Source organism: Anastrepha ludens, chromosome 2, assembly GCF_028408465.1.
Source record: "Anastrepha ludens isolate Willacy chromosome 2, idAnaLude1.1, whole genome shotgun sequence".
In the NCBI taxonomy this organism is placed as follows: Eukaryota; Metazoa; Arthropoda; class Insecta; order Diptera; family Tephritidae; genus Anastrepha; species Anastrepha ludens.
The window spans coordinates 107,696,681-107,840,859 of NC_071498.1; the positions used below are offsets into that span (position 1 = coordinate 107,696,681).

The 144,179-nt window shown below is 38.2% G+C and overlaps 4 protein-coding genes across 4 annotated transcripts; 1 reads left to right on the forward strand and 3 right to left on the reverse strand.

Moving 5' to 3' along the window:
* Positions 1-10,310: 10,310 nt before the first annotated feature.
* Positions 10,311-63,965, forward strand: LOC128871736 (translation initiation factor IF-2-like). The gene is made up of 2 exons (XM_054113752.1): positions 10,311-10,538; positions 62,859-63,965. Exons 1-2 carry the CDS (start codon positions 10,311-10,313, stop codon positions 63,963-63,965), a joined length of 1,335 nt encoding a protein of 444 aa, XP_053969727.1.
* Positions 63,966-67,073: 3,108 nt separating this feature from the next.
* Positions 67,074-67,745, reverse strand: LOC128871739 (uncharacterized). Its single transcript, XM_054113766.1, has one exon. It carries the CDS (start codon positions 67,743-67,745, stop codon positions 67,074-67,076), a length of 672 nt encoding a protein of 223 aa, XP_053969741.1.
* Positions 67,746-70,596: 2,851 nt separating this feature from the next.
* Positions 70,597-71,995, reverse strand: LOC128858925 (uncharacterized). The gene is made up of 2 exons (XM_054095517.1): positions 71,827-71,995; positions 70,597-71,135 (listed from the first exon to the last, which is right to left on the reverse strand). Exons 1-2 carry the CDS (start codon positions 71,848-71,850, stop codon positions 70,647-70,649), a joined length of 513 nt encoding a protein of 170 aa, XP_053951492.1. The 5' UTR covers positions 71,851-71,995; the 3' UTR covers positions 70,597-70,646.
* A 58,949-nt stretch (positions 71,996-130,944) lies between these two features.
* Positions 130,945-132,232, reverse strand: LOC128871746 (putative mediator of RNA polymerase II transcription subunit 26). Its single transcript, XM_054113779.1, has 3 exons — positions 132,060-132,232; positions 131,167-131,949; positions 130,945-131,083 (listed from the first exon to the last, which is right to left on the reverse strand). Exons 1-3 carry the CDS (start codon positions 132,230-132,232, stop codon positions 130,945-130,947), a joined length of 1,095 nt encoding a protein of 364 aa, XP_053969754.1.
* Between the last annotated feature and the right edge of the window lie 11,947 nt (positions 132,233-144,179).

Consider the following 144,179-nt stretch of genomic DNA (forward strand, 5'->3'; position numbering starts at 1 on the left):
CGAGGACAAAACGAAGCACATCCTATCTTAAAACAAACCGTCGGCACACGTGCAGATCGGCATCCACGTCACTGTTGACTGTTATGATTTCGAGGTTGTAAAGGATTTCGTATATTTAGGAACCAGCATTAACACCGATAATAATGTCAGCCTGAAAATCCAACGCAGAATCTCTCTTGTCAACAAGTGCTACTTTGGACTAAGTAGGTCGTAAAGTAGTAAAGTCCTCTCTCGACGAACAAAATTAACACTCTACAAGGCTCTCATCATACCCGTCCTAACGTATGGCGCAGAAACTTGGACGATGACAACATCCGATGAAGCGTCACTTGGAGTGTTCGAGAGATAGATTCTGCGCAAGGGTTTTAGACCTTTGCACGTTGGCGAAGGCGAATATCGCAGGCGATGGAACGATGAGCTGTATGAGCTTTACGACGACATAGACATAGCGGAGCGAATAAAGATCCAGCGGCTACGCTCGCTGGGTCATGTCGTCCGAGTGGATACAAATACTCCGCCTCTTAAAGTTTTTGATGCGGTAACAGCTGGTGGTAGCAGATGAAATGGAAGGTATCCTCTGCGTTGGAAGGATGAGGTGGAGCAGGACTTGGCTCCACTTGGTGTGTCCAACTGGCACCGTATAGCACGAGAAAGAAACGACTGATGCGCATTATTAAACCCGGCCAAAATCGCATATGCGGTTATCGCGCCTATTAAGAAGCAGAAAATCCTACTGTACCTGAAAGAAGTAACATTTAATTTTCAAGAAAAAAATATTCTGCATACATTTTTAATATAAAATAAAATTTGAAAACGTTGTGATCGAACAGAATTTTTTTTTAACATTGGTCTATGTGTAACAGTTACTTTTACACATTTCATTTTTTTATTGTTTTGACTAGTAACAACTTGCACTTTAACCGACAGTTTACTAACACATGACCAGACAAGTGGCATTTCGTAGGACATCTCCTTGCTTAGAGTGCCAAGTGGTAATATAAAAAAAAGATAGAGTACGAACTCGTAAGGTCGCCATTAAATCGGCAATCAGTAAATCATCTAGCGGAGAACGGTCAAAAATAACTGTGGAACAAAATCAGGTTAGCAAAAATTAGGTCCATTCTGAGAGTGGCGGGTGAAAATAGAGGCGAAATTAGAAGACCCGTATCGCGCCGTTTTTTTATGTTAGTTCGAATTTTTTTTTTAATCGGCCTTCGGTGTTCGAAATCGGAGCAAAATTGTTTATATGGTTTTTTGGCTATAACTCGTCGACTAATTGATATTTTTTCAATCTGTAAAAGCCAAATTATTGCTAGAGACCTGTGCAACAATTACAATTTTTGAAAAAATTGATTTCGAAAATTTGTGTGGTACTTATGAAACAATATACTGAAAATCGGCATTTGACTGCAAACTTCGAAGGCCGATTAAAAAAAAATTCGAACTAACATAAAAAACGGCGCGATACGGGTCTTCTAATTTCGCCTCTATTTTCACCCGCCACTCTCAGAATGGACCTAATTTTTGCTAACCTGAATTTGTTCCACAGTGAATTTCTACTACACCGAATAGTGTAGGTCCCCTGTTTTCTTATGAATTTGTGTTTTTTCACATTTTATATGGTCAATGCACACTTAAGAAAATATTTAAGCCTATGTATTATTTAAATTACTTACCTAAAACAACATAGACCAAATCCTAAATCCGCTTGGCAATGTAAATAAATCCTCTTGCTGGAGCAATTCGCCTCGACTACCGCAATAACACAAATTTCTTGTATTTGCAATTCAATTTACCGGACTGATGCAACACTTTGCTGTTATAACACAAACCAAACAACAAACTACATGTGTCCAACAATGTCGACTAACACACATACACACACACTTAAACAAAACCAGTAATGACTAAAACATAAATTAACGTAGAACGGCTTTCCAAGGTGGCTGCTGTATGTTGCTTTTATTATTATTGTTACATTTGTCGTTGGGCAGTTAAAGTTGTAGTAGTAATAGTTGTTGTTGTTGTTTTTGTTGTTGTCGTAGTGTGTATTGTGCAACTAATCCATGTACACTATGGCAGTAACACGAAAAAAGGACATAACTTAATAGCGATGGCAAGGAGGGGAAGGAGCAACAACACATGTACGTACTTATACATGTGTGCGTGTTGATATAGGCAGCGCACGCGAAAATCAGCGTCTATGTAGATGTAGCAGTGTAGAGTGTAGCAGGCGCAATCAACGAGAAACGAGGCGCGAAATGTCAGTGAGCCGGTGATTAACACATTTGATTTACAATTGAGTTGCACGCCTAAAGGCAATTTGGGCCACGGGCGCACGAACACACGTCGCCGCAAAACGCACTAACAAAATACACAATTTGCAAACTTAAAGTCTTAACGCGCGCCAACAGAGCGGAAACGGAAACGAGGCGGTGATGCAAGTTGCGTCGCGTCAAAATACGCGCGAAAATGGCGATGCAGAACGGCGTGAAAAATCACAGCTATTGTCGTAGGCGGCGCTCTCTAATGGCGAACAAGGTTCAGTTCAACAGCGGGTAGTGGCAAGTAAAAACGCCTAATATTCGAGAAATGGCAAGAATCCTGTTGATAACTGCAAATGGAATCGCTTCTGTGTATTTCCGATTGTCCACAAGAGATTCGCACTATTAATCGTTATGCTGAATCTTGATAAAAAATTTGCTTTGATTTGTTATACCACTTATGAAGGGAAGCTTTCGTTTTTTTGGTCTTTGTTTTGTTCTTTTTTACTCCACAAAGTATTCAGTTAGAGCGACACTAATCGATGCGGTCTTGAATATTTGATACAGCTTGCTTTTTAAGTTGATTTCTATGATTTCTTCGAAGGAGTCAATTCAAAATGATAATTCAATCGAATATAGTCACTTGACAACTGAATTGTTTTTAAAACTTTTTTGTATAATATTTTTTTTTGTTATTATAAACTCTCTTTTACATTTCTAGCTTCAACTTAGTGATCTGTTAACGTTGAAAAAAACTAAGTAAAACTTTCTGAAGCCCTATCCAATCATAAAATTAAAATACATTTTGTAAAGATCAAAAATAACAGTAACCATTTTTGAGAAATAAAAAAGTCACGGAAAAAAAATTCTCGAAGGGTTTGAAATCACCAAGTCGCCTATTATAGGAAGCTCGCATTCCTTTTATTTTTATTATTTTATTTTTCTAACAACATGGAACTCTTAAAAGTATTCAGTCAAAAATAACGTTTAAAATGTGACTTTATTTTTTTTTTGCGGCAAAAATAAAAGGCTTGACGAATAAACAACACAGCTCTGTATTTTCGGTGCAAAAAAATTATTAATTAGCTTAGGGAGAGTGTGGGAACCCAGATAAGCAGGAGTATCGGCTGAGCTTCGAAGCAATTTCGTTTGCCCCATGGTTTATTTGAGCTTTAAAGAGTACCATCTATACCAACACACACAAATGTGATGTTCCGATACACGTAAATAGGAGTAAATAAACAGTCTTTCAAAAATGACGCCCAGATGTCAGTAGTCAATAATTCCGAGACCCTGCTTTATGCCATCTTTGACATTTGTCAAGTAAACAGATGCACAATTTTTCATCATAATGCCTTGCTGTAAGGCATTAAAATTATTGAAACTTGTAAGGTAAATTAATGTTGACACCGAAAATTCGCAAAAAATTCCATTTATTAAACGGGTTAAGCAAGGATGTATTTTATCAGCTCTCCCTTTCAGCATTTGTGCTGCGAAAATCTTTCAAGAAGCTCTTTCGGAGTAGCATAAAGGCATAAAAGTTCGCGTTATAAATAATATTAAATACGCCGACGATATTACAGTTTTAGCAGGTAACTTGAATGGTTTACAAACTACACCGAATAATGTTTTTCATGTCTGCAAAAATTAAGATCTTAATATTCACGTCAATAAAAAAAATTCATGCATGTGAGTAGGAGTTCCACTGGAGCAGGCGCTAATCATGCACTGATGGTTCACAAGGTGGAGATGGAAAAAGTTTCAAATTTCAAACACCTGGGATGCTGGCTTAATGAAAATTGGCATACATCAGCCGAAATAATAACTAAGATTAGAAATGGGTAGATCTACTTATACATTATGTAAGTTTGGAAAGATCTTATGCTGCCTTGACTTCGATATGAATCTTAAAGTTCGTTTTGTGAAGTGCTAGGTGTGGTTTGTGCTCTTATATGGCATGGGATGTTGGGCATTCGAAGTCGCTGACAAGAACAGACTCGAAACCTTCGAAGTGTGAATTTTTAGACGAATTTTTAAAATTCCGTAGACCGAACTGGTTTCTAACATAGAGGTTCTCCGACTAGTTAATTGAGACCATAAACTTCTACACACAATAAAATGTCGCAAGACAGCTTATCTTCGGCACATAATGAGAAACGCCAAATACCACATTTTTATTAAATAAGAAGCATTGGCCGGGCATATGCAACGCAGCAGAATTATGGAATGCAGCTAAAAATAGAGATTGGTAAGAGCTGTATTTGGAATAGAAATAGTGAAACCTGAAAGAATCTAGGTTAGTTGGCGAGAGTACCACAGGCACACTTCAAGTAGCACTTACGAAAGACACTAAATCTTTGCAAATTTTAATTTTAAACAACATCTAAGCGCGGCTTTTGAAATACCCTTTATATGTTTGAATTCTGCTCTCAAGTACCGAGCACTTTTTGTACTTGGAAATCTGTGACTAAGTACTTTATGCGTAGCGATTGCATTGTGTAATTATGTTCTCGGTGGCATATTAATTAAGCTCTCTTAGAAATGAGTAAAATCATACATTCGTTGGTTGTGGTAAGAATATTCTAAAGCTGAAATAGCTGAGAAAAAAACAATCAAAAATAGTAGGGCATCGAAGTATCTTATGGTTTTGGGAAACATCAGCGCGAACTAAGGACAAAAGAAGCTAAATCAAATTATGGATGAGCTTTTTCAATTTTCAGCAGTTCCTACTTTTCTCCCTTTTCTCCCATTTCTAAAAAGTAATTTCGCAGCACTTGGGAGCAATTTGCTCGAAATCAATTTTGCAACGTGACAAAGTCGCTGTTTTTTGAGCTTCTATTTTTTGAAGCAAGCGCAATAATTTCTCAAAACATTACGCCTACCTACTTTAACAAGCTCTTATTCTAAACGGATTAACTAAAGCCGAGATTTTTAACTACTCATTCTATAAAAAAATCCATTAAGCAGCAGATTTTGCCTCACGTATAAAATTTTACTTCATTTATTTAAATAAAATTTAGCTAAAACGAGAAAAATAGTAAGAACTGAGTACTTTTGATTGTTATTATTATTCGGTCATAATGAAATGCGACAACTGATGACAAATTAGCAGTTAAATGTCCCCTTAACTGTAAAACCTGTAAAATTTTGAGAAAAAAAATTCTTTTTTTTTTCATCAAATCCTTTAAGAATATGTCAAAAAACTTTTAGAACGTAAATTTAAGTATTTCTTATATTATAGATCGTGACGACTCTTTTCTTTGCGTTCGAGCGCTGGGAGAGGTATAGTTACGTTGTATTCAAACTTTAGGCGGATTTTTCTCAAAACTAATATATATTTTTCGAATTGGCGTACACGATAACTCGAAAAGTTATTGACCGATCACCCTGAAATTTTCCACACATCTTTTATATGATATTACTTTCTATGAGTTTCAAGTTTTCGAAAATTTTCCGAAAAAATAATTTTTTCGAAGGAAAAATAGTAGGCAAATTCGCCTCAAAACTCTTTTTTTAAGCATTTCATTCCGCTAATTGTTTCCTTTTTTTTTTAATTCATATAGAAATTATGACATTAGTAAATAACAAATTTTTTTTTTTTTGTATTCAGGTCACTGACGCCGATGCTACAATGCCCGCCTATTGAGAAGCCCCGCTGCGACCTTCCTGGAAGAATTCAGCTATCAAGAGATGATTAACAATTTTATATGACCAGAATTGGATGGTTTTGATCTAAACAACGTTTATTTTCAACAAGACGGCGCTACATGCCACACAAGCAACGAAACCATTGATCTTTTACTAGAAAAGTTTCCGGACCGTGTTATCTCTCGTAGAGGTGATCACAATTGGCCACCGAGATCTTGTGATTTAACACCTTGCGACTTTTTCCTTTGAAAGAGAAAGTCTACGTCAACAGCCCAGGGTCGATTCAAGAGCTCAAAATTAGAATTCGTGAAGCTATCGAGGACATAGGGCAGCCACTTTGCAATTCGGTTAGTTCCTGTAAGCGTGGTTGTGGTGGTCATTTGCCTGATGTTATTGTATTTTCCACTATTAACGGCATACCTTCCTCTTTACCATGAAATAAACATCCGATCATTTATATTAAAAAAAGTTTTTTTTTTTGAATATCAAATAACACCTCTTTTTGGAAACCCCTATATAATTGGCGCGTACACCCTTTTTATGTGCTTGACTGGTCTCCTCCTCCTATTTGTGGCGTGCGTTTTGATGTTGTTCCACAAATGGAAGAACCAACAGTTTCAAGTCGACTCCGAACGGCAGATATTTTTTATGACGAACTTTTTCATGGCAGAAATTCTCTCGGAGATTTGCCATTGCCTGCCGAGGGGTGACCGCTATTATAAAAAACTTTGCCTTTACTTGTATCTTTCACCGTGATTCGAACCTATGTTCTCTCTAAATTTCGAATAGTACATAGTTAAGCGCCAACCGATTCGGCTACGGCGGCCGAGTTTCATCATCCTGTGCTCAAAACCGGCAGACGCTTGTTTGTACTAATTTTAGGTGCTTGAAATGATAGCAAAGACACAATGCTCTGTGTAGGATACAATAAGCGTTCATGAGACCTCTCTATCCAGGTTTAGGGGCCTATTTCATGATCTTCTGTTTAAAGGATAAATTGTTTAGCCAGTCTTTGTCCTGAATTCCCTGTCTGTGAACTCCCTGTCTTCATTGCCTTCCCTAATACCTTCTATGACATTCAATATTCTCTGGTGTTATCGGACGGGCACTTTTTTATAAATAAAAGGAATTTCGTTATTTGGAATGAGTCGCTCTTATAGGCAGACCCTCGTGCTATGTTTAGTAGCTATAGTATACACGCGCTGCATACTTTCAATTTAATATTTCATAAGCCGCTTGAGAAATGCAGCAATTTGATAGTCAACTGAAATGATAAAAAAATGCGAGAAGAAAATTTAGCAGAACTTCAATACACAATTTTTCCAACAAGCTCGATGAACATGAAGTACCTAGTGTTGATAAGGGCTACGTTGGTTTAAACATAACACAACCTAAGGACAACAAAATTTTTTTTCGCTTCCAGAGCACACGAGATATTTCTGATAATCATATGACTTGAGGTACTTAGCGATGACCCATCATCTCATTACTGAAGCACTAATTGATATAAATAACACTGTAACATTAATTTGATTCATTAGCAGTTGCTCCTGGAACCAGCAACAACACCATGTAAATGTAAAATGGGAGTTCTTGAAAACTGGTGCTCCGCGCTGTATTTATTAATTCAGTATTTCTTACAGCCTATGAAATACAAATTTTAATGAATGAAAGAAAGTGTAACATTTCTTATAGCTTACAGAGAAATAATATTAGAGAATACTTAGAATCAGGTTAAGCAATTCATTTAGTAACATTTTAAAATGAAATCGTGTGGAAGAAAAATCTAGACCAATATGATTTGAAAGCGATTTAAGTTCTCTCAAAGTTCTAGAAATCGGAGCATTGGAAGCATAATTAGCTCTAACCATCGCCAATCAGAAAATTTCATGATTTCGTAAGCTTAACTGAGAAATATTGAAATTAATTTTTTGAGTAGCGATGCGGATTCAATCGTCCCACTTATCAAATCAAAAACGAAAGTGAGGAAGAGAATAGTCCTTTTAATATAGAGTGTTTTTAGAATAATAAGCAAGCACCGACTTTTATAGGATGGAATTGGATCAGTGAAGTTCAAAGAATATAAAGCATAACGCACAAAAGCTTCCTGGACACTTCAAATTCCCTGTTAAAAAGAAGAAGTGGCGAAATACATAAATTATTGAAGAAACGTGATGCGTTTGTAAAATTTTCTAGAACTCCAAATACAAAGTAAATACGACGGACTCAGCGAAGAGAGTGCTGAAGAGATGACCCTTTGCATAGTCGCCCAGTGACGGTAGTAGCCGTTGGAAGATAAACGTGCGACAGATAGCAGAAGAACTACAGATTACCAAATAATAAATTGGAAAAATGTTAAATGAATATTTAGAAATAAAATAAATTAGTTCGTATTAACGCTCGACAAGCAGCGATGCTGGGATTGTTGTAAATATTTACGAAATCAACCACCCCCTCTATAGTCCAGTCGTTTCTCCTAGCGATTTTTTCTATATTCAAAAAAGGAGTTACGGGGGCAAAGATTTTTGGATGACAGTGAAACGAAGAATCGAGAAACGAGAAATCTAAAAATATAATTTTGAATAGCATAAAATATGAAAAGTCTTTATCGCTGATTTAAGAGTTGAAAGTTTTGATGATTATTTTTTTGTAATTCATTAAATTTTTGTAAATTTTGAAAAAATTTTGGAACTTCAATTTATAAGGTTTTCGTTATAGAATAAGTCAATCATTTTGATAAAAAATTAACGAAAAAAATTTAGCACTTAATTATGTGAGTTCACGCGTATGAATATATACTTTATTTAGTGAAGGACAGAAGTTCTTCTCCTCCGCCAATTTGGAGTATTCAACTTAATGGGGTTCTCCAAATGCAGGGTCCTACAGTGTTTTGTCAACATCGAATGACAGCAACTTTGAAATAAGAAGCCTTTTCGATAAAAGCATTCCCATAGAAGCCGATAAAAAATGCATTCCTATTAGAAATAGATATTTCCGTCATTTCGTGTTACATTTGCATACTACTTATATATCCTACTTATCGCACCCAAGACTACCCAAGTGGTCACGTAAAAACCTAGTCAGCTGAGGTGGCCCCCGTGAAAAAGTAAATTCCATGTCATGCACAAGAATTCGGCTTTTGGGAAAATTCAACTTGACAATATTTGTATCGGAGCTTTTGACCTGTATTTGCTCATGATCCAATTGGCTGCAGTTTGTTAGCTGGCAAGGCTTTGAAGTGTTTGCGATGGAATGCCAGTTTTTATCGAAAAATCATCTGTAGCGACGACGCGCATTTTCGGATGGATGACTTGGAGATTTATGAACAAAGTTACTGCAGTACTGGACGACTCCAACTCACACGAATTGCTTTGGGTGTAAATTACTTGATGCGGATTTCACGCCCCCGAAACCACCGTGGCTGAGGACATAACCGTCAGTGACGACAACTACGGAGTGATCGTAATACATTAATTTTAACCCAAATTAGAAAATATGGACATAGAAGACAGAATCGCGCTAAGTGGCGTGGCTCCGGCGGGTATTTAAATGATGGGCTCTTTAAAAATAAAATAAAAAATAAGTTTTCCTTAAAACTTCTCATACAGCTTGTTTTATTTCATTTCAACATCGTCCTTACTCGAAAACTATTTGTTCTTGTATTTTCTTTAAAGATTTCCGTGGCCTAAGATTTCGAAAAATTTACTTCCAATTAATTTAATCCCGGTTACATTGAGGGTATAACATACAACCTTAGCAACTTGTAGGCACAATTTTTTTGTTTTTGTTTAATTTTTTTTGCTGTTTTACGTAAGATTTTGGTTTTGATACAAACGTCCAGCGGTTGTGACCTGTTCACTGGAATTCACTTAAAAAAAACACTGCAGTATTTTTTCGAAAGCTCAACAAATGCCTCAAATGAACCAAAACAATGTTAATAACAACAAAACGAGCACTGCGGGAAATAATACAGGTTTATACACGAAAAATGAAGAAGCAGAGGTAGCCAGCCTTTGGCCCAGCAATCGCGCGCGCGAACGAAGTACGACTATAAATCAAAACTTGGAGACAACTTGATTACAGGATGATGCTATACGTATGTGGCATGTGGCATTCAGCATGTGGTAATACAAACTCACGCGCTCACGCTAATCCAAATACATACATACAGACACACATAAGTAAAGCGACCACAAAATCAAACCGCGCTAAAGCCAAAAAAATGGCAACCGAAAGCGATTCGAAAAACAAAATAAGACGCACGGCGCAAAACACGAACTCAAATGCAATTGCGATTTTGCGAATGAGAAAGCGGATATGTGCGGCTTGTGGAACGTTTGTTGTTTTTTGTTGGCTCTATGAAAGCTTAGCACGCCGGTGTTGATAACGACTTTGAAGATGAACGATGATGACGACTATGCGAAAAAAATGCAACCAAAGTATGCGAAGCACGCCGGCAAACTGTGTGGCAGGCCGGCCGGTTGCCTGCCGCGGAGCCAGAAAGTTGGTGGCAGCAAGTCTGCCACAAAGCCAACGCCAACGCCAACGTCAACGTTAGCACCGGCTGATTCCGCTTTAAAGTCTGCGCAGCGTGAGCGACAAGAAGATGTGTGCAGCGCGCTGCCGGTAAAACAAATGTGGCGGGCGAGCTATATTCCCACACACACCCACACGTATTTCCATACATACATACATATCACATGAGCTCACTCATACATCGATGCGATGCAGTCAGTCACAAATAACTAGGCACACGGCACGGCAATATAAAAAAAGGTGGCAATATTGGCTACACGCTTGTTCGTATCAGGTTGTAAGTGATACCACAACAACTATAAAACGGTGGGAGAGGGGCTCGTACGGTAATACGGTAAGAGCCGCAGCAATTCAATGGCCACAGTTACCGCTCTGCAATGACAAAGTGCGCCTAAACAAATAGCGTACGCTTCAGAAAAACGGGGTTGAGTGTAATGAATGAAAGGCGAGCAGCCCTAACAAACAAGGGAGCGGGGCAAGTTTGCGCGCTCTGCAAATGGGCTCTTGCAAATTGCACGTAGAGTGCATTTTTATCGAGGTGTACGAGACGGTCGGTGTGAGCGCGCGCGTGTATGAGTGGCAGCTTTGCACGCATACATACATATGTATGGCTGCCTTTAAAGAGACCACAACAACAGTCTAGGCACCAACTCAGCGCAGCCAACACCGAATGCGAACGTCGACGACGACGTCATTGAAACATGAATGACTTGTGAAGCAAATGAAGTGCTTGGCTGGCAATAAAAACAAAACAAAAAGAGCATGAATGAAAATAAAAACACCGGCCGACCAGCAAACAAATAAAAATTAAACCAAAAGCAAAATAAAAATAAAAGCAATGCAGTAGCGTTAGCGGTAACGGTAACGGCGGTGCAAGGAAAAAGTGAGTGGTTGGCAGAATTATTAAATGCAACACGAATCGCTTGTTAGCAAAGCACCCTACATGTGGCAAGCGGATTGTGCCACTCGAACCACTAACTTTATAGGTATTTCCATTATTTATTTTCTATATTTCCATATTCAACGAGTTATGCTGTTTGTTTGTATGACGTGTAACGTACGCGTAAGAGGCATCGAAAAAGGTTCAAAGGTGAAGTGTCGAAAGGAAAAGTGCAAAATTGAATAACGAAACTCAAAAATAAACGGAGAATTAGCTCACAATACACACAAATTACCGGAATAAAAGCAAAACTTAAATTACACAGGGGCTTGCAACTACAAAGCAAACGTGCAGCCTCCTTATAAACAGCATTCAACTACATATATATAAAATTGGAGCGTACACCCTTTTCTGAGTGTTTGGCCGAGCTCCTCCTCTTATTTGGGGTGTACGTGTTGATGTTCTTCCACAAATTGAGGGACCTACAGTTTTAAGCCGACTGCGAACGGCAGATATTTTTTATGGAGAGCTTTTTCATGGCAGAAATACACTGGGAGGTTTGCCATTGCCTGCCGAGGGGCGACCAGTTTAGAAAAAACCTTCTTCTTCCAACGTTCTCTCTGAGTCACGCACCAATCCATTCGGCTACGAAGGCCGGCGAGAGACTTTGAGACTATGTAGCATCACGATCTCTTCTTTTTCTGCAATAAAACCCATACGCAGCACTTAAAGTACAGCTATTCTTGTTTCAATTGCTCTTGAAGTCTTACAGTTTTAGTCTGGTGGCTCAGTTTTTGAGATACGATTTTGGCCTATATATATTTGAGGTTATGTAGCATCGCGATTTCCTTTTTTCTAGAAAAGTCATGTATACCTCCTCAAAGTACAAGACTTCTTCTTCAAAATGTCGTTAAATTTGCTCCAATTTATATATTTTTCCCTAATAAAATTTTAATCGACTTTTAGATATCAGCGAAGTCCTTGGAATGGAATAGAATTGTGATTGGCCGGTTTTTTTTTTCAAGTACTCAGGCAGAATTGCTCATTGTGCTTAAGGCCAAGTGATAGGAATTAAAAGATAGGCTGAGACAAGCGTGGTGCAGATTCAATACTCCTCTGCAAATTCCCCGATCCCCCAGTTTGTTAAGGGATAGAGAATGTAGCTCGTCCATTCTCAATACATCCGACACAAAAGTGTACACTCCAAGTCTGGCGAAAGCCATATAGTGACAGAGAAAATGTTTTGTACTATCTTCATCCAGCAAACCAAATGTACCCAGCGGAATGTTGATGATGGATATGGTGACCGTATGTCGTCCTGCTCTGTCGTCCTGTATGTCGTAGCTCACTCCTGCTCTGTGGAAGAAGGGATTTTGCTTCCACCCAGTGAGAATTTTTCATAAAACACTTGGTTGTTTTAAGGTTACCATGAGATTTATTACTGAAAGTCTTGATGTCCTCGACTCTACCCGCAGTCGACTTAAAATTTCAATTGGACACACCGAGGAACCAAATGTCGCCAATTCATTACCTGGTTTGTTGCCTTGAACATCACAGCAACAACATAAGTTCAAGCTCATTCCACCTTAAAACACAACTTATATCCGTGCAGAAGTTTTGAAGAGGTGCAAGCTATTTCTAAGACCCTTAAAACAGCATGGCTATCACTACAGACACCGATTATACTTGGCATCGTCCTTAGTAGATCTTTGAGTATTGAGAAATTTATAAATTTAAACCCGAATGGGTTGGTGCGTGACTACCATTCGGAATTCACAGAGAGAACGTAAGTTCAAATCTCGGTGAAACACAAAAATTAAGAAAAACATTTTTCTAATAGCGGCCGCCCCTCGGCAGACAATGGCAAACCTCCGAGTGTATTTTTGCCATGAAAAAGCTCCTCATAAAAATATCTGCCGTTCGGAGTCGGCTTAAAATTGTAGGTCCCTCCATTTGTGGAACAACATCAAGACGCACACCACAAATAGGAAGAGGAAATGTCGTAACGTACTTAGAATTATCCGATTCAAGTCAAATATGCCCCGTTTTGTTCGCAAACTTGTTGCCATTTAGAAGGCAACTTCATTATCCCCCCTTTATAAAACCGCCCCTCCTTATTTGCAAAAAACTCAGACAACCAGTTTTCGCAAGCCTCTTTTGAGGCCAACTTGGTATCACCAAGGGCGTTTTGCATGGACCAGAAGAAATGATAGTCATTTGGTGCCAGGTCCAGACTATATGGTGGGTGCGATAGGACATCCCATCCGAGCTCCCGTAGCTTCTGGCAGGTCATCAAAGATGAGTGAGGACAAGCGTTGTCCTGGTGGAACACAACACCATCCCTATTGACCAATTCTGGCCGCTTCTGGTCAATCGCCTGCTTCAAATGGTCAAGTTGCTCACAGTAGAGAACCGAATTAAGGGTCTGGCCATAGTTGAGCAGCTCATAGTGGATAATTCCCTTCCAATCCCACCACACACACAGCAAAACCTTCCTGGCGGTCAATCCGGGCTTGGCAATGGTTTGGTTTTTTTGCGTCAACACGTGTGGCACCCAAACATCCAGCTTTTTTTGGAATCCAATCTTCTGCAAATGGTTCAAAACGGTTTTGTGGTCTACACCTAGTTCCTGACTAATCGAGCGAATGCTCACATGCCGGTCTCTTTGGATACTTTCAACGATTTTATCAGTCTCTACGACGATTGGCTTACCAGTATGGGGTGCATCTTCGACACCAGAAAGAAATCGATCGAACCAACGCTGTGCTGTGCGAATCGTTACAGTATCAGGCCCATAAACTTCACAAATTTTTGACGCCGCCTTCGTTGCATTTTTACCTCTAAAGTAGTAAAAACGTAAAATATGACGAATTTCTTGCTTGGTGGACTCCATCTTTGACGCGCTATAACTTAAGACTGAAACGTACGATCACAACACTGTCAAAGAGACACTTGTGGTACAGATTGTCGTCTTCAAATCGCCGTTTAGTGTGCCCCGATGACAACGCAAGATATGTTTAAATGTCGCGCTCAATTGACAAAATACGACATTACTTTTTCCTCAACCCAATATATATATTCATCTTCGGTGACTTTTTTATTAGAACACAAATTTTTGATAGGCTTGGAAATGTATTATATATCTGTTTCTTGATATGAACTTAATTCCATTACTAATTTTTTAAAAATAAATCACACAAATCGTCATTACACATTTTCTTAATTGCGTCATCTGTCATATTAATCGAATTGAACACGTTAAGAAGTTTTCATTGACTTTGGATATCATTAATTTTCATGTCCCCATTCCCCCATACTGGAATATAGGGTAGAAAGTAGAGATAGCACCTAATTGCGTAAGCAGTCGGACCTCGTATTGTACGCGGTCGTTGAAAGGACCAGGTTCTCCCCGAAAACCTAACTATCCGCCTCTAGCTCCCTGCGCCACATCCTGGAAAACCATATCGACTCGTGGGCTAAACTTGGCTTAGGGTATGTATCTACTCTTAGCGACCACAACATATTTGTATTCCTTTGTCAGAAAACGATTGCAGCAGATGAACTAAGAGGCCAACGGTATAACTTTCAAAATCGACAACTCTTAGTCTCGTGGCCTCTTTAGCAGCCGAAAATTCCCCAGGTAGGTGTTTGGCTCCAGGTTAGTGGCGGCCTTTAAAGCAGTACAGCAGGTCCGCAGGCCTAAGCTGGCAGCCCCAGTAGCAGACTCGGATGCGTAGCCTAACTGAACCACAACAATACAAAGAATACGAATGGAACTTGAAATGTCAGAACTCTTTTGGGAAACTTGAAACTAGCGTAACTATGCAAAGAGTGCTCAAATTATAATTTACATATCCTTGGCTTATCGGAATTGAGATGGGCTGACTTTGGTAAGCTCAGAACAACCTACAACTTTGCAAGGTGGAACCGGTTTTTTCCTGTCAAACTATTCAAGTAATGCACTGTTGGACTGAAAACTACACTCTGTTCGTATTATAGAAACTATGTTTCGCTTCAGAACTAGAAATATAACCCGGATTCAATATTACGCGCCTACAGAATTAGCAGATACCTTAGTTGTGGTCCTATGCTTCACTATGGAGTGGTACTAAGGATTGCCCCTCCTTCTCTGAAAAGATTTCTCTTAACATTTCTTATAAAGCGTTTTGTAATTGTATAATATTATTTTGCAATTTAGTTTTATAAGAATTCCCTTAATGCGCTCATCACACGAGCTCTGGTAGGGTTCAATAAAATTTATAAATATTTTTAAAATAATTCAGGTAACTCAAAACTCTCTTTCATAAACATCCCTAATAATGTTTATAAATAAAAAAAGGAAAAAAGAACTTTACTGTTCAATTGTCTGCTCAGTCCAAAGTAACACTGTTGAGAAGGCTCTACGTTTGAATTCAAGGCTGACGAGTGGAGCTACTTGAGCTAAAAAGTTATGGGAAAATATGGTGTAGGTGTAGATAGGGAGATCAATTCAAATATGCTAAATAAACAAAGCCTTCAATGTCACGCAAAAAACATCTCTTTTCCAGAGAAATAATTATAATATATTAAGAAAAACAATAATTATATTTATAAGTAAGAAAAAAATGTAAATGTTTGTTAACTATTATTTGAGTCTAAAATTATATAGGCGGCCGCCGTAGCCGAATGGGTTGGTGCGTGACTACCATTCGGAATTCAAAGTTGGTTCGAATCTCGGTGAAACACCAAAATTAAGAAAAACATTTTTCTAATAGTGGTCGCCCCTCGGCAGGCAATGGCAAACCTCCGAGTGTATTTCTGCCATGAAAAAGCTCCTCATAAATAAATAAAAATATCTGCCGTTCGGAGTCGGCTTGAAACTGTAGGTCGCTCCATTTGTGGAACAACATCAAGACACACACCACAAATAGGAGGAGGAGCACGGCCAAACACCCAAAAAGGGTGTCCGCGCCAATTATATATATATATTAATATATATATATAAAATTATTTAAAATTATATAAGAAGCTTCATTATAACAAATTTTATTTTCCTTCTTCACTCCTCTCGCGAGCATAGGGCTTCGACAAGACTCAGTCTTGCGTTGGTTTCGTTAATCTATTTTGATTTCTGACGGGGTAGGTGATTAGCCTGTCGCTACCAGCCCTAAATAGTGGGAATGCTCACCTGTCGTTGCTTAGGAACAACGCCTTCTTGCTGCTTGGAGCACTATCTGCGTTTCACATATTTCTGCCATAAGGATCGCACAGATGGTTGAGAACTTTGCTAAATTTGATGTGTCTGCGCTATTACCGCGATTGCCCGCTTTCTCTTGCTGACGCCACTGATGCAATGTGTAACTGTGTGTTTTTCTTTATTTTTGCTTGTTTTAAAATCCACAGTGCAAATAATGCTTTGACTATTGTGCGGGAATAAGGATGGAAAGGTTAAGTTTTTGCGGTCGAGGAATGAAATATGTTTTTTTTTTTTTGTAGAAAAAGGGAAAGTAAGTAAATTTGGGAGAGTGCGAGAACCGTATTTTTATGTGGGACTCGAACCCACAACCTCTGGGATGGCAAATTAGTGCACTTGCACTAGACTACCGAGGCCGCTTATCATAATGAATGCGAAAAAATTAGGCCTTCAGAAACTTTTATCTAGAAACTCAAATTTAAAAACCTTTGTATAAATTTTATGAGCGAAATAAGTTGTTTTAAGTTTTCAAAAGCTTTTATATTGAGTCTGAAATTATAAAAATCTTTCCACAAGCCATCAGTATTTTTCGAATAAGTAGATTTGTTGCTGTAGTTTTATGTTGTCTACGCAAATCACCTTGTTTTTTGAGTAATACCGTTAGTTTAGAACGCTAAATTTAAAATTATTAATTTTTTTAATTAGTAAAAAAGTACTTCAAAGGGAAAATTGGATTATTTATTTTGTAGTTATCGATAACTAAAAAAGATTTCTTTCTGTGCAATTATTACGAATGAACTTTCATATTTTTTTCGGAAATTCCGATGACACCTTTAAGTCCCAATCCTCAAATAATTATTATTCTGGGTCTGGGATGGCATCGAAAATATTGGTGCTTAGTTTCTCAGTAAGATCGTGTATAGGGTGCATGCCAAGTAACACCATGCATATATTACTCCCATGTGCCCATGCTTACTTTTATATGCAGATACTTTCGAGTGTAAATTGAGAAGAAAACGAAAAATGCACAAAAACAGCAACAGCAACAACAACATGCTTCGCATACCAAAAATCCAACGTCATCAGCAACGTCACACATATGCAACAACACCACCAGTTACACCAACACCAACACCAGCATAAACACCTACATATAGCAAGCAATACCAACACCAGTGCAAACAGCAACGGCAAAAAAAATGTCACTGGCAAGAATAACAGCTGACTCAACGACTAGGATACAACGCGTGAGAACGTCAACACAACCAACCAACCAGCCAACGTCAGCGACAAACCCGTTTTTGTTGGCATAGCTCACAACATATGCAACCGCATCGTCCTCGTTTCTCTGTTTCTTCGCCAAGGATTTATTTACTTGCAGCAAACGTAATGGCAAAGTTTAGCGAATGCAGAGCAAAGGCCTGGTAGCTACACAAATAGGCTGCAAACAAATTGCTGACGACGTTGACGAAGTTAATGTAAAATCTGATGACGACCAAAACAGTGCGACGACTGTTATGATGACGAAGGCGACGATGATAACGTTGAGCGACAAATGACGTCGACTTATGATCGGCAAAGATTTGGATTTTCATATGGCTGATGGCGTTGCAGATGAGCGGAAACAACATAGTGCAGCAAAAACTCAAATTCATGTATGCCTAACAAAAACAACAACAACAGCAACAATACGAGCGCCAAAACTTAGAGGAGATGTCGACAACTTAGATAAACAGCGCAACGCATCCATTTTAGCTGCAGATGACTGCCACACTGACTTTCTATATGTGTGTGTATGTATTTGCAGGGTTTGACGTCTAAGGCAATATGACGCTAAGGCGACCAGTAGCCTACAAGAGGCGACAGAGAACGCAAAACAGAGGAAGGCGCCTGGTAAGCAGTGATACAGCAACATGCTTAGCGTCACAAGCTCATTTGTTGTTGTTGTTTTTTAGCCTTTTCTTTTGTTTTTGTAGACCTGCATTTTCACCTATTTTTTATATGTTTTGTGTTATTGCCCCAAAATGGAAATAGGCGGAAACATTTTAGGGAAGCTAAAAGTGGTAGCGTGTTAGCCGCTTTAAGGGGTAGAGGGGGTTAAGGCGTCTACCTTACATCAAATTCAAAGTTCGGTTACATTTAAAGTGCTTTCACGAGGACGTGAAAGTATTTCAATTGAGAGTAGAAGGCGTGTGTCTTTTTCGAATGGTGAGAAAAGTCATGTGGATGAAGGATGAAATGTGGTGCGAGAATATGTACACATACTCGTGCGTACACATGCATATGCATATAGTTTCATGCTAGCAGCGGAGGTAAGTAGTTATGCCAAAGTTTAATTTGGATTGAGGAAATTAGTTTGCAAACACATGTTTCGTATTACACTAAGCTATGAGGCTTAATTATTTGATTTTGTAGTTTTAAAATGGCTGTAGTAAAGGATATGCGGCAATCAATTTTAAATTTACTTCTGCTGTAGAGCAGCTCATAAATATGGCATCAACCCTTATGGGCAGGATACATGGGCCAAAAGGTCTATGGAAAATATGTGTAGGCGAAAATCTGTAGCTCTCATTAGAATAAGATATATATGTGTTTTTTGTAGACAAAAGTTTAGCCACGAGTGCTATTCAACTCTGCAGTGATAGGACAATTTGAAGTTCCTTACTGAAAAGCCTGGCAAAAGAATATATTTTTATGGATTCACTATGTAAACACTGTGTGGAGAATTAAATTATATTTAAGAATTGATAAGAAATATATATGAAAACAATAAAAAAAGCATGATGTAAGAGCTTAAGCTCCAAACGCGATACACTTAACGTTTACACGGGCGGTTTTAAAAGGCTTGTGGAGTAGGCGCTGGGATAAACTGTCCAGATTTAGACCTAAGGTTAACGTATAAGCTGGCAGATCACTGCAGTACATTGCAGGCTGAGGTTTTCGCAATTAGAAAGGCAGCAGACCCAGCTTGTGATACTACTGGGACCAACTCCAAACATGCTGGCAACTTTTAAAACATGGGCTGAAAAGTACCGGCCTAACACATAGATGCGATAGTGGTGAATGCCTCTTTTTCAGTTTGTATTAACCTTCAAACGGCAGCTGTACATGATGTTCTATTCATTAGTTCAAGTGTTATTGTGCTAAGAGTGACGCTATGGAAACAAAACAATGGATCCAAAAGAATATCGATCTAGAATTGCTTCTTGATGGGAAGAATACCTCGTGGTTAGCTCTGTTCAAAGTGGGTGCCGCTTTTACTCACGATTCACCAAAAACAAGAACGTATTGATGATTCTCAGCAATGGCAAAACTATATGAATTGAACTTCGAATTGCTCCCACATCCACCGTATTCAGATTTGGCTCCCAGTGACTTAGAATATTATGTTAGGAACTAGACTAAAACATGATGAGAAAATGTGGGACAAGATGGGAGTGTATGTCCCCTTGCAATGCTAATGCTAAGATCACTATAATGCCCTAGTAATGCTAAGATCAGGTGTAAACATGACGATCACAGTCGTACTCGATTTATACTATGACTAACACGAAGAGATATGATAGGCGTGCCAACGAGGCATAGCCCAGTGGGGCCTAATTCAAAACACACTGAACACATTGACGCCCGGGAAGGAGATTTTTAACTTTCATCAGCTATTTGTTTGTGACCGGGAATGAGGCTTCCCATTTTGGTGATGAGCAGGATTCATGAACAAAAACAATAAGCAATTAAATAATTTTATACGGTATATGTATGGTATTTTGTACTGCTTTTGAACATTATCCATTGCGTTTCTAAGAAAGTTTTCAGTTCGGGTTTTATTTCGAAGTGTTTCATTAAAGTGTTTAAATAATCATAGTAATTAATAATTTTGTTTTGCTTTCGTCATGGATGAGGAAAACATTTTTGTGGAGGACTTTTATGAATGTTATTTCTATTACACACCTCCCAAAGTAATTTTCGGGTCTAAAATCGCCAGTCTATAGAGAATTTCAGCAAAACATTAGCGAGTGGCAAAGTGTTAAAATATCTGGGGGCACCACAGTTCGATGGATTTTAAGATATCTAAGCGGTGGGTTAAAAAATCTCTTTTAATTCGCAGAAATAGGCACCATGCGGGTGGACTATTTTAAAACGCATAACCAATGAATTCGATTTGGTATCGCCCTGGTATTGAGACGATATAATACTTGTAGATAAACGTTCTCAATTTGGTTAATTATTCCGAAAGCCTTGCTGTCATATATCCCGAATTCTTATAAAATTTCTTCAATTCAAATAACTCTACCCTGTAAATATTTCCCAAGCCTTCATGTGTAGATGTGTGTGCATTGTATATATATGTGTATGTATGTAGTGAAGATGAGTGCATGAAATTGTATGCATATGTGTGATAGTCCTTAAAAAGTGTGTGACCGAAAATAAAAATGCAAAATTAATCAAAAGAGAGGCCCAAAAAAATACTACAAAAACAAAGCAGTTCATTCTTATGTCGCAATACTCTTATGTTGGCACATAATACTCGAATGCAACACAATCTTACACCCCTGCCAAACAACCCCTCACATCACACCCATAGCTGTATGCCTCCAGACGGTATTGTATTCTGTTTGTTGTTGCTGTTACTGTTGATGTGCAGTTGCACGTGCAACGTCACCAAAGACGAGCGACTCGAGAGCCCAAATGTCTTCTCTTCACAATTCACACAGCAACGCATCCAAACGCGCCGCCAACCCCCAACGCCAGACAAGCACCGCACCATCTACTCTGAATTTGCTGAATGTGCAATATATGCATGTGTGTGGCTATATATGAAGGTGTGTGTGTCACTGTCTGATGTTTTATGTCTCATAGGCGCACACTTATGCAACCTATTTGCAGTGGAAGCATGCAACACCATGCAGCAAAAAGGGGCAAACTTGCACTCGCCCTGAGATGTGCTCGATTACAATTTTTATTTTTTTTTCATATTTTATTTTTAAAACATTTTTATTATGTTTTGTGTGTTTTATTGCGTTTTTTTATTTGTACTTTGTTTGTCATCGCAAACTTCCACATCCACACACTCGCGCGCACACACACATTCACACGCATATGTAAGCCGTTAAAGAGCATTTCAAACCCATACCTTAGTTAACAGTTGCTACTCTGACTTCTCTGTTTGAAGATTTTTTAATTTTTATTTTTGTGTATATGTTTTGTGTATGTATAACTGCTTGAATATGCGGTTGTTCTGCAGTCTGGGGCAGTTAGAAATTCATGCATATTCATCCTGCCACAGCAGAGCGGAGTTCATCCTTACGACTTAGCGCTGCAGTGGAATATAATTATAAGAGTCAACATAGGGATAATGCGCCCCGTCACCGTTTACCAATATGGCAGGAGGTAAAAGTATATTACATATATTTATTTCAATGAAATATCAATTTTAGTCCTTTTTTTTAATCAATCGATGAAAATCTCCCACTTGATGTCATTTGCATCGGCAATCGGCTTTCTCATCGAATTGTTGATGCTGCGAAAATCACTAGCACACTGTGGAAAGCAGAATTTCTAATGTTCGTGTGTATACTTAAATATTAATTTGAATACAGCTTTGGTACTAGCACTTCGATATAAGGTATAAAGTTAAATGCTCCGGCTTTTTTATATTTTATTTCACACAAATCATTTCGATTCACTAGCTAACTCTGATATATAACACTCGACGAGTATATTTATTTAAGTTAAGAGAACAGGCAGCAAGGCAGCTAGGCGGCAGGCTAACAGCCAGTAGTAATCAACATGAATGCCACCTGAGACAGAGGTCAGTATTGAACGTCCGTATGAGTTTCATATCTACATAAGTCTATGGAGAATCGAAGGGAATGAAATTAATTAGAATTCGAATATGTAATACGTCCAGTTATCTAGTAAGAAGTTTGCCTGGATAATACAAAGTGGCGCAAAATCAATCACCCTCTCCGACGATTTATAATTTTTGCAAATTACACTCGTGAACTAAACAGCTGCAATATACAAACAAACAGACAATGCAAGGCCTAAAGTCCTAAATAAAGATTTCCATCACTCAAAATTATTTTTATTTTTTTATTTAGTAAAAAAGTTATTTAAAAACAAAATTGGATTATTAATTGTGTGCCACTTTGTTTTTATATAGTTTCCACTCAATACCATCATTTAGCGCCTTTATATCTTAAGGGGGGGGTAGGGTTTAGCGCTAAAAAAAAAACACTTTTTTTTTGAATTTTTTACAGAAATATGGCTTAAGATACTTTAATAAAATCAGTTGCATGTTATTGTACATCTTTTCAATAAGTTTTTAAAAAATATTAATAATAAAATATTGACAAATAAGCCCATGACAGAGTTTTTTTGGAGATATGTTTTTCGAGAGGTGTTCTGCGGTGCCAATCGGCATTCGTCGTAGAATCATCTGTAACTAAAAAAGTCGAATTTTTCAGTTAAAGTATAACGTAATGCTCCCCCCTACATTAATAAAATTTTTTTTTTTTCATTTTTGTAGTTTTGGTGGCAAAAAAATGTAAAACGAGCATTTTTGGCGAAAAATTTCACCATATTTGTAAGTGAAAAACAACCTTAAAAAAAAAAAATAAAAAAAAAACAGTGTAGGGGGGAGGTATTTTTGATTTAGAAAACGTGTGCCAAATTTGAAAAGAATCGGTTGAATAGTTTCGGAGTTGTGATTGGCACCGACTTTTAAGAAGTCGTTTCGGGAAAAACGCGTTTGAAAAAATGACTCTGAGAAATTATCGATGCTCCGCATTCGAGGTAGAGTGCCTACAAAGGCTATAACTTTGAGAGTTCTGCCCCGATCCACTTAAAATTTTGACACAACATTCTTGAAATGATTTACTATAAGATGAGTGAAGAAAAAAAATTTCGATTTTGTGACCCTACCCCCCCCTTAAGGGGTTACAGGGGTTTCGTTGGTTAAAAAAATCGATTTAATTTTTTTTTTTTCTTATTAATTTCTGCAACATCTCAGGAATATTATCCTAAATTTTCAAGTCGATCCGAATAATAAATTCGGAGATACAGCCTTTGGAATGTGTGCGCTCCAAGCCACTTTTATTGTTACTCAAAACTTTAAACGCGTTTTTCTCGGAACCGTGTTTTCAAAGTCGGTTGTCAAATGTTCTCAAAAACTATTCAACCGATCTTGATGAAATTTTACACAGGCGTTCGAAACACAATTTACTCGTGCTTGAATGAAGGAGTTTTTTTTTTTTTTCAGTTACAACTATTTGAAAAAAACAAAATGTCAAGCAAATTTGACCGAAATTTTCATTTTTTTGCAAAAATGTCTGCCAAAATTCCAATTTTTACTTTTTTTTCTTTCCTTCGTTCAAGCTCGAGTTTATGGTCTTAACTAAAGCACTAATTTTTGTTTTTTCATTTTTGATGAGCCTGTCAGGAGTTATGCTGACAACGCGGATGCACCTTTTTTTCGAGGGGTCAGCGGATATGACGTCACAATGGAGGAGTTTTAATTTTTTGTTTTTTGAAAATTTAAGAAATTATTCTTTAAGCATGTATCTATAAGACCGAAATAGTTTGAATTAAATAAATAATTTTTTACATAGAAAAAAATATTGAAAATAGGCCTTTTTTTACCCGACGAAACCCGTGTAACTCTTTAAGGGGAGCAGGCGGACTTGAAATTTAAAAAAATGGATTTTTTGTTTTTTTCGATATTTCGAAAGTATAGTATCTTAAGAATATACTGTGAAATTTTCATGCGGAAATTCGAAATATTATAGCTTCTACAGCCTTAACTAGGTAGAGAGCGGTCCGCGCGCTCCTGTACCTCAAACTTTAAACTCATTTATCTCGAAACAAGAAGCTACAGAGAAGCTACATACTGAATAAAGATCTTTTTGGTTTTTGTGTTTCAGATAAATAGAATAGTCAAAATGGACAACACTGTCCAGGTTCAATTCTTCGGGAGGGTCACCTTCAGCGCCATTTTTTAAATTATTAAAATTAATAAAAAGTTTTTTTTTTCATTGTTGTACGTAAAAGAAGTTAATGTCACGTGCATCTGCAGCAAAATATTTGAAGAGCTCGAAGGAGTTCATAAACAAATGGGTGCAATGGTACACCGAAGTTAAGAACGTTGATAACTTCCCCGGATGAGACCGAAAAAGAAAACCTCTCCAAAGCAAGGTGAGAAGATCAAAATTGATTGATTCACATATTGAAAAAAGACATTGCGCGAGCTAAGGCAAATTCAGAACGAAATTAGGCTACTCAATATTCGCCAACGAATCTTTCTTTTGGGCGAATAGTTACATACGTCGGTCCGGTGTACGGCTGATAATCGAAAACCTCAACGAATTGTTAAGCATTCAGTTAAGGTTCATGATTCGGGCTACTTCTCTGAAAAAGCATTCTACCGATTATTTGTGTTTAACTCCAATTCGAATTTAGTTTTGAGAAATATAATTTACCAACACGAATTATACTGTCAGCTGCGAAAATGTTAGGAAGATTTCACCAGCCTTAGATTTCACAAGGCGACAACGATCCTAATCATCGAAGTCAAAGGTGCTTCAAAATGGGATTTAAATGTTAAATTGTCCTTCAAAGTCTTATGTCAACCCTATTGAAAATGCTTGGGCAGAAGTTAAGCAAAAACTCGAAGGAAAACAAATGTGGGCAGTCAAAAAGTTATCAAGGCAAATTCGCCGGAGCCGATTACCTCCACAACTTCAGCCACTATAGCTAACGGCGGTGATAAAATGTATTAGTTTATTGAATATTTTGCGTATAAAAAATATTATAAGCCCACACAATGAAGTTTGTGAGAATCGAATTGGTCAACTAATTTCTAAGTTATGGCGCGTCTATGTGTGTATGTCTAATAATTCAGCATATACTCGTTTATATACATGTGTTTGCTATTTTAGATGGCATTGAGTTCGAGATATTCTGAGATATCGTGTTTGCTGTCTAATTTGGTTCATACGAGTAGAATTTTTTAACAACCCAAAAAGAAATAATAATGCCTGGTGGATGCTGATGGGATGGAAAGGTTCCAAAAAATTTTATTCATGAAGCGATTGTGTTCATATTTAAAATATATGTTTTCTTATTAATTATTCAATATATACAGGGTGGGCCATATAGCGTTTGCTTTTTGAACCACTTATTTTTTTGAGAATGGTAACACAAATGACATGTCAAATGTGTTCATAATTTACTTAAAGGTTTCACATTTACGAAATGGGACGCTATACGATTGAACAAAATTGGTAAATATTGAAAACCTATTTCTAAAGTGGTGAGTCTTCTTCTTCTTTTCCGATTTTCACATCGGTGGCTGCGTCAATATGCAAAATTGGGGCACAGAAACCCCACACGTTACTGTAGAGAAGCAAATGCATCCACAACGAGTCACTGTTAGGTGCGGTTTTTGGTCTGCCGGCATCATCGGGCCATTTTTTTCGCAAATGAGCGAGGAGCCGCGGTTACAGTAAATGGCGGCGTTACCGTGACATGCTCAACAAGTTGTTTCCAAAAATTGAAGAGGATGACATGGACGGCATTTGGTTTTAACAGGAGGGTGCAACTTTTCACACTGCCAAAGTTACACTCGAACTTTTGGCTACCGTTTTTGAAAACCGAATAATCAGCCGAAATTCCGATATCAATAGGCCGCCTCGGAGCTGTGATTTAAACCCGTTGGACTATTTTTTGTGGGGAGCCGAGGACAAATGCTATGCGGACCATCCAGAGACGATTGATGCTTAAAAACACAAAATCGAAGTTGCCATTCATGAAATTGGAGCCCAAACAATCGAAAATGTGCTTAAAAATTGGGTTGATCGAATGGCCTACTGTAAAGCCAGTCGTGGCAGTCATTTGAACGATATTATTTTTTATTCATAAATGACAATGTTCAATCTTCAAAATAAAAAAAAACGTTTGAAAAAATATTGATTAGTTTTTTTTATAGCCGATTCAAAAAGCAAATTTTACATGGCCCACGCTATATTAGACTAATTTCCAATGCATTTTTGGCACTTTTAAAAAATCGATTAAAAAATAATTCGCGGAATATTTCTCTCAAGAACTCAAATGGCCAACTCATCTGATTAAAAAAAAAACTGGCATGGGTATCAAGGAAAATATTTTTAAGAAAAATCGATTTCGATAATAATGGTTTTTAAGGTGTTGCCACCTTAATTTTTTTGCAAAATTTTATTTTCATTACAAATTTGAGTACTAAGATTTTCCTATTGAATGTAAGAAATATAAATAATGTAATAAATATAAAATAAAATATAAATAGCTTAGCTAGTGTTGCCACATGATTTGAATTGCATAAATAGCAATTTATCACAAATTTTATTTTAGTATAAAATGTGGTTATCAAATGAAAGTTGCTTAAACCAGCTTTAATTAAAAATATTTTTAACTAGTGCTGCCACATATTTTTAGAAAAGTAAGAAATTATTTTAAAAAATAATGTGTCAGTTGTAAAAATGTGTTTCGATTTTCGAACAGTCTTTCAATTTTCATACTGCCTGTTTCTCCCATTGCCAATTATGTACCTAAAAGTTATTTCCATGTAAGTATGCGCTTATGCCATTGGCTATCGCTAATAAAAAACTAAAAATATTTGGTAGAGGGAAGCATTTAACAAACTCAAATAAGCAGTAATTATTTACCTTTCAATTACAAAAATTTAATGTTTATTTATTTTCGATTTTCCTTCCCAAAAAATCTAACTCAATACACAGAAAAAGTCCAATACTCTAGACGAAGGCTTTTTTTAACCAAAATAATATTTCAGATTCTTACTTTTTTATACTTAATTGATAAAATAAACTAACTTCAATAGCTTTCCTAACTGAAATATTTTCACATACTCGCAATTCAAATAGAATAAATCTTAAACCCTCATTGTTACATACAAATATATAGTATGTATGTGACATCTGTCCTTGATACCTCTCTACGCTCTCTTTCTCATTCAAGTAGTTTTTCTTCACCACTTGAGACAATGCAAATGACGTATGGCGACGCGTCGTTGTCGTCTGTAAGTCGTTGTGCGTTTGAAAATATTTTTAATTGTAAAATAAGCCGACTTAGAGTACTTAACGCATAAAACAAAAACATAAAAACAAAAACAACCACCATCTATAGCAAACACGTTGCAAATATCACAGAACGAACTGCATTTAAAGGTGCTCCCATCCAACTTGACATTTACGCTGGCGAGAAGCATTGCCGCAGACATTTCAAAGAAATTATACGACATGCAAAGACTGCACTTACGCACGTCCTTAAGCAAATAGCAAAGATGTTAAGTGCACGCACATATCCGACTATGCACGAGAGTGTATATATGCATGTATGTTTAAAAGTCAAGCATTGAATACGCACACTTAAACACAACTGCGTACTACATATACGAGTATGTACGTGAGTACGTTTTCACTCTTTTATGCATACGCATTCTTATCAATGCTAGAGCAGACGCGTAAAAGTGGCCAACACGGCGTATACACAACATTTTCGCACGCAATTTCTAGTTGTTTATTTGTAATAGTAGTTGAAAGTGGGGTAAGAAATGAATGCGTGCGTGGAATTTCATTCATTTCTCACCATATGCGTACCTCCAACGCCTTGCTCTTTTATTCGCTCCACAGTCACTCCGCTCCCTCTCAGCTTTTGCACTACCATTCATTCAAACACTCGAGTGACGTTTGTTGCATTTGCATTTTCTCATTTCAATGTATGCCCACGCGATAATTCAGGGTTAAATCGGTGACAGCACAGACATTGTTGCAGACATTTCCAGTAGACAAAGTGCATGCGTGCATGAGTGCGTGCAGCGAATGAATGCAACTGATAAAGCACGTCCTTGCATTAGATGGAAAATTAAATATGGTAACGGGTGCAATTGTTCGCAGAATAAATGGAAATATTTTTGTTGCACCAGCTCAAATCGAAACGATGCATTTGTACAGTGTGAGAAAATTTACCATCATATAAAGCCGCTGTGGCTTATGAGAGCGCTGCAAGAAATTGGAAGTGCGGTGCGCTCTGATAATTGCTGTACCTTATCGGGTGAAAAGGTAGCACTGTACTAAGGATGTAAATTTTTTTCGATTTTTACGATCCCGGCGTTTTCGGGATTTCGTTATAAAAATTCCAGGATTAGCCCTGGGGTCCAGGTACTCATTATTTAGCAACCAGTTAACTGGAAGACAAAAAAATCAATTTTGACTGAGAAATCTGGAATAAAAATTCCGGGATAGTCCCCATGACTTGGGTACTCATTATTTTGCAACCAGTTAACTGGAACAAAATTATGAATATTGTTTGGGAAATCTGGGATTTTCGAAACCTCTTCTTTGCCTACGCGATTTTGGCCGAGGTTAACAGAGCGCGCCAGTCGCTTTTTCTCATGCTAACCGGTGCCAGTTGGACACACCAAGTGATGCCAAGTCCTTCTACACCTGATCTGGAGGCCTTCCTCTTCCTCTGCTACCACCAGGTGGTACCACATGGAATACTTTCAGAGCCGGAGCGATAGTATTCATTCGGATGGCATGACCCAGCCAACGTAGCCGCTGGATCTTTATTCGCTCCGCTATGTCTATGTCGTCGTAAAGCCCATACAGCTCATCGTTCCATTGTCTGCGATATTCGCCGTTGCCAACGTGCAAAGGTCGAAAAATCTTACGCAGAATCTTTCTCTCGAACACTCCAAGCGTCGCTTCATCGGATGTTGTCATCGTCCAAGCTTCTGCGCCATACGTCAGGACGGGCATGATGAGAGTCTTGTAGAGTGTTAATTTTGTTCGTCGAGAGAGGACTTTACTGCTCAGTTGCCTACTTAGTCCAAAGTAGCTCTTGTTGGCAAGAGAGATTCTACGTTGGATTTGAAGGCTGACATTGTTATCGGTGTTAATGCTGGTTCCTAAATAAACGATGATATCGATATCATCGGCATACGCCAACAATTGTACGCTCTTATAAAAAATGTGCCTGAGCGATTATGTTCTGCGGCTCACACGATCCTCTCCAACATCAAGTTGGAAAAGTCACACAACAGCGTATCACCCTATCTGAAACCTCGTTTGATATCAAACGGCTCGTAGAAGTCCTTCCCAATTCTGAGCAATTCTGGTGTTGAGCAACGTCATCTTGCAAATGCCGTATTAGTGTTGTGGGGATACCAAATTCAGACATCGCGGCATACAGATATATTAACTCCTTTTCGTACTGTCGAATGCAGCTTTGAAGTCAACGAAAAATGGTGTGTATCAATTCTCCTTTCATGGGTTTTTTCCAAGACTTGTCGTATTGTGAATATTTGGTCAATGGTTGACTTTCCAGGTCTAAAGCCATACTGATAAAATTTTACTAAATACTGAAAATAATACCAATAATCAATAATTGTTTACTGATAATGAAATTCACTTTGCATTACCAGTAAATTTTTATTGGTAACTTAAAATTTCTACTGTAATAATATACAATTCTTTATTCCCGTATTCCCGGTATTCACATCCCTACACTGTACAGAATTATGAGTGGTTTTTTCTTGTGTTAAAAAAAAACACCAAAATCTCGGAATACCGTAATTGGCATCCCTACATTGTACCACGTTATGAATGTGTTTTTCTTTGGTAAAACTTTTAAACTGCTTTATGATTTTCTAATATCTTGTGACAACCATATTGTATTGGCGGCGTCTGCAAATTCTGTTGTTTAGTTTTAATCACGGATGCTAGATCAGCTAGGAATAGACGATTGCACAGCATAGGCAAATGATACAACTTTTTTATAAATAATTTGTATAATATGAATGTTCCAACAAGATCAAGTGATTTGATCCGGCTACACTTTTTCTTTAGAATTATCTGAAGTCGGACCGCAATCAACCAATAAACCGCAAGCGACCGAAGATCTCAAAATCAATATACTATAACATCGGCCATTACTCAAATTCAGTCGGACTGAACAACCGAGTCTTTGAAAATAGAATCTCTGAGACTACATGAGACTTTTCGACTCATCCTTACTGCCCTCTGTTATCCATCAGAAAGCAATAAGTACGCTAAAACTGTGTTTCTTTATCAGCACGCGGTAATACTCCAAGTCTTCATAAATATACTCTGAATTTTGCGCGTTGACCTTTATACCTCTTGAAAGGTTTGAGAGCAAAATTTATAACCCCATCGGAAGATTTCTAATTTTTACAAATGGCGTCCTATATGCGTCAATCATATTAGACAGTTTTGAACTAATAGCAGTCTATAGTGTACAAATAGACAACCAATCAAGCGCGTAAAGTTCAAAATAAATATTTTTATTTAATAAAAAAGTTATTTAAAATAACTTATGAATAATTTTGCGCCACCTTGTTGAAATTTTTTTTATATTAGTATTAATTGCGCAGCAGATTTTTGCTCAAAATTAAAGAAAAGTAGTTTGCATTATTAATTTCACACCCGAGAAACTCCTCTTGTTTTCAGCTTCATGCTTAATCGATCCATTTTTTGAAACCATGGGAATTAGAAAGTGACATGCGGATAGCTCCAAACTTTTATAAACCGCTGTTTAAAAGCTATACTGCGCATATGGTGCCCAGACCACTCGATTTCCTCACTCGAAGCGAACAAAGGCCGGTTGAGGTTTAAATACGCGATAGAAAGTGAAAATGGATAGGCCGTACAATCCCTAAACCTGCGACTGACATCAGCGAAATATCCCTAGACTGGGGTGCCTTTTATATTTCGGGATTTGGCAACCCTGATGTTGCAATCTGGCAACTGACAGCTGTATCGCAAAGTTTGACATTTTTTGGCTTTTACGTACTCAGAACGTTTTGAAATACCAGCGCTATTTGTGTTGCTTACAGTAACTTAAAAGATTCATCTCGATCCAAAAATGGAACTAAATCGTGAACATTTTCGTGCGATTATTTTTTACAACTTTCGACGTGGATTAACTCAGCAACATTGCATGGATGAACTTAATTCATTTTTTGGCGATGAAGCTCCATCAAGAAGCAGTGTTTATCGATGGTATGGTGAATTCAATCGTGGTCGTAGTTCACTCCAAGACGAATTTCGTGAAGGTCGTCAAAAATCAGTTGTTGTTCCGAAAACCATTGATGCTGTGCGCGAACTGATATTGCAAGATCGTCATGTGACCTATCGTGAGATTGAGACAATCTTAGGCATTAGTGGGACCAGCATACATTCAATATTGGATAAACATTTGACTGTCAAAAAAATTTGTTCGCGTTGGATCCCACACAATTTGTCAATCGCTCAAAAAAAGGCTCGTGTCGATTGGTCGAAGGAAATGCTCAAAAAATACGATCGCGGGGCTTCGAAACACGTCTATGACATCGTGACAGGTGATGAATCATGGATTTACGCGTATGAGCCCGAAAGTAAACAGCAGTCGACGGTATGGGTGTTTCAAGATGAGTCAAATCCAACAAAAGTTGTTCGCGCACGAAGCACTTGCAAGCAAATGGTCGCCTGTTTTTTCGGAAAAACTGGACATGTCGCAACCGTACCACTAGAACAACGCAGAATAGTAAATTCTGAGTGGTACACAACCATTTGTTTGCCAGTTATCTTCCAAGAAATTAGGAAAACCAATCGCCAAAGACGGATCACTCTTCCCCAGAGCAATGCGAGCTCTCACACATCGGCTCAAACAACTGTATTTTGAGCACCCAAAACTTCGAATAAATGGGTCATCCGCCGTATAGTACTGACTTGGCACCGAATGACTTCTTTTTATTCCCGTACGTAAAAAACAGACTGAGAGGTCAACGTTTTTCGACACCTGAAGAAGCGGTTGCGGCATTCAGAATGCATGTTTTGGAGGTACGTCATTCAGAGTGGCAAAAGTGCTTCGACAATTGGTTCAAACGCATGCAAAAATGTTTAGATCTTCATGGAGAATATTTTGAAAAACAATAAAGTGATTTTCGATGATTAAAATTTGTTTTTGTTCCCTAATCCCGAAATATAAAAGGCACCCCTCGTAAAATATTTGTTGGACGCAAACTTCAAAATAAGCGCTCGGTACCCTATATGTGGGTAACTCTTCAGAACAAATGGTCTCAATGGGTTACTTAATGTAAATATAAACAACTCTGCAATTTCACTCCTTACTGCTTTACGAAAAATCTATTAAGTTGATTAGTTGAGTAAATATTGCAAATTTATTAAATGTTGATACTGCATATTAGCGAGGGAAATTAAAATGTATAATTAGTATTATAGTACTCGTACTTACACACATACATGTACACATATATGCAGCCTCCAGTACTTCAGTACAGCAGAAAAGGCTTTATTTACTCTAAGCTTCTATTTATTATTTCGCGCCTTTCGCGCTTAGTGACAGCAGACACTATTGAAGCTAAAAGTTGAATGACTCGTGAAAGTGTATGTATATGTGTATAAATATGTATGTATGTATATGTACATGTGGTGGTCGATTATATTTGCGCCCATATGTATACACACACACACACAAAAGGTACTCAATGGCAATCATGCAATTGTTGGAAGCATAATGAAAATAATATTAATTTTTGCCATACACAAAAATAAAACAACAGAGGCGCAAAAAATTTAACTCGAATAAAGCAACAACAATACAACAAAGATGAATGAAAAATCAGCAAAATGCCAAGAGTTACTTGGAGCAGCATTGTTTTAAGTGCAGAATGTAAAGCCTTAGCGTGAAAAGTCTGCTCGACATCTTAGCTCCAGCAAAGGAAGAGCGTACAGTTGGGTATTCAATGGCATAATGGGCACGCCACCCACATAAATGTCCTAACTCTGAGTTACTTACTTTATTTTGAGCGGCACATAATCGCATATGTGCCATTAAAAGGCTTTACTAACTATAGTACTCGTACTAAGATGAATGGGTGTGAGCTTGCATTTGTTGAAATGTGCCGAAGAAAGCAGAGAACAAAGCGCTCGGAAAATACAAACGATAAAAAGACTTAAAAGGCAATGTAAAGTAGGAAGGTATGAAAGAAAGACAGAAAGGAGGATGAATGAGCAGGCACATACATATGTGTGTAAATATGTATGTATTCTATATGTAGGAAACTGCAGACAGAAACAGAAGCCAAGCTCTCAGCCCTCTAGAAGTTACCTCATAGTGGGTTTATGGTTAGTAGCGCTGCCTGGGTGTTTGGCTACTTGCTTTTTAGGCTTTTTTTTTTTGCCTAAGCTCGGCGCAATTGCAGGAAGCCATTTAAGTGTTGCTACCCGCTCCCTCCTTTTCTGCTGCTGTTGCCGCAGCTGCTTGCAATTTGCAGACAGCCAGTTACCCTTCACCGCACACTTGATAGCAACCCATGCGTACCACCACCCACTCAACAAGTCTGCCAGCCCTACACTTCGCCTCGCCAAACACCTTTCCGGCACAAAGGCAATGGCGTTCAAGTGTTAGCGACTGCCTAAGCCTCGACTTAGCGTTTAGTTGGTATGCGCTTCCTCACTTCAGCTGCAGCATTAGCGGCAACAGCAGACAGGGCCTTAGCCTTGCCGCATATTTGGAGCGTAATGCAACAACTAGTGCTGCAGCTTAATTATTTAAGTATATGGTTGTCCAGCTTCAAAGTCTATGCAACTCTGTCGCGGCAATGGCGTCCATGCAGAGTATCAATAGCTGCCAAGTGTTTGCTATGGATTAACTTTGTTAAGAATATCAGTCGGTTTTGGTGCTAATACAGGGTGATTTAAGTAGTGGAAAAGCAAAACTAAATATCATGAAAATAGTTATATTTTTCTTGTGGTCACATGAATTTGGAGACGTGGGGTCCATTATAACGTACTCTTGTAATTATTCAACCAACTGAAAAACGATTTTGATATACATTTTATACTATATTTTATAATTTACATAACGGCACTTCATAGCCATAAAGTTGCATACTATTGTGACTTAAATCATTTACAAACAATTTTCTCGCACCAAAACAAAGCACGCTATACTTTTTCCTATTGGTGTTTGCTACTGCTTCGTTGATATTTAACACAAGATTAGAGTTACGCCGAAGCCCAACGACAACATATGTTGACAAGCTTATACTTGTAAATCCATAAAAATTTAAAGCCTAGTAAGCTTAACTACTTATTTTAATTTAAAACCAGTAACTGATTAAAGGCCTCAGTTTGTTTGTAAGAAAAATCACTGCAGTTTTATGCCCTAATATCCTGCATGAGCTGCGCTATCATTAAGGCAAAGTATGGTTGAAGTGTCAGCCTGTCACCCTTCAAGTAGCACTAAAGCACCGTTTTGATACCATTATGAGACCTCCAACAGGCAGATATCTACAGCCAGCCAGAGCTGTTGATATAGTGGAGGAGATTGATTGGATTTAGGTTGGCGCACTGCCCCAGGCTGTCGAAGAAAGGAGCGCCCAGTGACCTTAGTAGTCTAGCTGCCAAACCCTGACATTTACAGAGAAAGTGCTCTACAGTCTCCTTCTATGAAAGGTCCTCACAGCTTCTGCAATGGGTGTTAAAAGGTAACCCTAGCTTTTTCGCGTGTGTGCCGATCGTCCAGTGACCGGTAAACACAGCTACGAGTTTAGAAATTAAATGCCGAGGAATCCAAAGGACTTTCAGAGTCATTCGTATATTGTACTGTAGCAAAAGGGTTTTCGAAATAGCACATGAAGAAATGGAGCTCTATCTTTTCTGCGCTTTCCTGAGAAATAATTTGTGCAGTTCCCCTTTAACAACTGTCAGGAGGATGCCGATGTCGGGTAGAAGGTCTCTGAGGGCAATTCAGTCCCCTCATCAGCAAGCTCATCAGCACTTTGATTTCCCTCTATGTTCCTATATTCGGGAACCTAGATCAGAGAAATGTTACCTGCACACCCAAGAGATTTGATCTCCTCCTTGCAGGAGTTTACTAATTTCGTTCTGCACCATGGCGTCGTCAGAGTCTTAATCGCGACTTGACTATCGAAGAAAATGTTACTTTCTCCCTCGCTCCCGCGTTCCCTAAGCATTTTGCATTCCTGCAGGATCGCAAAGACTTCTGCTTGAAACACACTAGCAGTATTCAGCAGTTTAAAGGAGATAGATAAATTGGCTAATTTAGAGAAAACCCGTGCTCCCGATCCCGAATCCATCTTGGAACCGTCAGTGAAGACAGAAGTGCACGCTTCGGTACAAATTCTCCTCTCGATCCAATCCTGCCTATTTCGAAAGAATGTCCTAGCACGACCCTCAAACTAGGCATCCATACGTTAAAATTGACGAAACCACTGCGTTGTACATCGCTATACTGGCCTTCTCTACCCGATTTTCAATATGTAGCTTCCAATGGAGCTTGGAGTCAAGTATCACTCCAAGATACCTAACATCCCATGAAAGCGGGTGAACGCGGTTGGAGGAGAGGTTTATTTTTTCTGGTAAATAGCACCAGCCCCCTTTTGTCAGAGTTGACTCGGAGGCCGCAAGTGGCTGCCCAGCGACTGAGTACAGCCAGTGACCTTTCCGAAATTTCAGCCATGGCTGAGGGAAACGGTCCCGATACCATCAGGGCCAAGTTATCGGCGTATGCTACTTTATTTAGCATTATCAGGGCTTCGTCAATAGCAATACGTGTAAAGTACTATATGTATTAGGTTTCTACATTGGGGGCGGCCCCGGAACCGAAAGGGTTGGTGCGTAACTACCATTTGGAGAACGTAGGTTCGAATCTCGGTGAAGCACCAAAATGAAGAAAAAGTTGTTTTTCTAATAGCAGTCGCCCCTCGGTAGGCAATGGCAAACCTCCGAATGTATTTCTGCCATGAAAAAGCTCCTCACAAAAATATCTGTTGTTCGAAGTCGGCTTAAAACTGTAGGTCCCTCCATTTGTGGAACAACGTCAAGACGCAAGCCACAAAATAGGAGGAGGAGCTCGGCCAAACACCCAAAAAGGGTGTACCTGCCAATTATATAATAGGACTATCAATAAGTTCGTGCGGTTTTACAACAGATGGCGTAACTTGATTATTATTCCATCGATCCACATTTCCAAACATTCATTGGAGAGCTACTGTCGTAAGGCACAAACGTCAGTATAAGTTTTTTATTTGAAGCGTAAACAACAATATTTTTACCACACTTGAAAATGTCGAATTTCGTGCCAAATAATGTGTTTTTGCGGGGAATTCTTCTTCATTATTTTAATATGAAGAAAAAAGCAGCCGAAAGTCGTCGTATCTTGGTGGAAGTTTATGGTGAGCATGCTCTATCTGAGCGAACGTGCCAGAAGTGGTTTGCACGCTTTAAAAGTGGTGATTTTGGCTTGGAAGACGAAGAACGCGAGGGTGCGCCGCCAAAGTTCATGGATACCGAATTGGAGGAATTGCTCGATCAAGATCCGGCTCAAACGCAAGAAGAGGTTGCAAAAACTTTGGGAGTTGATCAATCAACCATTTCCAAACGTTTAAAAGCCATGGGAATGATCCGAAAGGTAGGCCATTGGGTGCCGTATGAATTGAAGCCAAGAGACGTTGAACGCCGTTTTATGGCATGCGAACAACTGCTTCAACGGCACAAAAGAAAGGATTTTTTGCATCGAATTGTGACTGGCGATGAAAAGTGGGTCCATTACGACAATCCAAAACGTCGGGCAACGTATGGATACCCTGGCCATGCTTCAACATCGACGTCGGCGCAGAATATTCATGGCCTGAAGGTTATGCTGTGTATCTGGTGGGACCAGCTGGGTGTTGTGTATTATGAGCTACTGAAACCGAATGAAACGATTACGGGGGATGTCTACCGACGACAATTGATGCGTTTGAGCCGAGCACTGCGAGAAAAACGGCCGCAATACGCCGATAGACACGACAAAGTTATTTTGCAACATGACAATGCTCGGCCACATGTTGCACAAGTGGTCAAAACATACTTAGAAACGCTCAAATGGGATGTCCTACCCCACCCGCCGTATAGTCCAGACCTTGCGCCATCCGATTACTATCTCTTCCGATCGATGCAACATGGCCTGGCTGACCAGCACTTCCGTAATTACGATGAAGTCAAAAAATGGATCGATTCGTGGATTGCGGCAAAACCGACCGAATTTTTCACAAAGGGAATCCGTGAATTGCCAGAAAGATGGGAAAAAGTAGTAGTAAGCGATGGACAATATTTTGAATATTAAATTTGTAACCATTTTACGTCAATAAAGTTTCAAATTTCGAAAAAAACCCGCACGAACTTATTCATAGTCCTATTAATTAGAGCATTTCCCCTCTAACAACTGTCAGGGGGATGCTGATGACCGGGTATGAGATCTCTGAGGCCAATTCAGTCCCCTTCCTTGCAAGTTTATTAGCAATTTAATTTCCCTCTATCTTCCTATGTCCTGGATCCCAGATCAAAGAAATGTTACCTGCAAGCCCAAGAGATTTGGTCTCCTCCTTACAGGAGTTTACTGGTTTTGTTCTGCATCATGGCGTCGTCAGAGCCTTGATCGCGGCTTGACTATCGAAGAAAATGTTAACATCTCGCTCGCTCCCGCGTTCCCCAAACATTTTGCATGCCTGCAAGATCGCAAAGACTTCTGCTTGAAAAACACTAGTAGTATTTGGCAGTTTAAAAGATAAAGATAAGTTGGATGATTTAGAGAAAACCCCTGCTCCGACCCACGCCTCCATCTTGGAACCGTCAGTGAAGACAGAAGTAAAAACTTCGGTGCAGATTTTCCTCTCGATCCAATCCTGCCTATATGGAAAGATTGCCCAGCACGACCCTCAAACTTCACTTTGCGGATAGAAAAATATGTTCGATGTTCGGAGAAATACAGTGTTAACTGTCCGAAAATGCTACCATGTCCCTTGAAATATTGCCTCCAAGGACCACTCTTCTTTAACTTGATTGCACTTTGAGCTGTGATGGAAACTACGTAAAAGTCGATGGGACGTAAGTGCAAAAGGATTTAAGGCCAATCAGTCTAGCATCTTTCTTGCGGAAAACCCTTGAGAGACAGGTTGACCTACACATAAGAAACGAAATTCCTCGGGGGCGTTTGTCGCATACCCAACTTGCTTACTGGAAAGGGAGATCAGTGGAATCTGCTCTGCACACAATTGTTAAAGATATTGAGGAATCTCTATATCAGAAAGAGCTCGCAGTTGGCGCCTTCCTGGACTTTGAGGGGGGTTTTAATAACGTTCCCCCAGAGGCAATGTCTGAGTAGGCTGGGGATGGAGCCGACCTTTCCTGGTTTACCTACAGAATGCTTAGCGACAGAACGGCCGTGGCAGAGTGGGGTGGCGTCTCTCTCCGTCGGCAGGTGAGCAGAGGCACGCCGCAAAGCGGGGTTCTCTCACCATTCCTCTGGATCATTGTTATCAATGACTTGCTGGAGGAGCTGGTGAGGAGGGGCTGTAGGGTGATTGCCTATGCGGATGATGTGGCATTGGTTGGTTGGTTGGTTAGAGTGGTGATTCATCCAGAATTCAACTAGCGCTTCCGCACCATTTTGTTGGCACATCCTCGTTACCAAATTATTTAACAGTTATTTGCAGCAGGACTATATCCAGTCTGTGCGGTTTAGGAACCTTATTAGGTTGTTGATGTCTAAGCCACACAGTTGATCGAGACTCTCGAACAGCGGTTCGCCCAGGGTTAACATTCTGTCCATCCATAGGGCAGGGCATTCATAGAGGAAATGGAAGACTGTTTCTTTTTTCTCCGGTTGTTTACAACTATGATAGTATGTGTTATGAGGGTAGACCAGAAGCCAGTTATGACTGCCGTAAGTCTACAGGTGTCCCGTCGTTTCATGTTTATTAATGTCGACGATTGCTTGAGGTTGTAGGTGGGCCATAACGGTCTGCTGATTTTGCATTTCGTTTGGTCTCTCCATCTACAATCTGCAATTCGAAGGTATTTTAGGGAAATTGCATTCTTGACCGCACCTAGTGGAGTGAATACTGGTACTGCAAGAGCGCTATTCATGGCACATCCCCCTCTTGCCAGTTCATCAGCTTTTTCGTTACCTTCTATGTTTCGGTGTCCCGGGACCCAAATTAAGGTTACTCTATGGTTTTAACTCAAGTTGGTGAGGCTATTCCTACTTTGCTCCACCACTTTAGAGGTTGTTATAGTCTCATCCAGCGCCTGGATTGCGGCTTGGCTATCCGAAAGAATAGCGATATTGCCCTTAAAAGAGAAATCTGCGATTAGTAACCTACAGGCTTCCCCAATTGCATGTACTTCCGCTTGGAAGACGCTGCTGGTATTAGGGAGACGCACAGACTTTTCAATTCCAAGTATATGAGAATATATACCAGCTCCAACACCACAATCCATTTTACTGCCATCTGTATAGACTGTGGTATCGAAGTTGTTTAGAGGGAATCCCTTATTCCATTCTTTTTTAGATGGAAAGAGTGTGGCAAAATTCCATTTAACGTTACCATCGGGACGATGTAGTCTGTCCTCACCGAGGTTAACTGAGTTTGTCGCAATAATAGACTAGCGTGACCATAAGTTTTTCCTTTCCAGCGACCCGCTTCATTTAACCTAAATGCACTCATGGTTGCCGTCTTCTTTATATGTAGGTCTATTGGAATTAGTGTGTGTCAGTGCATTGAGAGCCTCTCTAGGACATGATCGGATTGCACCGACCGTTATTGCACTGGCTGATCTTTGTATTCTGCCGAGTAATTTGGTATTGTACTCTCTCCCTAGAGCTTTCCACCAAACTACCGAACCATACGATAAAATGGGTCGTATAACCGCCTTAAACATCCATAATGTATGCTTAGGTTGAAGACCCCATCTTCTTCCAAGCATACGTTTGCAGGCATATAAAGCAATTTCTGCTTTCCTTACCCGTTCTTCGACGTTTAACTTCCAGCTAAGTTTGGAGTCCAAAATTACCCCTAAGTACTTTGCAATGGTTGATAAAGACAGAGTTTGTCCGTTGATATTTGGTAGGGTAAAAGTTGGTACCTTGTATCTGGTGGTAAAAATCATAAGTTCTGGTTTACGCGGGTTTAAACTTAGCCCAAATCCTGTGGCCCAAGAGTTAAGCTCGCCTAACGCCCTTTGGATGATCCCACTGATCGTATTTGGACACAGTCCTGACACCATTAACACCACATCAGCGTACGCCACCACTTTTACCCCACCTCCGTCAAGTTTTGTTAAGATTTTGCTGATCAGACATTGTCAAAGAAGTGGAGATAATACTCCCCCTTGTGGTGTGCCCCCATGGACCTTCTTGGTTATGTTGATATTACCCATATTAGCTTTGATGATCCTGGTTTCGAGCATGAAGGTGACCCAGTTACTAATGCAACTGTCCACCTCCAGGTCTATCAACGCCCGTTGGATGGCATCTGTGCTAACATTGTTAAAGGCGCCCTCGATATCCAAGAATGCCGCCATGGTAAATATAATGTTTGCTCTCTAGAGAGCCCTCTATTGTTCCGATTACCTCGTGAAGCGCTGTCTCCGTAGATTTGCCTGTAAGGTATGCGTGTTGTGCAGTTGATATACCAGAGCTCTCCAAAGAGCTTCTGAGGTGCGTATCCAAAAGTTTTTCAAAAGTTTTTAACAGGAAAGACGAGAGACTGATTGGCCTGATGTGGCATTAATTGTTAGAGAAAGTTTGTAGATACCCTGTACGATTTAATGTAGGAAATATCTGAACGTAGTTGTTCGATGGGCAGCGAACTGCGGCTTATCGGTGAGACGGAGCTCGTCCTTTTCATGAGGAAGCAGAAAATACCTAGTAGTGAAGAAGGTAGTGAAGTACCTAGGTCTAATCTTTAACAGTAAGCCAACATTGAGTAGAGAGTAAGGAAGGCAACAATCGCCTTGTATGAATGCAATTGGCAAAAGATGGGTCCTCTTGCCTAGAGTTGTATTTTGGCTCTAGAATACCACAATACAGCCAGTCTTGTTATATGGAGTCTTTGTCTGGTGGAACTCACTGGAGAGGATGACATCAGTTAAAAGGCTAGAGAGAGTTCAAAGGTCTGCAAAGGCCCATTGGAATCAGTGGGCCGCTTCGAACTACTTCCACTCTAGCGCTTAATGTAATGCTAAATGTGGTACCTATAGACATCGCGGGCAGAATTGGCGCTGCACGTACCGCAATTAGACTGAGGGGCACCTCAGAAACTTTGAGTTCATCCCCCCGTTGACGGATCAGTGTGTGCCCTCAATTAGTCCAAGCGGAACTTTCTCCACCCATATTCCATCAAGGGAGGAGTGGAACGGGGGCTACACTTTGGGAAAGGGCCCGGTTAACCTGTTCACGTAGGATGGAAGGATTGGAGGAGAATTATTTTGCAAAGAGCTCCCCGTCAAACTCAAATTCAGGTTACCGGATCACTGCAGTGTATTCCAAGCAGAGGTGGCCGCAATCAAAGAAGCAGCTGACTGCCTACTTACTTGCGTAATAACTGTTAAGAAGGTAAATATTTACTCCGATAGCCAAGCGGCAATTAGGGCCTTAGGCTCTATTATGGTGCATTCGAAACTGGTCAGGGAATGCCTGGTCTCTATCTCGATTGCATCTGAATTCTTCGACATAAGGATAATTTGGATACCTCGTCATAGTGGCATTGCTGGAAACTGCGAAGCCGATGAGCTGGCCAGACAGGGGACCTGTGAGGTAGTATGCTCCCCAAAGGAGACGATCGGATTCTTCTTGACAACCTGCGCTCTACTCCTGGAAGGTTGGGCTTTACACCAAGTCGAGGGACTAAGATTCAAGCATCTTGGTTTTCACTTCTTTTCTGCGCCTGCTGATATAGCACGCCTTCCTCGAAGGGTTAATTTTAGCTTCGGGAACAGAAAAACGTCACACGATGCCATGTCAGGAGTGTGCGGTGCTTGGTCGATTACACTCGTTGAGTTTTTGGCCAAACACCCTTGTGCAATGGTAGCGAATTAAGCTCTTTTGGAGCAGCTATCGGGCCCAAAATATCAGTTAAAATGCTGTGTATGGACACATTTAAGATACTGGCCTCTTGAGTCAATAGTCTAAGGCTCAAACGACGATTTTTGAGAAGCGGTCGATGTTTTCCTCATTCGCAGCTGTTGAAGGCCAACCAAAACGAGGTAAATCAACTACCAGTTCACAGCCCGCTTTGAAAACGTAGGTTTTTTTTATTGAAACGTATTTAATAATTATTCATTTACGTTTCATATCATTAAACCTAGTCTTAAAAACTAATAAGTAATATTTTTTAACGATAAATTTAGAAATTCAAACTATATGTTGTTAACGACTAAATCCTGTTTTATTTTCCTTTTTAGACGTCTTGTGTATAGCTCTTCATCATTTAAAAGAGAAGCTTCGGAGTTGAGGTGATTTAGCAGCCGTGTTGCATGTTTCGCTGCCATGATGGTTATTGCGTCAGACACAGTTGATATTTTAAGGTCCCTGTGTAGGTCGATATTTCTCTCATACCAGGGTGCATTAACAATATTTCTTAAAATTTTATTTTGTATGCGTTGAACTACATGATATGAGTTTTGATTGCACACCCCCAAAGTTGGATGACATGTGTCCGAACCGGCTTTAACATTTGGTTATAAATAAGCAGTTTGTTGCTTGATGAAAGTTTGGAATGTTTTCCAATAAGCCATTTAATTTTTGGGTATTTTATATTTAACTCGTTTGCTTTTATTTTTATGTGTTCTTTCCATTTCAAGTGGCATTCCCAAATATTTTGCAATGTTTGCATATGGTACTAATTTGCCGGCAATTTCTAGAGGAGTATAGTATAGTTAACGTTTTTTTTTTTTGGTAAATTTATATTTGTTGATTTGCTTTCATTGAGTTTAATTCTCCATTTGTTGGTCCACTCAACAATTGCATTTACCGACAATTGCAGTTTTGCAGTTGATTCTATTTCATCTTCACCAGTTGCTAAAATACAGGTATCATCTGCAAATGTAGCTGGTGTGCAGTTTGCTGGTACGGGCATATCCGCTGTATACAACAAGTACAAAGTTGGACCAAGTACACTCTCTTGGAGTACTCCGGCACAAATTTTTTTCATTGAAGAATATTCTTGACCAATTTTAACTCTGTAGTAACAATTATTAATATATGACTCCATCATCTTGGTAAATTGTGCGGGAAGCAAGGCCTTTAATTTGTAAATTAATCCTTCGTGCCAAACTTTATCAAACGCCTGTGCGACATCTAAGAATATGGCTGCGCAGACTTTCTTCTTCTCTAACGCTTCTTCTATAACATATGCAATCCGATGAACCTGATCTATGGTTGAAACCAAACTGATGTGAGGGGATAAGTTCCTTTAATAATATAATATGTTTAGGCTTGTCAAAAAACAATTTTTCAAAAAGCTTTCCCATTATGGGACACAATGAAATAGGTCTGTACGAGCTTAATTCATTAATATCTTTTCCGGGCTTAGGAATCATTATTATCTCTGATACTTCCCATTGTGAAGGGAAGTACTTTAGTTTTAGGCAAGCGTTCATTATACGTAGCGATTTTCTTACAGCTTTTGGTGAGAGGTATTTTAAAACTTCAGATGTGATAAGATCAAAGCCAGGTGATTTCTTAAGCTTGAATTTTTTTATTTCATTAAGCAATTCTCCGGTTGTAATCGGTTGGATGCACGTTGAATCCTGCACAGTTGAAAGATCATTAAAAGTGTTAGTACCTTCAATTGGCTGAAAAAGTTTTTCTAAGTGCAAAGCAAACGCATCTGCCTTCTCAAAATCATTTTTTGCCCAAATACCATTACACAACCTTAGAGGTGGATTGTGGCAGATAGGTCGTTTCAAATGAGCTGTCATTTTCCATAGGGAGTTGTTTTGTCTGCCGATAATCTTTTAATTTTATCATTTAGTTTTGTATTCTTGAACTCTATAATCTTGTTGGTAAGAAGTTTTGTAAGAAAATTGAGCTTAGTTTTGATTTCGGGAAACCATAATATTGGCCCCTTTTTTCCTTATTTTTCTTTTCTCGTGTAAGATTTTTAAAATCTCAGCTGGATACGATTGGCGGCAGTATTTCTCTTGAATTACTGGTGTGCTCATCCAAGTAGCATTTTGAATTTGCGTCGAAAAGTCTTCAACTTAGGTGTTTAAGCAAATTATATATCAGAAAAAAAGATGTAATTCTCTAATTATTTGATTGACTAATGTTTGAACTTTACAAAGCACCTGCGCAGAGTTTGTTTCTTAAGTCTTTCATTTGTCGCCACGAAGATCAAATAATTGATCGAACAACACAATTTTGCGCAAAATCAACGTGAAGTCTCATATGTAATATATATACATAATATTTTAGAGACTAAGCTGAAATGCTCTTTATTTCACTCATTTGAGTAAAATGTATCTGTGTGTAAAGTGAAGTTCTAGCGTCCAAAATCCTTAAACAAGCGAATAATTTATTTAAAAATGATAAGAAACCATTCATGAAAATCACAGAAGTGAAATTGAGAACTCTGCTAACAAACTCGCACCACATTTTGAATAAATTTTTAGACATTCGTGGACTAAATTATAGTAACTCGCAACCCTCCGTAAGGATAATCTGAGAATTCTCATTAGTATTCTCGCAGGTCATAAACTGATTGTGTAATCATCTAAAGTGGAATGTGATATAATCCACTTACTGCTGTCGCTTATGCGACAGGTCCCCGGATAATCAGCACATATTTTTCTTAAGTGTGACGCTATAGCGCGTAAAAGGTTGAGGTATCTCGGCCAGATATAATCAGAAAAAAGGCACATACGCTCGGCACAACACAACTCTATCTTAAGGTTATTAAGGGAAGTGGGCTTAGATGAGATGATGAGTAAAGGGCACAACATGCCATGAAGTTGAAGTGTAAACCTTAATTTCATTCATTCAAGATCAATATTTGTGCCACGGAAGCTGACTGCCAACGAAGATAATAAATACCCCATCTCAGCGGTGAAGAGTTGTAAGTGAATATTTGACAAGAAATCAAATTATTTCGCTGCTCCCACCCTGCTTCGCCACCCTGCGCTGTGATGTATGCTTAAAACTGCGTTTGGCGATGAAAGTGAGAAGTCTTAGATCGACTGAACCATTCAAACGATGGAAAATTTTTCAGACGGAAGTTATTTAGCTCTCGTGATATGTAGGCATCCTATTTCTGTCACTTTTCAAAGTTACCGTCATAAAAATCTAATTGACCATTTTCATTTGCTTAGCACCCATCTTTAAATAAAACAATATGCCTTAATATTAGCTTTTACTTTTCTTTCGAAGGAATAAAGTAGGTAAATATGTCATTTTTGGTGTATTTGCAAATTATTTAAATAATAGTTTCTAGATGCAAAATTGTTATGCAATTATAGTTAATTTGCTACTTAAAAATAATTAAAGTGATATTTTTAATCATAACTTCATTCAAAACTTATAAAATATTTGCAATATTTTTCATACTAAATTTTTTTTGTAAATTTTTTATAAAAATAAAGTTCATTGTACCATAAAATTGTTAACAAACTTTTGAAATTTTTTTAAATTTTAGGGAGTTTTGTATTTATATATTTTGGAACTTTTAAAAGCTTCTTGTTATATCAACCGATTTCAAAATAATTTAAGTATAGTATAATTCTGGAATTCTATCTAATACACCTACAGTACCTCGACATTTTGTGGAGCACTCTTACTATTCAAACTAAGTGGACCGCTTCGGTTCGTCAGATATTTTTTTTATGACAAGCTTTTTCATGGCTTAAATACACTTGGAAGTTTTCATTTGTTTGCCGAGCAGCGACCACTATTAGGAAAAACTTGTTATATTCTATGGTTTTTCATGGCCGTGTTTTCACACTTGGGCACTACAGAAACTGTAGCCACGCACAAATCGATTCGGCTTTGACAATAAGCTATATTTTTGGAAAAATTTACCAAAAAATTTAGCCTTAACCCTAGAACACACACCCGGGTACAAATGTATCCACTTCAACTTTGAAGTGTTGTAACTTTTGAACCGCTATACCTCTATACCGCTTCGGATCTAGGAAGATTATTTAGTTTTGAGTTCAAATTCAAAATTTGAACCAGATCGGACCATTGGTTCAGGAGCTACAGCCTTCCAAACACATTATATACGTAAACACACACCCGGGATACGTTTGTACCCCAATAGTAAAAATCCTCATAATAATCAAAAAAAACATTTTTTATATTATTTTTTTATTTGAAAAATTAAAAATATTCATTTCACACATTATATTATTGACTTTTATTATAATGGGCTATGAATAAGTTCGTGCGGTTTTACAACAGATGGCGTAACTTGATTATTATTCCATCGATCCACATTTCCAAACATTCATTGGAGAGCTACTGTCGTAAGGCACAAACGTCAGTATAAGTTTTTTATTTGAAGCGTAAACAACAATATTTTTACCACACTTGAAAATGTCGAATTTCGTGCCAAATAATGTGTTTTTGCGGGGAATTCTTCTTCATTATTTTAATATGAAGAAAAAAGCAGCCGAAAGTCATCGTATCTTGGTGGAAGTTTATGGTGAGCATGCTCTATCTGAGCGAACGTGCCAGAAGTGGTTTGCACGCTTTAAAAGTGGTGATTTTGGCTTGGAAGACGAAGAACGCGAGGGTGCGCCGCCAAAGTTCATGGATACCGAATTGGAGGAATTGCTCGATCAAGATCCGGCTCAAACGCAAGAAGAGGTTGCAAAAACTTTGGGAGTTGATCAATCAACCATTTCCAAACGTTTAAAAGCCATGGGAATGATCCGAAAGGTAGGCCATTGGGTGCCGTATGAATTGAAGCCAAGAGACGTTGAACGCCGTTTTATGGCATGCGAACAACTGCTTCAACGGCACAAAAGAAAGGGTTTTTTGCATCGAATTGTGACTGGCGATGAAAAGTGGGTCCATTACGACAATCCAAAACGTCGGGCAACGTATGGATACCCTGGCCGTGCTTCAACATCGACGTCGGCGCAGAATATTCATGGCCTGAAAGTTATGCTGTGTATCTGGTGGGACCAGCTGGGTGTTGTGTATTATGAGCTACTGAAACCGAATGAAACGATTACGGGGGATGTCTACCGACGACAATTGATGCGTTTGAGCCGAGCACTGCGAGAAAAACGGCCGCAATACGCCGATAGACACGACAAAGTTATTTTGCAACATGACAATGCTCGGCCACATGTTGCACAAGTGGTCAAAACATACTTAGAAACGCTCAAATGGGATGTCCTACCCCACCCGCCGTATAGTCCAGACCTTGCGCCATCCGATTACTATCTCTTCCGATCGATGCAACATGGCCTGGCTGACCAGCACTTTCGTAATTACGATGAAGTCAAAAAATGGATCGATTCGTGGATTGCGGCAAAACCGACCGAATTTTTCACAAAGGGAATCCGTGAATTGCCAGAAAGATGGGAAAAAGTAGTAGTAAGCGATGGACAATATTTTGAATATTAAATTTGTAACCATTTTACGTCAATAAAGTTTCAAATTTCGAAAAAAACCGCACGAAATTATTCATAGTCCTATTAAAAATTATAAAAATGCATCTTATATCTAAGGAAAATCATGGCAAATAGAGCAATTTGTTGATGTGACCGAATGTTCAAGACACATTGGCTTCTTACATTTGGCGCACAGCTTTCTGGTATTTCTACGGCGTTTTTCCTCTTGTGCGTAACATAAATAGCAAGATCCGGACACAGGTTTTGGCGTGCGCGCTGCGGCAGATGTTGATGCTGCTGTTGACACCATTGATTCCAGCGGTCGGTTGAAACATGCTTCAATAGGAATTTTAGTCGAAAAATTTCGCGTCACTTGACGATTTATGGCTCTGGCTTCAATAATGGGCATACACAATGCTTCAGCCAAGCTGCGCAGGATCTGCTTACGTTTGTTGTTTGTTATCCAAGGCAACATAGGGTTATTCAAATCGTAGACAATGTAGGCTGCAAGAGCTGTAATGTCCAACATGTTGAAGAACATCGCTAGTGGCCATCGTTTTGTTTGCCTTTGTGTTGGATATTCCGCAAACATTTGGTCCATTCGATTAACACCACCTTTGGCACGATTATAATATTCAATTATTTCAGGTTTCCCACTGTCAGCTATTTCAGCATCATTATGCATGGTCGAAAGCAAAATTACTGCTTTATTTTTTTTGGGAACATAAGAGCACATTGTCACATTATTTTTGAAGCCAAATGTCGTTGAACCAATTGTCCTGTTTTTGTTCTGCTTCATTTCTTGAGGAATATATGATTTGTTTTTGCGCAAAGTTCCAACGATCGTGAGTTTCCAGGTGAGAAGCAGTTCTGCAACTGGCAAGGTCGTAAAAAAATTGTCCATTGTAATGTTTCGGCCACTTCCTTGGTATTTGGCAGACAAATCCTTCACCACTCGTTCGCCTTGGTTCGTTTCCCTACCAGTTTCTGCTTGGCCAGTATATATTTGTCCATGCAGTGGATATGCATTTGTGGCATCGCAAATCCACCAAACCTTGACACCATATTTAGCAGGTTTTGACGGTATGTACTGCGTAAACCGTGTGCGTCCACGGTAAGGAAACAATTGTTCATCAATCGTCAAGCATGAGCTGGGCTTGTAATGTGCAGCAAGATTATTGTTCATCATCGTCCACAACTCACTGATCGGTGCTGCTTTATCAGTTAGTAAGCGTGTTGCTCGAGTGTTTTTATCGTCAAATCTTAGGAACCGCAATATCGAACAGAAACGGTTGACTCCCATTGTGGCGCAATATAAAGGATAGTTTTTGACGCTCCATAAATCTCGAACATGTTCTCCATTGCTATGGTTCGCACCAGTCATAATAAGTATGCCAAAAAATGCATGCAGCTCTGTTATTGACACAGGCGTCCATGACTTAGGAGTTGTGTTTGGATGCGCATTGTTGTAAGCATTATAAGTTTCTTTTGCTAACTTATTTGTGTGGCGCATAATTATATCAGCCATTTCAATGTTCATGAAACATTTGAATGTTTGCTCTATTGACAACATTTCAGTGCATCTAGCTGGTCCAGAACGTTCTCTTATAATATTTTGTCTGAGTACCTGACGACTTACATTTGGTTCTTTCATCCACTCAGTACCATCACGTGCAACAAATTGTTCGCCACTAGCAGGTAATTCATTATTTTCTTCTACTTCTTCTTCTTCATCGTCTTCTTCATCATCCTCATAGTCCGCATAATCAGGTAATACTTCTGCGGCACTTTGCGAAACTTCAGCATCGTCATCAGCAATTTCAATATCATTGAATTGAATTTCTTCTTCATCTTCTGAGTCAAAGTCATAGGGAGCGTCATCGTCACAAATTTCATCAAATAAAGATTGTATGTATATATAATTCTCGCTGTTCCTCAGTTAGCCTGCATAATAAAAAAAATTAGTATTGTATATGTTAACATTGTTGCTTATTTTACATTTTTTACCCTCTATATGCTGCACTTGATAAATATTCGTTTCTTCTTGAAGTCATTTCGTATCCAGTTATTTATAGTTTCAGTTATATTTATTTTCACTTATATTTTCACTTCTTACACTTTTAAGCACCAAAACAATAATGAAAATATCAACAGGCAGCATTTATAACAACACCTCGTGTGAAAACAACCCTTGCAGCTGCATATAAAATACAAAAACCAGTTATACCAGTGTATTTGCTACCTACGTACCCATACCTTGCGCGACCTTTTTGCACATATCTTTTGAACCAGGTAGAATATTTCAATGAAATAAAAACCAAAATGTGTATTCGTTGTTACTCTACAAGTATATTATTATAAATTATATTATTTTGTTTTGCATTTATCAGGACAACAACAAAAACAAAAATCCACTGTTGCATGTCCTGACTTTATTTGCCCATATCGCTGGAACCAGTAGGAATATTCGAATAAAACAAAAGACAAAATACTTGTTATATATTAAAATATACATTTCAAAAAAAAATCATAGAAATCGGTTGAATAAGCATTAAAAAAACCGCAAAATAAGGTCCCGGGTACAAACGTATCCCGGGTGTGTGTTTACGTGGTATTTTTTGGGTGTGTGTTCTAGGGTTAAAAATACAGCAAATATTGTAAAAAATAAAGTAACCACTTTTATTATCTGTAGTTGGTTTTTGGAAAAACTGTTTTGCTAAACTAATTTTTTCATAAAAAACTTGTTTTTGAAGGTTAATTCAAATCGGTACTGTCCACTTAAATCTTAATATGTTTCCCAATATATTTTGGTGAGAGTCTTAAAATATAATAAATGTAAATGTATTAAATGAGCGATTCGTATGTTCGCCGCATTCTATGGGTAATTATATATATTATGCTATGACAGTTACAGTTCTAATGTAAATGTGTCAATGATTTTGAAATAGATCTGTCCTTATGTTATGTCAAATAGAATGCGAATGGTATTGATGGTACTCATTCCAAGTTCCTTAAATACTTTCTGCCAAAAATCTTATCATATCTTACTTACGTTCTGAATATTATCTTCATTTTCTTCCTCTTATCGTCACAGTTCATTCAGTTCACCAACCATTGCTTCATTCACAACCTCCCACCTTTCATCGTTTCACGCTGAACTTTTCAACTTTAACTAATTCAACTGCCTTTTGAGTTGTTCTCTCTTTGGGCATTCTAAACACGTGACTGAACCATCTTATTCCCTTAGATTTTAAAAATCTTATCACAGTTTCATTTTTTGTATCATAGTTATCATAGTTTCGTTCCAGCTCACGATTATCGCGTACATTTTTCCTAACTGTTGGAAGAGGGACAAGAAGCGAAGAGCAATATTACTTTGTCTAAAATTTTGCAATTTCCGGCATTTTAGAAAAAAGTATGCAATTTATGTCATAAATGCCACGCTTTACTTATGTTTATAATATTATTTAATATACCAACGTATGCATATACGAAAATACGTACGCATTTATCAGTTTTACCTTTTCTGTATGCAAATATAATAACATAACACAAACAACACAGGCAGCTGGTCGAGTTTTCGACCACCAACTTCAGACTCCAATATCTCAGAAACTAAATGTAAATTTATTGATCAGTTTTCACAAGTTTTAAATTTGGAATTTAGTTAATTTCTAGAACATAATTTTTTAAGAAAAAAAGGTTCAGGGCAGATTTTTGTAAAAGAATGAAATGATCACTATTTTTACGTGTTTTTTGTGCAGATGAAAAAATAATGAAAAACAAAAAAATAAATAATTGTTTTTAATTTATTGTGAAGAGAAAAGATGAAATTAAGATAAACAAAAAAGTAACATATCGATATTGCAATAATTTTTACTGTTTCATGGACGTAAACTTTAGTGGTCGAGAAATCGATGGCCAGGAACTGTCATGTAGGATAGAACAAAATCTAGCAATAGTTTTCTTATTGAAAGAGATGGAAGTGAGTATCTTTGTGGTATAGGAAAGGTACTACCCCTACAGGGAAAATCACTACTAGTGAACCAAAATTCTAGTTCAGCACTAGTACCTTACCTCCAAAATTAAGCAGTTTTTCCATCTCGCTGACAAGACGAATTTAAACGCAGCAGACCGTTTTGCGAAGGTTCGTCCTATTACTGACGCTCTCAACAAAAAGTTTATGCAGTTTGGAGTGTTTAGCCATAATCTCTCTATAGACGAACAGATGATTCCATACTTTGGACGCCACTCCTGCAAAATGTTTATCAAGGGAAAGCCAATCCGGTTTGGGTTTAAAACATGGTGCTTATGCTCTGAAAGTAGGTACTTATTTTCTAGTTCATTGTACGGGGGAGCAGCAACCCCTCACGATAAAACTATTGGTCTAGGCGCACAAACAGTCTTAGACTTGCTTGCCAACGTATCTGACCCTGAGTGCCACATCCTTTTCTTTGATACTTTTTTCTCTTCATACCATCTAATGTGCCTTCTGAACGAACGTCGATTTTTTGCAACTGGTACTATACACGAAAATAGAATGGGCGATTCTCCTTTGAGAAATTTAAAAAAAGAAATACGAGGAACATTTGACTAACTACTTGATCATCAGCAAGAAATATTGACTGTTCGGTGGAATGATAATGGTCAATGTTATAACTAATAACTCCACAGTCAATCCAATTATTAGCACTAAAAGATATTGTCGGAAGAAAAAACAAACTATCACTATCCCGCAGCCAAAAGTTATTCAAGAGTATAATCATGGCATGGGTGGTGTGGATCTCCATGATAATGCGGTGGCAAATTATAGAATATGTATGAGAGGAAAAAAATGGTGGTGGACAATACGGACAAATGCTCTTGGTAACGCAATGGTCAATGCATGGAAACTTCATTGTATGATGGCAAAAATTGAAAAGATAAAACCACTGTCACAAATTGATTTTCGTTCCAAAGTTACAACAGAATTATTGAATTACGACAAGGACAAGGTCGAGTATGAAAACGAACATGGAGATGAAGGTCCATCGAACCTTCCTCGGATCAATGAAAGGGTATACGTCGTCATGAGAAGCGTTGAAAACAAATTTCGGCGGTCTAAGTTTTGCAAGAAACCCACTATTTTTACTTGCAAAAAATGCAATATTCATTTACATACTAAATGTTTCGATGATTATCATAAAAATTTGTAAGCTGACTTTTCTATTAATAAAACAACAAAAAAATATTTGTATTTGAAATAAAATGAAATAAATTGACTTCGTGTGCTAAATTTTTTTCATAAATGTTGTATTTTTTGTAATATATTTGACGATTTTTGGCCAGCGGTCGATTTTTCGACCAGTCCATATCTAAAACACCGATGGTCAGAATTTTTTTTTTTTTAATTTTTCTTGATTATGGTCCTATAAGCACTGACTAAAAAGGAAATGGAAAAATGATGTCGAATTCTTTTAGCGGCCGAAGATGGGTTAAAGAAAATTGTACTGGTACTTTGTCTCAATCAATGTATTTTTATTTCAGACCTGATTACTATTTCAAACATTGAGCTTACAAAAATCTGTGTATTAGAACGAGACGCAGAATCAGAACTTTGTTATTATCTTGAGGCGATTTAGCACCGCGACGTTAAAAGCCTATTGTGTCCCCTACATGGATTCAAAGTATTTCTCTGAGCAAGAATCTCACTACTCAAGCCTTTAGTGTTGTGCCAGCACTTCGCTCTTAAAAACCTGTTAGTAAATTCTGTAGTAGATTTCTCTCTACAATTGCTCAGACCGCAAGTCAGTGCCTTGCAGTGTAGCTAATAAAATTCTCTGACCTAGCTCAATAAGCAATCTACCTAATTTACAATTTAAATCAAAAAAGGTTAGCCAGCTTCTTCGGTCAAACGGAATGTTAATAATATTTATGTTTTTCTTCCACTTCAAATACTTTGTTTGCTTTCAAATTATACTAAATTAGCCCCAATAACCTTATATACAAAAATCAATTTAATTTTGTTTACAAACTACTACTTAATATACTGCAGCAGCTCATTAATTTTCTTGCATCACTGATTCAGCTGTAGCCCATAACAGGTAACTCAATAGGAATTGGTGTTATCCGCTTGCTTGCTTATGGCGCGAGCAATTCATCAAGTTGTTTTCTTCTCCAATTGCCATATCACAATTCATGCATCTTCATCAAAATTAAAAATGTGTACCTCGTAGTTTTTTATGGTTTCACCACTTTAAACATTTCCCTCGAGACTTTTGTTCCAATTGTGAAAAAACATAACCTACATACAATAAATACACACAATCATAAATCAAAAAGCAAAGGTAACGCTCATTAAATATTAACGCATACTTATGTGTGGGTTCGGGTGTGTGTATACAGTGATATCTTGGTATAACAAATTTGAGGGGTATGGAAGCGATTCCGTGAATTTTGAGTTCTGTCGTCAATTCTTCTAAAAATTATTTTATTTGTAGACTTGAGTATAATAAGAAGTAAACTGGACAAAATTTACAAAACAATTTAGTTATAAAGGGTGGTTAAATTTTAAGGACTGATGTTGAATGTGTACCACACCTAAACGTCAAGGTTTTTTCTGTATTTCATTTGACATTTTTCAATTTTAGACTAACTGAATTTTAACCATGGAAAGATACATAATCGAGCAATGCGTTAAAGTTATTCAGGCTTATTATGAAAACGGGCGTTCAAATCAAAATGCATATCGCGCGCTTCGTGATTTTTTCGGTCAATTTAATCCTCCAAATGTGCGTACAATGGGAAACATTTTGCAAAAGTTTGAGCAAACCGGGTCTGTAGGAGATGTGGAAACACCAGTGCATGCTCCTACAGCTCGTACTGCAAATAATAGTGTGGTTGAAGAGCCGTCCACCTCAACTCGGCGTCGTGCCCAACAATTGCACCACTCACGCTCGTCGTTGATGAACATTATGCATAAAGACTTGCATTTACACGCTTACAAGGTGCAATTGACTTAAGAACTAAAGCCTCTTGACCATTTCAAGCGTCGTCAATGGTCAGAATGGTAGCAGGAAATGACAACAGTGAATGACCAATTTTCGAAGAAAATCGTCTTCAGTGACCAGGCACATTTACAAATTTGTAAAATTTCGCTTCGCAAAAGCTTTCCATACCCCCTCCTTTTAATATCTATACTAATATTATAAAGAGGAAAACTTTGTTTGTTTGTTTGTTTGGTTGTTTGTTTGGTTGTAATGAATAGGCTCAAAAACTACTGGACCGATTTTAGAAATTCTTTCACCATTCGAAAGCTACATCATCTACGAGTAACATGGATTATATTTTATTTTGGAAATAGGGCTCGAGATATAGGTCAAAATGTGGACACGGGTAACCTTCAGATGTGTATGTACAATATGGGTATCAAATGAAAGCTGTTGATAAGTGCTTTAATACGGGGTAATTTTCATACCTCTTGATGACTAGGGTCTGGAAATATATGCCAAAACGTGGACCCGCCGTGTCTTTGCACCGAATTAAACCAAACTTACACACATTGTTAAGGAGGTATTGAAGATGGTTTCCGTATAGTTTGGATCCCTTTTGGTAGATAGGGTCTCGAGATATAGGTCAAAACGTGGACCCGGGTAACCTTCGGATGTGTATGTACAATATGGGTATCAAATGAAAGCTGTTGATAAGTGCTTTAATACGGGGTAATTTTCATACCTATTGATGACTAGGGTCTCAAAATATATGCCAAATATATGCCAAAACGTGGACCCGCCGTGTCTTTGCACCGAATTAAACCAAACTTACACACATTGTTAAGTAAGTATTGAAAATGGGTTTCGTAAAGTTTGGTTGTCATTCGGAGCACTGGCAACGGGTACAGCGTTCTTTTGAACCAGCCATAATGTCGTTTACTTTTTTAACGCTTGGGGCGGAACTGAACTGTCAAATTGACAGTGTGAGTTACAATGTGTCAATATTTCTTTCTGATTTGGATGCCATAAGGAAAAAACGTAAGTGCAACATGTAAAAATTGTTTGTGAATTTTTTTGGAGTGGATTTTGGAACAGTGAATAATTTCTTACGAAATTTGAGAATTTAATGTGAAATCCGAATGAAATTATGTGTTCGTGGAAAAAAAATTTTTTTTCGTTTTTTGAAAAATATAAATGGATAATGGTTAAAAAAGCTCCAATGCTTAATAAAACATATAAATTGAAACGAAAAATTCATGGATGATCAGGAAAAAAGACGATTGTTTATTCATATGCGTTGATTTGAAATTTAAAAACAATCTTCTTTTTTCCTGATTTTCAATTTATCTTTTATATTTACTCAAAAACAAATAGAAAAACATAAAATATTGTTTATGCCAAAGCACTTGAATAAAGAATAAAGAAATAAATAATATGAAAATCATATATTTTCTGTTATAAACCACATCTATTCTATTTTAGTATGCCCAGCGAAGGGGGCCGGGTTTGCTAGTACTTATATATAGACAAATTTTCATATACAAATCTTCGCAAAAATGAATTTCATTTCGCAACAGATACACCAATCAGAGCATTATTTGGTACGGAGTTTCTCATTATAAGAAGATTGGTCATATCGAGGTCTCACTGTATCAATTATTGTTCAATTTATGTTGATAATGCCAGACGCGCCACCGCATCGGTAAGCTTTTAAGTAACTACACAAACTTCCCATTGAACAAAATTTACTCACTTCAGCTAGTAAGTATAGGTAGGCAGAAATGAAAGGCGGGAAGCGCTCGAAAAGTGAAAGAAGTGCTTCAAAGTAAAGAAAGCAAAAACGATCAAGACATAATATGTAGATATATATACGTGTACGTACAATAAAAAATTGCTGTTGTCGTCACAGTACGTCACTATTGAGCGTCGCGCATAGTTCAAATATTACAAAAAAAAATCAGTTTGTTTAGTTAATAAATGTGGCATACCTCGTGCCGACTGCTACTTTATTTATTATGGTTTAGCTACTATTGAAAACTACAAATTTATGTTTATGTTCAAATACTTTTTTAACCTTAAAGTTATCTGGAATCACTTGTTGTTATGTTAATATTTACTAAGCATTTTATTGTCTCCTAACAGCAGTCTGTCGACGATTGTGGATTTTAGAGGGCATAATAATGATAACCAAGGCTCCTCGCATAAATTTGCTTATGCAGATGTACTGTTGCGGTCAAATTAATAGGAGTGGTCCAAAAAAAAGTGGAATATTGTATTGGCCCATGATTCTTTACAGAGTCTACAAGAATCATTTTCTGCCACACCAATTTTTTTCATGTGGTAATTGAGTTTGTAATGTCCTGTTAGTGTAGTTCAGTGTAGAGTGTTAAGTCTTCTCTGCTGAGGTTTGGGATTGCTTCCAGCTTTTTTCGATTGCCTCGTACCCGTTTGAGCTCTCTAGTACTCGATTAAGCCTCGTTGTACCCGCTCATGTAAAGACCTACGAAGAGAGTTTCTTACACCCTTTTTCACTAAAGTGCAATATCATTCTCTTCGTTCCCCTCATGACCCAGTACTCATAGATGGTAGAATTTCGAAAATTATAAAACATTCCCTGACTAACCTTAATTGGAATGAGAAGCTAAAATATGATTTTAGAGCTGCTTGACTGTTAGAGAGAATGATGATATTGCCACTACGAGAACATCTACGAAGACATTCACTAGCACATAGCTCTCAAACGTGGACCTCTGCTTGAAAAATGGAAGTCGTTTTTCCCATTGCAATTGCCTTCTTGAAATGTGGTACGCTAATTCAAACCCCGGCACTGCCGTCTTCCATTTTGGAGCCATCAGTAAACTTATTGAAGGTTGTTTGTACCAAATCCCTGATCACCGCGAATTCCATCAAAAATAGGTATCAGTTCAACTAAGATTAGACAACATTTTTATTTAAATTCCTATAATTCAAATTAAGTTTATCAAAAAACAAAAAATAACAATTTTTCTCGTTTCAACTCTCTTTGGTCGTCATATTACAAATATTGAAACTCTTTTATTTATTGCAGAAGAAGACAACGTCTCCTTAATCGACATTCCTGATGATTTTTTGACTAGCAATCGATTTTTTGACGAGGTTTCAGACAGGGTGACTCGCTGTCGTGTGACTTCTTTAACCTGATGTTGGAGAGCATCGTACGAGCCGCAGAACTTAATCGCTCAGGCACAATATTTTATAAGAGCGTACAATTGTTGGCGTATGCCGATGATATTGATATCATCGGCCTTAACAACCGCGCTGTTAGTTCTGCCTTCTCCAAACTGGATAAAGAGGCAAAGCGAATGGGTTTGGTGGTGAACGAGGACAAAACGAAGTACCTCCTGTCTTCAAACAAACAGTCGGCGCACTCGCGTATCGGCACTCACGTCACTGTAGACAGTTATAATTTCGAGGTTGTAAAAGACTTCGTTTATTTAGGAACCAGCATTAACGCCGATAACAATGTCAGCCTTGAAATCCAACGTAGAATCTCTCTTGCCAACAAGTGCTACTTTGGACTAAGTAGGCAACTGAGCAGTAAAGTCCTCTCTCGACGAACAAAACTAACACTCTACAAGACTCTCATCATGCCCGTCCTAACGTATGGCGCAGAAGCGTGGACGATGACAACATCCGATGAAGCGACGCTTGGAGTGTTCGAGAGAAAGATTCTGCGTAAGATTTTTGGACCTTTGCACGTTGGCAACGGCGAATATCGCAGACGATGGAACGATGAGCTGTATGAGCTTTACGGAGACATAGACATAGCGCAGCGAATAAAGATCCAGCGGCTTCGTTGGCTGGGTCATGTCGTCCGAATGGATACAAACGCTCCGGCTTTGAAAGTATTCGATGCGGTACCAGCTGGTGGTAGCAGAGGAAGAGGAAGGCCTCCTCTGCGTTGGAAAGATCAGGTGGAGAAGGACTTGGCTTCACTTGGTGTGTCCAACTGGCGCCGGTTAGCACGAGAAAGAAACGACTGGCGCGCTTTGTTAAACTCGGCCAAAATCGCGTAAGCGGTTATCGCGCCAATTAAGAAGAAGAAGAATCGGATTTTAGCAATCAAGCCATGTCTTTATCCATTTTATTTGACGCTTTTGTGACTTTTACTTAAAAAATAAATAAATAATTCGCGCTTACACTTCTATTAGTTTGGTCGAACTCCTCTTGCACTTTATGGCGTGCGTCTTGTTATTGTTCCACAAATGGGAGGACCTATAATTTGAAGCCTGCTCCGAATAGGGAATGGTTTTTTTATGAGGAGCTTTTTCATGGCCGAAATGTACTCGAAGGATTCCCATTCCTGCCGAGGGGCCACCACTTTTTCTACCATTTTGCTGTTTTATGCACGGAGACTCGAAACTACGCACTCCCGAATAGTAGTCACACACCTATTCGGCTACGGTGGATGTTGTTGTTGTTGTTGAGGTGGTTGAACATTTCTTAGCTGAAATGCTCCTAATTAGTTACCAGCACCGTTTTAATACCACTATCTCGTGAAATGATGATGATGTGTTTTTTTTTTTTTTTTTTTTTCGTTTTTTGTTTCCAAATCAGATCTATTTAGTGAGGTCCAAGAATAGGAGCAAATCCTTTATCTCGATGACTGAGATCTCCTTAATTTGCTGTAGGAAAGGCTTACCGAAGGATCGGAGTCGTGCCCTGGCTAGTCCCGGACATTCACATAAATAGTGGAACAGACTTTCCTTCGCCCCTTCCGCTTGACAGCTTCTACAGATAGGATTGAAGGGTAGATTGAGTCTAGCTGCATGATCCCCTACTTTCCAATGTCCTGTAAGGGTTGCAGTGATCCGTGAAATGTTTGGCGGAGAGCATCCTAACAGGTGATTCGTCCTTTGGATTTTATATGACGGCCATGTGTTTTTTGTTGTGATACATGTAGGTATTTGCTTCCATCTTCTTTCGGCTAAAGCATGATAGTGTGAAGCAATAGATGCTTTTAGTGTGTTCAGTGGGGTGGAAACTGCCACCGCCTCTGCTATGTCTAGTGTTGAGCCCTTTCTTGCTAGCTCATCCGCTATCTCATTGCCTCGTATGTTCCTATGACCGGGAACCCATATCAGGGTAATTTCAAGCCAATGGCTGAGCAGTTTCAGCTCCGCTCTACACTGTAGGACCAGTTTGGATGAAATGTAGTTGGAGTCTAAGGCCTTAATAGCTGCTTGACTGTCTGAGAAGATAGCTACTCTTGCACCAACTACCTTGTAGAGTTCTAGGGATTTGCATGCTTCTCTGATCGCTAAAAGTTCTGCCTGGAACACGGTGGCATAATCAGGAAGACGAATTGATTGAGATAGGTTGAGTGGCTCCGAATGGAAGCCAGCTCCCACACCACAGTTCATCTTAGAACCATCGGTATAGATTTCGATATCGTGTCTTCCAATCACCTCTCCTTTGCTCCACTCGGCTCTCGGTGGAAAGCGTACCGTAAAGCCTTTCTTGAAGTTGAGGTCGGGGACTGTGTTGTCTGATCCGTTTTTGAGCAGCGGGGGTCCCTGTAGGAGGATCTTGCAGTGACCGTAAGGCCTTATTGTCCAGCTTCCTATGTATCTGAGTCTCACCGCGCTGCAAGTAGCTATTGTTTTAATGTGTAAATCTAATGGCAATAGATGTGTTAGTACATTGAGCGCTTCAGTAGGACTGGTGCTAAGCGCTCCTGTAGTTAGGATACACGCTGTTCTTTGTATCTTGTTCAGCTTAGTTTTGTTGTATTTCCTTTCTGTTGCAGACCACCAAACTAGTGCCGCATATGTTAGTATTGGCCTTACAATGGCTGTGTAGGACCAGTTGGATAATTTTGGTTGGAGACCCCATTTTTTTCCCAACATTCTCTTACATGTGTAAAGTGCTATGTTCGCTTTCTTTACCCTGTTCTCTACGTTGGACTTCCAGCTGAGTTTGGGGTCCAGGATAACCCTTAGGTATTTGGCCTGTTTGGTTAGCGTGAGGCTGACGCCGTTTAGTTTTGGGAGATTAAAGTTTGGCACCTTGGTTTTCTTGGTGAATAGCATCAGTTCAGTTTTTCTCGGGTTTACGCTTAAACCACGGTCCGTGGACCAATTGCTGAGTAATACCAGAGCTCCTTCCATAATCTCACTGATTGTGGTTGGAAACATTCCTGAAACCATAAGCACTATGTCGTCCGCGTACGCCACCACTTTAATTCCCTACGGCTACGGTGGATACCTTTGCCTTTCTATTTTACCAACAAATATGAAGATCCCATGAAGGGATGATGTTTTGTCAACGCAAAAACCTTTCAAAAAACTTGTATCGACATCTAAAAGCCATCCTGGGTTTTTGTTGTTTTTGCTTTTCAAAAATCTTGGCTACTTTGAATGCAACTTGCATGAATGCCTCCACATTTTGCTCTACCTAAAACTATCTCCGCCTTTGATAAATAAGCTTGTGACGAGCACCAATCGGTGGATTCGAGTTCGTAACGCGTGGTGACTTGAAACACCAAGTGATAGATAAGCGATCGCACCTCGACAGGCAATGATAAACTTTCGAGTGCATTTCTGCCATGAAAAGGCTGCTCGCAATAATCACACAGTCCAACAATTTTAAAAACGATTTTCTCTGCTTTTGTTTGACATTATCAAACACTCGGTAGTTATTTTTTTAAATACTTTCAGATATCAGTTTCATGAATATTGTGAACTTAAAGAAACATATTTTGAGGGCGGACTTATTTTAGGGAACAGAAGTAATTCGTAATTCCCCGCGGCTTCACAAAACGCATAGCGTCCAATCTCAATCTAACCTAACCTAAAGGGATTCAATAGAAATATTCATTATTATTTTTGTAGTATTTCCATGTGTTATTATTTCTTGATGGTATTATACGCACACAATTTTCCTCAAATAAATTTATGCGATTATTTAAAGGTTTTGGAAAACATTCATCGAATATGTATTTTAAGCTGGCTTCCACACGAGCTTAGACCTACTTTTCTATTAGTTTTACATAACACTTTCTTTATAATTGCTACTTGCAATACAATCGACTATCTGCACATAGACAGATAGGCAGATAGCTCGTCGACAGCTATCTCGTCAACAGCTGCGCAACTTTACGCCTCCAGCGATACGCGAATGCGGTGGAAGTGCTAACTTCATTCATCATAACCAGCCAACCGTTCCACTCATTTGTCGCATCTTCATCTTTCAAAAATAATATGTTGATCTTTAAGATCTTGCGTGACTACTGTGGAGTTGACCACACACACACGTGCATGCAAACTGTAAGATTATATTTCTCTCTGGCGCGCGCATTTGGCAGCTGGTGGTAACACGACTTGTTATTCGATTGCAACAACAATAGACTTTTTTCGTGATGACCAAAAGTTATTTGCCTTCTTTTTCATTTCTATGAGTGATGGCTTTGTTTTATTACAATACAACCAGTCAATTTTCTTCCCATTACATTTCCGAATGCCGTTTCTCATATTTTGATATTTTATTTATGCCTTCGCTTTGTCTTAATTTGATTAAACAAAATCGTATCTCATACTGGTAGGCAAACCTGTTTATTAAAACAAAAGGCATGCGAAATTGTTGAACCAAGACGAATAACGACAAAACCAATATTTGACTTAACGTCAATGGTCAAAGTCGTCTTCTCAATTCCAGCAGCAGCAACATTTGTGAGCAGACAACGAAAGCTAAACCATCGTACATTTCGGAGCGGTAGTTATTATTTTAGTACCAACAAAAAACAAACCGTTTTTTTCCAACAACATATTCAAAGCAGTATGCATCATACATCACTGGTAACTAAATAATTAAAAAAAAAAATCAGTTGAACAGAATTAAAACATAAACTCTCTACGTTTGCAGTTCGCAGCACTATTTCTCACCTCGATCGCCAACGAGTGCCTAGCACACAATTTCCAGCCAGGACAGCCGCCTTTCAATACAAATAGCTGGCCACATCCCGTATACGGCGTTCCACCGCCATCGCAACAGACGCCTTGTGCCAATCGTGCGCCTGTGCAAGCACCCACACACGTCCCCATCTTGACAGCTGTAGTGCGCCCAATTGGACCTATAGGCAAAAATTATGAAGTGAAACTCTCTCAGTCAAGTCAACTCAACCTCGAACGTAGGCTACCAATTTCAGAACCAGCCAAACTAGTTGCAGCAGTTATAAATGGGCCACTGTCTCATCAAACTGACAATAACCAATTCGCAGATGGTCCAAAAAAATACTTGCCCCCACCACATCCAATGCAGCCAAAGCCATATTATCAGCCTCTCACTGGTGTGCCTGGTCAGCAGTATGGTAACGCGGCTGCTGGTGCCAACATTCCCTACACACCCAACTACAATCCGCTGCTACCACAGCAATATTCCCAACCAACTCCACCAACTTCATTGACACCACCACCACCACCACCCCCAGCGCCAGCACCAGCACCATCATCAGAAACATTCTACAATCAAGGCAGTAAACTACAGCATCAATATTTTACTTCCGCACAGGAAAACAAAGCCCTAGGTATCAGCGGTGGAGCAGCCAACTCGGGCGCACAATACCAACCTCCTGTTGACAATTCCGTGAATGGTGTGGCGGGCAATTACATATCACAGTCAGAAGTCGGTAAACTGAGTCATTATGTCGAAAAGCAAAATCCAGTGGGCGACACCCGCCCCTATTCGCGTCTCATTCACACCTGTTATCCCGACGGTCATTGCGAACGTCAACAACTGAGCGCAGGCCAAACGGATCCCAGACACCAACATATTGTATTAACGGCTCGTGCGCGCGTGCAACCCATCTCAGATAAGTGTCGAACATTGGCTGCTCAAGGCGGCGTACAAACCGCTCTGGACTCGGGATCACTTAGCCAGACTAATCCGCTACGAAATACACAGAATCGACCACCAAATCGTCGACTCTACCAATACACAGAAGCGGTGATACCACGCGACACATTCAACTGAGCGCACAAAATAAATTTAGATAATTTGTTGTTTTTTTTTTTTTCTTTTCATACTGCATTTATTTAATTGTTTAGCATTAAGTTTGAAGTTAAAAAGTGTCTACGATATTATGAATAAATTTAAAAATACTGGCATAATATAATTTGAAGGTTTTTGTGATATACATATCGTGTTCTACATTTCGTAAATAATATACAAATGCATAGGTGTTGTACATATCAGTTAGCGATTCAAAATCTTCCACCGCCGAAATGTATGCCACAGTTTTCATCATTGCCATTTACTACATTATTAACCATCAATTGCTTAGCAGCATTGTTGCGCAACATCTGTGATATGCGATTCATCCATGATTTGCTTAGCCACATTGTTGCGCGACATTTTGATATGCGATTCATCCATCATTTGCCTAGCAACCTTATTGCGCAACATCTGTAATATGCGATTCTTCCATCATTTGCCTAGCAACCTTACTGCGCAACATGTCATCGATTCATTTATCGCCGAATATCTTAATTTGTTGTGCGGCGCCCCACAGTGGTGTGATTTAATAGATTTTATAACAAAAAATAGGAGAGCTCCTAGGAAAATGAAATTTTGTAAGCATGTTTAGTTTAATCTAGTTTAATTTTTAAATTTAAAAAATGGTTATAATTGGTCACTACCTAGGGGTACCTCCCCTGGACATATAAAAGCAGTGCAATACATTGAGCATAAAAATAGAAATTTTCTGAACGAAACTCGTGCACAAATTACTTTTGTGAAAGGTACCAATGCTATTGGAAATGGGTGAAATTAGGCAGCAACCACGCCTACTTCTCTTACAGCGTTATACTTTAAAAACACAAAAAATAAATATCTCTGTAATTAGAAAAGAAAAAATCGCCCAAATTCGATATTTTCGAGTAACCTCTTGTGGTGGTGGCGGTGACGGTGGAGATGTTGGCTGAGTGACACAGCCCAGACCAACTAGCACGTAAAATGCCATTTTGATGCATCACTTGTAGAACCACTTCTTTTTATTAGTCGAAACTAGGAATCTGCCTATATCGTATTTTTTCTTTTCTGCATTTTCTTTCAAGTTAACCATCGAGAATTTCTCCGGCGTTCTGTGACGTGAGGCACCCAGATTTGAGCACTCACACAGATAGTGGAAGACTATTTCCGTAGATTCTTCCTGATTGCAGCTTCTACAGCCTGTGGCCCAAGAGTTAAGCTCGCCTAACGCCCTTTGGATGATCCCACTGATCGTATTAGGACACAGTCCTGACGCCATTAACACCACATCATCAGCGTACCCCACCACTTTTACCCCACCTCTATTAAGTTTTGTTAAGACTTTGCTAATAACGCATAACCAGAAAAGTGGAGCCAATACTCCCCCCTGTGGGGTGCCTCTGTGGACCTTCTTGGTTATGTTGATATTACCCATATTAACTTTGATGATCCTGGTTTCTAGCATAGAGATGACCCAATTACTGATGCAGTTGTCCACTTCTAAGTCTACCAACGCCCGTTGGATCGCATCTGTACTAACATTGTTAAAGGCGCCTTCTATATCCAAGAATGCCGCCGTGGTATAATGTTTGTTCTCTAGAGAGCCGCCTATTGTTCGGATTACCTCGTGAAGCGTTGTCTCCGTAGATTTGCCTTTAAGGTACGCATGTTGTGCAGTAGATATACCAGAGCTCTCCAAAGAGCTTCTAAGATATATATCCAAAAGCCTTTCAAAGATTTTTAACAGGAAAGACGAAAGACTTATTGGCCTATAGTCCTTCGCTGATTCATGTCCCCTCCTGCCTATTTTTGGAATGAAGACGACCTTGACTAGTTTCCATCTATCTGGAATATTACCTAGGTTTAAACACGCTTTAAAAATTTCCTCTAGCCATGGTAGGATACAGTCCAAGGTTTCCTGTAACATCTTTGGGATGATCCCATCTGGCCCCGGAGATTTAAAAGGTGAAAAATATTTAATTGCCCATGCAACTTTCTCCTTTGTAATTATTTCTTTTGCAAGATGCTGTGGATTATATTGGCTCCGCCTGATACTTTCCCTCCCACTTTCGTGGACGCTGCACCCCGGGAAATGCGTGTTTAGCAGAAGTTCTAGCGATTCTTCTGTCGTAGCTGTCCAAGTACCATCAGGCTTCTTGACCCAAGAAGCCATTGAATGATCTTTCGACAAAACACGGCTAAGCCTGGCAGAATCCCTGGTGGATTCGATTGACGAACAAAATTCGCTCCGGCTCACTTTCTTGGCGGCCCTAATTCCCTTCTTCCCTGTCTCCGACTCTCTTTGTACAATTGCCAATTTCCTGTCGAGTAGCTGAAGTTAAACGTTGATCTAGATTTTTCCCTTAGTTTTGAGAGCTCACTGCTCCACCAAGGAGGATGGGATATTTTGCTAAATTTTATGGGGCAGGACGTTTTGTAGGCCCTACTAAATGCCTTCTCCAGTGTTGTGACCCTACTCTCAAGGTTTTCGGTTAGAGTGATTTTGTGGATGGAAATCTCTCCTATCCCTTTATTGACTATGTTTCTGAACCTTTTCCAGTTGGTTCTTAGTGGATTTCTATACGGTAAGGACAATCCACATTAAGATCCAGATCGTACAGGATCCAGCTGTGATCCGAAAAAGACCTTTTATCAGAGATCCTCCAATTGTCTAACCTTACTGAGCTGTTTTCAGACATTAGGGTAACATCGATCCCTTCCTCCCATCTCCTGAAGTACTCCGTACTTGGAAAGGTGGAAGTGGGAGGGTTACCCCTGTTACATACCGACAAGTTAGTGTTAATTATGAAATCATAAAAAGACTCACCTCGGTCGTTTGTTTCGGAGCTTCCCCATACAGCATGCCTTGCATTGGCATCGCATCCGAGAAGCAGGGTTTTGTTCGGGTTTTCCTGCACAAGTTTACGGGCCTCCTCAGGCGGACCGGCGTCTTTCGTGTGCCATGTATATAGAGGCAAGCGTTATTCTGACTCCGTCAGTGGCTTCCACCTCAACTGCCGTCACATCCTGTGAACTATATAATGGAATTAAACATGTGTTTAAGTGTTTTTTAGCTACAATACATGTTCTGGGATTACCTTCTATCCGTTTTTAGTAGATATTGTACGTTTTCCCATTGAACCCTTTCACGTCGGTGCTTTCACGTCGGTGGATTTTACCAATCACGTCTGTCAGAAAATGCAATGAGAATTGGTCATCGCATTTAATGACACGGTAACCGCGGACTACCTCCACCGAGTCGAAACCTGGTGTTTGGCCCTCCGGGTTTGCCATGACATGGTCAACGACTATGCGAGACAACCGTGCCTCAATCTCTGACCATTTGTCAAGCACTGGTTTTCCGCGGTTAGAGATTTCGTCTACCAATGCCATTTGGAGATGGTCCCGTGCCACCTCACAAAATCGCTTGATAGGTTTGGGGGCAACTGCATCCTGATCCGATATCTTGTGCTTCTTTGTTACCTTCCCAGTTTCGACCTTCCCATCTGTCCTGTTGGCGGCTTGGAATGCCAAGTATTCATCAACCACCTTTTGACATCTTGCCTTGTCGGTCTCATCTTTGGGATGAACTTTACTTTCGGTCTCGTTTTTTCGAATCCTGCCAAGGATAGCGAAAGACCTCTGGTAAAGTTTATACCTCGAGGGACCTTTATTACCACGTTTTTGCCCCATGGCTTTAGCGGATCTTGTTGGTTGATTTATAGTTGTTGGCGTACTGTAGCCCACAGCTTTGCCCTCAACTGTTTCTTGGCTGGATGCCATCCTCTGAGGATGACCCCGTCATCCTCAGTTCGTCCTTACTCGTACGTCTTGTCCAATTGTCTGACTGTTTTTTAAGTGCGTCCGTCACTTCCTCCTGTCTGTCTGTTTGCTTGTTCTGTAGTTCTGTCCACGTGTCATCCGAATTTTTAATTTTTTGTTTCAGCATTTCATCTAATTCGTACGGTCACCTGCCCCGCCAAGGGAGCTGCGCATGTCGCCCTACGCGGTGACCAAAGAGGATAAAGGGGAAATATCCCGTCGACCATGGCAGCGCCCCATACCATGGCAAGGCCACCGTTACAACCTGAGGCGGCCTGATATCAGGAGGGCTCCGTACGAAGACAGCCTTATTTAGTCCCCCGCCTGCCAAATCCACCCAATAGGCACGGGTCGCATCACACCTTGGGTTGAGGGAGTTTTTTAACGAAGTTTACGTCTTCGACCTGTGTGGTTCGCGAGAGATCTACTCTCCTACCTTCCATATCTGGGAGGCGTACCCCTATCCATCACCTGGGAACGCGCCCAATAGGGATAACAGGTTCCCCCAAGGGTTGTTGATCATACACTGTCAAGAAATATTGGCTGTAATATAACGTCTTTAGGCGTAAATATTGTGAAACATTCACAACAGATCTGCCGCACGGAACAATGGAGTGTAGTTTGCGATTTAGAAGCTTACAACGTGCAAAAATATATTTTTACTTAATGCCTGGAAAGATAAAAGGCAAGTTACTGTGCTCAGCACTTGGGGCCAACCGAGATGAAAGAAAAGAGAAGCCCATGACTCATCTACAGTTTGTTAAAAAGTTAATTATCAAATTAAGAGGAGATATTCGAAGAACAGTTCAGCCCCAAGAGAAATGTAATACCTCTGAAATTGAAAATCGACTTAATGGGAAATTGCATATTCCTCGGCTTGGAAGTAACATGGACTGTCGAGTATGTTCCTATAGAAAGATTAAAGGCGGCCGTAAATAAACAACCACATATTGTTCAACATGTCCCGCAAATCCATCACTACACATTGGCAATTTCTTCGAAAAATATCATACTTTTAAAAATTAATTTCATTTATAAAACTACAAATCAAGTAAATATATTGAATTCATATCTAAATAAATCAGTTTAAATGCTTAGTTTAAGTTACATCCTTATAAACGTTTTAGAACTTCACCTAATTTTCCGTCGTCTTATGGGCGAGTATTACAAAAAAAGCTCTCGGCCGTTAAGGGTCAATAATTAATTATCTATAAAAATACAATTTTTTTAAGAAACTAAGCCAATGTTATTATTAGTACTATAAATATAAATAATTGGCGCTTACATCCTCTATTAGGTAACATATTTGACCGAGCTCCTTTCATTGTTTATGCTGTGCGTGTTGATATTTTCCCTCCAGACAGTTTTATGCTGCCTCCGAATGGCACATTATTTTTAACAAGATGTTTTTTCATGGATATCGGACACCCTCGACTGTTGCAGACTGTTTGATTTCTCGATTTTTGGATTTTAGTTGGCCCTCAAAAACATCCGAGCGGATAGTTCCACACGACTTTATGCGCGCTTGCTTGAAGAGAAATATTTACTTTATATATACTATGTACCCCTCGCCATTTGCGTATACAAGTAAAACAACACTAACACGAATACCACAATTTAGCGGAGATTGTTCGAGCATCTGCCGGAGTCCCTATCAAAGATTTGTGAGTCACACTGCTACTGGTATTATTTTACTTGTTAATTCACACATTTTTATAGAACCTTCTCTTTCTAATATTTCACCGTTATTTGGAATTCCTTTGTGCTCGTAAACAATTACCAAATCGGGTTTTGCATCTTTGCTCAGTTCTAATTAGTTTGAGCTGGTTAATAGATCGTTGACGTATTTACTGCCAAATTATTGGTTATCCCTTACTTTTATTCGCTTGGTTTCGTTATTGACGTGACACGTAATGCGATTATAATTAATGATATTTTGAATTTAGAACCGGCCACTAGTTTCATTATAGATTCATACGTGCATAAGTATGTGTCATATTCCTAATTTTAATGATTTTAATATTTTTTTATTGTGAAAGCCACAGATTTTTTATTGCATTGTGACCGGCTGGCTAATCACAGGCGCCAATATATTGGAATATGTACACCCGGCGTCAAAGCGATGGTATTTTTGTGATAATTTTTTTCGCTGACGGCGAAAAATATTCCTCCATATGATAAATACAAGAAATATTTTTTATATGGAAAAAATATGTGACACTATCAGCAAAAAATATTATAAAAAAATCAACAGGATTTTTAGCAACTTCAAGCTTACTCAACTTTATTAGACTAAAATTTAATAAGCTTTAAACTGAATACCAGTAATGTTTCTAGAAATTCTAGTTAAAAACCCTGTGATTAAAATTTTATGAAATTTTTCGAATTTTCTTATAAAGTTTGAAACTTGGATTTATATGGTTTTCATTGGACATCGAGCTATACTTAGAAACAAAAACCCAATGAGCATTCAAATCAAAAAAATTAAAATAGTCAGAACCGGTAAAAATATGAATGTGCTACCGTTTGTCGCGGACTGTAGTCATAGTCGCTAATTTTGTTTTTAAAATTCCTCTGCAATTAATTTATGCGTTCGTTTATCTGTATGTATGTTTGTGTGTGCACAAATGTTTACAAACTTTATTGCGCATCTATTTTGCTGAAATTCCACACTTTCTTCTATTAGCAGCACTCTGGCAAACTGGCATTAGACAAATGAAGAATAAGCAAAACTTTCAGCATATTAATTAATTTTTTTTCAATAAATAATATATTTAACTTCTACATATTAGAAAATATCACATGAACATAAATAACTAAACAACAAAAACGTGAAAGAAGAGTCCGGGCGCAAAGAGCAAACTAATATTTCTTTTGATTTGCCGGATTTACGCTATACAGATCGTAATCAAACTGATCCCATGGATAAGCATCTGGTCCACGCGGTACTGAAGAGCCTTTTTTCAACTTCAGCATCTTCTTCTTCTCCAATTTGGGGTCAGCCACTTCGACGAGTTGGCGAATTTCACGCTCTTGCTTCGATAGGGATTGTGGTGCACGCAAAGGGGTGTTTTTGGGTAGAAACTGTGCTTCGTCCATGTTGAAATCGGAGTCTTCCGCCATTTTCGGTTCGGAAAAACTTTCGAAATTCTGATAGTGCATTGATTCCATGGGGTAATTTTCATCGGCCATAACCATATCGTAGTTATTGCTTTGCACCATTGGCACATTATCGGAAGCGGAAGCGAGCAATGGGTCAATATTGATTCTTCCGTATTTACTGAATTTATAGTACAGAGGACTGGCCGTGGTTGTAAGCGCTGATAGGCAGAGTAGGGCTGCCGCGGTAAGCTGTAAATTATAAAGTAAATTTTTGTGTAAAATTAGTAGATAAATGGTTGGCAAAATAGAGGTAAATTGTGCTATCAAATTTTATTCAAAAAAAAAGTTATAATATTGTAAAATGACAGGTAAGACTTTTATATTCAATATTAAAAATTAAGGGCAATTTAAGCGAATTTATGTATGTATAGGAAATTTTGTATTTATCAGAAAATAAAAATAAAAAAAGATTTGAAAAGTTTAAGAAATCTAAAAATTTTAAGAAATTTTTTTTATTTTTTTACTCTTATTTCAAAAAAATGTATTTATTTATTTACTTTTTTCTAATTTCTACAAATAGAATTGTAGCTATGGCTTCTATGGCCCTCATCTATGGATATCTATGAACATCAAAACATATAATCGTCCTATTTAACTGAATTAACTGCAATTAAAAACCCCTCAAAATATTGTGCCAATTCAGTAAAACATATTCTTAAAACATTGTGAAAAAAAATGAATGTAAAAATTTTTGATGCAATCTTTTTTCCACACACATCAGTACTCGATTCATTTGCCTCTTTACTAACTCAACTCATATATTTAATTCTAAAATGTTTTTCAAATCAAATTTTTAATGCTTTGCTATTTGATGAAATCAATAAATTTCTTCAAACGCATTGCTTCTAACACTCGGACACAAAAATCATTAAAAAATTACCATTTTCACTAAAATATTCGGCATCTTTTTCACACTATATTAATATAGCTACAATTTGCTGTACAAATTTTACAAAACTCTTTTCACTTAAATCCTTTCAATATTTATTTCTTTTCACTGTCACTTTGTTTTTCACACTAAACGCCTGTTAAACGCTCGTGTTGTTGATGCTGCTTGAGTTGTTGATGCTGCCAGAACGATGTCTCATCTAACTGCAGATTCCGGCGTCTTTTAACTTTTGAACGAAAATTCGCATTAGTCCACACTAAAATATCCACACAAGCAGCGCTTATACACACATATACACTCAGCTGGGAGTCGAGTGTGTTGTGAAGTAAACACAAAAAAGGAATAAAGAAAAAATTAATAAAATATGTACCATCATCATCACCAAAATCGATCAACCTCTCGGCATCACAGAACCCATAAGAAAGCAAAAAAGGAATTCAAAGTAAAACCCACAGATCCGGTTTTAGGTGAAATGAGACAGTGAACGTGAACGGTCACTCGTAAATTCAGACATACCATATATGTATGTGCATATGTATGTAAATACATAATACATAATTTGTTTGCCCAACGCCAAGGGAAATGCCCAGAATTTGATGTCGCAAATGCAAATGATTGGTAGGTATTACACGGCGCTTGCGTAGCGCACTTCGGTTAAGTGACGGCCGCTTAACAGTCGGGCAGTGGACTGTTTGCCTCTGCAGTGAACTCTACGCGACCGCAGCGCGTCAGTAAACGACATTAGCACAATCAAAAACGGCATTCAGCATTCATTCGGTACGGGCATGTGCATACGTAGGTGGACGCCGGCGTAAAGGCTAATAAATTAAACGCATTTCTCAAACTTGAAACCAAATTTGGGAACAAAAAGTATTGAAACGAAATCAAAAGTAAGCGAGGCCAAAAACTTGTTCTAAGTTAAGTTCAAACGTTTAGTGATTTTTTTTCTCAGAATACATATGTAAGTTGTTTATTTGTACAGATTTGTATACCCCCTCAACAAAATGATAATAAATATGTTTCAATTTTATTAATTCCATCATTTTACATTAGAGGTATTCGAACAGAGTTCGGTAACATTTGCATTTCGTTATTCTGTTACTCTGCAAACTTCCTTCCTAATATGATGTTCATATTACACCACAAACTCGGTTTTGCATTTATGAGCAACTGATTGTTTCCTGGGATGATGGCCTTGAAGAGGAAACTCTCATGAGTACGAGTACTGCTATACTAGCATCGCAGTATGGACGACTCTCCACAATCTACCACTTTTCCTACGGAGCTCCCAAAAAGATATTATTTGGTTAGCTCAAAGGCTCCTACTTTTTGTTGACGTCTACGGAACTCCGCGCGTTTTAGGCCATTATGCAGATTTGTATGTATGTTACATGCGCGCAGATTCTCTTCGTGTTATCAACTGATTTCAGCACAAATTTGACAATATTTTCCCCATTTAAGATTTTAAAGGTTTCGGGAGCATAGCGCTGGCATTGAAACAACACTTGATCAGTATCTTCTACCCTCTCAGTGCAGATTTGGCAGTTTAGTGAACTGTCATGGCCAAATCTATGGCGGTATTTCCTAAATATTTCGTGCCCTGAAAGGAATTGAATATTAACGTCCATATTCCCTCAGGTGGTCTGTTCCACCGGTCTTACCAGTGTCGATCGCAGGACGCCTTTCCTCTGCTGCAATTTCTTTACGCCTTGCTCGACCGTCGTGTTCAGAACGTCTTGTATATGTATACTTTCTTCACTTATTTTGGCAAAATATCTACCGGGGTTAGTTCTGCATTGATAAAGGAGGCGTCGTCGGAAATTGTACGCACGACGCAGCTAGTTCCCATCGCTTCGCCGATAGACGGCTATTAGTTTTCTTGAGTAGGTATCAGCCCAGACCAGTTATGAACGTAAATTGAGAAAACAGTAAACAGAGCGGCCCAATTTAAGCAATTAAAAAAAAAACAAAAACATTGGCTTGCTTGTCCATATACCCTAAATGAAAGTGTTGTTTATATATATATTTATCGGTCAAAGGCTCGCCCTACACGGAAAAATAATCAGTCCAAGAGTCTCTGATACCATCCTTAAGAGATGCTATCATCAATTTACCGAATTTTAGTTAGTCCCGTCGTAATCTCTGAAAGGGTTGAATTTTTCATGTTCTACTTCTCTACCGAGACTACCGTTCCGAATGAGTTGGTGCGTGACTACCATTCGGAAATGCTAGAATGATAGAAAAGTTTGTTCTAATAAATATTGTTCGCCTCTGAGCAGGCAATGGCAAACCTCAAGCGTATTTCTGCCATGAAAAATCTCCATATAAACAACCATCTGCCGTTTGGAGTCGGCTTAAAACTATAAGTGTCTCCATTTGCGGAACAACGTGAAGACGCACACGTGCTTTGTGAGACGGTGTCGAGTCCTGTTGAAACGTCCATGGTCTGCCCACGAAATGTTTGTCTGCTTAAAAGCAACCTTCAGTATACTTTCCCGATAATATTTCGCATTTACCTTGACGCCAAGCTCGATAAAAACGATTGAGGAGCGTCCATCTGCGGTTACAGCGGCCCAAACCATTACCTGTGCTGCCGGTAGGTGCTGCCCCCTGGTGACCAATCGATGACTCAAATCCTCGAATGAAATAAGCCCTGTCGTTTTTGGGAGTTTACGAATTGCTCAATTTGAAAAATTTTCTTATCAAAAAACACAATGTTCGGAAATTTACCGCTTTCGGCCAAGCGAAGCCACTCTTTCGCTCTCTCAGGTCTGAATTGTTGCTGCTTTGGTGTGAGATCATGCGCCTTTTGGATCTTGAAAGGCTTGACTTTGAGATCATTTTTCAGTATGCGGCGGATGCTACGGTTAGATATTTTCAGTTCTTTCGCCATTTGATTGGCACTTCGTCGGGGATTTCGCTCAAGTCGCTTCTCATTATTTTTTTGTTGACTTTGTTTTTAATTTTTGTTTTATTGTAATGTAATAAATACCTTCAGTGTCAATTGATCTCATTAACATATGCTTAATTATCTAAAGGGTTTCTCATACCGGGAAAATCAATTTTTGTGAAATGAAGTTTTCGAAATGAATACAAAATATTGCAGGAATTAATTTTTATTTATTATTTACCATTTAAATGTGACCCTCGAATGCCCACTTAAAAATGTTCTCTACACAACGAATATATTTTATAACGGTTTTACGGACGTATGTTAAAATTTTTTCAATAAGTATGATGTTTAAAAAATTGTATTCACTATTTTTTTTTTTTCAATATAAAAAAATAAACGCCTCTTTAACGAAGAAAAGAAATTAAAAATGTGCAGCTCCTACTGCTTACTTTATGAAGTAGGAACTTTCGTTTGATCTTGCAATAAAATAATGAGTTTTTGAAAGCGTTGAATGAACAAATATTTATTTTTTTTTTAACTAATTAATAACTAACTAATAATTAACTAATTTAAGTACTAATGGTGGGGTGTAGTCGCAGGGCTACACCAATGCGAATTAAAGCCGTACACCAGTCAACAAAAACACTCGACTTAAATTCAGACATTCGATTTTCTGAATTTATTTTAACTAATTTTCAATAAAAATTCAACTCACTCTGTAGCATAGGCCACTTGAGTATTGTTTCAAACTTTGTACAAAATTCAGAATAATTCATGAAATTTTCATTAAAGTTTCCAACATTTAATCTGAATAAATGGAGGTTTGAAGTACCTCAAAAATCGAGTTGATTTAAAAAAATAATTTATTGATGGTATTTTGTATTTTATTGGGCATAAATAAGTTTTGGCTATTGGGCACTCTACAGATACAAAATTGTTATTATTTGTGGTATTTTATGGTATTATATTTTATTTATTTTTATTTTTAGTATGGTGGAAATATTCAACACCGTAAGCAAAAAAATTGTCCAAAATCTAATCGATTTTTGAGGAAGTTACATCGGTTTTGGCTGTTACTTGTGCCACGCAGTTTGTCGGTTGAGAGGCGACTGGTAGCGCCCTCTCTTACTAATTTGTCTGCCTTACAGTTCCCTTGCATGGCACTATGCACTGGCACACATATCAAATGAATACGGAAATATTATGCCATCTCATTAAGAGACATCCGGCATTTGCGAGCAATTATGGAACTAGCGAAAACCTCACCAAGAGCTCTAATCGCCGCTTGGCTATCAGAATAAATATAGATTTCTCTAAAGCTAGTCACATTTTTGCTTAACCAGACAGCTACTATATTTCATTAATGGTGATAATTACAGCCTGAACTACGCTACAGTGATTAGAAAGGTGTATTAATACCGAAAACAATGTCAGCCTTTAAAGCCAACGGAGAATCTCTCTTGCCAACAAGTTCTACGTATGGCGCAGAAACTTGGACGATGACAACATGCGATGAGGTGGCCCTTGGAGTGTTTGAAAAAAAGATTCTGCGGAATGGAAACAAACGCTGCGGCTTTGAAATTATTCGATGCGGTACCAGCTGGCTACTTGCAGAAAGATCAGGTGGAGAAGGCTGCACTTGTGGTGTCCAATTGGCGCCGGTTAGCAGGAGAAAGAAACGACTGGCGCGCTTTGTTAAACTCGGCCAAAACCACACAAGCGGTTGACGCGTTAATCAAGAAGAAGAAGAAGAAGAGATTAGAAATACGAAACACTTTCTTTTGGCTTCTTACGGTATACGCCGAGTTAAACTTCAAGCTTCGAGCCAACTGAAAAAAAGCGTAAACATTTTTTTCTAACCAGGTATTTTGTCAGCCTACTCTCGTCTAACTGAAATTCTAGTACTAAATAATTAAGCAAACAAAAGGCATCAGGATTTGTTGGACACAGACCTGCGCTAAAAGCCATCTAAAATTATAACACTTATTAGACCATTCGCTGCTCAAATCAGATATCGTGTCCAAACGAAATTACCAAAGTATTTGAGTTTGTTAGGCTGACTTTATGTTGAAGCTCTGATAGAGAGACTAAAGCATAGCGAAAACTATGTGCAGAAACACCCCATTAAGTTTTTGTTCGAGCTGCGTGGAGCGTGCAGATCTAAGCTCCAGCTTCATTGGCATTTGAAGGTGAAGCAAATTGAAGAAATAAGTAACACGGAAAACGAAATCTTGTCTTTGCTTTTAAGTACAATTTATCATTTAGTTAAAAATGTACAGCGAACCACAAATTTTCTGCACCTCCTTAGGCGCCTTGGATTCGCCAAGCGTTAGCAAGTAGCGAATAGATGACGGACTTACCATACACGACGTATTTAAACGACAAGAACATCAAAATTGAATTCGCAAATTTGAAGCAACAAAAGTTTCCCTATATGAACGCGGTCTAATGAAACTTACCTAATAGCAGGAAGGGAGATTTGAGGTAGATTATGAAATACATATAACTATACTCGCTAGCGGCGAATCTTGCTCGATAAATTTGTTGTTGCTTTCAGAGGCAAATTTTTCGCTAAGCAAGCAGAGCCCAAACATAGCAAACACAGAGGTGTCGAATCGAAGACGCCTATTAAGGAAGAAGCAGCTGCGCTCAATCGCAAAGTAATGCTATTAAAAGGGAGCATAAAAAGTTGTTGCATTTTTCAAGGAACATTTTTTTTGTGCTGTGAACCCTTGCGTTCTTTGTAAAATAAATTTTGCCTAGGAATACCTTTAGCGAAATTTTTCGGCGAATAATTTTCTATGACATTTTACGCTCAACATTTTATTTAGACTTTGAAAAAAAAGCATTCTAAACTGCCCGTCCCTGCGAAAGAAAATGGGTTCAATTTTCTGCAGTATTATTCCTAAATATTTTTACTACATTTACGAAATTTTACTATATTTACGCACACTAAATATTTCACTCCCACGTAGCCGAATGGGTTGGTGCGTGATTACCATTCGGAATTCACAGAGAGAACGTTGGTTCGAATCTCGGTGAAAGCAAAATTAACAAAAACATTTTTCTAATAGCGGTCGCCCATCGGCAGGCAATGGCAAATTTCCGAGTGTATTTCTGCCATGAAAAAGCTCCTCATAAAAATATTTGCCGTTCGAAGTCGGCTTGAAACTGTAGGTCCTTCAATTTGTGGAACGACATCAAGACGCCCACCACAAATAGGAGGAGGAGCTCGGCCAAACACCCAAGAAGGGTGTACGCGCCAATTATATATATATATATATAAATATTTAACTCCGCTACGAATGTTAACGCTTTTTCACTAATTTTATAAAATACTTTGGAAAAAATTGAAAACTTAATGCGGCTTTAAACAGAATTACCTGAAAATGCAACAAGATATGGAGATTTTAGCATATGCGCCTAGGTCTTTCATTCTGCATCAGAATCATTCTGTCCCAAAAATTGGTTGCACTGTGTTATGGGCTTACCTTGTGTAATAGGCAAAATAGATACATATAATAATACTTTTTGGAAAAAATTTAATACACGTTGGCGTAAACATGGTTGGTAGCTTGGAAATAAGCGTGCAGTGAGTTTTTAATTTTTTTTCCCCCATCATTTATTGAATTCACGAAAAAACCCCAAAAAAATTAGCTCTTTGTTTATGCCACTTAAATTTAAATATTCAATGTGTACGGCCACTTGCTGCTTAGTGGTTAATTTGAGGTATGCTTCCATTCTTCTGCTTCTTTTTATTGTAACAAACAATTTGGTGTTGTTTTAAAAAAATGTTTCCCTTTTCCCGTTCATATACATATTTTTCATAACTTAACAAAGTAAATTTTAAACATAGTTTTCTGTTTGGCTATGGGCGGGTACGAGTATAATTTTTTTTATATTGTAAATAAAAAGTAAAAGTATTGCATGGCTTTCGCGAAAAAAATGTGCTCCATTTTTTCCACACTATTGGTACGATGTGTGCGTAACTTTCAAATACAAAATGTATTCATGTATGTGTGTACTTATGCTTACCTATGTACGAAAGCGTATGAGCTCACAAGTTCGTGTATGATTGCGGCGAGTGCCACTGTGCAACGTAAAAGTGAGAGATCAAAGGCATTTCTGCAAGGACAAAAAATGTGCAACTGTAAATATATAACTTCAAAGACCCAGGCATGGAAACAAAAGGGATGCAAAGCACACGGGTTTTTAGCCCTTAGGCAGTATCGAAAAATATAAGGAATAAAAAGTAAAACGCTATTTGCAACAAGGCAAGTCCGTCTGCAGACTAGCGACACTTTAATCTAATTTAAATATACATAAATAAAATGTTAACTGTGTGGCACAGTAGCCAGATGCCAACAGCACAAACTGATGTAAATTACAATATTATGTTGTAGTTGTTAATTGTTAGTTCGTTTTGAGTTTGTGACGAGTTGAATGAAGGTTTCAAGTCATAAGAATATAAGTGATTACACACTCCAACAGCATTTTTGGAACAGAAAAGTGACCTTAAGATCCAGTAAATCATGAGTAGACCACTTTTGTAAAATAAAGTTACTGTTCAGTACATCTAAATTTTTTTCTCTGCAGAGAGGCAAAGTTTTAAAATTTTGATCATATTACCTGAAAAAACTGTTATTGATGCCTGATAATCATATTTCTATCATTAGTTTATATCAATATTTTCTAGTGTAATTCCGTGGCAGTCCCTTTTGTGGAATATATTAACCTTCTAGCTTCATTTGTTCAGGAAAGTTTGCCCTCTTCTTAAAAATAAAGTGAAAAATGTTTAATAGCCAAGTGACATAAACGAACAGCTCATCAGGCTCTTAAGTTCTTTGGACCGCAAATTCACGTTTACAAGAAATATTTTAAGTAAGAAACTTTAGATTTCCTTATTATGTGAATATATTTTGTTGTTCTTAGGTATTACATACTGGGTGGCCAGTGACAAAATTAGGAATTAAAGCTACATTAAAAATAATTGCTAATGATAAAAATGAATTTCAATAACTATTACAAAGAGACAAGTCCGGATTTTATTTTATTTTTAATTATTTCCTCTAAAGTCTAAGATCTTTCCCCAGTATTTCGTGCACTATAATTTTGGGAAGTCCCAGGACAGCCGCGCTCTTGCGCATGGCCTAAGGTGAATTATCGTACAAACTTGGAGCGACGAGTTTAGTATTTTCATTTGCTCTCGATCACTGACTAGGAATCGGCTATTGGCTGTTTGCCACCGAACTTATTGCTCGGAACCTTCGCACTCAAGAACAACTGACTTTGGGCATTACGTAAGCGTCGAATATTGTAATGTGACCCAAATATACGACGCCCAGTTGCACACGAATCGTTGGCCTTGATATATGCCGCGATTGCGAGCACACGATTGCTACATTGGGACTAAATAACCCGCACGTATAAAAAGGCTAACTCAGCGGATAGAGAGAAACTTTAAATTTAAAACATAATTCGGCCACCGGACAGCCTGTACATAAGAATTTTTTCTATTAGGTCTTGATTTATATTTTTACTAGACAAAAACTTAAATTATAAATAAATAGATAATCTCATAAATATATGAGACGGTGCCAACCCACACGGGGTTCACTAACTGGCGGCAATGCATTCGCAAAAGGTTAGGCCATCTGATTTAATATGTACAATTTGGTTATTTATTCTGAAATTAATTAACAATTTTTCTTATTGGATTCTTACTACAAAAGTATATTTATTGTAACCAAAAAAAAATTAATATAAGTTAAATTACAATTCTTCTAATAACTACACACTACAAAAATATCTTTTTAAAAAATTAATTTACAATATATACTTTAATCGAGCAGAAAAAGATGGTTTAGATAATATAAAATCTAATTCGATAAAATTTGAGACCTCATTGTGTTCATGAAGTGTGAGAGCAATAGGTGCATTGCAGCCATAATTGGTTCCGAACCTTTTCACGTAGAATGGATATTCATTACGTAAAGACCTGGCAAGGACCGAGAAGTTAATAATTTCTAAAAGAAGGGAACGGTAAATTTTGCCCATGATAATATTAAGCAAGAAAGAGAGCGACAAAATCGGTATTCTATCCTCTAATTGTTCAAGTTTAATTAGAAGTAGGCGAGATTTATATGGTAGGACAGGCTAAGAGAGTTTTTTTTTGTTTTGTCGGGACAAACTAGTAAGGACAGCACTCAGACAACATTAAGTCCATTATATTGCACTCGGGTTCCTTTTTTAACTTTCTTTAAATCATTCCGACCTCCGAAGAAATCTGAGTAGACCTTGGGATGCCAAGGAGGTCGCTTCTTAACAAATCAGTGCCTGATTCGAGCGAAGGTGGGGCAGACGCACAGAAAGGAGTTCTCATCCTCCTCTCCACATTCTGATCAGAGTGCACGGTCTGAGATGTCTACCTTTTCCATGTGCTTTGCCCATAGAAAGTGGCCCGTCATCAGTCCAACCAGCTGCCCACAGTCTTAATAACAGCAGAAACTCTGAGACCAACTTCTTTAGCCCAGAGCCCATTCTGCCACTCCCTTTTGCAGCCATCAAAGCCACGGTTAGCAAGCGGGTTACTTCAAACCACAATCGAGGCTGGGAGAGGCTGCAGATGCAAGAAACTGATGTTACCTGTCATGTCGGACCGACTGTCGCAGTTCTCCTGTTATTAAGAAGAAGAGAATGTAGGCAGCTGGTTGGACCGATCACCGGCCAACTTCTTTGGCCCGAAGCCCATCCTAACTAAATAGTCAGCTACCCACGTACTTAAGTGTATAAGGGTAAGCAAAGTTCGAGCTATGCCTTCTTCTAAAGCCAATAATGGAGTTTGCTTTAGATAAAATGAAATCTATATGATTACGAAATGTAAAATGTGCATCAAAAGCAACCCCGAGATCTTTGATTTCCTTAACAGATTGAAATGTAACTTCTTATTACAAGTTACATACAAGAAGGATGTTAGTTATTTTGGAGTTCGTGAGTTTAAAACTTTTTTTAATATTAAGCGACAATCCAGGAGCACTACACCAATCAACTAAACTATTTGAAATAATATAATATACCTTTATTGTAAATCATCCGGTAAATAAAACAAAAAGCAAGGGACCCAATATATTTATGTATATTAATATATATAGTCGAGCCACCATCAACAGAAAATACACAATGGCCCTTATTATGAGCAACATTCGATCTTCGACTGTAGTCGAAAGTGCTGATCGAACGAATTTTCATTTGGTATTATGGTGCTCATTCGCTGAAGAATAGGACTATTGTTAATTTCGATCGCTCGACGCATTTACAATAGATAATTTTTTCTCAGCTGATACAGCAAATCAAAATAAAAGAAAAGGCGGTGGTATTGAAATTCTTTGTTAACAACATTTTTAAAAGTTAAAAAAGTATTTTTTGTGAAAATGAATACAACGGAGTTGTGGATCGACGATTCATCTCAGTGTGAATAATGTAAATTTTAGGTTGGTGATCATACAATGAAAATAACTTATATAAATGCGAAAAATCCAGGAGCTACTCATGATTCTATGGCTTTCAACATGTCGCCATTGAAAGCGCATTTAGAGGAGCATCATCTCAATGGCCGTCGCAATACTTGGCTCCTCGGTATGTAATAAACACCAATTGAAATTTTTTTTAATAATTTTTATCTGTCTCAGGTGATGCTGGATACGCTCTAAAACCATATTTAATGGCGGCGTTCAGAAACTTTGAGGAAGGGTCTCCACAAAGGACATACAACAAACAACATGCTAAAGCGAGAAGTATCATTGAGATAACAATTAGAGTCTTAAAAACCGATTTAGACGTTTGTTCCAGGCAAGAGCTCTCCACTATTCTCAAAAAAAAAATAACACAAATTATTTGTGTGTGTGTAGCTTTGCACAACATTTGTCTGCTTTACAATGTTCAACTTCCGGATGAAGAGTTATCCGATGAGACCCTCAACGATGATGCTGGAAATATTGAAGTGGGGTCAAATAACGGAGAAAACGGCAGAAAACATAAGAAATGAAATTCTTAGAATATTATGGAAAAAACTAAAAAGTATTAAATAAAAACCTTTACTCCATAGTTTCTTTTTTATTTTTGTTATAAATTTTCCTTATTCAAATATTCGTCATTCAGCAGCCCATACCTGCCAAAGGGAAAATAAAAATGTATTTCTACAAGCATAACAAAAAAACCATTATTAACCTTAATCCATTTTGCTGCCGTTCTAACTGGTAGTCCCAATCAATTCAGCTCCGTTGTAAACTCCTCCCATTTTTTTGCTGCTTGAACTTTTGTGTAAATCCCTTTTGCGAATTGTGGATTCTCTTCCATTAATGCGATCAGCCTTTCTAATTGCTGTTTGGTACTCACGACTTTCGACCTGCATAAAATTAACAAAATTATATTAGTATATATTTATTATTTGGTTACTAATAATCGCAAACAACTTACATTTTAACTAATTTTCCCACAATACGCTACACAATCGAAAGCAAAATTGCATTCGACTCTAAAATTCGGTAGACAAAGAAAATTTCGATAGAGTTGCACCGCTCATAATACCAAATTGACATTCGATTTTCGATCTTCGACAACAGCGAATATCGAAGATCGAATCTAACTCATAATCTAGTAATTAGTAAGATCGGTGCAAATCTAGAAAAACTGAATGAAAACCCAGACATAAAAGTTAATCTACAATAGTAAAATTGTATGCGATACTTTATCGAGAGCATTTGAAAAGTGCCGGTACGGTATGGTAATAATGATACTTCTAGTTGTAAAATATATATATTTTTTTATTTTTTTTTTCAAATAATTTAAATACTGACGAGAGCTTCAAGATTGGTATGTAACTCGGACATACTTTTTTTCACCAATTTTAAAAATTGGAGTAGCAATTGTCATTTTCGTTTATCGATAAAGACACCAGAGGCTAACGATTTTTTGAAAATTAATTAATTACGCTCAAATATAGAAGTCATATCGGTTTTCTCATGTATTAGAAGAACCATGGCTTGGTGGAATACAATAATAATATTATATTTATAAATCTTCGTGTTTGGGGAACAAGAAAAAAATATTTAAAGATGGTGAGCTCTGAGAGAGCTTTTCGGAAAGTGATCATTCTTCAAAGTAGGCGAGTATTTTTAAGCAAAATGTAAGCAAATAGAAAACTAGGAAGCAAATAAAAAAAGTTTCATCAGAAAGATGTTTAATATGGCTGGGTAGTGCAAAAACTACATTTATAAATATATATATATTTTTTTCATTTAAACAATGTAAGCATATTTCACAAGGAGAAAAGTTTTAATAAAGAGGCTTTTGGTTTTAACTTTCAAAACAATATTTATATATATTTTTTCATTTAAACAATGTAAGCATATTTCACAAGGTAGACAATTTTAATAAAGAAGTTTTTGGTTTTAACTTTCTTTTTCAATTTCAAGAGCATCATAATTCAATAGCTTTGAATTTTCAGTCTTAATTCTATCACTACAACATCATAAAATACTTCAACCCTAAAATTGAGAAGATTTTTGCTCTACCAATATATAGATAATACATACAGCTTCAAGTCAATTATGGCAGTTCAAAGCTCCACATTTGGAAAACACTGAGAATGTACTTATGTAAAATTAAGGCATAAATCACATTATTCATTCCAAAAAGACTGAATCTTAATTTATTACTGATGCAGAGAAAACCCATGTACGACTGCCACTTCGATAATTAAATTTTCTTAATTGTGATGAATTTCTTTGCCGTTTAGGAGTTTGTATCTCATTCGGTACTTACTATATGTATGTATTAGCATGTAAATATGTGCCCAAGTGAAATTAAATTTTTCAAATTAATATATAATTTTCATTACAAATGCGCTTGAGTTCACTAATAAAAGTAATTACTGGTTTAGCCTTGAAACAAGACAATAAACAACAATAAGCAATGAGTACCCTTTTTCTCCTTTGGAAATGCAAATCAAATTACGAACAATAAAAAGCAAACAACAAAAAGCACTAAGTTATTCAAGCGATGAAAAATACTCCCCACGCAAATGAAAAAAATTACATTAAAACCTGACTGATGTGCTGATACATAAAACACTAACATTTATTAAATAATGCTTGAAAGCAATTAAAAGATTCGTGCATCATGTGAAGAAAATGAATTTTTATTTAATTTAAAGATTATTTTAGATTTCAAGTATTAATTCTTGCGAATTTCCAAGTTTTTAAAGATGCAGTGATGCATCCTTAACTGCCTTGTAAACTGCCGAAGAGCTATGAGTGACAGAAAATACAAATTGAATCTAAAGTTAGTGATATCAAAAAAAATTGTTTCAAAATGTAATGAAAAATGGTCAGTTGTTATTGTAGATATTTTGTATTATAATACATAAAATTGATATTTCCAACATTATACCGTCAATTTAATATATCGGGTGTATTTTTTGCTGCATGAGAACTATCGGTAACGATATCCATAGTTTGTCTGCTACGAATGGCAAATTGTAGTATGTTCACATTTCTGTTCAGTAAGATTTGGCACGTCATTATGAATCGTTTAAGGGGTTATACGCAGTTATGACTTTCAAAAAAATCGATTCTTTTTATTGCATTTTTGTAATGTACATGTATTCAAAAGTATACGCACGAAATTTGAAGTAGATCTAAGCAATACTTTCGGAGTTATACCTAAATATGTAGAGATGCCTCGGCACGTTTTAAGGTACATAGGTATTGAAACTTTAAACGTGTTTTTTTTTCAAAACGGCGTTTTTCAAGTCGGTGTACACGATATCTCGAAAACGGCTTGTTTGATCGGTCAACCGTTTTAACTCAATCTTTAAAGATACATTTTCTAGTAATTAATCGTTCCTTTTGTAAATCTGATACTTATTTTCCATTTTATAATCAATTTACGGCCAAATTTTAACGTAAAAATCGAAATCATTTCTTTTAAAAGCTGCCATTTTATGAAAATTCACTATTTTGATTAGCCGAACGATTAATTACTAGATAATCTAATATATTAACAAAATTTGTTTGGTTTTTTGATTTCAGATAATCCAATCCTGAGTTACGATGTACGCCGTAAATCGTCTTTTTTTAAAGGAGGTTCCAGAAATCGCCTGCAGCACGCGCTATAATCAACATTTTCATAAATAAAAAATTTTGTTACGTTCTTGAAGGATGCTTTTATAACCGCCAAAAATTTTCAAATTAAAATATTCTGAAGTTTCTTCAGGATAAATCCTTGACAACCCGTCTTTTATTTGCTTCATAACTGCGTATAACCCCTTAAGGCCACAACAACGCTTCCAAATTATGGAAATTTACTATGAAAAAATTAAATCTGTTCGCGAAGTTCATAGAACACTGGCGGCATCATCGGTTCGATGAGGAAGGAGCTGCCGTTACGATGAATGGCGAGCGCTATCGAGCCAACATCGACGACAAATTATAATAAACAAAAATACATTCCAAGAAAAAATTTTTGTAATAGCATTTTAAGTTCTATAGCTCTAAAAACACCCGTTACATTCTACCACAAATGTGCCATGAAATTAAGACTAAATTATAAACGCAATTTATTATTCAATCAAATACATTCCGGCACCTTCAAAATAGGCCCCTTCCGAAATAACAAAATAAAATGCGATCGTTTTGATTTTATAGTATGTTATTATTGACATCAAATATATTAGTATACAAAAACATTTTTTTTTTACATATTTTTTTTGTATAGTAGTGTGGCAACAAAGTAAGCGTCTTAAAAAAAGGTAGGTGGCTTGTCAACAGGATTTTTGCTCTTCAGGACATCTGAAACGAAAAAGTTAAACTGATTATTATTCTGTATGATTGTCATTCTGGGCAATAGGAACATTTTTTTGAAAAATACCAAATGGCGGACTTTTGAAAAAAAGGTATGTTTTTGAGTGGAAATCAGACTGTAGTATGACAAGTTAGGGTTGAAAAGAAACGAAAGTAGCACCTGCCAGAATAACACGCCTGCAGAATAATAATCAGTTTAACTTTTTCGTTTCAGATCTCCTCAAGAGCCAAAATCCAAATATCTACAAAAAATTAGTATTTGTTTAACTTTTTCGTTTCTGATGTCCTGAAGAGCCAAAATCCTGTTGACAAGCTACCTATCTTTTTTTTAAGACGCTTACTTTGGTGCCACACTACTACAAAAAAATATGTAAAAAAAAAATCATTTTGTATACTGTATGATGTCAGTAATAACATGCTAAAAAATCAAAATGATTGCATTTTATTTTTTTTTTTAAATTCCTAAAAAATATCTATGAAAAAAGAGTATTTGACCAGACCTTATACCAACAAATAATCCAACCGCCAAGACGTTTGTTGAACGCGTTTCCCGTTGATTGAATTGATTTCAGTTCTCGGCGCGAATTACCGTTTATAGGTATCTTCTGTCGGCTGAAAATGAGTGATTCAAAGTAGCAATTTAAGTTTAACTTTAGACAGGATATATTTGTGATGCAGTAACCAGATACCTTTTTCCACCCTGGGGATGATTTCGACGATTTTGCTAGCACAAATACCATCTGGCCTTTTGTTTTATGAATTTTAAGAATCCCCTTAACCCATTTCTAAGGACTGAAGTACGGAAAATCTGAATGCTTTGCGAAAATTTTAACGGATATACTACTACCGATTTTAATTAAGTGAGCATTTGTAACTTAAACTGACATTTCAATCTAGACAATACATTTTTTTAATGCCACTGCCCCAAAAATGACATCTCTAAAGACTTCGGTTAAGTGAAATCAACTATTAAAATCTTTATCCAAATTTTGAGGTGACATAGTGAATTTATGCCGAGATTCAAGTAACTATCCGTAGCCCTTCGTGGGCTAGTGACTATCAATATTGACTGGAGGTGGATAAATAAATATTCAAGCAATTCAATCTTAAGCTAAGAATTCTTCTAGCTAATTCTTAGCTTACAATCATATTAGCTTGCCAGAAGAGCGCAGATAATTGTAGTCACCATCCTTCGTTATGTCACAAAAAGTTACAAATTATAAGTACATAACACATGGGCTGAAAAGTCTCAGGCCAACAAATAAAACATTTTTTTTTTGTCATTGTTTTGATTGACTTGTGACACGGTGCGTTGTCTTGAAAGTGAACAAACGCGGCACCCACTTTGAACAGAGCCAACACGTTCTTTTGATTTCTGCCCGATCTCAACTTCCCTTTTCGATCATTCAAAACGATGTTGTGGGTTTTTTGTTGTTTTCTGGTGTTACCGCCTCATTTGGACGCCCATTGCTTTGTGCATCATCGGTGTCTCTACGAGCTCGTTTGAAGTCAACGAACCATCGTTTTATTTTTGTTTCTGATAGAGCAGACGACACTAGAGAAGACGACATTGGTGAAGAGCTGGAGAGAGTTCAGAGGTCGGCACTCTTTGGAATCAGTGGGGCGCTTCGAACGACTCCTACTCTGGCGCTCAACGCAATGTTAAATGTGGTACCCGTAGACATCGCAGGCAGAATTGCCGCTACACGTACCGCAATCAGGCTGAGGGGCTGGAGCTATAAGCTCAACCTCACTTATGGGCACTCAAGCATCCTTAGAAACTTCGAGTTCATCCCTCTGTCAACAGACCAGTGTATACCCTCGTTTAGTCCAACCGGAACATTCTCCACTCACATCCCGTTAAGGGAAGAGTGGACGGAGGGCTATACTTGGGAACAGGGCCTGGTGAACTTGTTCACGGATGGATCGAAGTTGGAAGGAAAGGTTGACGGAGGAGTATTTTGCGAGGGGCTCCCCATCAGACTCAAATTCAGGTTACCGGACCACTGCAGTCAAGAAAGTAAATATTTACTCCGACAGCCAAGCAGCAATAAGGGCCCTCGGGTCTATGACGGTGCATTCGGAATTGATCAAGGAATGCTTGACCTCACTTTCGACTGCGTCCGAATTCTTTGACATCAGCCTCATCTGGGTTCCCGGCCACAGCGACATTGTGGGAAGCTGTGAGGCGGATGAGCTGGCCAGACAAGGGACATGTGAGGTGATTTCCCCGCGAAGGGAGAGAATTGGGATCCCCCTGACTACCTGCGGTCTGTTCCTGGAAAGATGAGCATCGCGCCAACTCAGCGAGCTCTGGGAAAATATACAAACGTGTAAGGTTGCGAAATCCTTCTGGCCACGTGTGGACCGGAGGAGCTCGGGCGAGCTTTTGAGGCTGACAAAATATCAGCTCTCCAATCGGGTGGGTTCTCTCACAGGACACAATGCGCGAAGAATGCATGCTGTGAGACTTGGAATCACCTCGAGTCCTTTTTGCGCTGGATGTATGGAGGATGAGGTGGAATCATCTCAGCACCTTCTCCTTAGCTGCCCTGCTCTGGCGGAGCTAAGATCCAGGCATCGTGGCTCTTACTTCTTTGCCACGCCTGCTGATATAGCTGGCGCTGACATTAAAAATCTGATGAATTTCACCAACAGCACAAAGCGGTTGACGCAAACATAGTCATCGTTCGTAATCCGCACGCTCCTAACCATTCCATCACCACCTCTCCACGCCCTCTCCCTGCATCCCATCGGTCTTTCCCTTTCACCTCACCTCCTTCACAATGGTATCACAAAGGACGAATCGTTCTTCGTCCAAGTGTGCTCACTCCCTGGGCAACCATACCAACCTAACCTAACCTAATGATTTTGGTTTGCGCCGTGTTGCTGCAAGGTTGGTCCCAAAGGATCTGAATTTCATGCAATCAAGAGGCCGCGTTGATATCGCCAACGACAAGATTTCCAAAGCTGGGCTCCACCCAACATTCATCAAACGCATCATTGCTGGAGAACAGGTGTGGGTTTATGAGTAAGAAATGCCATCCAGACATCAGGCGAATGAATGGAGAGCTCCAAATGAATCAGACCAAAAAACCCCTCGGCGCTTTCAATAAAAAAATAAAACGATGCTCATGGTTTTCTTGGATTACAATCATATTGTACTCCACACATTTTGCCAGAAGGTCAGACTGTTATAAAGGACTATTTTTGAGCGTTATCAGACGTTTACGTGAAACAGTTCGCCAAAAAAGAAAGAATTTGTGGAAAACAATAACAATACTAGAACGAAACGAATACCATCCAACAGCCATCGAATCCATGTTTGATCGAGTCAAAAAGCCACTTCGTGGAGCGCTTTTTCACAGCAAAACGGAAATGTTCCAGAAATGTTTCAAGAGCTGGATCAAACACTGGATTAAGTGCGTTGCAGTTGGTGGCGAGTACTTTGAAGGCGATAATATCACTTTTCAGAATATACTCGAGTTTTGAATTTTCTGAATATATTCCGGGAACTTTTTGTCAAGGTGGTATAAAACCCAAATTTTTCGAAAAACTTGATTTCATCCATTCTCAAGCCGTCAGCCGACGGTCGAACAATGTAGAAATGCGTTGGTATAAAAATGTTGGTCAGAAGTATGCGGATATAAAAATGAATACTTTAAATTGGTTCATAATAACGAAAGAGGATTTAGGAAGTTATTACTAAGCCGGCAAATTCGTTGCATAAGCGTAAAATTACCTCTAAATGTTTTGTTTTATCGTTTACATTTCATCTTTCCACTAGCAAAGAAAAAAATTACAAAAACAGAGCCAGAAAGATAATCCATCTGCATCATTGTCCTTGCAGGAGACGTCTGTGCCCGCAAGTGCACCCCAAGGAGACATACATACATAGCTGCGGCGAGGGTGAAAAGCGGTGGCACAGTAAATTCCTCAGCGACATGTGTCAAAACTTTAAAGCGACGCGCAACATGTTTTTGACGCTTCTATTAAACGCGGCGAGAAGATGATAAACCCACAAGAGAGGAGTTTATACCACTTGAAAGGGAAATATGAATAGAAGATATTTTGGAAAAGTCAAGCAGAAAAAATAAAAAAAGCTAGAATGAAAATAACCCACAAGTACAAAAAGCCTGATAATCTAGACAAACAATTGCTTAGCTGCTGCGAGAGAATGTTTCTGAAGCTGAATAATTGAAATTTTTTACGCTTGGTCAAATTTTCTCTTTTCCCAATTAGAGACCTTTGCTAGATAAGCACTAACCCAACACAATATGGGGGGGAAATAGCTGACCGAATTAGGTCATCTGTGAGAATTGGAACTGGCAATCACATTGCAATCGCAAAATAAAAAACATATTTACATACCACACACATCTATACGAATATAACCAATTATTTGAAAAACATATGTATGTGTGTGCACATAAGAGAGATACACTGTTGGCAAATATAATAGAAATAGTGCACTTCAATTATTTTTGTTAAGGCCCTCGCCTTATTTGAAATGGTGTTTTTTGGGTGTTTCTATAAGGCGTGTAAAACGGAAACGAAAAAATATTTTTTATGTTTGTGTTGAGTATTTTATTTTTTGATCCATTATTAAAAAATAAACATTTTTCTTCCCATACGAGGTTCGTTCAAAAAGGTCTACCAAAAACAGGTATGTCGCTGGCGATACCGCTTCCGGGACTCACAGGTATCTGAAATCAAAAAGACAAAAAGTTCTTGTTCAGTATGAATGTCGTTATTGTGTGAACTACGATCTTAAAACAGAAACTTGACAAAATACCGGACATTCAAAGATGAAAAACCTTGTTTTGACCCTTTTCTTACTTTAAAGGTTTGAAAAAGATACTAAAAAAATGTTTCCGAATGATCGTAGTTGTGACGACAACGGCATCGATTCTACGACATTTAAATTTTATTTCATCAAAATCGGTTCAGTATAACCGGCTATATCTGTGTCCATTGTCCATATGAAGACAATTTTTTGAAGGCTGACAACTTTTTGAACAAATCTCGTATGGCCAAAACAAATTTTTACTTTTTAACACTGAATCACAAAATAAAATACACAAAACAAAAATAAAAAATCTTGCTTCCTTTCCATTTTACACGCTTTAAAGGAACACCCCAAAAGCACCATTTCAAATGAGGCGACGGCCTTAAGATTGGTTACAATACGAGGGGTTTTTCATAAGTTCGGTAAATTGAATTGATAATTTTTTCTTATTTTTATTTTTAAACTTTATTATTTTTTATCTTCTCCACATAGACATTAATTTCAAACATTTTTTAATTTGAAAATCCACTGCTGAAAACAGTCCTCAAATTTGCGTTTTTGCAACTTCTTAAATTCAGCATTAACCGCATTTATTTTCTCTTCAATTCTACCAAGGATTTTTCCTCCGAAATTTTTCATAATCTTTGGAAAAAACTACACGAAACCAGATATGGAAAATATGGGGATAGATAAATTTCTTCTAGGCCAAAAAAGTATTGAAGTTACTTATCTTTCCTCAGTGTGAGCTGGCCCATTATCGTTGTGTAAGAAGTAGCGATGCAGTTCCTCGAATTTCCTACAAATATTTTCAAGTAAATTTGTGAACACTTTTGGTAAACTGTTTCCATTATATCATTTGGCTACACGGAATAACCGCAACTAGTTCTGCTCTGGTGATGTAAACCGAGACCATCACTTATATTGCTGGGTTTTACTCCTTGATTTTCACAGGTGGATTTGCTTCTTTTGGGCTCCAACCAATAAATTGCTATTTAGCTTCCGGGTCATACTTAAAAAACCAAACTTCTTCACCTAATATAATCATACTAAAATTGCTAGACTCCCTGCTTTCGAATTTTCTTAACAAAAGTATTGAGCAAAATTTACTGGAGCTTCTCTCTGGCGCTGATTCGAAATTCGCGAAACCCATCGAGTATATTTCTTTGGGTATTGCAAATTTTCATTTTCCGTGTCATTCGTTGGTCTCCGCTAATTTTTCGCTTCACTAGGGCCACATTTATCTCGTCAGTCGACGATTTTAGCCGTAATTCTCGAGGCTCGTCTCCCACAGAAAAACGTCCAGTGTGGAATCTTTGATACCACTTACAAATAGTCTTAAGAGATGGAGTGTCCATTTTATATACAGTTTGAATATTCGACCGAAGCAATGAGTAAACTTCAAAAACATAAAAGTTCTCGAAATTCAACTCGTGCCCACTTTTTTGGGGATACCGGCCACTATGCAAATATGTAGGCAACCACCTTTCCCGCTCATCGAGGGAAACTTGTCTTCAAATATTGCAGAGTATTGTAAAAGTAACGCCTAAATGTTAGTAGTGAATAATTCCTGAATCTATTGAGAATATTGCTGCTGTAGCGCAAAGTGTTGCTGAACAACCTTCAACATCGATATCTCGCCGCTCGCAACAATTAGGCATATTTCTTGTTTTTTTTTTTTTGTTTACGAGAAGGCAGCATCAAAAGTCTTTATCCCGTCAGTGTGGCAATCGAAGTAAACCTTCTACCGTCGATGTACTGGTTCCCTCCCCGTGCTACCGTTAAGTAAATCGTCATCGTCGGGAAGCGGTTGAGCACTACGCTCTATATCAGTTACTCTTCACAAGCAGTCCGTCAACAAAATTTGCATATACTTTCCCTCAGTTTTGTTTATTTCCGAAAGAAACGACCCCAGTTGGGCCTGTTTTTACCCCCATCGATGCTTGCTACATTTCGCTGATTGCTGATGAAATATTATCCCACGCATACTGGACATAAAGGCGACTCAAGTATGTATTCTAAAGCGATGTATGTACTTCTAGTAGCAACTATGGCCTGTCAGGAATTGTGCTAGCTGGAACTTAAGCTCACCATAGTTTCCATTTAACGATTTTTTGATATTTGGAATTAGCGTATAAGTCCACCTTCGTTTTGTCGAGTTTTCTTAATACTTCTGCCATTTCAGCGAGGAGGTAACTCTCTCTTTTCATATGATCGTTAATATGCTAGTGAGATCCGGCTCTTTTTGCACGTAAACTCTTGCTCATTCTTCCGTATATCGATTGGTGTCATGCCTCCGTTGCAACCAAATGCCTCCGATCTCCATTTGCCTCCAAGGAGTTCGCCCATACTGGTGCTGCATATAGCAGAGTGCATATCTAGTTAGTAGCCTGCGTTTAGGCAATTAGGTATTCATGAATCGACTATTTGGTAAATTTTCACATGTTATATTGCACTAGCCTGACATCCCAGAGATGGGTTCGAATCCCACGTAAAGCACGGTCTTCGCACTTTTCCAAATTTACCTACTTTCCCTGTTTCTAAAACAAACAAAAAAAATTTATGAAATTGTATCCATTCCTCAACCCCAAAAACATATCTTTCCATCCTTACTCCCGCTTCATAGTTTTCGCATTATTTGCATTGTCGCCGCTAAAACAAGCAAAAAGAAACAAAGAAAAACACACAGTTGCACCTTGCATCAATGGCGCCAGCAAGAGGAAGCGGGCGACCGCTGTAATAGCGCGAAGTCCTCAACCATCTGTGCGATGCTTTTTTGACTAAAAATAGTGACCTGAAAGAATCTAAATTTTACTTGTTTCATTTTAAAACATCATCTAGGCGTGTCTTTTGAACACCCTTTATAGATATTTAAATTCGTTGAACCGTTAACTTAACCGTTCTGGGACCACTTAATTAGCCTTATAAAACACATTCAAAGCTTTGACAAATTTTTACCCACCCTATTTAAGCGTGTGATAACAACCACTGTTTTCTTTCGGGAATGAAGTGGTTCACATATATTTTTTTCTATTCAGGGCTCGAACATTCTACGTGTATTTTCTAAAACATAAATTACCGGATTGATGCTAGAGAGAAGCATATTTGATGTCGCATTAACCGTAAACTATGCGGAAATTTGTATGAAAAAGTACAAAAAACTGGTTTCCTATAAACCGTAAATCAATATTCTGAGTTGATGAGCCATCGCTTTCCGCTCACGAGTAATTCACATTGTCAATAGTAAATGAGTGCAGAGGTTAGGTTAGCCAGGTTTCTTGTCTAACAGAAGACACTCGGTGAGCTTAAGGCCCATTGTGATACCTGTATTTGATTTCCATCCTATGAGTCGCTTAAACCACTTAGATCTTTTTAGGTCTTGAAAGAAAAAATCGCCAAGATATTTGGCACGGCATGAAGTGCACGACATTCACAGAGAAGGTTTTGTACCGACTAAATTTCTTCTTCATCCCATAACTCCTGCAGAAGTCATTGTGAGGTACACCCATTCGACTAGCAGTGAGGACACTGATAGTTGATCAGTTGAATCTAATGCTGAAAACAGTGAACACCGTACGCAGTCCCTTACCGCAGTCCCTTACCGTGCACAAAAACTCACCTCCGAGACCAACTGCGTTCTTTTAATTACATATTTACACAATACATCGGTTTGTGTGTGTATGTGTTTGGTTGTATCTACACAATGTTGCCATTGATATTTTTGCTTACACACCTTTTCACACATCCGCGTTATCAGTTACAATTTTTCATTGTTTAATAAACCAAAGCCAAAAACCAACAAATGCAAATAGTTCATTTATCTATATTTAACATTATTCAACAGTATTTTTAAGCTATTTTAACAAAAATTATCATTTTTCTAAGTTTATTTTGTAAATGATTTCGAAATGTACTGCTTGGCAACACTGTGTGGTGAGAGAGCAATCAGCTGAGTCGGTATTACGGGATTTTTTAAGAATCGTGAAATAAAATCTACGGTACTACGATACGGAAGGAAGCAATTTTTCATTTACATGGGGTTAGTTTGATCGAAACAGCTGAGAGGGGATTGCGTTTACGGTATTCACTGTTTTCAGCCTAAGCATTCATTTTATCCCTTTAAGATTCAGTTTTAGCCAGAGCGCTTTGGAGGCCCTGCAGTTAGTAGTCAGAGACCACCTTCTATTGAATTGCACGATCACGCTCAAGTCAATCGCAGTGTACAGTTCGTTTAAAGGAATGCTTATGGCCACTACCACACGCTGAAGGTCAGACTCAGTGCAAAAGTAGCAACTGAAAAAACTGCAGCACCCTATTTTACTTCATCCATTCTCCAATAAATAATTTAGCACTTTCCGGTTATCATTTCAGCTTGCATTAGTATGTGAGTGTGTGCAAGTATTATATGTTTTACGGTTTTCAAACAAATTTAAATCTTGTAATGGCAATTACTTTCCAAGTTGTAAGGCGATATACCAGAAAATTACTTTATTTCAAAATTTACAACATGTAAATATTTGCTTTGGCATTAGATGTTTAACTCGATATGTCCATCGTAGCCTCGGGCAATGTGCTGATAAACAACAATATTTTATACAACAACAATTAAATATCATGTATTTGAATACTGTGGCACATTGAACATACATACCGACACACTTATTTGTCAACAAATCCAACTCAAGCCGGGTATTACTATTCCAATCAGCTAACCACAAACAGCCACCTAATCACCCAATCACACTCGATTGTCCACTTAATTCCTATAAATTCTCTGCTGCACAAGTACAAGGTGGTCTATAACCACTATATTAAATTAAAGCAAAAATAACAAAAATCAAATTCGAAAGAGCAAACATTTCCATTTATAGAAAGCGATTTCATTCATGTGTCTTCCTCGGCTGGATTTGCAGTAGCACGTTTTTTAACCAGTTTTTCAACGTCTTTGTGACTATTTCTGGCTCTTTCCCTCAATCGGTTTGCTTGATACTCACAATAAGGGCGTGAAAGGGTTGCTCGCATAATATAGATCCTTCGCGGCAACTGACAAATGTTTGACAGCGTCAAATTGCAGCTCCGAGGTAGCCAATTGACATCGTCGAGACGACTAATAACACGATTACCAAACTTGACGCGCAAAAGATAGATAGTGGCATAGGCTGTTTAGCACTGCATGACATTCTGCTGGAACCAGAGTTTATCCAAGTCCATCCCTTCAATTTACGGCCACAAAAAATAATTTATAATGTCTTTGTAACACTTATCGTTGGCGCGAATATTTTCCAAAAGCATTTCCAAAGCATGTGCCACTGAAACCCACACAGCTCAAAAACCCACGCCAAATAGTCACACTCTAAGGATGCATTGGCTTCCCAACAATCACGTTTTACGATTACAGGTTTTACGATTCTCAGATAACAGTTTTGTTTGTTAACATAACCCCCAAGATGGAAATGCGCTTCGTCAGAAAAGTTGTTTTTTACTTATTTGCAATAAACGCTCTGATTGGGCTACACAAATATTATATATAATTTGGCAATATTTTCCAATGTTTTTGAAGCGTTCGTTTGTTGTTTGGATATTTGGCCAAGCCCTTTCGCCTTTTTTTGATACGTGTCCTGATGTTTTTCCACAAATAGAAGGACTTTCTGCCCTCGAACGGCAAATAGTTTTTTCATGAGGAGAGTTTCCATTGCAGAAATATACTCGTAGGTTTGCCATAACTTGCCGAAGGACGACCATCATTACAAAAAACTTTTTCTAACATTTGGTGTTTCATGCCCGGTGGTGGTTTCGAACCCGGTTGCGCACTACCCTTTCGGCTTCGGTGGGCGCTAAATGTTGGAAAAATAACACATGCCTTACAAAAAAACACTCTATGGCGGCCCACCCTGTACATACTGACATACACACATACACACATATATTTATTTGCTTTTATGCTTGTAACTGTGGGGATACTTTGAAATGATCAAAATTCACTGCAATGGTCATAAATAAATTAAATCCATTGCAAGCTCACTCAAATTGACCAAAATAAGCAATTGAGTAACTGTTATTTTGTTGCATTATTTACAAATTGTTTTTGTTTGGCTTAATTACTTTAAAATACACTTCAAATAAATGAGAGGCCATTTGAATTCGCATCGAATAATGCAGCAACATTAATTTTCGACGAGATTTAAGACTAGAGATGTGTCGATGGTTATCTCTCTAGTACTGATACTTTTACTTGGAAATATTTTTACCAAGCTATCGATGTGCGACCACAGCAAGCACAAAAGTATCGAAAGCATACAAAGTATTCATTAATTTCCTATCAGCTAACTTTCAATGATTGCGATTACCGAGGGAAGGAGTTCAGCTTACACTTTGACGATTTCTCACCTTGTGGCTTATTGTACACCTTTGTTATTTCATCCGGCCGATCACTAAATCCTTTGTCTGCTAATAATTAGAGTTTCATGGAGTTTATGCAGTCTCGAAAAATTTGTTGCTGTTGAAAGATTGCGACTTTGAAAAACATTAAAAACTCAGTGCTATTTTTTTTTTTGTGGAACATCCTGAAAAGTTGATAACAGAAATAGAGAAGCTTTCAAGGACCCTTGAAATATAATACTAAAGAAAGAAATAAACATTTGCAAACACCCAAATATTATTTTTTTACTAGGAAGGCAAGCATTTGCAAAACGTTTGATTCCGAAAAAGATTGTAAGTTAAAAAAAATCTAAAATAAAAAAAATATACATTGTGTAAAATAAGTACCCGGAATTTATAATTTAAACTCTCCCGGGAATACCTGACACTTCAAATTTGGTTTTTTCATGTTGGTACACATGTCCTTGAATGCACAAGCCTTATTAGAACGGGATCTATTACTTAGTGTGCTTTATTCTGCAGTCAAAGTGAGTTGATCTTTTGTTTACTTGGCGAATTTTACTATGGATTTTTGCAAAAAGAGCATCGGAAGGAGGTCTCTGAAGACATGGTTTCCCGAGCTAATACGGACCCTACGTTCATGAAACACATAATAACTGGTGATGAGACATGGGTCTACGAGTACGATATGCAAACCAGTCAGCAATCGTCTGAATGGCGCTTCGAGAACGAGCCGTATCCAAAAAAACCACGCCAAAGCCGGTCAAAAGTGAAGGTTATGCTCACGGTTTTCTTTGATTACCAAGGCGTGGTGCACTCTGAGTTCCTTCCAGAGGGCCAAACGGTTAATAAGGAATATTATTTATCCGTTTTAAGGCGTTTACGTGAAGCCATTCGCCGTAAACGGCCCGAATTGTGGAAGGACAATTCGTGGATTCTGCACGACGACAACGCGCCATCGCACCGAGCCTTGATTGTACGCGAATACAAGACCAAAAACTTAATAAATACTATCGAACAGCCACCGTATTCGCCAGATCTCGCACCCTGTGACTTTTTTCTCTTCCCAAAACTAAAATTGCCACTTCGGGGAAGGCGTTTTGAGTCGATTGAAGACATTAAAAAAAATTCGCTAAAGGAGCTGAAGGCCATCCCGGCGCCGGCCTACCAGCGGGCCATGGATGACTGGGTTGTTCGTTGGAATATTTGTATCGGCTCAAAAGGAGCCTACTTTGAAGGCGATCCAACAAATAATGATGAATAATATGAAAAAATGTGTTTTTTTTTAAATTCCGGGTACTTATTTTACACAATGTATGTTTGAAATTATAATTTTTTTTAAGTTTTGTTTTCTAATGTAGATATTTTAGTGGCATGTAAAATTATGCAAAAATATTTGTTTTGAAGTAATATTAAAAAACGAATTAAATAAATATTAAACTTCAATTTTTTTTCTATTTTTTTATTCTTTTTTTTATTATTTTTTTTTTTTAAGCTATGATCTGAAGTTATTATATTTTAGTGACATCTAAACCACATCCAAACTTCAGCCAGCTGGCCCATTTGAATTATATGTATAAACTATTTTCGATTTTTCAAAAACTAATTCGTTCGAGCTGTTGCACGAATCCGAAATTTAGCTTGTGACATCGACCACAAACGCAAAGCTACAAACATTTACAAACAGGTATGTGCGTTATATACTTAAGATATGGTGTCCAAGAGTAATAACAAAGAAGAGCTGTGGAGAATTACACGCCAAAGAAGCATCTTACAACGAAATAAAGAAGAGAAAGTATGGATGGATAGGACATACTCTGCGAAAGCCTAGCGATGAAATACCGCATACCGCCTCAATTTGGAACCCGCAATGAACTAGAAGAAAAGGCAGACCTCTGATGACTCGGCAAAGGACTGTTCGCAATGAAACTGGAAAGTCATTTAATGAACTGAAACCTATGGCTAGAAATAGAAATGTTTGGAAAACTTTTGTTGTATCCCTAAGCTCCGAAAGGAGTATGGAATAAATAATACTACTTCGGCCGCCGTGGCTACCATTCGGAATTCGCAGAGAGAACATAGGTTCGAATCTCGGTAAAACACCAAAATTAAGAAAAACATTTTTCTAATAGCGGTCGCCCCTCGGCAGGCAATGGCAAACCTCCGAGTGTATTTCTGCCATGAAAAACCTCCTTATAAAATTGTCCGCCGTTCGGAGTGGAACAGCATCAAGACGCACACCACAAATGGGAGGAGCAGCTCGGCCAAGCACCCAGAAAGGGTGCCAAATCTTAATCTAATATTGTTAACTAATGTGTCCATCAGTGTTCGACCTCTTTTCTTGTGCTTATTTCACTATAGGCTTTGTGAATAACGAATACGGAATAAACAATGAGCTTCCTTTTATCACAAAAAAAAAAATAATTCATTAATAAAAAAAATAAAAAATTAAATTTTCATATATTTCACTGGAATTTTACTTTGCAACTATTATGATTTTTCCACCTTTATATCTACATAAAGCTACATAAAGAATTTTCGAAGCAAAAACACCCATAGCTCGAAATATTTCTTGGCAAGAAAAAATTATATAACAACTAACTGAGATTTCAGCTAATAAAAAGAAAATATTACGAATTTCATTTATATATATGAATATACTTGTATTTTTCATCCCTAAATTTAGGAAACAAACTACCTTAAAAATGCGATAATAATGATGTGGAACATTGCTTTCAGCAGGATAATATATTTACTCCTCGAAATACTGTCCGTTGTTCGCAACTTGGATAGCTTACAAAATCGAGTTGTGTTTTCATTCATTCGTGGCCAAACCTGTCAAGTTGCCTCACAAGTGGGTTTCGTGGTCCACAAATTGTTGATCTGGGTGATGTAGACGGGCCTGATCCACAAATTAAAAAAATAAATAAATAATTGGCGTGTTAGGAGCTCCTCCTCCTATTTGTGGCGTGCGTCTTGATGTTGAGGATAAAAAGATGTCCCCATACTGGGCAGAGTTGACTGATTTAAGTTCAGTTCTTCTCCTAGCCAGCTCATCCGCTATGAAATTTCCAGGAATTTCTTTGGTTTCAAAAATCCAGACGACATTCAGGGCGCACCATGCCGATTCATTTAGAATAGTTCTACACTCAACTGCTACTACATATAACAGAAGTGCTATTGCAATGAAGCGATTAAATGTCAATTTGACTGTCAAAATAGATAGTGATTGGATGTAGTGTACCGGGCGAGCCTCTGACCCACAACGCTTTATGTTGTAAAGCTTATGGCTCTACTTTAAAGTTAATTACATGAAATGAAAAAGGGAAAGATTTGATTTTAGTTTGTAGGTATGTGCCTTCTATTCATCGCATGTGGCACTATATAAATTCAGTTTCCGTAATACATCTAAGATTGATCTTTGTTGAGCTAAGTGTACGTGCCTTACTTCTGGACGTACCAGGCTGAGATGTCTACTGCTTCTTCTCGCTATGGCGTCCCATTCTGAAAGAATTTGCTTTGAAGTCTCCGAGGATTAGTCGAAGTACTCACAGGAGTCATTGGCCTATATCCTGAGTGAAGATAGCCGTTAATGATGTCATATTTTCTCTAATTATTAGAAAAATATTGGTGCAAAGTTTGAGAATTTCATAATTGGACAATTCTAGTTATTGGTTCATTACAAACGCTCGCTTTGAAGGTTTTGCACAATATTGTATGCTTCTCCAAAACAATATTTATTGCTTTATGATCAATTATATTAAATGCATTGTTTTTTCGTAAATGCTTTAAAATTATTTTGTGGTCCATTTTTTAGCGCCTGGGTGATGCTACGACTACTAACAGCCGGTCAACTACGATTGTTTCTGTGATTTTATTGACATTTTCGTCGACGGGTCTGCAGTTGCGAGGTACATCTTTGAGATCAAAACTGCCTGAGCGGATTGCATGTAATTAGCTGTTACAGTATTGGCACCATAAACACCATACACATTTTCAGCGGCCTGGCTTTCGTCTGGCATGTTCGCCTCTATCAAAGAAAAACTGTAAAACGCACTGAATTTTCTCTCTGCTGACTTCCATTGTTAACACCCTGTAACTCGCAACTGAATGGAACAAACAAAAAACAGCAAAAGAATTATTTTAGTGTGAAATGGCACATTGACAACGAGCATAAACTTTAAATTGTTTGATGGATACTTTTCGAGGTATCACTGCAGCCATCTACCCAGAAAATAATGGATTGCCATTTCCCCAAGCTAATAAATATTAAGAGACCTTTTAATTTCCAGTGTAATTTCCGAAATTTTTATAACACACAGACAAAACAATAATAAAATGATTTGTTGCATGCAACCTTGACAGGTTCAGTATAGAATCAACACAAGTACTCTCGCCTACAACAGATTAAGGTGTATCCATGCGAAAAAACTTAACCAAAAATATTTACAAAATTTGAAAAAAAATGGCTAATGGAATTCGTATAATCCGCACCAAATCAACAAAAAGCGGCAACTATTGCCGCAATGTTTTTTTTTGTTTTTTTGCTTTCGCACTATACAATTTTCCGCAAACAAAACAAAGCAAAAACTGTAAAAGCTATGTCAAATATGTGCAAAAACACTAGCAAAAATCGCACGCTACTCGAGTATGTTCCAACAACTACTTTTACGCTTTCGCTAACATCACTACTATCGTTGTTTTCGCTATCGATGTTGCAGTAGCATTGCGTCTGCATTGAATAATTATAATCGTTAAAGGACAACGCGTCACCACGAACAAAACCAGCCAGTATCGCTGCTGTCAGAACATTGTAGCATTTAATTTTTTTACTGCAGCATTTGTCTGTTTTGGCAAAAAGCTTAGTAGAATTTTTGCGAAATTTGCCGTAATTCCCAATTTAATGCAACATAAAAGCGCTTTTCAATCCCTCATGCAATTATTCTGTGTGTTTTGCTATATATAAGTGTCTGATATTGTGGACGATCAGAGACAGGTATGATTGAACGGCGTATGTTTGGCGATTGCTTCACTATTTTATCTGGATTGGCGCTAAACGAATTTGACCCATAGCCTTGGATAAAATCACTTTCCACTTGATCTCTGCAATTCATAGACGTAGCTATTTTTTTAACATCCTTTACCACTTCTAATAATGTGCTACAAAGTGAAACGGAGTTTATGGATCTTCTTTCAAAATCGCATTCGATTCTATTCTTCATATACCTATAAACTGTTTCATTTTCACTTAGAGTACGCTGTTATCATTTGCAGACCTTACGACGAACTTACGATTAATAAAATAAAGGGTGGTTAAATTTCAAGACCCGATGTTGAATGTGAACCAAACCTAAACTTCAACGACACCGTTGGACTTCTTTCTTTGAGGTTATTTGAAAGTAAAGGTGTACGTCGATAAGCCAGCAACAATTCAAGAGCTAAAGGATGAGATAATTCGGCACATTAACGGCATAGAATCTCAATTATACTTCAGCTTCATCGAAAATTTGGACCATCGGATGGCGGTGTGCCGTCGAGGCCGCGGTGGCCAGTTGGCCAATATTTTGCTTTATACGTAATTGAGTCATACCAATTTTATCATAATAAAGAGAAATGACAGTAATTTAAAAAAAAAATTGTATGTGATTTAAAATTCACACCGGCCCTTAAAACTTAGCCACCCTTTAGAACGCGTTCAAAAAAATTATTTAAGCAGGCATCACGTTCGCTACGATTTGAGTCGCCTGTTCCATCCTATAATTCTTGGCTAAAGCTAGTTCTCACAAACAAACTAAACCTGCTATATTGCTAAAACCGTAAACATATCGTCGCTCAAAAATCGCGTTGATTATTTTTATATTTAGCTTTTTTTGTTTGTTATTGAATGACGCAAAATTTTGGAAAAAGTTCAGCGGTTAGTTGGTTTAACTACTCGGCGTCCTGCCAAAACCGCACTTTTTCCAATGAAAATGCACAAAAATCTTTTCATTGGCCCACATTAAAAGTGAACTGTAATACATACGGAAAAATTTTTCCTTTTTTAACGCATTGAGTGCCAAGCGAATTTAATGAAAATCTTCACCGGACCAGGGTTTTTGTTAAAAAGCTACAAGTGCTGCATTTGATAAATATTTACATATATATATGGCTGTGACAATGACTAACTATTTCCACTAAAAGCATGCCTGAATATAAAAACATTGTTTTTGGTTAAATTTTAGTTATTGCTGATGTTGATAACTTATGAAGCTCTCGCTGTTTCTAAATTCTCTTTGCGCGCCACAAATTAGGTCAAACTATCACGCTTCCATGTCCTTTAAGTGCTTCTAATTTCGTTATTTCACCTTTGACTTCCACTCTACGAGTTCTACAAATGTGCACTGCTAAGCGAAATTGTTGCAAATCAACATGTTTACATTTGTTCTAATTGCAAATACCAATCAGAGCACGAAGAGCATACACACACATATACATACAGTACGAAAAGTAAAAAGTATGGAAGTGGTGATGTTGGACAGAATAGAAATTTATAAACACCCAACGCACGATTCAGAAAAATAATTTTTACCACTCACAAAATTATATTTGCACTTGAGGGGACCCGGTGGTCTAGAAATTCCAAAAAAACAGATTTTTTGCTTTTTCGATATTTCGAAAGCATAGTTTCCCCCCCCCCCCCCCCCCCCCCCTTTATTTTATACATCTGTCTATTGACATTAAGTACGTTGTTTAACAATTTGGCCAGGATTTACATACATCGCTTAATGACCAGTGCCAAAGCGATAAAAATTAAAATAAATGAAATAATATACAATTAAATAATATGCAATACAAGTTTTACTCTACATAATTACAATTATACAACAATATAACAGCAATTTAACCCCTTTGCACATTTATTATTTTCTAGAATTCATTAAGTCGCTTGGTCGAGTTCTCTTTAAGCGTCTTTCAGTGTTTTTTCCCTAAAGCATAGTGTCTTAAGAAAATTCTGTGAAATATTTTTCTATTTAATTCTACAGCCCATTAATTAGGTAGAGAGCGGTCCTGTACCTCAAACTTTAAACTCATACTATATAACTCGAAACGGCTTTTTTCGGCTTGGTGTTCAACCGAATCATTTGAAATTTTAATATGTTCAATGGCTATCGCCCGTACTAGAATCATATTAATATTTCTATAATTTTAAATATATAAATATATAAATTTATAACTTTCCCTATTTCGTATTTTTTTTTTTTTTATTAAACAACTTAAAACCCCCGATTTTTACAGTGCCAAATTCAAAACTGCGCCATTTTGTTAAAAGATTTTTTTTATTCTAGTACGGGACATAGCTACAGTCATATTGATTAATATTTTTTTTGGTTTTTATGTTTCAGGTAAATAGAAGAGCCCAATGGACCACGCCGTCCAGGTCCAATTTTTCGGGTGGGTCAACTTCAGCGCCATTTTTAAAATTATTCAAATTAAAAACCATTTTTGTTTTTTTTTTCATTTTTCTATGTAAAAGCAGTTAAATAAAAATCCTAAAGGCTTTAAATATCGTTTATTTATTTTTTTTATTGTAAAAGAATTCCTGAAAATACCCTAAATTTTCGAGCTCTAGACCACCGGGATCCCTTAAGTAAAAGACAAAATAGATTCATTCTTTTCGAAGTGATTTAACGAATTTAACTCTTCCAAAATCATTGAGGTCTTTAAAATTTTCAAATTTAAATAATTTTTAAATTTTAAATAATTTTTAAATTTTATTAGCAAACAATTTTTAAATTTTATAAGTAAACAATATTTAATGGTTGCATTGATATTTTCGATTTTCGTTCGTTATGAAAAAACGTTAAAAAATTAAGACAAGAATTAAAACAAAATTAAAAAATTAACTACTCATAAATCAGAGAGTAGAATCTGAGCTGTTGTAATTTTGATAAAAGTCTAAGTTCCGAGCTGGGTTTTATAATTAAATAAGCGCAGGTGTCTTTAGCAGACGCTGGACATTTTATAAGTGAAGTAAAATATACTCAAAGGCCTTTTTTTAGCATTTTTTTGCTTCTAAAATAAATTTAGTTTTTGTGTAAGTTTTGCTAGATTGTTTTGTACTGCGGTCGAAAAACGAGCTTCAAGCCATGACCTGTAATCGACTTTTATGTTAATCTTAGCAAATATTTCACAGAAATGTTTTCTGAAACATTTGGTGGTGATTTTTTATCGACATTGTGCCCTTACAAAAGACTTTCAAGTAAAAATACAGTCCTCCGGTTATAATATTTGATTCTTATCCCAGAAATTTATGAGTGGCTTCAGTCGGGTAGAGAAACGCTTTGTGTCGATGAACGACCAGGTTGCCTTTTGATTGGATTACACCCAGTACACAAAAGTGAGAAAATTATCTGTGAAAAACATTGAAATGAAATTAAAATTCGAACAGATAATTTTATATCCCATTTTGGCCCAATATTTCAGGTCGCTTTCAAATAATTTAGCAGCTGCACCATTGCATCGCTCAGGAATAGTGCGGGAATTACTACCAAAGGACAGATTATTTTGTTGCACCATTCGTAGTATTCCCCTGGCTTGACACACTGCCACTATTTCACACTCGAAACGGCATTTGACGCTGAAAGGAAGACGTCATGAAGCAGTTGAAGCTATACAAGCGACTGTGATTACCATCCTGAACAACTTGGCTAAAATGGGCATGAAAGTTAATTTAGTAACTTGAAAAAGTGTGCACGGTGAATAGATTGATTGATTAAAAATATGTATCTATTTATAAAAAGTTCAACTTCTTTTTTAAGTTCATATCTAAAGGGTCGTTAAATTTTAAGGGCCGATGTTGAATGTGAACCACACCTAAACGTCAAGTTTTTTCTGCATTTCATTTGATATTTTTCAATTTCAGACTAACTCAATTTGAACTATGGAAAGACACACAATCAAACTACGCGTTAAAGTTATTCAGGCTTATTATGAAAACGGGCGTTAAAACCAAAATGCATATCGCGCACTTCGTGATTTTTTCGGTGACTTTAATCGTCCAAATGTGCGTGCAATGGGAAAAATTGTGCAAAAGTTTGAGCAAACCGGGTCTGTGGGAGATGTGAAAACACCAGTGCATCCTCTTACAGCTTGTGACGCAGAAAATATTGCTGCTGTTCGCGATAGTGTGGTTGAAGAGCCGTCCACCTCAACTCGTCGCCGTGCCCAACAATTGCACCTCTCACGCTCATCGTTGATGAACATTATGCATAAAGACTTGCATTTACACGCTTACAAGGTGCAATTGACTCAAGAACTAAAGCCTCTTGACCATTTTAAGCGTCGTCAATGGTCAGAATGGTAGCAGGAAATGGCAACAGTGAATGACCAATTCTCTAAGAAAGTCATCTTCAGTGTTGAGGCACATTTTCACCTCAGTGGATTCGTCAATAAGCAGAATTGCCGCATTTGGGCGAATTATAATCTAAGAGTGATTGCCAAAAACCCAATGCACTCACCAAGACTGAATGTTTGATGCGGTTTATGGGCCGGCGGCATCATTGAGCCGTATTTTTTTCCAAAATGAGGCCGGTCAGGCAGTTACTGTGAATAGTGTTCGCTATCGTGAGATGATAACGAACTTTTTATGGCCCGAATTGGAAGATATGGATGCGGACGATATGTGGTTTCAACAGGACGGTGCTACTTGTCACACAGTTAACGAAACTATGGCTCTTTTGCGCGAAAAATTTGATGGCCTAATAATCTTTGCTCTGCTTTCCTATAACGCCGCTCGTTCTTTAACTGCATTTTTTATTTATTTTGGTCGAGACATTTACTGAGCATCATTTGCAAGTAAAAATTTGATCCAACAACACATTTTATTTAAAAAACTAAAACTACAAAACCTCGCTCCTGAATCTTATAACTTATTGAAAAAAATGTATGTCAGTGAATGTTTATCATATTCACGTATTTTGGAATAGTTCAAGCGTTTCAAGATGGCCGAGAAGACCTTGAAAAGGATTCATAAAATAAGTTTCATATTTGGAAAAGATTAACATACTTCACTACAATAATCTTAGGAGCCTTTTAAGAAGTAGACATTTTTTTTAGGAATCCAATCACACCGCTATATCGATTTGAACCCATATGAATAACATGTCTGAGCGCTGGGCATAAGCATATGCGTACACACACCAAATCAATTGGGCCAACTCGAAAGATCAACATGCGCAACATTTACAAAATTCCTAATTGTATGTGGTGCCACCAGCGCACGCCCAGTGTCTACCGCACTGATAAACTACTGATTTCGCGAATTGGCAAGTGCGCAACGCACGACTGCGCGCCTCATCACTGGAGATTGCAACGTGAGTGTAAGGGGCATGCTGCGAAAGTGGCTGACAACAATGGAAGTAAAACAGTTAATTTGACTGCAAAGGAAGTTGCAAACAGGCAGTGAGGTGCCCGACATATTTTCACTTCCTGCAGCAGTTGGTTCTTGTTTGCTATCAAATTTTAAGCAACGAAATTTTGCTCGGCAAATACGCGCAAAGAACAACATAGAGTGCATGTACACACACATGCATGCATGCATATATTTTCACAGAATTTCCTTAAATCGGTACACATAAATTCCCACACTTGGCCATTTTCCAACGCTAACTCACGACGAGTTGAAGAAGCCTTCACATAAATGCACGTCTTCTTTTATGGCTGCTTTCTCTCTCCCCTACTCGCTCGCTCTCTCTCTCTTCCTTTCCCTTTCGTATGCCATTTATTTGCCTAAGCGAATGTTTAGAATTTAATTAGGTTGTTAGTTTACTGTCATGCCAGAGCTGCTTGCCGACAACAGGGCCTTAGAAAAACGGAAGAGCTGTTGCAGCTGTGACAGTAACATCTGCGCAATTTCGGCTATGGCCAACGTCATTTTAACTGAAATTGAATTAAGTCATTAACTTTGAGTCGACAATATTGGAATTTCTGATGTTATTGTTGTTGTTGCTCTTGTATACTTTTACGCTTCAAAGTAAGTAACTGACTAGAAATTTTAACTACAAGGGTGTGTGTGATGGCACTCACAATCAGCTGATGCCAGTTGTCAGAATGCTTACAATGCCTTTGCTGTTGCCTGCACGCACTTTGCAACTCAAATATAACTCACTCTCAACTCATAAACTCAAATAACAACAAATGACAATTTTTTTTTTTTTTGAAAATGAAGTTGAGTGCACGACAGCACTGAACTGCATTGATTGCCATTTATTTGCCTGGCGAAGGTGGATTTTCTAACTTTCTGTTTAAGTTCTTATATAAAAATCAACATTTGAGAAAATTTTAAGCTAACAGTTTGAGTACAAGCCCATTCGAATGACATAACCTCAAAAGTAATACAAGAAGCTTAAACATCCAAATATCTAACTGACATGGAAAAATTATTTGCTTGATTCTATAGTAAACTTTCATACATATGTATGTAGATAACCATGACGGTAACCACACTGAAATGGTTCAATGGCACTTTCGTGAGAGGACTTGTGTATGAAAGCCTAAACTGTGCTGAAAATAAAAAACAAATGGGAAACTAAGATATTTCTCTGTAACTATTTTGAACCATAAAAAAAATATAGTCAACCATTGACTGTGGATTGACTTTTCGTTAACAAAATTAAGTTAGTATTTTAGAGACACTGAATGTTTTAGTAATAAGTAAAAGCAAATCAATTAATTATTTTGGAGTGGCATGGAAAATTTCATATACACCTAATTCTGTCTTTGGGTAAAAAAAGATTTTTTTTTCTCGTGTGAATTCAAATTCATGTAAAAAGAGAATTAGGTGTACTTAAATGTATAAATATGAGGAGTTGCTGATAAGAGCGCGTTTCTGTACCAACTGGTCCAATCATTCAGGAACTTGTCATTAGTTTCCAATTCTGTTGGACAAATACAATTAAATATCATCAGCATAACATTGAAGTCCTGACACACATATTCTCTGTGTGATCATTCACAAAAAGACTAATCAAAAGGGGGCCAAGGACAGAACCTTGCGGCATACTAGAGCTAACAAAACCCGACGTGGAGGAGCCAGTCTGGCGCATTACCTTTTGTGTTCTTCCTCATCAAGTTTATTATAAGTTTGACAGAGTATCAGCAAATCCAAAAACAATTCTAAGTTTTTTACAACAAAAGTCATGATTTACCGTACCAAATGCCTTAGAGAAATCCAGAAGTGGGCAAAAAGTAAGGTGAATTTATTTGTCAAACTTCGCGGGATTAAAATTTCGCTCTAGTTATTTTTTTCATGAGTTGGCAGCACTGTTAATAACATCTGGGCCAACTTTCATGTGAATATCATTATCAGTACAATATTTACGACTGTATTTACCAAACGACCAGGAGTGCATTTTTCGATTTTTACAATGTCTGATTTGATTGAGCAGAGAAGTGCCATCAAATTTTGTTTGCTGAATGAAATTTAGGCTGCGGAAACGTTTAGCATGTTGCAGAAGGCATTTGGTGATTCGACCATGTCGCAGAAAAATGTTTATGAGTGGTACAAAGACTTAAAAGAGGGTCGAGAACGTGTTGATGACTTGGACCGCTCCGGACGACCATCGACGTTAACAGATGACCAACACGTCAATAAAGTGAAGGAGTTAGTGCTCAAAAATCGTCGGTTGACTGTTAAAGACCTTACTGATACGATCGGAATATCAGAAGGATCTGTGAAAACCATTTTGAAAGACCATTTGGGCCTACAAAAAGTCAAATCTCGTTTGGTACTGAAAACTCTCAATTTCTTGGAAAAAAGTCGTCGCGTTGATGTGTGTGAAACAATGCTTTCAGACTATCAGGGCTGGATTCATGCTTACGACCCTGAAACAACCGACCAATCAAACGAATATCGTGCTAAAGGCGAGGCCAGACCGAAAAGAGCACGTCAAAGTCGTTCAAAAATAAAGGTCATGATGACAGTTTTTTTCGATTTTCGTGGTGTGGTGCACTATGAATTCCTTTCCCTTGGCCAAACTGTAGGTAGGTAGGTTTGGCAGCCGCATCGCACATAGAGACAACGATGCCACTTAGACCACGGAATGGGTCCGTTGAGAGCCGCGGGGGCTGGGCTACATTTCCCTTTCCATATTGAACCCTCCTGAGCTTTTGACAAAACGTAAAAGGTTGTTGATACCTAAAGAGTATAGATTATCTATATTCGTTAAGAAGTAGGATTTTAAAAATCGGTTTCTGCTTCTGGCTAGAGCCGGGCATGTGCAAAAAAGGTGTTGAATTGTTTCCAATTCCTCCTCATTTCTGCAACTACGACAGAAATCATGCGTGTGTAGGCCTAATCTCCTTGCATGATTTCCTATGAGGCAATGTCCTGTGAGGGCCCTTACTAAGGTCCTGATTTGAAGTCTACTCAGTTTCATCATACTCTTGGACAGACGTAAATTTAGCCTTGGCCATGTTTGCCTAGCAATTTTGCAGGTGTTAGCGCTAATCCATCTTTGATTTGCAGAATTTATTAGTGCGTCCTTAATGAGAAGCTTACAAGTTGCGAGAGGTATCTCCATAAAATTACTTATGTCTGGCATACAGGTATCTTCTCTTGCAAGTTGGTCTGCCCTAAGTTGGTCCCTGGCCAAACTGTTAATAAGGAATATTATTTGAGCGTTATGCTTCGTTTACGTGAAACAATTCGTCTAAAAAGACCAGAATTATGGGCCCACCACTCTTTGTTTTTGCATCACGATAATACACCGTCTCACACTGCACTCGTTCTTCGTGACCATTTCGCCAAAAATTCCACGCATATCGTTCCGCAACCACCGTATTCGCCTGATTTGGCTCCGTGTGACTTCTGGCTATTCCCAAAACTCAAAAGACCACTCCGGGGAACGCGTTTCGAGTCGATTGAGGAGATTAAAGCTGAATCGAAGAAGGTGCTGATGGCTACACCGTAAATGGACTATTTGGCATGTTTCGGGGATTGGAAAAATCGTTGGCATAAGTGTATTTCATCGAGAGGGGATTATTTTGAGGGGGATGAAATTGATTTACAAGAATAAATAAATATTTTTCATTTTACAACCAAATTCACCTTACTTTTTGCCCACAGTATAAAAGAGATAGATCAGCATTATAAAACTGTATTTTTATATCATCAAGTATTTTTAGCATAGCCGTAGTGCAGATATGCTTAGATCTAAACCCAGACTACAGTGGGGTCATTCAATTATTTACCTGAGCAAATGATGAAATTTGCCTTGCCATCAGCGACTCGCACACCTTTGAGGGGGCTGGTAAAAGGCTTACAGAAAGAGTTAGAAAAAATTGAAAAAATTAGAATAATAAAAATAAAAACAACAGAGATAGAAGAAAGATGCAGGTCTTGACTTCATATACTTTGTGGAGTATTTTAAATTACAAATTGCAGGCACTTTTTACACAAAGTTTATTATCGTCCCCTTTCTGTGTTAACCTAGTATCTACATACAAAATCATAATTTTCAGTAAATCGATAAAAATGTTAAGACTTACTTAACTTCTATGAAAAGTTGTATCAAGTTTTTGGCGATACTTATAGTAGATATGAGGTTTTTGAATTCGAACATGTAGATTCGAGAAAAATCGAAACGCTCTGAAAAAAATTCTATAATCATTATGAACATTGCATGTTTTGTTTTACGTAACAGGAGTGCTAAGGAGTGTTTTTCACTAAAAGTCTCAATTAAAAAAAAAATGAAGTTACGAGGTTAACACAGAAAGAGGACGTTATGTAAATTCTCTGCAGTAATGTTTCAAATGTAGAATTAAATTAGAATGCAGGAATGATAAAAAAACCACACACACACGCAACAAATGTCAACATGCCACCATGCAAACTATTCTATAACGTATTTGTTTTATGTTGGCAGATTTATTTAATATTCATGTAATCTGCTTATGAAAAATGTCTACCAAAATTGTCCACAGTAATGTGATAATGTAAACGATATCTTTAATCCTTCGAGCAGTGCATTACCCTCTTCACTACAAGTGCACCCGCAAATACACCTGCGCTCACAATAATAGCAGCGCCACTTAATGACTATTTATTTACATCATTTTTTTTTTTTTACAAAAGTATAGTTCCCGGTACAACGAAAACCATATAACATTAAGTTTCAAACCTTTTAGAAAATTAAAAAAAAAATCAACAAATTTCCTTCAAAATTTCAAACTTTTTAGTCAGAATTTCACACATTGGCTCTACGAGTATACTTCCGTAGTTAGACCAATCTTAATAAATGGAATACTTGTATGGTGGCCGCCTGCTCAAAAGGCGAGTTACGCTAAAATCATGAGTAAGATCCAAAGAACAGCTTTTTATGCATCTCTGGTGTTTTAAGGACCACCCCAAACAAAGCGCTAATCAATTTGCCTGCATTAAATCTCGTGGTCGCCGCCTCGACGCTTAGATTCAAAAATATGGCGCTATGGAAAGAACGGTGGTTTGGCCACGCCTGCACACTCTGAACAGTCACAAACAAGAAATAGACTATTCTACTCCTAGACCCACCTTCGACAAGCTCTTCAAGACAAGTATACCTTCAAAAAGAGAGTGGCAGACACCAAGGCCATGCAGAAGAGGGGAATTAAACTTTTATACAGATGATTCCAAGCTAGACGATAAGGTTGGCTATGGAGTATTTTCGAAGGAATTAGGACTGAAACTATCCGTTCGACTACCAGACTAGTACAGCGTCTATCAAGCAGAGGTTCTAACTATAAACGAAGTGGCTACATATCTAAATACGCATGACGTAACGAAAACGACTATAGCCAGGCGGTCATTAAAGCAATAAAGGCGGCTATACTAAAATCAAAGGTTGCACAAGAATGGCGGCAGCCCTAAATGATATTAGCGTCGAATTCAAGGTCAGCCTTATTTGAGTTCCGGGGCGCAGGAATATTGAGGGAAGCTGAAAATCCAATGAGCTAGCTAGGAAAGGGTCTGATCTACAACTGCTCAGTGACAAAAAAATATCATTGGGATACCTATGGCCATGAGTAAATTAATACTGAAAAAAAAAATTATTCAAGAAAAGATGAAGATACATGCGTAACAGCTAGGCTTCTATAACCGCAAATAAACAAGAAAAGAACAGAGGAACGGCTTAGCCTCTCAAGAGATGATATCTCGAAGGTCGTGGCTTGTGTCACCGGTCATTGGCTATTTGGCAAGCATTCGTTGAGGCTGGAATTTTTGTCCCATGAATAATGTAGAAGTTGTAGAGATGAGGAAAAGGAAGTAACAGTTGAGCACTTCCTTTGCAATTGTTCAACCTTAGTTAAAATCAGAGCAGGTTGTCTAGGTAAACACTTTTTCAATTCTCTTACAGAACTATCTGGCGTGGGGTTTAGACCAATCCTGCGCTTCATAAGAGCCTCAAAATGGTTTCATGAGGATAAATGAACAAGGTTCCCGTGTCGCACAGTGGTATCTCAATGGACCTGGTCTAAGTCAGTTGGTCATACGGACTGACTACCACCATAACCAAACCTAACCTAGTCGAAATTTCTGGAAAAATTCTAGTTTTGTAGCGCATTCAATTCTGGTGTAAAATTGCACAAGTTTAAGGCGGCTCAAAATTCACGTTTGTTTTTGATATTTTTTTCTTCTTTTCACGATGTTGGGTTTTTTATATGGAAAAAAGTCACAAGACCGCCACTAAAAAATTTCTCAAAAATCAATAAAGGATATGATATTACAAAAGCGGAAAATGCATGGACGAAGACATCAGTCCCTGACAAAACTGAATGGAATACATTTTTGAAAAGCTAAGCAGCAAAATTAAGGGATACAAGAACAAATGTGTTACCAAATACTTACAAGAACCAACAAATAAGCAAATAACAGTTTACTCCTTATGGAAATGCACCAAATACCAAAAACAACCATCAGTGCAGAGTGCGCCGATCGAAACACCGGATAATAAGTGGGCAAAGACTTCAGTCAAAAATCAGATGTCTTCGCAAATCATCTAAAGCACACATTTACATCATATGGCTTGGTAACTTCTCACGAGGAACGCGTTAACAATCATAATACTGTAAATGAAACACCTCCGGCAATCGCGGACGAAATAATAAATGAAATTAAAAGGTTAAAGCCAAAATACGGCAGGTTATGACTTAATAAGCTGAATTACCTTTCAAGTTACTGGAAAATGGCAGAAATCATAATTTTCAACAGGTCATGCAAATCAGCCTACGAGGTAACGTCATACCAGCCTATCTCACTACTACCCACTCATCAAAAAGTTTGGTAAAATCCTTAATCAATCGAATCAATACAATAATACACTAAACATTGAATGGAACGAGCGACGTGTCACAAACGCTTTTTAAAGTATGTTATGCTGGGCTACTAAACCAAATAAATGCACCATTACTAAATCAGTTAGCTTGAATAACCCTTTTCAATGCATTTTAACTTGGTTCGATTACTCAGGAGCAACCCTATCAGCAACAAAAAATTGGTAGATTCATCTCTGTTGAAAATACAACTTTCAATGCAATTCTTCTCTTCTTAATTGGCGCTAACCGCTTACGCGATTTTGGCCGAGTTTAACAAAGTGAGCCAGTCGTTCCTTGGACCTGATCTTTCCAACGCAAAGGATACCTTCCTCTTTAGAATACTTTCAGAGCCGGAGCGTTTGTATCCATTCGGACGACATGACCCAGCCAGCATAGCCGCTGAATCTTAATTCGCTGCTCTATGTCTAAGTCGTCGTAAAGCTCATACAGCTCATCGTTCCATCGCCTGCGATATTCGCCGTTGCCAACGTGCAAAGGTCCAAAAATCTTACGCAGAATCTTTCTCTCAAATACTCCAAGCGTCGCTTCATCGTATGTTGTCATCGTCCACGCTGCGCCATGCGTTAGGACGGGCACGATGAGAGCCTTGTAGAGTGTTAGTTTTGTTCGTTGAGAGAGGACTTTACTGCTCAGTTGCCTACTTAGTGCAAAGTAGCACTTGTTGGCAAGAGAAACTCTACGTTGGATTTCAAGGCTGACATTGTTATCGGTCTGGCCTCCAAACATGCTGACTCAAATAAATGGAGAAGAAGGTTTAAGCGTAACAAGCCACTAGACCTGGTAAATTAAAAAAAAAAAAAAAAAAAAAAAAAAACAATATTAAAAATTAAAAAAAAATATTATTTATTTATTTCCATAATATTTAAGTAGAGTATCCCAATAGTAATTTGTTTTATACAAGCCTACTACAAATTGCTCCTAAGTTTTAATTATTTTGTAACTAGTCGCAATCAAAACTCAATAAAAAAGACAATTTTTAAGTCACTTCAGCCTTTCACTTTATTATTCCAAAAATTAATGGCTTAGCCATAATTGCATAGCCAGAATTTTTCTAAGAATTCTAACTAAAAAGTTTGAAATTTTATGGAGTGTATTATTTGTTTCCTTTTGTATAAAGATTAAGCAGTAGGTATAGTTTTTATTGTTGCATGAACTATATTTTTTTTAATAAGAAAAATTAAATAGATACTAAATAAATGGTCAAAACATTGCAATATGTCGCGCTGCTATAAGTCTAACTGTATAACTTTTTCCATGCTGCTTCATTTCTAAATTTATGTTTTACTCATTTTTAGCGCTAATTTTCTTATTTCCACTTTAATAATTACCCAGCAAAAGTAGCTGAAATTCTAAATAAACCTTTCCGTACAGTTCGTGCACACCGCCACATGCCACCATTGTAAGCACACAGAGAAAATAGAGTCAGCGGGCAGTTGGCCGCAATCAATCCGCCAGCCACACTTCAACACCTCTGCAATAAGCAGAATTATTAACAGACGAAAACGTGCGGATATACAAACAGAAATAGGTGTAGGCATACATGGGTATATGTGTGTGTGTGTGTATAAATATATTTATGTCTTCATGTGATATGCATTATTAACGACATTCGTGCGTGTGTGTAAGTGTAGGACAGGCGTTAAAGCTTCATCTACTATCGTCACGCTCATCTTCATTCTTTCGCCTATTCAATCTATTCTAGTAAATTCATTCATTCACCTGTTCACTCAGCCACAAATAACCAGTGAGTTTGCTTACACATATGGGAGCGTACATATGTAGATGTGCCTACCCTGCAGTAAAATGTGGCACTGCACCAAGAAAACGATTAGAGTCGGGTATTGTGGGCACCATTTTACCTTGATATTAATTTCTGCCAAAATAATCGTAACGGAAAAGCGATATTTTTTTCTTTCTTACAGATATTGAATTATTTTTACATTTTATTGCAAAATAAACCCTAATAAAATCGTTTTCGTCTGATAATATAGAAAAACTGAACCCCCTTAAAAGTTGATGAAAAGAAAAATGGTGGGTAATGTGGCCCAGGGTATTCTGGTAAAGTGGGCCTCTAGATAAAATCAGCAAAAACAATTGTAAGAGATAATAATAATGAATTTATGCATACATTTTTTTTAATTTTAATTAATGACCTTCTTAGTTGACTATTTGAAAAAAGAATTATTAGGTAAATATAAATCCACATTCTGTATAGTAGGTGGTGGAAATTTGTGTTTCTCATACTCTTGCACAAGTAAATCGAAAAACATCTTTACATTTTCTTTCGTGAACTCATTGCTCTATTAAAGACGTTCCTGTTGGAGCGCGAAAACTAAGCTCATTTTTTGTGACTGCGCAGGAATCCATGCAGCCAACCTTACCCTGCAAATTGCTTAAGGACCGAAAATTTGTTTGGCACTTTAGCAATTCCGTCAATTGAAGCGCCAGGGAACGAATATCGTGTCCTGTGAGGCCGCAAAATCTTGATTACATTTCTAATGTATATTTTACAAGGTCTTTTTCTGTGGCTTCGTCCAGTATTGGCTTACGTCCAAGTGGGGTTTTTAAAAGCAGGCTAGGGGATGCATTACTCCTTGCCATTCTTTGTAATGGAAAACGCGGCATATCAAAACTCTTTGACAAACTCTTTTGACACATCAAACTTCTTTTGTGCCCATCTCCTCATTCCTAACAGCCCCAATGGCTTTTTTCATCATACCCATTTCCTTATTTCTCGATTTTAGGCATGTCTAAGTATGTATAATTGGGAAATACCAAACAGGAAAATTAATGAGAATTAAGAAAATACAGTTGGTTTAAACAACTGAAGCACGTTTCGTGTATTGTTTCACTGTCAAACATCTTTAGTTTGGTCTATAATTTAATTTAATTTAATTTAATTCTGTTAAGAAAGTTTATCGCGCGCTTCTTCCATTTTATGGTCAGTTTAATCGAGCCACTGAAGCGGCTATTCGAGCTATTGTGACTAAATTTAGAACCAAATTTACATTAATGGACATCAAACCTCCAACACGCTTACGTAGCGTGCGAACTGAAGAAAATATCGCAGCTGTATCGGCCAGTGTTAATGATGACCATCAATTATCGATTCGTCGCCGTTCGCAGCATTTGGGCCTCTGTTACTCAACAACATGGAAAAAGATCACAGTTTTGTACGGTGGAGGTATCATTGGACCGTACTTCTTCAAAGATGCTGCGACTCGTAACGTAACTGTGAATGGTGAGCGCTACCGTGAAATGATATCCAACTTTTTTTTGCCCAAAGTGCAAGAGCTTCACTTGCATGGCGTGTGGTTTCAGCAAGACGGTGCCACATGCCACACAGCACGCGTAACAATGGACTTGTTCAGAGGCGAGTTCGGTGAACATTTTATTTCACGTTCGGGACCTGTCAATTGGCCACCCAGATCGTGCGATATAACGCCTTTAGAATATTTTTTGTGGGGCTATGTTAAAGCTCATGTCTATTCAGACAAGCCTGCTTCAATTAACGCATTAGAAGACAACATTAAAGCATTTATATGTGAGATACCGGCCGAAACATTGGAAAGAGTATGCCAAAATTGGACTAAGCGGATGGACCATTTGAAGGGCAGTCGCGGTCAACATTTGCATGAAATAATCTTCAAACATTAAATTATATGGACTGTACTATCGATTTAAATAAAAATTTCATGCATTTTTCTGAATTGTGCGTGTGTTCTTAAAAAATCACCCTTTAGTTCAGAATACCCAACGCTGACTAGCCCAAATTAGCCACTGTAACACTTCCAAGAAAAAAGGATTACAAACTTTTATTTAAATAATTTAAAAAGAGTTTCTTACCGCATTAAAAATACAGAATAGTTTAATAATTCCATCTGAACTTTCACACTCCAAAAATAAGCACTTGCTAAAAAATATTAATATTAATACGAGGGGTGCCTTTTATATGTCGGGATTAGAGAACAAAAACAAATTTTAATAATCGAAAATCACTTTACCGTTTTTCAAAATATTCTCCATGAAGATCTATACACTTTTGCATGCGTTTGAACCAATTTTCGAAGCACTTTTGCCACTCTGAATGAGGTACCTCCAAAACATGCATTCTGAATGCCGCAACCGCTGCTTCAGGTGTCGAAAAACGTTGACCTCTCAGTTTGGTTTTTACGTACGGGAATAAAAAGGAGTCATTCGGTGCTAAGTCAGGACTATACGGCGGATGACCCATTAATTCGATATTTTGGGTGCTCAAAAATGCAGTTGTTTGAGTCGATGTGTGAGAGCTCGCATTGTCCTGGTGAAGAGTGATCCGTCTTTGGCGATTGGTTTTCCTAATTTCTTGGAAGACAACTGGCAAACAAATGGTTGTGTACCACTCAGAATTTACTGTTCTGCGTTGTTCTAGTGGTACGGTTGCGACATGCCTAGTTTTTCCGCAAAAACAAGCGACCATTTGCTTGGAAGTGCTTCGTGCGCGAACAACTTTTGTTGGATTTGGCTCATCTTGAAACACTCATACAGTCGACTGCTGTTTACTTTCGGGCTCATACGCGTAAATCCATGATTCATCACCTGTCACGATGTCATAGACGTGTTTCCAAGCCCCGCGATCGTATTTTTTGAGCATTTCCTTCGACCAATCGACACGAGCCTTTTTTTGAGCGATTGACAAATTGTGTGGGATCCAACGCGAACAAATTTTTTTGACAGTCAAATGTTTATGCAATATTGAATGTATGCGGTTCCCACTAATGCCTAAGATTGTCTCAATCTCACGATAGGTCACATGACGATCTTGCAGTATCAGTTCGCGCACAGCATCAATGGTTTTCGGAACAACAACTGATTTTTGACGACCTTCACGAAATTCGTCTTGGAGTGAACTACGACCACGATTGAATTCACCATACCATCGATAAACATTGGTCCTTGATGGAGCTTCATCGCCAAAAAATGAATTAAGTTCATCCATGCAATGTTGCTGAGTTAATCCACGTCGAAAGTTGTAAAAAATAATCGCACGAAAATGTTCACGATTTAATTCCATTTTTGGACCGAGATGAATCTTTTAAGTTACTGTAAACAACACAAATAGCGTTGGTATTTCAAAACGTTCCAAGTACCTAAAAGCCAAAAAATGTCAAACTTTGCGATACAGCTGTCAGTTGCCAGATTGCAACACCTGGGTTGCCAATTCCCGAAATATAGAAGGCACCCCTCGTATTGCACAACACTGAAAAACAAATCGGCTGCACTTCACAAAATATTGTATTTTGATCAACTGCTCATCAGTAAAGAGTCGAATTCAAAAGGCGAGCAGCGTAAAACATCCGTTATATGAATTTTGAAGTTCATAAGAAATCTTCCTAGTGCTTGTTCGTTATTATGAAAAATACAGACGTTGACCACATTACCCAAATAGCCCACAATACCCGATCTTACTCTATCACTTTACCAACTGTTTCGCGACTAACTTTAAACTGGTGCAAAATAAAAATCACTTTTTGAATCATTCGACATCACTTATAATGATTTTGATATTCCTTTTTCTGACTTATAAATCTTAATTTATTATTTTAATTATTTGCTATTTGCGATATATATGTCGAAATAACTGCCAAGACTTAGGACCTTAAATTAAACTAAGCAAAAGTAGCGGTAAGTCGCGAGAGCCAGCGAGAGTCTATGACTGCTTCTGGTTTGGAATTTAAGTATGTTCCCCCCATGCATAAGAACGGGATCCTACAATCTGCACTAACTATCGCAGAATTGCTTTCCTGAGTATCGAGTAATCGAGCGAGGTATGTGAAATATCGAAACCGTCTGTTAGTAAGCTAATTGGATCTAATCGGCTGTAGTTTAAAGCCTCATAAATCAACCGTTCACCACGTATTTTTTGTTTACGTAAACCCTCTGCGATATGACGTCATATTAAAAGGTAATATTTTTTTCGATTTTGATTTCCTTTGAATTAATTCGCTAATTTATAATAACCAATAATGACTGGTTCAAAAAATGTATGACTGAACTAATATCATACCGAAGTGGACTAGTCCTTTAAAATTCCAAACGAAATGCTACTTATTGCAGGGACTCATACTTTTATTATTTCGGCTTGTGTATAGTGAATGTATGGAGGAATGTCTTTCTGCCGCTTGTTTATGTTGTCCACAAATGCACATTTTTATGACACTCGCCGGTTTGTTTGGTTGTCTGCGAATCCAAAGCTTTTTATGCGTCCATGCATGCAAGTTACTTTGTGTGTATGTATTAGTGATACTGGTGTCCGCCTCTATGGCTAACTGTGTACATATTTGTATAACTGTCATTCGCGCTAAACAAAAATCACAAAACACACAGCCGCTGCGGCGGCGGCGGCGGCGACACAACACCAACAAACAAATGTGGATATATTTTTCACACCTTTTCACTTACTATTTCAATTGAATGCATTTGCATGTGTGCGCGTACCTACACATTTGCTATGTGATTTTTGTTTCAGTTTTGATTGTTTGTTTGTTTGTTTTCGTTGGCATGCATTTTAATAGTGTTTTGCGTTTATTGCCCATGTACTTATGTATGTACGTATGTGTTTGTGCACATGACATTATTCTTGTTGTAGTCTCTGTCGTTTGTATGGCATGTTGCAAGCAACACCTGTCTGTCCAACATCCCTTTGCCAACAAAAACTGTCCGCTTTGGCCATATCCAGTTTATGAATCTTAACCCCACCCTAATGCTTTCTTCATATACCTCATATGCAGCTCTAGTGCAATTGTTTTTCGATTCTTGTTGTTATTATTATTTTGTTGTGATTGTTGTTTGCACTCAACACCATTCTATGCGTGCTTCTGTTGCTACACGGACATAATTTTCGACTTTTTTTTGTTTAATTTTCCGCAACTTTTTATATACATACATGTGTATGTATGTGTGTGTATACACTTATCCTTTTGGCGTTGTTACTTTGTTATTGTTATTTGTTTTGCGCTGGCAACGTATGTTTGTATATGGGCTTTGTGAGTGTGACAGCGTCAGAGAATACCTCAGAGTGTTGCATTCCACACACTCACACACGCACATGCAATTTCAAATACAAAAGCTTTGCGAGTGGCGATAGAATGGATGGTTCTGACCGCGTTAACACATACATATGTATACATAAGAACACGCGCATGCATGGGTGAATGTATGATTTGATTTTTTTTTTAATTTTGTGGTTGTATGAGATTTTTCGCCGTTAGCTGTGATGGCAGATAAGTCACATAGTGTTTATGGTGCATATAACATACATATATACACACACACTTGCACGAGTATAGGTATGTATGCATGATTGTTGAAGTTTTTTCTTTTCATTGGCTGGGGTTTGTGGACCATTAATGCACCCGCTACAAGTTGATGTCTTAAGTGCGCGACAAGCGTCGTCTTTGCAGTGAGTGCACAGATTTCCGGAAGATTTCCTCTTCATTCTTCACAAGTATTAACTTTCTTTAAAAGTATTTGCTTTTATCGTCTTTTGGTTGCAAAAAGTTTTTACTCGATGTCTTTAGCCTAAAATAATACCATGAAGGAGTAATGGACATTAAAGCGGCCATTTATTGAACGAGAAAAGTCATCTGAAACTTTAGCCTTTTATGAACACTCACAGTGCATCAATATGCAGGCACAAAATAGAGAAGTGAGGGTATATAAAGAATGATATTATATTTTAGCTATGATCTTTTTAAACAGTTGGTTTAAAGAGCTGACGCACGTTTCATGTTTTATTTCACTGTCAAACATCTTCAGTTTGGTCTATAATTTAACCATGAATCGTCCTACAAACGAACGACGCTTGCAAATCATTCAATTTTATTATAAAAATGCGTGTTCTGTTAAGAAAATTAAAGTCGAAAAATTGTGTTCAGCGCCGAACCTCATTTTTGGATCAATGGGTACGTAAATAAGCAACGATTTTTAATTGAAGATCAGCCAAAAGAATTGCAAGAGGTACCAATGTATCCAGAAAAGGTCACGTTTGGTGCGGTTTATGGGCTGGAGGTATCATTGGACCGCACTTCTTCAAAGATGCGGCGAATCGTAACGTAACAGTGAATGGTGAGCGCTACCGTGAAATGATATCCAACTTTTTTTTGCCCAAAATACAAGAGCTTGACATGCATGACATGTAGTTTCAGCAAGACGGTGCCACATGCCACACAGCACGCGTAACAATGGTCTTGTTGAGAGACGAGTTCGGTGAACATTTTATTTCACGTTCGGGACCTGTCAATTGGCCACCCAGATCGTGCGATATAACGCCTTTAGATTATTTTTTGTGGGGCTATGGTAAAACTCATATCTATTCAGACAAGCCTGCTTCAATTAACGCATTGGAAGACCACATTAAAACATTTATATGTGAGATACCGGTCGAAACATTGGAAAGAGTATGCCAAAATTGGACTAAGCTAATGGACCATTTGAAGCGCAGTCGCGGTCAACATTTGCTTGAAATAATCTTCAAAAATTAAATTATATGTACTGTACTATCGATTTAAATAAGAATTTCATGCATTTTTCTGAATTTTACGTGTGTTTTTTTGAAAAACTTTCCTATAGCTCTTAAAAAATCACCCTTTATGATTTGCTAATCCTTAGGCTAGTTAGTTCTTATGTGCAACGGTTTTTCACTCGGTTCACCTCGCTGCCAATACCCACTGAGGGCATGAAAAATTAAATCGTAGATATTTGTCTGCTCCCGGCAAAAGCGATGGCAAACCATGAAAAAAACTTTCCATTAAAAAAGTGCCATTCGGAGGCGACACGAATTGTGGATTTGTCCATTTAAAGCACAAAATCAAAACGAACACTATATACAAAATAAGAGAGAAGCCCGATCAAATACATAGCCAAAAAAGTATGCTAGTAGTCTTTTATTTGTTTGCCCGGATTTAAATTTCTTGTTCAGAAGCTTTTTGTTCCCTCCCATCGATCTTATCAAAGCTATTAGAAAAATTACTTGCTGAATACCTTGGCAAAGTTACTGAGCAGAGGAACCTGATGGTATTGGTAATTGTTGTACGCGTTGGGCTAAGGCCTTTATGTACTGCGACCCGATTGACCGATTTTGCGCTCCAAAGTGATTAATTTTAATTATTTAGGATTGCGAAGAATCGAACCAGCTCCTTTGGAGTGAGCATTTGTATCATCCTCTAGTAGGTACGAGCCCAGGATTCTGTGTCTCCTATGACCAATTGCCTTACATTTGGTGATTGAGTGTTCCATGAACTCCTCTGCATCACAGCAGAACCTGCATAAACTTGTGCTAGATAGTCCTATTATATTGAAATGTTTTTTGCTGGCAAAGAGGCCTGTAGGTGCTCCACAGAGTTATATGAGGTCCATTTTGTCTAGGGTTAGAGCAGATTCTGCTATATTGGTAGTAAAGTTCAGGAACTTTTTGGATTTATTAAGGCCGTTTTTGCGGTTCAAGTATTTCTTGGTTTTTATTTTGGTCCATTTTTTGGTTTCTTGTTTTTGGTTGATTTTGTTAAAGCCGCAAAATGGGTCCCATAAATAGCCCTTTTTTGGCACAAAAGTCTGCCTTCTCGTTTCCTTCGTGTGCCTCATGTCCTGGTACCCAAATCAGAGTAACCTGATTGAGAGTCACCAGTTTGTTGAGTGCATTGTTACACTCTATAAAGACTTTTGAGTTGAACGTAAAGCTATTGAAGGTTCTAAGGGCTGGGTCACTGTCCGAAAGTATTTTAATTTTTATTTTTTCGCACCCTCTCTTGGATACGATTTCTACTGTTCTAAGGGCTGGGTGACTGTCCGAAAGTATTTTAATTTTTACTTTTTCGCTCCCTCTTTTGGATACGATTTCTACTGTTTCCATTATGGCGAAAAGCTTCGCATTGAAAATTGTGGTATTTGAGATCAGTTCTAAATATTTGTGTGCTCTAGACCCCATATTTCTGCTCCTACCCCCTGGAGCGCTTTGAATCCATCTGTATACCATTTTTAAGAGTCATCATGTAGCCATGTTTGGCTAGTGTTCCACTCTTCCATAGACGGAAAGATAACGTCTTATCTCTTAGTAAAATTGAGTACGGGTTCCGTATGGCCATTCGTAAGGGTCATGCATGCTGTTTAGGATATAGAGATGTCCAGTAAGTTTTCCTGATTTCCGGTGGTCTTCTCAACATAAAAACAAACATTATTACCAACCACCTTTAGCCTTGAATATGGCCTTGAGACGATACAGAAACCAATCGCAAGCTGCCCGAATATGACTTGTAGGTATTTTGGCCCACTCGCGGAGAATAATCCAAAGAGAATAGTCCATCGGATTCGCATCTGAGCCATCTGAGCATTTGAGAGCCATCGTGTAGACGTAAGGAAATTCGAAGCGTTGTTTTTTAGCCATTCTTGGCTCACTCGAGCTATGTGAGACGGCGCCGAGCCCTGTTGAAACGTCCTGGTCTGCCACCGAAATGTTTGCCTGCTCACGGTTTCAAAGCAGGCTCAATGAAAACGATTGAAGAGCGCCCATCTGCGGTTACAGAGGCCCAAACCATTTTGGCAGGTGCACAATCGATGACTCAAATTCTCGTATGAGCGCTCGGTCAAATAAATCCTATCGTTTTGGGACTTCTACGTATTGCTCAATTTGAAAAATTTTCTCGTCGGAAAACACAATGTTCGGAAATTGATCGTTTTCCGCCAAACGAAACAACTCCTTCGCTCTCTCAAGTCTGACTTGTTGCTGCTTCGGTGTGAGATCATGCGCCTTTTGCATCTTGTAAGGCTTGACTTTGAGATCATTTCTCAGTATGCGGTGGATGATACGGTCTCTCGCCATTTGATTGGTACTTCGTCGGAGATTTCGTTCAAGTCGCTTCTTCACTTTTTGAACCATTTCACGTGTCGTTGCAGTCTTTTGATAACTACCTTCAAGACGTTTCCCGATGCTGCCAGTATCATTGTAACTAGTAATGGTGCGATAAACAAAAACTTTATTTACTTTAAGATGCTCGAGCTCACGAATAATCGCTGGTTAGGATTTTCCAGCCAACTATAAGGCAATCTCACTATAACGTTTGAAATCCATTACAAAAAGCTTCCCCGCGCATTTGTAAACTATACCTGGAGTGTCATTTAGTCAATTAATTGGAGTTGGTTACACTTCGATGGCCGGACCCTGTAATTGAATCAAAATGGAAATTCCCGTGTACAGGTGAAGTAATCAGAGCAGTACGAATAATAATTTTAAGCATATGTAACTATTTTTTTCGGGAGGATGGTTCCATGTGTAGAAGTCCACGCAAGTGGGGAAAGTTACTGATCTCCATTCACTTGGGAATGGCCAGGACGATTCTTCTGCATATGGTTCAAGCAGCTCACAACGGCCGGGATTAGCCCACGTATCCTCTGGGTAGCTTCCGAACATCCGTTCGGGAGTGAGCTAACGTGAGAAGGCTGGTTGTGCGTTAGGTTTGGGACCCGCCACTTAAAAATCGCCCCAAATGAAAAGTGTAAAAAAGCCTCGGATGAGACCTTCAACCCGGCTGGTTGATGTCCTCGTGAGAGTAAAGGCTGACATCACTGCCATCCAAGAGATGCGATGGACGGGGCAAGGAAAGAAAATCGTAGGACCTTGTGACGTCTACTACCGCTGCCATGTAAAGGAGCGCAAATTCGGTGTCGGATTTGTTGTGGGAGAGAGACTTCGTCGCCAAGTACTGTCGTTCACTTCGGTGGACGAGCGTTTCGCAACAATCCGCATCAAAGCCCGTTTTTTCAACATATCGCTAATTTGCGCCCACGCCCCGACGGAAGAGAAGGATGATGCGACCAAAGATTCTTTCTATGAGCGCCTGGAACGTTTCTATGAGCGCTGCCCCCGCCACGACATAAAAATCGTGCTTGGCGACTTCAACGCCAGGGTGGGCAAGGAGGGAATTTTTGGTCCCACAGTCGGAAAATTCAGCCTGCACAACGAAACATCCGGCAACGGGCAGAGGCTGATCGACTTCGCCGAGGCCCGAAACATGGTAGTCTGTAGCACCAGATTCCAGCATAAGAAGATTCACCAAGCCACCTGGCTGTCTCCTGATCGAAAAACACGAAACCAGATCGATCATGTTGTGATAGATGGAAGACACGCTTCTAGTGTATTAGATGTACGTACGATCCGAGGACCCAACATCGACTCGGATTCCTACCTTGTTGCAGCCAAACTGCGCACACGCTTCTGTGCAGCAAAAAACGTGCATCTACCTACGCAAAGAATGTTCGACATCGAAAAGCTGCAATCACAACAGACAGCCAGAAGATTCGCCACTCGACTCTCACTCCTGCTCTCAGAGAGCATTGCCCAACAAACCGGCAAGCATGAGCAATGGAGCAACATTTCTCGTTCTCTACGTACCGCCGCCGAAGAAGAAATCGGATTCCGGCGAGCCCGAAAAAACAATTGGTACGACGAGAAATGTCATGCTGCCGCAGAAAGAAAGGATGCCGCCTATAGAGCCACGCTGCGATCGGACGCAACGCGAGCCATGTGGGATCGCTACAGAGAGCTGAAAAAGGAAGAGAGACGTATTATCCGAAAGAAGAAACGAGAGGCCGAAATACGTGAGTGCGAAGAGCTTGAGATGCTGGCCAACAGGAACAACGCCCGAAAATTCTACCAGAAAGTTCGGCGGCTTACAGAAGGTTTCAAGACCAGGGCGTTTTCCTGTAAGAACAAAAACGGCGAACTGGTGACTGACGTACAGAGCAATCTTAAATTATGGAGGAAACACTTCTCGAACCTATTAAACAGTGACAGCTGCGCATGTCACCGAGAAAGTGAAGATCCCGATACCCCAATCGTTGACGACGGAATTGTCGTTCCGCTACCCGATCATGACGAGGTGAGAATAGCGATAACGCGGCTAAAGAACAACAAAGCCGCGGGCGCCGACGGACTGCCGGCTGAGCTATTCAAACATGGCGGCGAGGAGCTGGTAAGGTGCATGCATCAGCTTCTATGCAAAATATGGTCGGATGAAAGCATGCATGCCGATTGGAATTTAAGTGTGCTCTGCCCAATCCATAAGAAGGGCGATCCTGCAATTTGTGCCAATTACCGCGGGATTGGTCTTCTAAATATCGCCTATAAGGTTCTAGCGAGCGTATTGTGTGAAAGGCTGAAGCCCACCGTCAACCAACTAATTGGACCTTATCAGTGTGGCTTCAGACCTGGAAAGTCCACCATCGACCAAATATTCTCAATACGCCAAATCTTGGAAAAGACCCATGAAAGGAGAATCGACACACACCATCTTTTCGTCGACTTCAAAGCTGCATTCGACAGTACGGAAAGGAGTTACCTGTATGCCGCGATGTCTGAATTTAGTATCCCCGCAAAACTAATACGGCTATGTAAGATGACGCTGCTCAACACCAGCAGCGCCGTCAGAATTGGGAAGGACCTCTCCGAGCCGTTTGATACCAAACGAGGTTTCAGGCAGGGTGACTCGCTGTCGTGTGACTTCTTTAACCTGATGTTGGAGAGCATCGTACGAGCCGCAGAACTTAATCGCTCAGGCACAATATTTTATAAGAGCGTACAATTGTTGGCGTATGCCGATGATATTGACATCATCGGCCTTAACAACCGCGCTGTTAGTTCTGCCTTCTCCAAACTGGATAAAGAGGCAAAGCGAATGGGTCTGGTGGTGAACGAGGACAAAACGAAGTACCTCCTGTCTTCAAACAAACAGTCGGCGCACTCGCGTATCGGAACCCACGTCACTGTAGACAGTTATAATTTCGAGGTTGTAAAAGACTTCGTCTATTTAGGAACCAGCATTAACACCGATAACAATGTCAGCCTTGAAATCCAACGTAGAATCTCTCTTGCCAACAAGTGCTACTTTGGACTAAGTAGGCAACTGAGCAGTAAAGTCCTCTCTCGACGAACAAAACTAATACTCTACAAGACTCTCATCATGCCCGTCCTAACGTATGGCGCAGAAGCTTGGACGATGACAACATCCGATGAAGTGACGTTTGGAGTGTTCGAGAGAAAGATTCTGCGTAAGATTTTTGGACCTTTGCACGTGTGCAACGGCGAATATCGCAGACGAATGAACGATGAGCTGTATGAGCTTTACGACGACATAGACATAGCGCAGCGAATAAAGATCCAGCGGCTTCGTTGGCTGGGTCATGTCGTCCGAATGGATACAAACGCTCCGGCTTTGAAAGTATTCGATGCGGTACCAGCTGGTGGTAGCAGAGGAAGAGGGCGGCCTCCTTTGCGTTGGAAAGATCAGGTGGAGAAGGACTTGGCTTCACTTGGTGTGTCCAACTGGCGCCGGTTAGCACGAGAAAGAAACGACTGGCGCGCTTTGTTAAACTCGGCCAAAATCGCGTAAGGGGTTATAGCGCCAATTAAGAAGAAGAAGAACTATTTTTTTCACATTCAATATGAACGAATCAATTTTGTGAATTAGACTTGTATTTAGTATTGAAAAACTAACACTAACAATATTAAAAGGCCTATAACGAGTTTACTTTAATCTCGTGATTTTAAGTAAAAAAAACAAATATATAAATGGTGATACTAGTTAAAAAGATGTTTCACTACTAATTCCATGTAACAGGACTCACCAAATTTATTATTATTTTTCGAAGCGATTTACGATTTACATGAAATTAACAACATGAACGTTGATAACTTGATTACAACAATCGCAATGTCTGACCTTAGTGTCTATAATGTTTCAATAAATAAATTTAAATTAGTACGTATCGTATAAGAGATTTATAAAAAATTTTAGAAGATACCAACATTCAAGACCTATTCAAGCACTTGCTTGAAGACTTTATGAGAAATGCATTCTACACTTGAAAAGTAGGCCATTAAGGGGTTAGGCCACTCTAGGATTTTCAAAATATCGAAATTTTTTTTTTTTGCTTAAAAGATGCTTTGAACTCTTTAGAATATAAAACAAAAAGTCCTATGCGTGAAAAAAATGTTTATCTCTAATATTTCGCACTTTTGCGCGAGCGCCTCTGACGTCTCTGACACGACTATTTCAAATTTAAACCGTGTTTATCTCAAAACGTGATTTTTCAAAACTGCACGCAGCATAACACAAACAATTTTTAATATTTTCACTTGTAATTGTACAAGGATCTTTAGAACATTATTCCGCACTGAAATACGTACGGATTTTTTTATTAATTAATTAGAAAAATTTTTATAAACAATTAACGGTTCCATTTTAGATGAAAAATTCTACTTTTGACTTCAAACATCTGCAAAATACACAAATTTCAATATTTCTAAAATCCCGTACGTATTTCTACAGCTATACTCACGTCGATTGAGAAGAATTTTTTTAATTTGGTTTAGGTGGACATTTACGTCAGTGGTACTGCGTGCCGTGAAGTGCCTTTTTCGCAGGGCGCGTTCAGAGATTCACTCCAAAGGCGCCATTTTGTAATATTTTTCAATAAAAATATTTGTAATTGCACTTAAATACATGCTTAATAATATACTTAAAAAGTTTTTTCCTAGCACCTTTCTTTCAATGTAAAAGAAATCCTTAAAAAACTGCTTTTTTTACAGTAGCTGGAGTGGCGTAACCCCTTAAGTAGTAGACGAAAATTTAATTTAGCCTAACTGGGTCGTAAGTTATTAAGCTTTGTGTTCTGCTTTTCAAAAATTATCGATGCGCCTAAATGTATGCAATATTATTTTGTTTTTCTTAAATTTATTTCATAGCACCACTAAAATTACACTGAATATATCTACAAATGTACACTTTACATACATAAATATTGTTTTTTTTTTAACCCGTTGATGACTTCAAAACAGCCGCACTTAAAAATGGTCGAGTATCACAGCACCGCTGACATGGATTCTGACGCTCAACGCAACAATCTTGGCATGGCTGAGTGAAATTGAATGGCGTTAATGCATCTTCCTCACTGTAAATGGAAAAATTAAACAAATAATAAAAAGTTGATGGCATTGTTGGTTCAGATTGGATAAATTTCTAAGAGCCACTTACTCCGAGTACGAGGGCAGCAATGGGCTGATTACAACATCTGAGCTATTGAAGCGGCTCGCAACAACACTAAAGTTGTTCTGTTTATGTATTAGCTGTTGCTGTTGTTGTTCTTGTTGTGGGTGAGGGTGCTGATATGAATTAGAAGGCTGTGAATAAATTTTCAGCGGCTGCGAATATTGCTGCGTTGTTTTTGTCGTTTGTGGCCGATAGAACTGTATGCGTTGCTGTTGTGATTGCAGTGACTGCTGCGGTTGCTGCACTTGATATTGCTGTCGTTGCTGCTGTTGCTGCTGCAGCTGCTCCTGTTGTGATTTTTGGTTTACCCGCACAAAACGGGTCAAATTGAATGCCTGCTGTTGTTGCTGCTGATACTGGTGCTGCACATAACTGTTGTACTGCACAAACTGTTGATTATTCGGTAATTGTTTCGATGTTGTTGGTGGTGATGGCAATGACTTTGATTGTTGAAGTTGCCAGTTTAAATTTTGATAATGATTAAATTTGGTTTGAAATTGTTGTTGTGACTGGAATTTTATTATTCCATGTTGTAAATGCTGAGACACTCTTGCTGGTGGTGCTATTGCCTGTTGTTGTTGCTGTGAAATAAATAAGTTTAACTGTTGATTTCCTTTGCCAGCTAAGTCGGTCGCTGGTAAACGATTGCCGATTACTTGTGATTGTTGCAGTGTTGGCTTTGCCGTAAGAAATCTCACCATGGGCCGGAAGATAGACTCCTCCTTGGTTGCTATTTGCGTTTGTTGAGAATGCTGCTCGTACCTAGCGCTGATAAGGAGCGTACAGAAATTTAAAGAAATGAATAACATTTGAAAGAGTACTGGAAAAACTCAAAAATAAACCAAAACTTTGTTACAATTAATTATCGCTATCGCTACCTTTGCAGCTGCGGCTGTTGTTGTGATGGCAAAACGTTTACTGGTCGCGCAGTATAACTGACGTGTTGCTGCTGACGATAATTAATCACATTGGCTGCATGTACGCTCGTCAAAGAGCAGCAGACCAAAGATAACAACAATGAATTGCTAATAAATTTCACAATTGTGCACATATTTTCCAAAAATATTTAATAAATACTTGTGTTAGAGTAAAACAGAGTTTTTAAAAAAAAATTTCGTTTTGTAAAAATTAGTAATCAAATTGAAAATTTTCTTGAGAGGTGGCACTCTTACAAATATTTATGTGCCTAATTATAAATTGAAGCAATAATCTTCTTAAAAACACCTATAACCGTCCGCGGCTCACTTTTAACTAAAACCTGATAGACTTCCACTTGCAAGCAAAACTCGCGTATTGAGCCAGCCAAGAGTTACGCCTCTAATTGCGCAGGAACGCACAGCTTGCATACAGGCGCTACGTACGGCTGCCGGTATTAGCGCTTTTCATTGTGTTGATAATGCTCAATTACGCGCATAATGGTCTATTGTCAACAACGTTAGTTTTTTGTTTTCTTTTTTAATTTCTTTATTTTTTATTTTTCGCTTGTCATTCCGGTAGTTATTTTACGAGATGCGACATGGCTTCTGTTCCGCAAGATCTGTCATGCCGATACATTCAAGACTATTTAAAAGCATATAAAATCTTTAAAACAAAAAAAAATTGTTTTTGAAGCGTGGGTTTCTCTCGCTAGGGAGTCAAAATAGTTTTACTAAATGCTAATCAAAATCAATTGTGGTAGTCGAGTGGATTTGTGCGTGGCGGGTCAGCCGTTAGGTAAAGAGTTCGATGCCCACTGTGAAGAAACAGCAACACAAAATCAAAGTGTTTGTTTTTTGTTTTACTCCATCTCTCCGCCTGCTACGGCAAACCTACGAGCCAAGAAGCACCAAAAAATTGGTAACTCTTAAAACACTCAGGCTAAGAAGCCCATTTGATTGAATAAATCTCTGTAAAGTAAAAGGGCAGATAGTCAAGGAGGAAAGGAGAGAAGTAACAGAAAGAAAGAGATAGGATTGAATAGAGACAGAAACAGAGACAGAAACAGCTAGTTCTGTGAGAATTATCCAAATACTTTGGCAAATCTGTCTGAGAGAATGAATATTTCTCGTTCTCATGACATCGGAACCTAAAATTCGTAGCCTTGCTCTAGGACGCTCACGACGCTCACAGAGAAAATGCTCAGTGCTATCTGCCTCCTCTAAGCAAGACAGGCATAAGGGGGCTTTCTCGGTATCAATGGTAGTCATATAGTCACCATCAACCGAACGTCTTTTTCCCCAATTTTAGAAGAAGTACGACAGTTTACTGTTCGAATTCATAATGATTCCTGTAGAACTGATTCCGATTATTGGCTCTGATTCCTGTGCGGTAACTGCTGATACGCAATTGGCCAATTCGTCGGCAAATTTATTTCCTAAATTGTATTTATTTATTTATTTGCGATATTCTTTTGCATTGCTTTGGTAAATGAGTGATAGGAGCGGAGCCTTGGGGTTTACTACCAAAACTGGTTACTCTACACGAACAAATGGTAGTAACTATGAAAGAAGATGTCTCCCACACCAATTTTGCTGAAGAGCGTACTACTCTATAGGGTCGGATTTTTCTTCACGGGGTGTAAAGTTTTAACATTTTAGTCGAAAGTGTAATTAGTTTATCTAAAATTTTATATGAAACGAGTTCAAAAAATGTCAGTCCTTAGACTTCTACAGTAAATATCACGAGAAATTTTTTTGTATTAGATCTTAACCCTCTAACTCCTACTTAAATTGGTATTTTTGGCCCGTTTTCAAAACAATTATAAGGAAAGGCCATTAAAAAGGCAATTAGTGGGCTAAAATGTTCCACGAAAATCTTAAACAAATAATTTAATACCACTGCTCAGGAACTTAAGATTACACAGACAAGTTTGCTTCAATTGCATAAAGCTGGTCTCAAAAAGAAGAAGGATGAATGGGTGCCATAAAACTTAAAGCAATAAGTAACACATAGGCTGAAAAGTCGCGGGCCTAACAATGAATACGGTTTTTTTTTTTTTGTTCAAAACTTAGTTTTATTCATCAACGTAATTTGCACCAAGCAACTGCCAATCATTCCAGCGCTGCTCTAACATATTAGTACCACTTTCGTAGAAGGATTTATCTTTTGCCTCAAAATAGACATCAGTTTCAGACATAACCTCTTCATCCGAGCGAAATTTCTAATAGGCGAGCCTTTTTTAGGTCTACGAACAGCCAGTAGTCGCTTCCAGACAAATCTGGCGTATACGGTGGAAGGGCGAGCAATTCGAAGTTTAATTCAATCGGTTTTTGCATTGCTTTGACTGACTTGTGATTCACTTTCTTTTAGTCAATAGTGAGCAAACGCGGCACCCACTTTAAACAGAGCTTTCTCATAGTCAAATGCCTATGCAATATAAATCCAACGCGTTCAATATGAAACCAACGCGTTTGTTTGAAGGCAGCGTCTTTCTTAGCACAATAACTCACGAACTAATGAATAGAATGTCATGAAATTTCAACAGCTGCCTTTTTAAGATTAGCACTAACTGAAAAAGACGTGAACGCAATAAAACTAGTGCCAACTAAGTGATAGACCCGGGACTTTACAGCCCATGTGTTAGTATTTAATCTCAACAGAGTTTTTTCAAGACAAATTTCTGTAATTCTTTTTCACATTTTTTTTTTAATGTTTTAGGGTAAAATTTGTTTTGTAAAAACATTGTATTTCGCTGTGGTAATTTTAGCAATCTTCATATTTCCTTGTAACAAAGTATACTCCGGATTAAATCTTCATGGCTTAACTCAAACCTTTACGTTTAAGGCCTTCCAACATGAATAAAAGATATGAGAAGAAGCTTGGCCTAAGCGTCTTCAAAGGTGTGTGCGTCAGTATATTATTAGACAATTTTAATTAGCTACAGTTTTTATTATATCTCATTCTGATTGAAATTCCCAGAAATTACAGTGGCTCACAGCCAAAATGATACAGTCAAATTAATAAACCCAATAATTCGAACTCATAGATCAATGGTTAAGTCCAGAGAACCTATTAACGGAATATCAGCGCACTTTCTCCACCGAGGGATCCAAAACCAGTGATGGTAGCTGATCTGGATGGTACTTAGACGAAGACACTAAGTACTCCTATGGCCACGGTATTCCTTACGGAAGTCTATGCCATCTTGAATGTGACATACTGGCTAATTGAGAAAAAGTGGCGGGTAGCATTATTGGAATTTATAGTGACAGTCAAGCTGCACTGAAAGCCATTGCTAACCCACGCTGCTTTTCGAAGTTAGTCGGTGAATGTAAGACAAAACTGAAGAGTGTTGCAAAATACAACAAAGTTAGTCTTATTTGGGTGCCTGGCCATTGTGGTATTACAGGGAACGAGTTAGCTGATAAATTGACTAATGAAGGCTCTGCAAGTATGCCTCTAGTATGCCCTGAACCCTCTCTAGGTGTCATTTCCGCATCGATTCAACTTTGGATTGACGACATCATGAGGTCTACCCATAAAGGGCATTGGCCTGGATTGAACTCGTGGATAGTAGCCAAGTGCTTTGTGAAAGAACCAAACAGGAAAGTAGCGACATTTCTCCTAAAACTCAGCTGAAAGGACCTGAGAATACTGGTGGGTATAATCACAGGGCACAACGTGTCTGGTCAGCATATGGCTGTCATGGCGGTCGCAGGCAACCCGATATGCCTATCCTGTCTTGGGGATGACGACACTGCAGAACATTTTCTCTGTAGCGGTCCGGCGTTTTCCAGAATCAGACTTAGGATATTGGGTTACGATATACTGAGTTTGTAGAAAGTTCACACTCTTCCTCTTCCGGATCTCTTAAGATTTATCAATGAATCCAAGAGATTTGTGGAAGAGTGACCTCAAACTAATTTATCCATCTTACCACCCACTTTTTATCTTTGCTATCTCTATTATTTCTACTGAAATCTATCCGGTTGTAGTACAATGGTCTCTTGACTGTGTGCTGGGACTTGTCTAACCCCCCACAAATCTAATGTAATCGGAACTCACACCTGTATAGCTCAGCTTTACCTACGTACTTGAAGTAATTGGTAAACAAGCTAGCACGCAATTCCATTGCCGAGGAAATGTCAACGCATCTACCCATTTCATGATGTTTACATTCGAAAAGTTAAGGTGTTGAAGAAGTCACATTTTGATATGTCCGAATTGTTAGAATTCCATGGTGGGTGGTGGGAAAATCGCTGATGCTGCTAATTCTTCAGAAGGGGATGTTGTTGATAGACCTGAAGGTTATGAACCAATCGTTCCAGAATCTGTTTAAATAAAAATTTAATTAAGCATCATTTTGGTTGTGACTGCATATTTGCCTTCAGGTATCTATTTTATGTGCTTCCTTTTTGTTACGTCTGTAACTTTTTTTGTCTCCAAAATTCCAATAGCAAAAAAAATTGCCAATAGCAAAAAAATTGTCAGGGTAAAATATTTGCAAGATTTTAGATTAATATTGCCATAAGGTGTTGCTGCATTATTTTAACTATAAGCCATTATATCACACATTGCGGGAATTTCCACTACACCGCGAAGCAAAGATATTTTGGCGCACTACATAGCAATGATTGAAAAATCACTTCGTACGCTTTCTTATAAGAGCAGAAACTAAACTGTGAATTCCAAAAATATAACAAAATATGTAAAAAGTGATTCCTACATTCAACAATAAAATTTTATTTTTTTATTAATTCTACCAGAATAATCGAAATAATTCCTTTGCAAAAGCTTAATAACTCTGTACCAGCTTGAATTTATTGGCACGTTAGAAGGGGAGGAACTGAGACCGAGACCTGGTGGGTAAGAACTAGAGCTGGGTACTTGAGACCAGTGATCTTTAGAACAAGTTCTCAAGAGAAAAGTATTCATCATTGCGAAAACTGTGAAAAAGGCAATGCCTACATTCGGCTAAGGAAAAACCAATAAAAATTCGAAATTTCTTTGCAAAAATGTTATACTTTAGACTCAGAGGTGTACGGCAATTTTTTTTTTCTTGTAAGGTGGAGTCCATGTATACACAGATGGCTCAAAATTCGAGGGCAGGGTGGACGGAGGTGTATATTCCGGGCATCTGGGGATCTCCTTCAGTTTTCGGTTTCTCGACTACTGTAGTGTCTTTCAGGCTGAACTGATGGCAATAATGAAAGCCATGTGATACGATACCTGGAGATGATACCTACATTTTCATTAATAACCAGGCGGCGATAAAATCCCTCACAAAGCAGTCGACAACCTCCAAGGTAGTCGTGAAATGCCGCGCATCTCTTAACGAGATGGCTGAGTCATTTCATCTAATGGTAACATGGGTTCCTGGCCATTGTGACATTTAGGGGAACTGCAGAGCCGATGAACTAGCGAAAATCGGCACCAAATTGACCGATGAGTACATAGACAATGATATAGGTATACCCTTACAAACATGTAAACTACTTATCTTTGAAGAAATTGTAAGAGTAGCGAATGAAAGATGGCGTAATGATGCCACTTGAAAAATCACCCGACAGCTGTGGCACTGCCTAATCGGTGTCACTGTCCTGCTCTATCCAGACGTAGACTCACCATTTTGAGTAGACCATCCTTTAATGAATTGGAAGATCTCTGAATTGGAGGATGTTACAAAATTTTTGAAAAGTACACGCTGGTTTTAGGAGGGATAAGGGCAAGTTCCCCACGCGGCATCACAATGGGCCGTAAGCCTGGGTATGTCCGACAGTGGACAACCGCTTCAACCTAACCTAACCTAAGGTGGAGACTAGCAAGTTCCAAGTGGTTCAAAGATCCCATTGATTTTTGACAACTTTTTCTGCTGACGGTGTTGGATGTTTTCTTCTATATAAAAAAATGTGGAGTAGGCGTTAAATGGAAAAGGCGAAAAAACATCCGAAAAAATTCTCAAAAATATGTGTGATCGAAACTTGCACTTATTGTACGAAAATTTAGTGATCTATTGTATAAAAATGAATACACAAATTTTTTCTAAAAATTCTGGGTAAAAATTTTAAACTTTGATTAAAATCTGAAGTATTCTTACAGCTGTTATACACAGTTTGAAACTTTGCTTTATATGGTAGTATAAACAATATTTTTATAAAAAAAATAACTGAAATTACAAAATAAATAAATAAATAGTCAAAAATTTTCAATACACTTTATTTTAAGGCGGCTTGTATATTTTAATTTACAGAAAAAAGAAAAATACATAAATGTTCGATACATTTTATGCAAATAAATGTAATAACCCAGCTGAAAAATCCCAAATTATTACTGGTAAGTTTTGTTGGCTTTATAGGGCCATTACGAGTATGCGCTGAAGGTGTTCAATTTGAATTTCCTCTGCAGGTATTGATTCACACTGCTCTTTTTTTGGTAAACGATTCAGAAAATGTAGGGTTTTGAGACAGGTATAAGGTTATTTATGACAGGCAACTGAAAATATATCAAGTCAGTTAAATATAAATATATATGTATATATCGCTATTAAATAAAACAAGTCAAGACAAATGCTATGGGGGAAGACCACCATAAGGGAAGACGTATAATGGTTGGTGGGATGCTCGAGGGGAATTCTTCTGCTACCTCGGCTGCGCTATCACGACAGACCGCGGAGCGGTCAGTATTGTTGTACGCAAGTGAAACATGGCATCTGTAGAATATTCGATCGAACACATCCTAGAGCAAGTCAAACACTGAAGGTGGCGATGTCACACGCTTAGAAAACCACCAGATAGCATCACGATAATGGCACTGAGCTGAAGTCCGAAAGGGAGTAGAGGTCGCGGTCGGCCAATGGTCACTTGGAGAAGGTCAATGTTGCGCAAACAACCAGATGCCAGCCAACCTAGAACTATGTATGATGGAAGAGTCTTGTCGAGGGCCTATGCTCCCGAACGGAGTGAGCAAGGATATGGAAATAAGTTTCTGCCCTCGTAAAAGAGGTGTCGCTGCTGATACTACTTTTGTGTTCACTCTAGTAATATACTAATGATTTGAAGGTGTATGTATATGTGAGCTCTCGATCGGAGTAGTTGACATTCGTTTGAAGCGCAAAGATCTTTTTTTATCTGACGTCAAAAATGTCTACGTTCGTTCCGGAAAAACAGCATTTGCGGGAAGTCATGCTTCATTATTACGTTTTAAAGAAAAGTGCAGCTGAAACGTGTCATATGTTGATCAATATTTACGGTAATCTCTTATTCTTCTTAATTGGCGCGATAGCCGCTTACGCGATTTTTCCAGAGTTTAACGAAGCGCGCCAGTCGTTTCTTTCTCGTACTAACCGGCGCCAATTTGACACACCAAGTGAAGTCAAGTCCTTCTCCACCTGATCTTTCCAAAGCAGAGGAGGCCTTTCTCTTCCTCTGCTACCACCATCTGGTACCGCATCGAATACTTTCAAAGCGGTAACGTTTGTATCCATTCGGACGACATGACCCAGCCAACGTAGCCGCTGGATCTTTATTCGCTGCGCTATGTCAGTGAGAGTACAGGCGGATGTTTGGCGGCGATCCCCCGAGCAGATGGACCATAATGAGACTGGTGAATAATTTTGCTGAGCAAGGAACAGTCGCAAGAAGGCCTTATCATCGAAACCCACTAGTTCGGGCGGAGGAAACGATCGCTGCTGTAGCTGCAGCTATACAAAGCAATCCAAGGGTTTCAACAAGAAGCTTATCTGCTCAACTTGGTGTCAGCCGACAGTCTTTGCAAACAATAATGTACAAAGATTTAGACTTATTTCCCTACAAAATTCAAATGGTTAACAAACTGAATGCAGCAGACTTGCCGATTCGCTTGGAATTTTGCCAGAAGATCCTGCAAATGGTGGAAGAAGACCAACAAATGTTAAACTGCCTTTTCATGTCTGATGAGGCCCATTTCGATTTAAACGGCAATGTGAACAAACAAATTTGTCGAATATGGAGTACTTCTAACCCACAGATACTCCACGAGACGGAATTGCATCCTCTTTGCGTGACAGTGTGGTGTGCGGTTTCTTCACGCTGTATTGTCGGGCCTTATTTTTTTGAAGAAAATGGTCACACCGTTACGGTTGCTGGAGACCGTTATTTGAAAATGCTGAAAGAATTTTTCTATCCACAACTACGCCGAAAGAGAATTCCTTTCAACTCTGTGTGGTTTCAACAAGATGGGGCAACGTCTCACATAGCCCAGACTGTTATGACAGAGTTGCGACGAAAATTTCCCAATAAACTGATTTCAAGAAACTCCGAATTTCGTTGGCCCCCCAGGTCGCCTGACCTTACTGCACCTGACTTTTTCTTGTGGGGTTTATGTAAACAAGAAGTTTATAAAACAAAGCCAACAAATTTGGATGAACTAAAACAATCCATTCGGGCAACAATTGCGGCTATTCTGTCGCAACTCTCAAAGTAGCAATGAACAACTTTTTACTAAGATGCCGCACTTGTGTCAACGAGCATGGGGGGGAATTTAAATTCAATTATTTTTAAAACTAGTTAAGCTACATTTAATAAAATTTAATGACCTTCAACTTGAAAAAAAATAAATGAATTCCATACACTAAAAAAAAAGTTATTTGAGTTTCTTAATGTAGCAAAATTCATCAGCCACCCTGTAGAATAAGGCTAGGCAAAAGAATATAGTTAAACAATAAATATTAATAGTTGTACCATTTACTATACAAAATGATTATTCCTAAATGCTTGTGGCAACAAATTTATTTGAAAGAAATTTTGGAAATCTTCAAATTACCGTTTCACCATTCATTGAGCTGTCAGCCGAAATGGCTTTTGGCTGTGGCTGCCACTGAACTAGATATTAGAAAGTTGAAACGAAGTTGGGAACAGCAACAACAATTTTCACGGAGAATCCTTAACTCAGTGAGTGGCCGCTGACTTAGCATTCGGAAGAACTGGATTCGAGCACCATTGAAGTCGGGAAAGAATGAAGTCTGGAAGAAAACCCGATATCTCTGATAGTCTCTCTTTAATATAAGAAAATGCTCTCGTACTCATTTTTAATTAATTTAATTATTGTTAATTAATTCCATTAACCTCAAATTCGCTACTTCAACAACGCAGCCAAATTCGCCTGGCAATCTCAAAAATGAAAAAAAAAAAAACGAAGTACTATGTAAAATAGTCCACGTTAAGAACATACCAATCGGTTTAACTTTTAAAGTAAGCCCTTGCTACTGTCACGCTTTTGTGCAACCCCTCTCTAGCGAAAATCGCAAAAGCAGCATTCGCCGCACGACTATGCACAGCTAAAGCTACTCACATCACAACTTTCCTTTGGAAAGCATTCTTTGCTGTAACTTCAATGCGATGTTACATTTTTATCATTTTTTTATTATTCTACATATGCACATAAGGGTATGCATAAGGATATAGAGGTATGTATGTATAAATATTTAATTTTTCTTACCGCTCTTTCAATTACGTTCCTCCTTTTTTTGTTATTTATTTATTTTCTGAGCTTTTCAAGCAGTCTTAAAAAACAGGCAAAAAAGGACGAATTTGTATGTTAAGCATAATTCACGTTGATGGAATTGTTCCAGAAAATTATATGCATCACATAATTGTACGCGTCATGCATAAAAATTGTTGAAAGTGTAGTGAGAAATAAGTTGAATGCAAACAACTCAGCACACATACATACACATGCATACATACATACGTACGTACATACATAAATACATATGTATTATTGTATAAATGTCCTGGTTTAAAAATATGTACATATAAATTTTACTCACTGCTATGATGTTGTCCTCGGTCGTCCTCCTTGGCTCTGCAGTGCCATTTTTACATGGACTTTTACTTATACGAACGACAAAAGCCAAAAGAATGAAAATACATATGCACACATATTCATACATGCATATGTACGTATGGAGAAATGCAAAAGCATTTCAACACGCAGTCTCTAGCTCTTATTCTCGGCAACTTTTCAACCGTTGTAAATCCAGCAGCGATACCAATTTTCGGTGGACCACAGTGCGAAAGTTCGAGTGGTGCGACTGCAAGTAGCCGGTCGCCTGCAGTCACATTCTGTGGTTGCCAAAGGTTTCTTAGCCATGCCGCAGAGGCCAGGAAGCAGCATGATTTCATTCACTAATTTTTCACATCAACATAAACATACACGGGTGTACATATGTATAAGTGCAAATACAGAGTGCAGAAAAGTTTTGCGATCGGACGCATCAACAAAACCAGCGAACGAAAACTGTTCACTGTTAAGCTACGAGTAGCACATTTAGGGAAGTGACAAATAACAGTAATAGTATATCGCTTATTTGTTAGATGAACGTCATAACTAGGCATCCCATCTTATCTGATTGGAACAAGGATTAACGGAATGAAAGAAAAATAGTTCAGGGATATCAAATTTGGACGAATTCTCTAATATTATATGAAAATATGTATACATATACATAATTGACGCAGAAGATGAAGGTAGTTTATCCTCATACCAGTGCGGCTTCCGGGAATCCCGCCCATCAGTGGATGCTATCAAATGCGTGGTGGAATTTGCAACAGAAGGCCAAGAGCTGGTGTGGTGGATAAAAATAATTCTGCGCTGTGGTAACTCTTGTCGTTAAAAACTGAAATATAGAAGCCCTCATAAAAGTAGGGGCTCTCAGTTATATCATCCCAATAAATGGGAGCTATTTTTCGGACCGTGTACTGAGGTTTAGAACGGTGTCCTTAGACCGTACAGTAGGGCGGGTCGATTTAAAAATCGCTCATTGCTCTGTGAAAATCGTATTCTAGGGATCAAAATAAGAAATGTCCCCCAATTTGGGACGAACTTTTTGGTTTATTTTCTCATGTAAAGGCCAAAAAGAACATATATTCAGAGTTTTTAAAGTCTAATCTATCTTCATCTCTAATTAGAGTAAATTTTACTTAATCAAGTGCAAAACAAGAGCACCCTTTAATCTCATGCTCATTGGCGGAAATAAATACATACATATATACCTACACATATAAAATGTGAGTATGCACTGGAAGGATATTCGCCGGATGAAAGAGTTCAACTTTATTACCAATTTTTGGCTGCCGACATGCGAAAGCGCGTTATATTAACGCCTATTTCGTCATTCTATTCACTTACATACACAAATATGTACATACATATGTACACGCATATGTTTTGTAAACTTTCGGAAGCTGTCAAGATAGTTGGTTACAGTCAGCGTTGATCCAGCCCGTGCAGCTGATTCTCCCATTGCTTTTGCTCTTGCTTACGAATATTTTGCCAGTACTTTTGCCATTTTACTCCTTGCTATGCAACGAAGGCGTGCAAGCGGGTTGTCTCGCTTAGCGTGTAATTTATTTTATAAATAAAATATGCGAGTTCACTTCATTCTGCGCACACACAGGCATGTAAGCAATTGCACCAGATGTGCTACTGCCAACAGCCAACCGAATACCAGCAACAGGAAGAACTTTCTATAAGTCTCGTTGCATATTCACATACGAAATGTATGGATGCAACACATACGAACATGCATGGGCGAGCGTTAAGGCGTAAATGAATTTTAGGTTGATATAAAGGAGGCTGCAACAGAGTGCTCTAAGTTTGTTTTGGTAGCTAATTTATGTGGCAAAAGGAAGTAATAAAGAGCTTAATTTGACTGCGAGAATTATTAGGGCGCAACAAAGTGTCGCAATAGCGATGCCACCTAATAACAACAACTAAAATAGCTCGGGAGGAGTGGTGCGTATTGCATTTGAACACATTTAAAATGGCAATACTTCGTATTTTTTAGGCGAGCACTTAAACTGCTTTCTGTCAGTGGTGTATTTTATGGGAAAGTAAATAAATAAAAAATAAAAAAATTACGAAAAACCTATTGAATATGCATTTTTTCCAACTGAATGGAGATATGGCACTATAGCCATTCATTTGACAAGTTACCCCAGCTTTTCACCGAGAATCCTTTGATAATTCATATTTCACGCAAACAGCATCTATAATATTAGAACACATTTTCAAACAATTAATTTATTTTTTCAATTAACCGC

Excerpts from the sequence above, each read along its gene's own strand:
- LOC128871746 (XM_054113779.1), bottom strand. The coding sequence starts at position 132,232 with ATGTGCACAATTGTGAAATTTATTAGCAATTCATTGTTGTTATCTTTG. Across the intron at positions 131,950-132,059 it reads CAACAGCCGCAGCTGCAAAG|CGCTAGGTACGAGCAGCATT; the intron begins GTAGCGATAGCG and ends GCTCCTTATCAG. Across the intron at positions 131,084-131,166 it reads TTGCTGCCCTCGTACTCGGA|TGAGGAAGATGCATTAACGC; the intron begins GTAAGTGGCTCT and ends TTCCATTTACAG.
- LOC128871736 (XM_054113752.1), top strand. The coding sequence starts at position 10,311 with ATGAACGATGATGACGACTATGCGAAAAAAATGCAACCAAAGTATGCG. Across the intron at positions 10,539-62,858 it reads ATGTGTGCAGCGCGCTGCCG|TTCGCAGCACTATTTCTCAC; the intron begins GTAAAACAAATG and ends CTACGTTTGCAG.
- LOC128871739 (XM_054113766.1), bottom strand. The coding sequence starts at position 67,745 with ATGGCATCCAGCCAAGAAACAGTTGAGGGCAAAGCTGTGGGCTACAGT.
- LOC128858925 (XM_054095517.1), bottom strand. The coding sequence starts at position 71,850 with ATGCCGAATATTTTAGTGAAAATG. Across the intron at positions 71,136-71,826 it reads CGAATATTTTAGTGAAAATG|CTTACCGCGGCAGCCCTACT; the intron begins GTAATTTTTTAA and ends TATAATTTACAG.